Here is a 144,179-nt window from a genome sequence, read left to right as displayed (position 1 = left end):
TCCAGGATTGCACAGACAACAGCAGCGCTGACAAACCTGAAGCCCATCTGGAACGACAAGAACATCGCAATCAGTTCAAAGGTCAGACTGATGCACTCACTGGTGATCTCCATATTTCTCTACACCTACGAATCATGGATAATAACAGCAAACTTAGAGAAAATGATACAGGCCACAGAGATGAGATGTATCCGAAAGATCCTCGGCGTCACATACAAAGACCATGTCACCAATGAAGAAATACGACAAAGGATCAGACAAGCCATTTGGTTTCACGAAGACATCCTGATCACAGTGAGAAAAAAACGTAAACTGCAGTGGTATGGGCATGTCTCACGATCATCAGGACTTGCCAAGACAATCCTGCAAGGCACTGTACAAGGAAGAAGAAAGAGAGGCAGGAAAAGAAAGAGGTGGGAAGATAACATTCGAGAGTGGACTGGCCTGATATTGAGCGACTCACTGAGAAAGACAGAAAATCGAGAGGAATGGAGGAAGCTGGTTGTTCGGTCTTGTACGGTGCATCAACGGTCTACCAAACTACGGGGCTGATGATGCTGATAACTAGATACAATATTTATATTATTAGGTATTGATATCGATGAAAGAAATTGAAAAAAATCAATGAAGTCAAACAGAACTGAACTTAATTCATAAAATCAATTCAAGTCCAGTAAACAATATTATATTACAATAACATGCAATAGAATAAAAATACGTTAAAACTAACAGACAAACAATTATTTTAAATATACATATTATCTATATTTCTGCGAGTCTATGCTCTTATAAGAATTAACAGAAAAGAGTGAAAAGCAACAAGCTTTGCAAAATTCAACAAATAATTGTTTTCTTTTGAAGACAGTGTGTGTGTGTGTGTGTGTGTGTGTGTGTGTGTGTGTGTGATTTGGATTTTTAACGTAGCTTTAACAATTTTTCAGTCATATCGCTACGATGTCTGCAGTGTGACAGTTTATAGTGATGTCTAGCACTGGGGCATCATGCCGCAGTCACATTATACTGACACCAGCCGACCAGTCCTAAAACTAACCTCTTAATGCTGAGCGTCAAGCGAGGTAGCTGTTAGTAACATTTTTGTGAGTCTTTGGTATGACTCGGCCATGGATCGAACCCACGACCTCCCACATCCGAGGCAGACACTCTGACCACTAGGCCACCGGAGCGGTGCCCAGAAGACAGAGTGAAAATGTAAAAGAATTACAAACACAAATCATAATAGTTATAGTTCTGAATAAACTTTTGATCACAATAATACATTCCAAAAATTAAATCCTAATTTGAAATTTCACTGTAGATTTAAGTCGTCGTTACCAAGAATGATATCAGAGCCCTCTTCTATTTCAAGACAGTATTTGATTTGAAATTATTCAAATTGGAAAGACTAATTTGAATAATTTCAAATCAAATACTGTACATGACAATGATAACTTGATTCTGGTGAGATCGTAAAGAACGAATAACAGACTTTCAGAAAAAAATATCAGTTTATATGACAAACTAAGATACAAACAAAACCCCTGATGAGGATCAAAAGTTCATTATTCTAAAAAGAATAGAAAATTTGTTACCATAAATTACGTAACTGAAATCATGACGTAGAGTATAACTATATAAAAAATTGCAATGTCCTTGGCTCAGCTAAAGACAGTGACCCTCACTCTAAGAAAAAAAAGTTGTTTTCAAAATTGTCACTGATTTTGGACAAGATAAGCAACTAGATACAATTTTTCATTACCCACAACGCATAAATTAATATAAAAAAGACCTAATAAAAATGCAAATTAAGTATACATAACACTTTCCCTCATAATGAAAAAGAAAGATTTATGCAATAACGTTTTCTTTTATCCATAGGTTACGTGTACATGTGATAAAAACTCATATATGATGAAGCCTTATGAATAACACAACGTATACATAAAGCAATATAATATTACTATTCACGTGAAAGTTCATCTGCTATAAAATTGTCTTTTACCTTAAACTGCCTATTGTCTGTATTGTATTCCTGTAACATCAATCTGCACAACCCCAACATCACTGCATCAATAGACAGTTTAAATGATTGACTGAAATTGGAGCTGAAAGAACTGGTGCACTCTTAAGTATGGCCTTTAACTTATCAAAAGCCTTCTGACATTTTTTCAGACCAATAAAACTTAATTTTCTTGCTCAACAAGTTTTAAAGGGTTTCAGCAATTATGGAGAAATTGGAATAAAGTTTCCGATTATATCCAGCCAAACCCAAAATCACATCAATTGCTTTTATCTGATAGACACAGGGAATTCACAGATATCCCTGACCTTAGTATATATAGGTTTAACATGTCCATATCCCACGATATGTCCTAGACATGTAATACGAGCACGGCAAAACTCACTTTTGGATAAACTGATTGTCAAATTTGCATCAGTGACTTTGTCAAAGAATTTCCGAAATGTCTCTTAGTGATTTTTCTCTGTTTCGTTGTTTATGATGACAATCGATTTAAGCATCACGATTATCTAGACCAGACGTAATCATGTTCATTAAACGTTGAAAAATACGTGCCGAACCATTCATCCCCAGCGACGTCAGAGGAATTTGCCTGAACCATCTCAAAAGGTCACATTTGGTGACACATTTTTCATTTCCAACTTTGTCAATGCAATCATCAATTTCTGGCGAGGGAAATGAATCTGTCCTGGTCACCTTGATCATCTTTCTAGTCAGTGCATATGCGGAAAGTATAAAATGTTTTCGTTACAAGTATATATGGTGAACTCCATGCACTTTTACTCGGCTCTATAAAATCATTCTTCAGCAAATACTGAATTCATTTTTTCAAACATTCCTGTTTGAAAGGGTTCATTCTGTATGGATGTTGTTTCCCAGGTGTGGAATCTACAATTTGAACGTCCTGGTTAATTGTATTTGTTCTTGTAGGAGCATCTGGAAACAAATGTTCATATTTGAGTAACAGTTGTTTTAGTTCATTCTTTTCTTGTTGCTGCAGATGTGAATGTTCTTGTCCAGATTATTTGTAATTCATGAATTCCGAAGATTGGTTTTTCCAAGGTTACTACTGCATTCCATCTCTTAAATCTCGGTATGGGACAGGTACAATTAAATCAATTGCATCATCAGTCTGGCTATCTCTAAAATATTTACATCCCATGAGTACCAATATTCAATTTAACTCACTTGTTTTCTTCTTAACCTTGTACAAATAATAGTACCTAATCTAAGACAAATTTCGATCAAATGAACCAGAGCCCTATCACCAGACTAAAACAAAGTTCTTTCCTTTGGATTTTTGTTGTTCCTTAATATCACTTTAGACTTGAATTCTTGGATGCATAATTCATGCATAACTTGCTGAAAAATTCTAGGCATAAAAATTTACTCTTGATGAGATTAGACAGATTTAAGAAGGCCAACTTGAAGCAACAAAAACTTTGTCACAGCTTTAACTAGCGTTTTAGTTTTAATAGTCCTCAAAAGAATTGCCACATTATGGTCAACCCGTATTGGTTGTCTGACTTGGTCTTAGTAAGGGACCAACTTAGTCTACTATTATTCTGCTAAATCGCTCGTCTAATGCAGGAATAGGTTGCAGATGAGACTTAGGTATCGGTAGGAAGCTAAGAGCCTCAGAACCAACAATCCAAGACGATGAAAAAGTATTATTTCCGTTAAGTAAAAAGAGTGTCACACAACTGCTTTTCAATGTTCCACTTGTAACTATTCTGATACAATGTTAGGCTAGCGATAGAAGACACACTGTATGATACAGGTCATAGCTGGAGTCCCTATAACCGGGAGATGCAAATGACGGGGCATAAGCATGTTTTCTTTAGCTGGTAATAAGAATGTAATACATATATTTAAATTTATGCATCTTAAATTTCTTCCGATTGTACTTTCTTAGTTCTTTAAATTTGACCGACACATCCTGTTAAACCGGATACATACTGGAATTTCGAGTAGCCTTCATTTCCAGCTTAAATCCATTCACCTAACTGAACTGAATTGACCCAATAATCCAGTCCCTCATAATCAGAAAAGCAGAATTGTTGTTGGATCACCACAGAAACAAAATCCTTGTGCATTTATTCACAATATAACTCTAAATTCAATTTTAAGTAGACCAAATCGACACTTCTTTTTAAACTGATGTATTGCGCGCGACTAAGTTAAAAGGTCGCTGGGCGGAGCTATGTGCGCATGAATACTGATATTGTGTATTGACGAATCTACGGTTGCGAATTTATTTTGGAATAAAACATAAATTCAATCGTATTGTTTCTTGTAATATATTTTATTATTCAGCCTTAGGTAGTTAAACAAAATGAGCATATAATAAAATCGTTACTGTATATGAACTCTTTTTGTTTCTTCTGAAAAAATAGTTCTCACCGCAATGTCGTGCAGAATTGTTTCGAAAAACTCGTTCGTATTTCCCATTAAAAAAGCAGTAGCCTATAAATACTGAAGGCACGATTGCATTATCATACTTGTTACGCACATACTCAGATGTTCTGACAATAGAGCTATTAACAGATCTGTTACATATAGACTCGACCATTCTAACAATAGGATTAATAGCAGATGTTTGTTATGCACAGAGTGTGCAATTCTGAAAATAGGATTGTTGTCGCTGGAGTAGCCGTGTTTAACACAACCTTTTCACTCTTCGTGTTGGTCCACGGCAATTTATTGCTGCACGGTTACATATTGCTTATCAGCATTTGCAATACTGTCTGTTTTAATGGTTGGGTTATTTAAAGTTACGAGTGTGTGAATTTCTGTAAATGTTGTTGTTTATGCATATTTTCAACCATGTCATTCGATAATAGAAATAAAATTTCAAAACGAACATGACGACCTAGTAATTAATTCTCATAAATTAATTCTGCCTACTATTATCAAGCATTCTTCTACAGAATCCAGGGATAGCCCTTTCCGTTCTGTCTGGTGTACATGTATAATTCTCTGTAATTATTTCTATATACCTTGATTTCTTTCATATGAATCCGGAATGACTGTATAGATACATGATAATTAACCATTAGGCCGTCATGCGCGTGTCTGCTAAACACGAATGCATATAACACCGATTGGTTAACATCATTTTTGGTGATGTGTGCTTAGTCGTGAGGGAATGTGAGAACATGAGTGCAGCCAAGGCGATGGGTGTTGTTTACCCGCGGACCTGGGTTCGAACCTCCGTAGTGTACAAATTAAAAATTCTCTAACCTTTATGATAGTAGTATTTGTATTAAAATATTAATTCTGCCTACTATTATTAAGCATTCTTCTATAGAATCCAGGGACAGCACTTTCCGTTCTGTCTGGTGTATATTTATAACTCTCTCTCTCTCTCTCTCTCTCTCTCTCTATATATATATATATATATATATATATATATATATATATATATATATATATATATATATATATATATATATATATATATATATATATATTGAAAATAAATGTCAATTTGATAAGTGGTCTTCGTCACTTCGCTGACTTCTAACCAATCGTCATATCATTGTGATGATATCAACAATTATCAACACGTAATGGTATCTCATAAGATAATGATAAGCAGTTAAAATGATAATCTGAGTAGTTGACCCACGATTTCTTTGAATCTAAATTAACCCTACATCACCATGTTGTAACATGGTATACAGATGGCATCGATTCTTAACTCATTTACAACATCACAGGCACATTTCATTTAGGTCTGTCCAAAGAGTTGAATATAAGGCCTTATCGTCTGGGACACCCAACCGCCTATCCTTGTTTCAATTTTGCTTCCAAACCCTTGGTCACTGACATACACATGTCCTCGGTTTATTTGTAAAAACCAATCCTAGATCTCCACCCTCTATCTTTTCTAATTTTTCCAAACATCAATATTCTACGCACCAGACGATTCAAATAATTTCCTTTTATATTAACACTACACCACCATCTTCCTATCGGTCACATTTTTTTGTCTTCACAAAACACTAGGGTAACCAATAATAAAATATTATCATTACATTTATCTGAAAATTCCTTGGCCTCTACCACTAATAGTTTGCAGCACGCACAAAAAACTAAAACTTTATTTAAATAAATAAATAAATAAATAAATAATGAGATTAGGTGAATGTTATATTTAGAATTAATTAATATAAAGTTACTATTAATCAGCTACATACAGTATTTATATATCGGTATGTTTTAAACCCAGCTATAGTATGACTGATAAGTAAGTACACCAATGCTATAAATGAGGACGTTACACCAGTCAAATAATTCAGGATCACTGAACAGGTTCAGCAGTTGAATATTTCTCAGTGGAGATAGTCATTATGTACATTTCTGATAAATAATAAATTGACTTCAGTAGATATATATTTAGAACTATTCTATACGGAGTTACTATATATTAGGACGTCAGAACGGCATGATCTACAATCAGGACTCTTAAAAGGTAGATAACTCATCTGTAGTATGACCTTGCCACAAATCAACATATGACATCATGTAAAGTACGAGATAAAGTCAGAACGTTAGTACAAACCAGGAAGGCATGATGTTTGGATTCTTAAATAGGATCATTCATCAAGAACCTTAAACGGGCTTGGATGACAGGTTGATTCGCTTGATGGTTTAAAAGTAGATGCAAATGGCGATTCTATGACAGATTTTTTTCTGGCTATTCTACATTGTTTGTCATTTATAGAGGCTATAAAATTTTATTTTTGACTTTGTATGGTCTCTGAAACACTATGAATGTCATTTCAAAGAAGGTAGTTCTAGCACAGAGTTTTGGGCTATTTCTTGGTAATTATCATTTACAGAGGCTATAAAACGATCTTTTTGACGTTTCACTGTCTTTAAAACATTCATAATTTAAGAGCCTCTGGCTTTAGAATGTTTTTAGGACATGCTAATGATGGTATTAGTGTGTTTTAGAGCATAATGGAATAAGCTTTTATGATGTACATTTGATGATGCTTTAGCGTTTCAGAGGCTCGAATTGAAACTACTTTTCAAATGTGCGCTTCATTGTATTTTTGTGTTCAAGAATATGCTTTCAGGACTTACTCTTGTTGGTATGTATGCGTGGATGATATAAGTTTTTTGGATGTACGCTTTATGGCTATTTCGCATTTTTGTCACTCGCGGTGAATTTGCTTTACCATAAATGTTTTATCAGAAAGTAGCAATGGTTAGCATCGTATTTTTCAATGTCCGTAGGTATAAATACTGTATCCATTCTCCTTGATTTATTTTTGTGCCCAGCTGCGAGATGCCTGTTTTGGTTATATGGTGCGATCCCATGCGGCTGTTGTGACCTTCATGTTTCATCTCAGCTTCTTTAAACGATTACTCTTTTATACAAGCGAGGTTTAATTTTTTTTACCAATTGGACTTAATATTCATTTAGCCTTATGAATTTGTTTTTGTGATTAAGAATGAGAGAATACATTTTTGGTACAAGCCCAGAAGTCCATTTGAATTTCCCAATTACTTTTTGTTTGTATTACTGAAACGTTGATGGTCATCAGGCTACTGGCTTGTTTCGTAATACGAGCTAATCATTTTCATGTCATCGAAATGTTTCTTTGTTTCAAATTCCATCTGCATGTTATCTGTATCTCTGCATAACAAACAAGTAGTAATATGAGCGAAATGGGGGCAGATACGCCTCTTGGGGGCAATACGAGAAATCCTATGTTTAATTACGCCTTAGGACAGCATGCGGGGGGGGGGGGGTGGCTCTAAGACCTCAAAATGGCTAACAGTGTTACAAGTGGTCGACCTCAGTTGGGGCATCTTCGCAAGCCAAGGTTCTGATGTCATGATCCTTTCTACACCTTGTCGATTCGAGCAGATATTTATGTGCTTCGGGTCTGTGAATTTCATTGGATGCGGCGGCTAGCAGCAGCATCCAATCGAAATTTAGTTCTTTGAAATTTGAACACTGTTCCTACATGATCGAGACAAGGGGAGCACACTATTTGAATGGACTGATAAATAAACAATTTTCCACTGCCGGTACGTGATAGTACAAGTAACTTTCACTCACACTTATAATGGCTCAATGCCTCTTGTATGTAATGATACTTTCGATGTTAAACTTACAACGTATCCTTTTTAAGTCAATTTCCTCCACTATTTCCGGCTGATGTACAATGAACCGCTGTTGCACTCTTTTTGGTTACTTGGCATTACATACTAAGGGAGGCAATTCATGAAATCTAATAGATGTCGCTCGAACAAAGCACAGAAATATCTGCTTGATACCCCAAGGTGTATATATGGTTATTACATTGTAAACTTGGTTAGCGAAGATGAATTGGGTGGGTGGGTGGGTGGGTGGGTGGGGGGCTTAGTAACAGTGTTGCAGTATACTTCACTGTCACTTGAGGGACAATGGAAGATCCTATGTTAAATGTCTCCACAGGGTTAACTTGCGGGGAGCACCATTGCTTCAAATATGTTACCTGGGCCTCATAAAGGTTTATAGGGACAGAAGAGTTTATGCGTTCATGGTAAAGGGTTTTAAGTTTGAGTTAAAAACATAAACTCATACAAACAAACACAGACAAACAACACATATTAAACATACACACGCGCATTTTGGCAATAGTGAAATAGTATCCTTCCAAGGCATGTGATTGGTCCTGAAAGGGGTTTATTAACCAAATTCAGTTAACACATGTCGTATCTCGCTGATCTCACTCTCTTCCTCAAACTTCGTCTCCCAGCCGAGCCGTACAGCAGGCTCTTCGTACAGCCTTGCCTCTTCACATAAATCCTTCTCTTCCAAATTGCAGTGTCCGTCGTCCTGGTGACAACCCATAATGATTTCATATACACTAGATAGTACGGGATGAACAGCATCCCCGATATGAGTGTTGATTTTCCACAATTGCTAACATGGTAGATACTTTGGACTCTCAAATGGCGAACATTCTCTGCATACTGCTCGTGGTTGAGAACGGGTGATACTATGAAAACGAGTCCCTGGTATTTACAGCCTAAGGTAGGATCGAAACGGATTGAAATATTTCGTCTCCGCAAGAATGTTTCCTGCACCAGTACCTTCAAGGCTTTCTCTATTGTCACCATGGGTCAAGAATTTTAGACAAAGAGAAAAGGAAGAGTTTTAAAAATAATTACAACAGCAGAAAGAAGCAAAAAGTATTTGTGTTTCAACAAAAGCAAGAAGAGGAAAGAAGAAAATGAGAAGAGGAAGATAAGAGAAAGTGTGAGGAGCATGATGGAAGAATGGCGATGAAAACCAAAACGTTATGTGTGTTATAAGACATTTTGAGAGAGTTATGGTATTTAGACAGATGTATTGAACTTGTTTAACTCGACCCAAAGAAAGAAATCTTCACGTTCAAAGCATTCCAACCCAGCCATCACTACATCTACCTTCACTGCTGCCGAGATGCCATCAGCAGTGACCACTACCAAAGCGTTCACAGTATCAGGTGTCACGTCGCCACTCGTGAACGGGCGACGGATTCAGTAAGGGTCCGTTTTGTCATCAGCTTTTGGTTCACATGAGGATATACTATCGTATTCTAAGGGAAGATCTTATTCTAAGGGTGCAATTAATGAACAGAGGGTCAAATAAAGGTAACAGTATTGAATGACAGAAAAGATGAACCAAAGAAATCAAGTGACTTACATGAAATGTTTGTGAAATGGTAGCGTGACTAATGTTAGATAACATTATGATATGATAGCGTGACTAATATATAGATAACATTATGAAACGATAGCAAGACTAATGTATAGATAACATTATGCAATGCAATACATTACGACCCAAAGCGTTGTTAGCGTTAAGTTGAATCAGTTAGTAGAAAAACAAGTTTGTTTATAAAGCTCGTTAACTAAAGGTATAACTAACAGCAGACAGCAAGGAATTACATATGCGTTTTTTAACTGAAAGAACTTTTAAATATAGATGTACAGAACTGAAGCATGTTAGTGAATGAGAATACAGTGTGTCAAGCAACTAATTAGCAATAAAGACTAGAATACTCATGTGTATCTTGTTATTTCTTATTAGCAGGGTTAACATGGTTAGTATTGAGTCATGCAAGCTATTGGTGTTCAATATGTTTTCCTTTATTCTGTATTCATTCAATAAAAGCAGGGCTAAAGAAAATAAAAGAACCAAGTCTGGGTTCAAAGTTTAGTATTGCTGGTGCACCATAGTCTTTGGTGCTCAATATTCTTATGGTTTGGGTGCAGGTTGGGTGCAAATACACCACATCCTGTGGTTCTGGCTCACAGCTTCAGGCATGGGTGCAAGAGTGCACCAAACATGTCTGGTGCCTTGCTTCTACGATTTACCTATCTTGGTGAAAGAGTTTGCCCACAAATAAAAAGTGTAAATTCTATAAAAGGAATAAAGTATCAATATAATTTGGATGAATGCTGAATAATAAATTACAGTAGCACTGAATATTAATAGAGTTGCTAGATGTAGATATAGGTTATTCACCTTCCATTTAAATTACAAAAGAAATAAGTCCAAAACACGTACGTTTATAAAAGTCACAAAATAACACTCTGCTAGTGTTATTTTGTATAATGTAATTAGTGATACAACTTTAGCATTTTTACCATAGCCACGTCTGATTTTAAGTTTGGTTGAGCTATAGCGTATCGAGACAGTAGTACAAGATTTCGGACTTTGCTCCTTTGACAAAGACTGGAGAGTAACAAAGGTCGTGAACGCTGACCTCATTTTGTTTTATTATTATTGACCAATCCGAATTTAGCACTTGCGATCATCGTTCAAGAAAGAGTTACTGATCAATCAAAAATCAAGCATTAAACATTATATGCTGAGAGTGACGGAATCGTATAAACATGAAGACACTAGAACACGAAACACGCTAAAGAATGAATTTGCAGATTTAGAGGTAGAAGGTTTCATCACCGATTTGTGAATTCCTTTTTAGAGACACTGAAACGAGAATGTCAGGCCAGAGAGAACAGTCATTTGAGACTTTCCATTCATCACGACAGTTTGAAATCGTTCGTCAGGATCTAGTTTAGCACCGCTGGCAGAATTGACATCTTCCAAAGTCATCGACAAAAATCAACACTTCCACAATCCAACGACGAGTTTCAAATCACCGTTGGAAAAGCCACATTTTACATGACCCACGTTTCCCTTCGAAAGATAGAGGACCACACAATGTTTTATTGGTGGACTAACTTCGTGGCACCAAACGCAACATCGTCCAAATTAACAACTTCCAATACAACATGTGTTTAGCCCTTGTCATCGTCGTGGTTAAAAGTATACTGATAACAACGAGACCACGGAATGGAAATAGCTTGGGGACCATTCGACAATCAGACACAACCAAACAACGAAAAGAAGCAAAACTTCTGTTACAGCAGGCTGACAAATGGGGGAAAAAAACAGTGTGGGGCATTCCTAAAATGAACGAACTTCAAGACGTCTTGGCTCCAAGCTACACGTTAAAAGTATATCCTCAAGTGGTTCGTGGATCACTGTTGTTTCGATGATCCGATTTCCCAGACGGTAAATACGTTCAACTTTATCACCATGAAGAATATTTCGATCTCATTACGAGTGTCATCGGATTACTAGGTTATAATTATTATTGTGAGAAATGTGGCCAATCCTGTTGACGTCAAGAGCAACACATTCATTGCAGAGAGAGATGCCAGATTAATTGGCGTCTAACCTTGCATTTCTGACGGAAAAGGACGAATTCATTGGTATTCTTGCACGCAAACCTTTGTCAATCCTACGTGTTACGAACCACATCGCACGACACAAGGTCAACAAATAAAATGGTAAACTTAGACGTCATGAAAGAAGATCTGCAGTCTAGAGAGGATGAATCCTATCTCGTGACCACCTTAGAGACGCACAATATTGTAAGGTTACAAAGCCATTAAATCGTCAGTCGCCCTTTTGCAAAGACATTATGGCCGATGCACCCTTAAATGTGCACGAGAGAGTTCAAAGCGTTGCGCTTTGAGATCGATACTTCTCTACCTCTGAGTGAAGACACTTTATAGACTTTTCATGCTAATGAAGAATTGTGTGTAGCTTGTTTGTTACACGAACACTGGAAAGATTACGTGACTGTAGAGGTCTTTGCTTCGATGCTTGAAAGCAAGAAGTGGCTGAATATGCCAAAGATTTCTGCTAATGATTCGAGAAAGAAAGTGGACTTAAAACCTTAAGTGTGTTAGAAACAGTAGCAGAAGAATCCCACACAGAAAGAAACCGAGTTCAGGACAGTTCCGTCGTTCACATCAACGCTAATTAAAGACCTTTCTGAAAGGTGTAGAGACTGAAAAACATTTGAAAGTTACTTAGAAATCCTGGGACACATTTTGATCGACAATGTACATTGACTTGTTGTTTTGACTTTGGTGAATTTTATTTGCATCTTACCAATGCATTTAGCCATTTGGTTCGTAGGTGTTTTTGTTTTTAATGTAAAGTTTTGACTTTCAACACCCAATAAACGTGTATCAAAAGTATAAAATCTATTGTTTTACCAATGTTATTCTCAGAATTCTGAACACCTTAGCTATGGCTACTTCTTCCTCTTATATATGCTCTACCTCTGCTTCAAAGCCATTGACGTCAAATATGGGACGCAGTGTATATTTGCCATCCCTTTTAACATTTTAATTTTTAGACTGAGTGATTTAAGCGAACGCGAATTTGTCAAACGTGTGCTCGACCACAAAACAAATTTAATGGCTCGTCCACCCCAACAAATCGTGTGGTGTTACCAAGAGTGGCAAACAGCTTAAACCTACTTCAAGAAAGCCAAGGAGATTCAATTGTCTTTGTCAAAGACATTCCTCGCGAAGACGACGCGATCATATATGAGACGATTCACATTCGATGATGTTACGAGTAGACGAACAAGAAATTAAACTTTGGTTTACACGCAAAAAACATCATTGTAATGCCAGTACCATCTACATTTCAACGATGTAAAGCTCATTATACCATCTACCTCAGTGCCACTTACCTTTTCTTGTTTCAAAGTTCCAAAGATAAATCTCAGGTAAAAGTATTAGCCAAACAGTTCTAACTCTTTATATGAATGATGCGCACGACGATGCCACTAAAACATTTCATTTCCTATTTACTTGCCGATTTAAAACCCACCACACACAATAATTTGAGATTTCGAACCTATCTGTTTCAGGACTGGTGTCAAGACGGAGGACCTGTCATTTAGAAGATATCATCGGCGTGAAAAGAAAAGCCATTAAAAAAGCATCCGATACTTCTCTTTTGTTTCACAGTCGTCGATATGACTTCCTTTCAGTCTCATCTTCTAGCGCCCTGTGTGGCATCATTCGCAAAAAATAAAAATAAACACAAGTGCGTGCCCAATTGTTACAAGTAAGTCTCGATGAAGTCTTACGATGGTTTAATCTCACAGCACGTCCTTACTTCAAAGCATCATCCACGTCCCTCATCAAACCAAACCAAAAAATAATAAAATATGTACCAAATCTTTGTGGTCTATTGTGTCATCGTTGCCACCATCGAACCGGCATAGAGGGTCATAAAAAAGACTACTGCTTTATCTGATGATATGGCTGACCTTTGCATATAGCTAAATCCCCCTGAGATGTGCATATAGCTAAATCCCCCTGAGATGTGCATATAGCTAAATTCCTCAGAGATTTGCATATAGCTAAATCCCCCTGAAATTTGCATATAGCTAAATCCCTTGGCGATTTGTATATAGCTAAATCCCCCTGAGACATGCATATAGCTAAATCTTCCTGAGATGTACATCTAGCTAAATCACCCTGAGATGTGCATATAGCTAAATTACCCTGAGATTTGCAATTAGCTAAATCCCTCGGAGTTGTGTATATAGCTAAATCCCCCTGAGACGTGCATATAGCTAAATCCCTCGGAGAAGTCCATATAGCTAAATCTTCCTGAGATGTACATCTAGCTAAATCACCCTGAGATGTGCATATAGCTAAATTACCCTGAGATTTGCAATTAGCTAAATCCCTCGGAGTTGTGTATATAGCTAAATCCCCCTGAGACGTGCATATAGCTAAATTCCCATGAGACGTGCATATAGCTAAATCCCTCGGAGATGTCCATATAGCTAAATCTTCCTGCGATGTACATCTAGCTAAATCACCCTGAGATGTGCATATAGCTAAATTACCCTGAGATTTGCAATTAGCTAAATCCCTCGGAGATGTGCATATAGTTAAATCCCCCTGAGATGTGCATATTGCTAAATCCCTCAGAGATGTGCATATAGCTAAATCCCTCAGAGATGTGCATATAACTAAATTCCTCAGAGATGTGCATATAGCTAAATCCCTCAGAGATGTGCATATAGATAAATACCCCTGAGATGTGCGTATAGCTAAATCAATTGATGTGCATATAGCTAAATCCCTCGGTGATGTGCATATAGCTAAATCCCTGAGATGTTCATATAGTTTAATATCCAAACTGTAATTAAAAGCAACACCAAAACCTTAATTTGTTTTGTTTAATATCCAAACTGCAATTAAGAGCATCAGCACACTAAGTTGTCCTATTTAATATCCAAATTGTAATTAAGACCAAAACCAGAGCTATAATTTGTCCAGTTTAATATCCTTACTGTAATCGCATGTCCTAAGGGCGTATTCGCCACGAACCTCTGTAACACGAAAATACCATCAAGAACGCATAAAAACATGCTCATACATGAACCTCTAAAACGCATAATTGTCCTCAAGCGCACATTCAAACGCATATTCACCACAAGCCTCTAAAATACAAAATACCCTGATGTGCACATAAAAAAACACATTATTGAACCAAGCTGTAAAACGCAGAACTACCGCCAAGAACATGTTCTAAAACACGTCCCCCAACCATATTCATTTCAGAGACTGAAAGTATTAGGAATGTTAAGTTTTAAAAACAATACAACATGTATAAAATAGTATTATAATTGTATATCTTCTAAAAACGACAAGCACCGTTAAATAGTCCACAAGCACAAAAAATATGTTTTAAAGCACCCTTTTGTGACATCGATTTCGTAGTGTTTCAGAGGCAGTAAAATGTCACAAGACATACATGTATAGCCTCTAAAAACGACAAACACTGGGAAATACCCCCAAAAATGTAAAACACCGTCTCAGAACCACTACTTCTGGTGTAAATTTTTAAGGAAAACTTTTAAACAGGCATCGACGCCAGATATATTGGCCTAGTGGCTTATGTTATATGTTTTATGGGAGACATTCAAGTCTTACCGTTGGTGTAAAGGTAACACTGGCGGTTTATGTGGCGTAAAAAGCCGATACCGGTGTGTCTGAAAAATCGTCATTGGGATTTTTGTCTACTAATGGACCGCAGCTACTTACTCTAGTTGGTCAGTTGCACCGTAATACCATATTAGTACAAAGAATTTGAGGTGAAACTCATTCAAATTTAAATCGATGCGAACTTCTGATGACCAAAATATATCTGAGGGGACAATTCGCACTCAATCACTATAGCGTGGCTAACTTCTCGTGATTATAGTTTTTTACCCTAAGATCTCCAACGGAGACTGTAGTCGACGGGAAATCGATCCAATCGTTGCGATCTCTCAGCCAATTTCTTGCAAGAAAGCAAAACGAACCCTGTTCCCGATGACGGTCAGGCAAAACATAATCATCAGTGTTAATTATTCAGGTCATGTAAAGGTCAGGTTGCAAATTTCAAAATAAGAATATAATTAATCGTAAATACACGTTGTTTGTTTTCGTCCTTCAAGTTCAAATTCATAGACACAAAAAAAGGAAAATATGCCCTCACACTAACTACACATGTCACATACCAAATAATAACCCACAGAGATAATAGTACTAACCTAAACTAAATTTTACCAACCAACAAATGACATTATTCTTCCCAACCAACACATAGTAAAGAAGGAAAGCTTTTCTTCAACACAAAAAAATACACCATCACCTACAATCACACCAGGCAAAGTTAGTTATGGTTACACTACTCCACTTTCACACAAAACAAACACTCATTAGTGTAGGGACATGGGTTTATTGTTAAGGGAAAGACAAATACACACATAGACACATACTGCCAACAAACACTAATATTATTGGCGACTTGATCAATCTCTCTTTTCTAGAGATCTGGTTAGCCCTGAGAAGGGGTATTTTTTAAAAATTTTTTTATAAATCCAAATGCACCTGGTTAATGCTTGTACCTTCCAGACCGGGCACCACACGCCGACTCCAATCCTGCTCCCAATGGACTGCTGTTGATGGGAGCGCCGTTGGTTGATAAGTGGCCTCATCATCCCAATTCTCACTTTGATGGATAGTGAAGGCTTCCCTCCTTCTTCTTGTCCACACATGTGGCCTCTTTACCTAATGTGGACGCTGAGGCTCCCACTCTTGACTCTCCAGTTCTTCGACCCAGTTCTCTATCTAAGGTACCACGGGGTCTCCGTGCTGGTAGTGGCTGTGGTGATTGGCGCTTTGGAGGTGTCCTCACCATTGGCTTCGCTTCACAGCTCTGCCTTAGCATTAGGTGAGGTAGGATCATTTCTTTCTTCTCCTCTTCTTTCTTCTTTTTTTCCTCCTCTTCAATCTTTGCTTCGTTCTTGGTTGCTTCCATGGCCAGCTCATCCAGCAGGCGCTGACATTCTCCAGGTCCATCTGGAGCTCAGTCAATTTGGCTATTCTGCTCACGTCAACGATGGGTAGCCAGACTGACAAACGCCCCGCTTTATATTCCTGAAGCACGGACGTGAAGGAAAGCACCCCCTCACACAAATAGCTAGCAATACTCACACAATAACCAAAAACATGCACCGCGCGGACCTAAAATAAACACTCACATTCACTTTTATACCGACAAACACACTTTATTATCCCTCATACACACAACCTTAAAAAACACACACACACACGCCAGCGAATCAAAGTGTTTAGAGGCACACCTCTGTTGCAAAAATGTCTCCAATTCTTCTTTCTGTCTCGGTTTAAAATCCTCTAAGTACGGTGAGGAAGGAGAGGGCGGCGAAAATGCTAGCATCGGAACAAATTCTTGTGAAAAAGAAAATCCGCTAAATCCCACTTAAAATCGTTCTTTTCTGGAAGTAGGATTGTGGTTGTTTTAGTAGCCGCTGATATGCCATCACTCCTCGCCTGTACGGCCGGTGTGCCCCAATTCATTGTCTTCGTAGTCTCCGTCATGTTTTAACAATGTCACATCGCACAGACGCTAGAGCACCTATATAGGGAATGTGACGTCACAGGCAGCTCTCTTCAGACTGGAAGACAGACTCCGCGCTGTGATTGAATTTTGTAACGCTTATTGGGAAGAATCTATGTGGAGAGGCAAGGATGTATGAAGAGAGTCTTGATCTACGGTCCAGATGTCAGACGAAGTTTGAGGAAGAGAAGAAGACATGTGAGATGTTTCCTATATTAACTCAGTGGTATTAACACACAAAAAACCTAAAGGCCCTTTTCAGGGCCACTCATATGACTGGAAAAGATATCCACTCTCTCTTGCCTAATTTTTTTTTATTTTGGTTGTATAGTTGTTTGTTTGTTTGTATATGTCCGCACTGTGACTGATATTTTTAGTCGGTTGTATAGTTGTTTGTTTGATAGATTTATGTAGATAAATACATGTATATGTCTCCAACCCTATATCTTTGTATATGTCTTCTATATCTGTGTCTCTATTGTGTTTGTCCCTAGAGTAGCCGTATTCAGGTCAACCCAGTTGCAACTGTTTTGCCCGATTGAGGTCAGCCACTTGCAACGTTGTTGCCATTGTTTTCCCAGTATCTAGTACTGTGACGTCACCCCTCTCTAATTCACCTTGTCCCTGGACAGTCCGAATATATTGTTGCTATAGATTCCCAATGTTAAATTGCTTTTGTCCCTAGACTGTCCCACAATGATAAATTTCCGTTTGTCCCCGGGGCACAAACGCACTATTTTAACAGTAAGTCCCAATTGTCCCTTGGGTATCCCCATTCACTACTACTGTTCTTCTCCTCAGTCGATCCGTTGATGTACTGCCAATTCGTGTGCACACGTGGAGTGACCCTTGTCTTCTTTTGTGATTTTCTACCGCTGAGGTAGGAGCACCATCAGTCGCATTAAGCAGGCAATATTTTAGGATACCTTTGTTTAGCCCTTTCTAGTACTACTGAGGTGAGCAAAGCGATCGTAAAATGGGCTACCAGGGGCTGCCGAATTTCTGTTCAGTGACAGTCAGGAACTCTGTGCCATCACCTGCATGTGTGCAGGTCTTAAGCAAGAGATCCAGGTGTATTTATTTATACAGGTTGCTTTGCAACTCGCCCATCGCTTGAATGCGCGTGTGTGTTCGTGGCGGGTGGGTCGTGTGGAGATGATGTATGTATGTATGTATGTCTTTCTCTCTGTCTGTCTGTCTGTCTCTGTCTGTCTGTCTGTCTGTCTCTCTCTCTCTCTCTCTCTCTCTCTATATATATATATATATATATATATATATATATATATATATATATATATATATATATATAACTTAAAAATTGGTTGAAAAGACAGTCTACTTACACATTGCAGTAAATAGTATTAAAAAAAGATTTTCCTATCAATAGATTTATGTTAGTCATCTGATAATGATGCCTAGGCAGATATCATGATTTACAAGAATCTATAAAATGCAAAACTAGACATAGACACATTTGAAACCAATTTCAAAATTACGCCTGGGGAGCAACTTATGAGCAAAAAACATAGAATTTACAGTATGATGAAGGCAAAGATTGCACTGTACACCATATATATATCAACTGATTACTAGAGAAATTAGTTATTAGTATTAATAAAATGGAACATCCAAGCACACACTAGAAACGATGTAAAAGCTGTGTAAATATAATGAACTCTAACTGATATTAAAGTGGAGGAAATGATTCAATCAGAGAATGCAATCAACGGATAGTTTTTTTTTTGAATATTGATAAACTGTAAAGAGATGTTCAAACAGTAAAAGTAAAATTCACACTAATTATTTAACTGTCAAATAAAATTATACAAATGTAGAACATTTTACACTGACATTTCCTAACCTGAAAAGCTGAACAACAACATTTCTTGTCCTGATTCAGTTAAAAAATAACTAATTTATATGCATTATACTAATTGCAAATAAATATAAATATCTTGAGATAAAATGAAAATGAAAACAATGTCTTGGCTTGAAAGAAAGTCTTAGACAACCATCGACACCAACAACACCACTTACAAACATATCATCACAAAAAAAATATCGAAAATTCGGAGTAAATGAATGAATGTAAAGTAGTATGCACTGACTGACGAAAGAAAAGTCTTATTGTATAGAAATGTTAGGGAAAATGATTACAACAAAATTAATACAGTTTTAAAGTGGACTTTTCTCTTGCCTAAAGTTAACTATGTCCTGTTCTACATAGTCTGTTATATGTACTTCTGAAATCAAGTCATAGATAATATTGATCGGAATAAAAGTTGTTAGTACTAATATTGCTATCTTCCGTTTGTTTGTTTGGGGTTTATTTTGTTCCTCGACGAAGAAATATTTTGTTCCTCAGTAGTGTTAATTTATTTTGAAGTGTAAATACCGCAAAACATGGTCGGCAAAATACTCTTAAAATGGTTCTGTCCAACTAAACCAGTTACCGTGATGTGTTTCTGACCCATACGAATAACAAGAAAATGGTCAAAACACAATTTATCAATCAAGTTCATATTCCGTAGTTATTCTAACAAAAGACCCATTTCTAATAAACGGCAGTAGTGAATAGGGCCACCGTAGCGACAATGGGAATTAGCATTACAGACCCCCCTGGGCCACTCTAGCGACAATGGAAATTTAACATGGAGAAAAATCGTGGGCCACTCTAGCGACAAGGGGAATTTAACATGGAACTATAGTGTGGGTCTGTCTAGCGACAAGGGAAATTAACATGGGGAATAGAGTTTGGGCTTTTGGGATTTTTTTTAAAAAAATTTTTTTTAAAAAGGGGTAGGCAATTGAAAGGCTATCTCTTTTCGAGAAATATGGCTGGCCCTGAAAAGGGCCTTTGGGTTTATGTTAATATGCCCTTAACATAAAGGGCATCTGCAACATCTTCTTCTTCTTCTTAGGCTTCGTCGAATGGTAGGTCCATAAACTAAAACTCTTTTCAGGCATCCTTGCCTCTCCACGTAAATTCTACGTATCCATAGGCTCGTGTCGGTCCTGTTGACAACGGTCCACTTGGATCGGACATACATGAGCATGTCCGTCCTGAACATCATCGTTGACACAAGGGTTGAAGATTCAACGTCTGTCCACATGTTGAGGCTCTTAGAATAGGTGAATCAATGCAGTGAACGGCGCTTATTTATAGGGGCGGAAAGGATTGAAACGGATTGAGTTCATTTACCAATCCGAACACGCGTTACAGAATTCAGTCAGCTCGCATCCAATCCGAAGAGAGCAGTCTGTGACGTCACGTAGTCAATATAGATTCGCTAGCGCTTGTGTGCAGTCAATCTATGCGACAGTGATTCAACATGACGGAAACTCAGAAAACGATCCAGTGGGGTGCACCAGCAGGGGAGACTGCCCAAGGGAACCCGGACTTACTTTCAGAAGAGGTGAATTGGGATTTTGTGGATTTTCTCTCCTCGCAAGAATTTGTTCCGGAACCTTCGTTACTTTCTTCATTACCGCAAGTGGAGAATTTTAGACAGAGACAGAAAGAAGAATTGGAGAAATTTATACAACGACAAAAGGAAGCGGAACAGACTTTTCTCCTACAGCAACAGCAACAAGAAGAAGAGGTAAGAAAAAAACAACAGCAACAACAGCAAGAAGAAGTAGCAGCAAAGAAACAAGAGGGTGAAAATCAAACGGTCACGGTACTGTTGGACATTTTAGCGGAGTTAAGAAGTCTGAAACAAATGTATCAGACTTCTTTATCACGACCGAAGAGAATACGACCTTCCCGAGCCAAACATGTCAACCCTGTGACTAAGCCTACCGTACCACCCTTAGTGATTTCAACTCAATCATTATCATCATTACGCAGTCCAGAAGTAGGCCTTGGCCGTGGCAAAGGCTTAAGGCAGTTAAAATTGATTGCTTAAACTCACCCCTGCACCATAAAGAAAAAGGCCCTTTTCAGGGCCACCCACATTTCTCGAAAAGAAATACAATTTCAATTTGCCAATAACTCAAAAAAAGTACGTGTCTGTGTATGAGTGCGTGAGTGTAGCTTCTTATTTTAAAATCAAAACTCAAAGACTCTTACCTTATATCATTCATTTATTCTTTTCTCCATTTTTTACAATCCAATTCACAATTCACAACACAACACTTTAATAAAAAGTTCATTGATTTCTTCTTTTCTCCTTGTTTAGTCTCTCCGTTTTTTGAATTTCTTCACCGTCACACTCTTTTCCTCTTCTTCCTCCTCGCTTTCTTCCCTTCTTCTTTTTTTCTCCTGTTTCTTTTTCTTCACCTGTCTTCTTTCTTCCTCAGAAGAATCCCTCTCTTCCTCAGAAGAATCCCTCTCTTCCTCTGAAGAATCCCTCTCTTCTTCTGAAGAATTCCTTTTTTCTTCTGACTCCTCTTGTTTCTTTTTTGGGCAATCTGGAGACCAATGTCCTTTTTCTTGACAATGATAACAGGTATCTTGACTTTTGTCTCTTCTAACCCCTTTTTTTCTTTTTTGACGGTCTGGACACTCTGAAGACCAATGCCCTTTCTTCTGGCAGATATAGCAAGTATCTTGACTTTTATCTCTAAAGGAAGGAGAGTAGTCCGTAGGCTGGTCTGAAGAGAATTTTCTAATGACCCCTCGCAAAGCTCTGACGAAACGTTCCATCTGGTCAGTCTCTTCCATCGTTGTGCTCGGCTCGAGAGTGAAATGAATAGTGAAAGGACAAGACACACACCCTTTTATATACGCTGGTCTGCTATGACTATAAAGTAGTTTATGGTGTTTGAACTTGAGTCATTTGACTTTTTGCTTTCAAGATGAAACGATCCCATTCATTCGAGAAGAAAGAAGAAAGTAAGAGGCAGAAACGTGATCTATCGCCTCGTACCAGGGCTGAGATCTTGGCACAAATTCATGCCAGTGATTTTGAAGAGGACATGAGTGAACCAGAATCCGAACCCTCTAAACCAAGTTCACCACCCTTAGTCAACCCTGAAAAGTACTATTCCATTCGAGAGACGGAAAAGCGCTCCTCTAGAAAATTTAGAACCACGGCTTACAAATACACGGTGAAGTTTAAAGATTTCAAGGCTGAAGTGCCGTTAGAGAAAGCAGAAGTGTTCATCACCGAGGTGTGGGATTCTTTGCTTACTGCACTCAAGCGACAATGTCAACCCAAAGAAGACGATCGCTTGAGACTTTCCATACAACACGACGGTTTGAAATCCCCTGTTTGGATCGAGTTTAGCACCCCTGCAGAATTGACTGCTTCCAAAGTCATGGACAAGATTCAACACGTACAACAATCTAATGATCAGTTTGACATCACCGATGGTAAAGCCACACTGGACATGACCCACGTCTCTCCTCCTCAAGGGACAGGACGCAAAAAGATGTTATTGGTGGACGACCTTCGCAACACCAAAACGAGTCTCGTCCGAATTAACAACCCTCATGACCAGATGTGTTTAGCTCGTGCCATCGTGGTGGGACGAACCTATGCCAACAAGAACGACACGGTAGAATGGAAAAGAACCTGGAAAACTATTCAACGATCCGATCGAGCCAAACAACGAAATGAAGCAGAACTCCTGTTACAACAAGCCGGACTGTCCAAAGACACACCCTGTGGCATTCCTGAGATGCAAAAATTGCAAGATACCCTAGCTCCACGATACACCTTGAAAGTGCACCCTCAAGAAGTGCGCGGACCTCTGTTGTTTCGAGGCCAAGATTTTAAGGATGGAAAATACATTCACCTTTATCATCACGATGAACATTTCGATACCATTACCAGTATCACTGGATTCCTGAGATACAGATATTACTGTGAGAAATGTGACCATGGTTATAATAATCGAGAGCAACACAAGCATTGTGGATCGAAATGCTCAGGATGTTTGGCCTCTTCACCCTGTCTGAGCGAAGAACCAGTGCCTTGTTCAACTTGTCTGCGCACGTTTGTCAGCCCTACTTGTTACCAACAACATCTGAAAACGCAAGGTTCACAGAAGAAATGTGCTTGTCAACTCCTGAGATTGTGCCCTACGTGTGAACAAGTCATATGTACCAATGCTGCCAAGGCACACGTATGTCGAGGAAAGAAAAAATGTCACATTTGTCACCACATCGTGGACTTGGAACACCAATGTTACGTGCAAAAATACCAACCCCCACCAGAGAAAGAGGACGGTCACAAGAAGAAAGGCAATTTCATCTTTTTCGATTTCGAATGCATGCAAGAGACCGGCATTCACATTCCTAATTTCTGCGTGGCTCATCGAGCGTGCGAGAAGTGCATTCAAGAACCTATCTTCAGTCATTGCCCTCACTGCAGCAAGATTCCCGGAGGGCGTGAAAAAATCTTTCGGGGACCTAACACGTTAGCCGATTTTGCCCAATGGGTCTTAGACCCCGTCGACAAGACGTGGAGCCAAGAGGACATCGAACGTTACGGAGATTGTCATCGTCATGCCACGGTGATGGCTCACAATTTCTCCGGATACGATGGACAGTTTCTTCTCAGATACTATACGGAACAAGGCACCGAACGTCCTAAAGTCACTTTGAACGGAGCCAAAATCATTTTCATGCAAGTGGGACAAGTGCAGTTTAAAGATTCGATGAGTTACTTGGCCATGCCTTTGAGTCGAATGCCTAAAACGTTTGGAATGACAGAAATGGTTAAAGGGTACTTTCCACACTTTTTCAATACGGAAGCCAATCAACATGCCGTTCTACCCCATTTACCAGAGGTTCACTATTACGACCCCGACAACATGCGTACCGAACAACGAGAAGCTTTCTACGCTTGGTACCAGATTCACGCCTCGGACCCTTTCGACTTTCAGGAAGAAATGCTAAAGTATTGTCGTTCCGACGTGGACATTTTACGGCGTTGCTGTGGAAAATTTCGAGAACTGTTCATGGAACACGGAGGGGTCGATCCTTTGAAAGAAGCTTGCACCATTGCCAAAGCGTGTTCCTTAGTGTACCGCCAACGATTCATGCCTGAAAACACCGTGGCTGTCATCAGTCCTCAAACGACCCACTATGTCAAGCGTCAATACTCGGTCAAAGCCCTACGTTGGTTACATTACTTGTGCGACAAGGAAGACAAATGGATTCAGCATGCCCGCAACGGAGGAGGCGAAAAGACCATCGGAACGTATTCGGTCGATGGTTGGGACTTAGAAAACCCCAAGATCGTGTACGAGTTTAACGGTTGCTTATTTCACGGATGTCCCGTCTGTTACCCTGACCGTGGCACTAAAAATCAGTTTTTGCAACGAACCATGGAAGACTTGTACCAGGACACTTGTCAGCGACGTCTAAAGTTAGAACAGCAAGGATACCAAGTGGTGGAAATGTGGGAACACGAGTACGATCACCGTTTGAAAACCGATCCCGAGTTTAAACGCCTCGTGGAAAGTTACCAGTTCATGGACCCGCTGAACCCGAGGGATAGTTTGTACGGAGGAAGGACCAATGCCACCTGTTTGCTGTACCAAGCCGATGAAAAGAAAGGAGAAGAAATCAAATACTTGGACGTGTGTTCGCTGTATCCCTACGTGTGCAAATATTGTCGCTTTCCTGTAGGGCACCCACAATTGTTCACGGAACACATCGACCTGAAAAACATTCGACAATACGAAGGCTTGATCAAGTGCAAAGTTTTGCCTCCCACGAACCTATACCATCCCGTCTTACCTCACCATTGTCAAGGCAAATTGATGTTTCCCTTGTGCCGTACTTGTGCCGAAACGTGCAACCAGGACCAACCTTGTCAGCACAGCCAGGAAGAACGGGCCTTGACGGGAACCTGGGTCAGCGTAGAATTGTTCAAAGCTCTGGACATGGGATACCAACTGTTAGAAGTGTACGAAATTTGCCACTTTCCCAAGACACAACAGTACCACAAGGGTGACCCTACTCAGAAAGGCATTTTCGCTGACTACGTGGATGCCTTTTTGAAACTGAAGCAAGAAGCCAGCGGCTATCCTTCCTGGTGTCACACTCCCGAAGACCAAATACAATTCAAAGAGAAATACTACGAACAAGAAGGCATCACTTTAGACCACATCGAGAAAAACGAAGGCAGGCGATCGTTTGCCAAAGTGATGTTAAATTGCTTGTGGGGTAAAATGGCACAACGACCGTGTTTACCCAAGACGGAATATTTGACAGAACCTTCCCGCTACTTCCAGATGATTCACGACAAAACCAAATACATGAAACACGTGGACGTCGTTCGAGAGAATTTGATCTTGGTCAATTACGAAGAAGATCTGGACTTTGTACAAGACGACCCTTTTGGAAATGTCATCATTGCGGCTTACGTGACAGCTCATGCTCGCTTAAAATTGTACGAAGCTTTAGAACTGTTAGGGGAACGCGTCCTGTACTTTGACACGGACAGTTGCATTTACGTCCATCACCCTATTCAACATCACCCTAACATCGAAGGAGACCGTTTAGGAGCCTGGACAGACGAGCATCCCGACGACAAGATTCTAAGTTTCGTCAGTGGCGGTCCCAAAAATTACGGCTACGAATACCGGGACAAACAAGGAGAAGTGCACACGACGTGCAAAGTGAAAGGACTGACTCTGAATTATCGTACCAGTCGTGTGGTCAACTTTGGGGTATTGAAAGAAGCCTTGCAATCGGGAGAGGATGGAAACTTTAAAGTGACCACCTTTCAACCGAACAAGATTGTACGTTTACCCACTCACCACATCGTCAGTCGACCCTTGGAAAAAGTTTATCAAATCGTGTACCAGAAGCGAGTTCGACTTCCCAATCATTTCACCTTACCGTATGGACACGTTGGTATAAAACATTGGTTGTAAGATAGTTACCCACCAGAAAGATGACTTCGCCACAGCAAGAATCGAGTGAGAAACCCGATGAGAACTCCAAGTTCAAACCCTACCATTTTCCAGTCTTCTTACCTGACTATTGTGATTGTGCCCGTCGATTGGACACGTTTCAGAAATGGCCTACGGATAGGGAAGGATTACCTTCTTCGCATGTTTTAGCTAGAACAGGATTTGTCTACTTGGGACCTGAGTCAGGATTGGGATACGAGGTACAGTGTTTTGCTTGCGGACTGAAGTTACGAATGGATCTATGTATCTATAAAGATTCAGCTATTCTGGAACATACTCGATGGTCTCCGCACTGCCCTTACCTTTCTATGACCTTTCCACCCATCTCACTACGGTACAATGTTGACGGTACCTTAGAGACGGTACCTTCCGAAACGAGACATAAAAAACGTAAAAAAGGAAAGATGTACAAGCTGGAGACTGCATTGCGACTAGTATAAAAAGGGGGCTATGGTCAAGATCGATAGTTCATTGTGACTACCAAGACCGAGCGAACAAGATGAATACTTTGAAAAAGACATCGTTTCAGTTTGGGGATTGTAAAAAAGTTGTATCTTCCTCTAGTGTGACTAATATTGGATGGATAAGACCCAGGCATTGCGACGGAAAATGTCCGGAAGGAAACTGCGATTGTCCATGTGGTTACCATTGTAATTGCGTAACGGAGTTTGCAGACGAGTGCGATTGTGAGCCTTGCGATGGGACCGATGCTGTACCTTGTGACCTGAGCGATGCCGTAAAGCATCATGGGAACTTTAGTGCCCCTACCCCTGTCATGGAAAGTGATGCTGTGCGTGTCAAACCTGTGGGATGCGAAAGCGATGCTGCTCGTCCTCTTGGACATTTTACTGGGTTTCGTTTTAAAGGGGAATGTCCACCTTCACGTTTACCTCCCTACGGATGTCATCCAGCCCTGAGCAAACTCCTGCCCATGTCACTCAACCCTCATCGAAACGAACCTGTGAAAAACGAATATTCGTTTCCTGTGCGTTTGTCGGAATACTGCGACTTTGAAAATCGTCTTCAATCGTTCAAAGGAAAATGGCCAAAGTATCTGGGAGGACCGACCCCCGAAGAATTAGCCAGAGCCGGATTTTTCTACTTGGGCGAAGGAGATAAAGTCAAGTGCTTCAGTTGCGGTGTGTCACTTCACCACTGGGAACCGCAAGATTCGGCCTACGTAGAACATGCTCGATGGTCACCGAATTGTCATTACTTACCTTTAGTGGGACCGAGACATTGAAGTAACTTCTTACCATAATCATCTGTTCATGGATACTTTACAAGAGAACATTTGTGCTTTGCCTGTGGAGTTGAGAGAACGCATTTACCGAGAGCTGGTCAAAATACAAGTGAAACGTAAAGAACAATTGCATCCGTTACGTCACCGGTGTTTGAACCACTGGTACCTGAAGGCTATACAAGGATTGATTCAATTGAAAGTGTTCCATCGGACAGACATTGATGAACGATCCTCTAGTTTTAAAAAGGATTGGTTTGGTATGGACGATTGTAGTTACATCATTGTAAACGTACTGCATCGAATTCCAGAGGAAGAGTTAACGAATTACCAACATCTTGAACACAATGTCAACTTAGTGAAAGAGGAAACTTCTGAACGAATTGTAATGTGTAGATTAGTGACTCAACGATTTAAATTTGACACTGAAGTGAAACCATGTTTGTGCAAAGAGTACATTTCTTGTGTCAGACCAAAGAGGATTTAGTATGACCTATTCATGGATACTTTGCTAGAGAACATTCGTGCTTTGCCTGTGGAGTTGAGAGAACGCATTTACCGAGAACTGATCAAAATACAAGTGAAACGCAAACTCAAAGTGATTCGTCCGTTTTTAAATTATGCTATGTTCCAAAGTACAAGAAGACTGATTATGAGTGGATATTACATTAGACACAAAGTTAAACGAGGCTATTGGTCGCCACCCAACGATTCCAAAAACAGTGTATATAATTATGGATACTTTACAAGAGTACATTTTGGGCTTGCCTGAGGAGTTGAGAGAAAGGATTTACCGAGAGCTGGTGAAAATACAAGTGAAACGTAAAGAACAATTGCATCCGTTACGTCACCAGATCTTTAACCACTGGTACCTGAATGGTATAAGAGGACTGATTCGTCAGAAATTTTTTCACTGGTCAGACCTTGTTGAATACTTTCAGTATATGAATGATGATGGGCTAGACGTTCGTAATTTTGGTTACTTGGAGATTCACTTACTGCAACGTATTGAGGAAGACGAGTTAAAGGATTACCAACATTTGTTACATGGAATCTGCTTAGAAAAAGACGAAACATCTAGACAAACTCTGACGTTTCAGTTACAGTATGTAACATTTAAATTCCCTACTGGAGAACGAACGTGTTTGGTTAGAAATTACCTTTATTGCTTCCGAAACAAAGACACTATAAAATCAAGTTGCCATGCCACGGATTATGTCACATATCATTCAACAGATTCCGTGGAAGGAACTCAATGACCATATTCAAACCGTGGATCATTACCATCGATTATTACAAGAATTGTATCCGTTCAATTTGGGACGACAAGTGGTGTGTGTCTTAGTGACTTGTTTTCTGGGATTTCGTTTACCAGCCGATTCTTTGTGGACTCTTTACGATCAGTACTTACCACCTCCATGGCCTTAAATGGTCACGAAAAACTCCTTTTGCTCAAAGCCTTGCGGTTTCATCTGGATACTTCTCGACCTCAACAGGAAAAAAAGATTCGTCAACTTTTAGCTACCCAAGACGTGTATGACGATGTGTGTGTAGCTTGTGACTTACACCCTCATTGGACAGATGTCCGTGCCTGGAAAGAATGGGGTTTTGAGGCTTGGACCCAAGAAGTGGCCCAGTATGCACGAGAGTTGTTCAAGGAAAAAAGTTACTTTTCATCCCGTGTTAGTGACGGTGCCAGAAGAACCCGTCACCCAGGACAGGACTGTCGTGGACAGACCTGAAAGACCCTTTCGGGAGGACACTTGTGTGACCTTACCCCCTGTTGAACTGGTTAAAACATTACCCAAAACATGTGGTTGTTGTACAGACACTTGTGTTTATTCCACGTTTATAGTTATCATGTGCCTTTTATTCTTGTACTTAAGCCTTTGGCTTTTATGTATTTTTGTCTTTCGTGTTCATGTTTGAAAAAAAAAAACATTCAATAAACGTGTTCTGAAAAAGTATATAAACTCTTGTCTTGTTTGTTTTTTCGTGTCACAAGTGACATTTCTCGTACCATGGCTACCTCTGCTGTCTCTGCTCCCTCTTCCTCTACTGTCAAAGTCATCGACGAACACTTAGATCGTGCCAGTTGGGAGGCTTTGTATCTTCGCCATCCCTTTAACATGCTCATTGCTGGACCTAGCGGTTCAGGCAAAACCGAATTCGTCAAACGTTTGATCGAACATAAACATCATTTGATCGATCGGCCCCCTCAACGGATCGTGTGGTGTTACAAAGAGTGGCAATCGGCGTACAACCTCTTGCGAGAAAGTCAAGGCGATTCCATCGTGTTTGTGGAAGGCATTCCTAAAGAAGACGATGGCATCGTCTCTGACTCCCGTCTAACCCATTTGGTCATTTTCGACGACATGTTAGGAGAAGACGAAGAAGAAATTAAATTGTGGTTTACGCGCAAAGGGCATCACCGTAATGCCAGTGTCGTTTACATCACCCAAAATTTGTTTCAACAAAGTAAAGCCCATCGCACCATCAGTCTCAATGCGCATTACGTAGTCTTGTTTAAAAGCCCTCGAGATAAATCGCAAGTACAAGTCTTAGCCAAACAGTTAGGAACGCCTTGGCTGACTCAGGCGTACGACGATGCCACTCAAACGCCACACGCCTATTTACTCGTCGATTTGAAACCTACGACTCCCGAGGATTTGCGATTTCGTACCCACTTGTTTCACCACTGGTGCCAAGACGGAGGGCCTGTCCTGTACACGTCTCCGTCCTCGACTTCATTTCACTCCCCATGAAAAAAAATCTATAAAAACCTCAGACCCTTTTTCGTCTGTCTCACTCACAGTGTGAACATGACGTCCCTTCAGTCACATCTTCCCGTCAAATTGATTCGTGCCTTGTATGGCATCAGCCGAGAAAAAGATCCACAAACACGAGCCCGTGTCTTAGAAGCTAGTCTCAAAGAAGTCTTACGATGGTTCACGGTGACGGCACGTCAATTACTCCAAGGAATCATTCAGATTCCTCATCAAACCCAACGCTTTTTCGATCGAAACAAAGTCGCTTTGGTCCAACTGGCTGATCCCCGCATCGACACTCAAACCAAAAAACAAATCATTTTGAAACCTGGAGGGAGCGGTACTCTAGGAGGGGTCATCATTCGCTCACTCTTAAGATGGGATCCTAATGCCCCCAAAGTTATCCCCAAGACAAAAGTTCAACGAAGCCCCAAGAAGAAAAAGAAAAAGACCAAGTCCCCAAGAAGAATAACTTCTCCAGTGGCAGGACCCTCCTCTTACCAGACACCACCACCATCACCCCGGAAAAAGAAAAGAAGCCCCAAGAAAAAGAAACAGAGAAAAAGTCCTCAAAAAAAGAAAAGTCCACAGAAGAAAACTAGTCGCAAGAGAGGCACTTCAGCCAGGACGCAACCTTACACTCGCAAGCCACGACCTGCCACAACGTCTCCGGTAGCCTCACGTTTGTCCACTTCTCCGTTGATGTCACCAGGAACTGAAGAGTACTTGGAGACGTTGATTACACCAAGAACTTCTCCGTTGATGACCCCCAAAAGAACTTCCCCAGTGGCAGGACCTTCCAATTTAGCGGTAGTGGCTGCTGCTCACAAAGTACCTTCTCCCAAAATCAAAGTCCATGAAAGATCGGGCATGTTACAAAGTTTACTGGATTTGTCCAAGCAAGAACTGGCTCGATTTAGTCCGTTACGTACCCCTGCACGACGTGTCATGCCTGTCCTCAAACTGATAAAACGTAAAGACAATCAGTGGCGACGCGTTCCAGTATAAAAAAGGCCTGTGACCGAGTAGGGTATCAGTGTTTTTAGGTGCTCCTAAAGACTCAAAGATGTCACCCTCCAGAAAACCCCAAGGAAAGAAAAGGAAAGGACTGCCACCACGTTTAGCCAAACATGGGGACCTGTTATCTGTCCTGTCCAAAGCTTCTCCACCCCTACGAAAAAAACTCATTCAAACGGCCTCCAAAGAGGTCATCGATACCGTGTGCGAATGTTGTTTGAACGTTTTGAAAGGCACGATCCCTTTGTCCAAACACCAGAAACAATGCTTAGGCAAACATCGTCACGTTCTTCGGAAAATGGTTCAAAAGAAAATTCCCATTCGTCAAAAAAAGAAGATGTTGGTCCAACGTGGAGGCATTTTACCTCTCTTGTTAGGCCCCATACTGAAAGGAGTCTTGGGAACCATGTTGGGAGGACTGGTGGGAGCAAGATAAAAAGGCCTTCGGAAGTCCCAAGATCTCAGAATTCACCCCTGACAACCCCATGGAAGGACGAAAACTAGCTTTAGTGCCTTACAAACGATGGATGGAATACCATCGGTGGCAAGAACAACGCACCCCGTTTTTACCTCCCAATCCCAATTTGAGCGAGATGTCCCAGTTACAACACGAATTGCAATCCTTGCTGGATCGCCAAGATTTGTCCGAAACAGAAAAATCGCAAAAGTACGGTCAACTCTTACAAAGACTGCAACTCTTTCACCAGAAAGCTTTAGACGAAACAGCTCTACCCACTTTGAAAGATTTTAAGACCTTGATGAAAAGTCCAGCACCATCACCAGTACCAGTACCAGTACCAGTACCAGTGGTCAAGACAGAAAAAGGAAAAGAAGAAGAAGAAGAAGGATTTCAAACTCCACCCGAAAAAGTACGCAAGTTAACAACACCACCTACCTCCAGAATTGGATGGATTAAAAAGATGATGGCCACCCCTTCTTCCTCACAAGAGAAAAAGAAAGTGAAGACAGAAGTGAAGACAGAAGTGAAACAAGAACCGATATCCCCTGCTCAGACATCCTCCTCCTCTTCGACACCTATTGCTGGCCGCACACGCAAAGCCTTGCAATCCAAGAAAATACCCCAAGAGAAAAAGAGTAGCCTCTTCCAAGAGTGGGTGCCTTATTAAGACACCAATCCACACAAAAAATGGAAAAAGTCTTAGCTAGCATTTACTACGATCCCTCCCATCCTGCAGGTTACGCAGGAGTTCAAAAATTGTATCGTGCTGCCAAAACGCGACTGAAAAGTCTCCGTTTACCTCAAGTGCAACGATGGTTACAAGAACAAGCTACCTACACTTTACACAAACCCATTCGACGCAAGTTTGCCAGAAGTCGCACCCGAGTGGAAGGTATCGATCATCAATGGCAAGCCGATTTAGCCGATGTCTCTCATTTGGCCAGCTACAATCGTGGTTACAAATATTTGTTTTGTGTCATTGACGTCTTTTCCAAATTTGCCTGGGTCGTACCCTTGACTTCCAAATCCAGCAGCGAGTTAGTGCGAGCCCTGCAACGGGTGTTGAAACAAAGCGGTCGTCGCCCTCTTCGATGGCAAACGGACAAAGGCACCGAATTTCTGAATCAAGCTTTCCAAAAAGAATTAAAGAAACGTGACATTCATTTTTTTACCACCGAGAATCCCGAAACCAAAGCCAGCATCGTGGAACGTTTTCAACGCACTTTGAAAGAACGCATGTGGAAATATTTTACGCATCACCACACTCTGAAGTACATCGACATCTTACCGCACCTGGTGCAAGCGTACAACCAATCTTACCATCGAAGCATCGGACGTGCCCCGCAAGACGTGACTCCCGACAACGAAGTGCTGGTGTTTGAGCGCCTGTTTGGTACGTCCCCGACGAGGGCTGTCCCTAAGAAAAGTGGAGAGTTGGCCGTAGGAGATTGGGTGCGCATTGGCAAAACCAAACGCACTTTCGACAAAGGTTACTTACCTAACTGGACGACCGAATTGTTTCGCGTCACTGGACGAGTGCATGGCCGTCATCCTGCCGTCTATAAATTGGAAGACATGAACGGAGAAGTACTCAAAGGAACGTTTTATTTGCCCGAGTTACAACGTGTCACCAAAAAAGAAGACGACGTGTACGACATCGAAAGCATTCTCGAACGCAGAACCCGTAAAGTGGGCAAACGACGTGTCAAAGAAGTCAAAGTACGTTGGAAAGGATATCCACCCAGTTTCGATTCTTGGATCGACGCTTCGCAAGTCATCGACTATAAAAAGAAGAAGTGACCATCATGCCCTTTCACACATCAGACGCAGCTACGTCGACCAGTCCTTCTTCCCCTAGTTCTTCTGTGCAAGATTTACAAAAACAACCCTTGTGGGTGTGGTGTGGAGAACGTGTGCCTAAAACGCAAATCGTCTTTTTCTGCCAAATCTTCGTGGTGTATTGTGTCATCGGAGCAGCCATCGCCAATTTGAGTTTGCAACAAGGAGACAAACAATTGTGGACCATTTTATTGAGCAGTTGCATCGGTTACCTACTTCCCAATCCCTCCCTGAAATTCTCCTCGAACGGGAACGTTGTGTCCAGTGCCAGTGCCAGTCACCACTCCAACCACAATCAGAACCCCATTTTGGGCGGAGACACGCCTCTGACGTCCAGTAATATCCCCTCGGACAGCCACAGAACTCTGGAATTATGAGTCACCAAAACCAATTTTACTTAACCTTACCCAGTGACAGTTCCATGGAGGTGTTTCCCAACAACACGTTGTGCTGTTACACAGCCAAATTACCTCAAGCCATCCCCTTAGATCACGAAGCCCATTGGGAAGTGGCTTTAGTAGAAATGATTCACCCGACCCAAGTCCTCAATTTCATTGCCCAGCAAAATACTTTTACGGTGGAAGTTCATGACGAGCCATTGCAAGAGTACTTGGATAAGAATGTCAAATATGACAATAAAACCTATGATGAGAAACTTAAAACGTGGACCTACAACTTTGTGATTCCCCCAGGCTATTATTTCAGTGGTCATCATTTGGTCAGCGCCATAGCCTCCAAGTTTAATGGTGTGTTTGGGGAAGTTTTTAAGAAGGACAATTTCAGGAACAAAAGTGTCACCATGGAGTACCACAAAGTAGCTCGTCGCTTCTTGATGAAATTTGAGCGAAGTAAAATCGTGTCCATTATATTTTGTTCCGAATTGTATGACATGTTGGGCGGGGACACGGAGCTGAGGAAGAACTTAGAACGAAAAACATCACCCGAATTACCAGTCATTTTCGACAACGTGACTTTTGGCCAGTATTTTCGTACCCCGGTAGAACTGAACCAAGGACTGAATTTGATGTTCGTGTACTCCGATGTGGTGGAATACAACGTGGTGGGACACACCTCCGTACCGTTACTGCGTGTCATTCCTTTCAAAGTAGATTCTGCCACAAACGCTGACGAGGAAGGTGGAAACACTTATCACGTCCACCGCGAATTTGTCCATCCTCACTATTTACCGGTCACTAAGTCGTATTTGGACACGGTCAACATTACTATAAAAGGAGATTTGGGACAAAATATTCCATTCACTAACAAAGGAAAAGTCACGGTGAAACTCCATTTTCGAAAACGGTTCTCTCACGACTCGTAAGTAAGTCATGTATCCAGTGTACCAAGGGGTGGCTCGACAGCGAGGACACGGTTTAGGAGACATGTTAAAATCGGCCTTTCGTTCGGTGGCCCCAGTGTTGAAACCGATGGTGACACGAGGATTGCACGCCTTGAAAGATGCGGCACTGACACAAGGCAAAGAATTTCTCCAAAATGTCATCATCGACAAACAGAACCCTAAAGAAGCCTTCATGAGGGCAGGCAAAAATGTCTTGCTGCAAACGGGCAAAGACATTTTAGGCCGACGAGACACACCTATAAATGCCCTGCACGCTACCGAGTCAAGCATTCAGCAAGGACAAGGCAGAAAGAGACGAAGAAGAAGAAAACACCCTTTCACCAGACTTCAAGCGAGAAAGGCCAAGAAAAGAAGAACCGTTCGAGACTTAGACGTTTTCGATTATTGAAACACAGCAACAACAAAAAATGATGCACCGAGAGTCTTGCGCTTGTTCCAAGACGGAACTGGATCTGTTTGCCATGCCCCCCACCATGATGACCATGCAAGAATCCCAATGGGTGGAATTTCATCCCGTCTCCTCATTGACAGCCTCAGCTCCCATCGAGTTTGAAATCAAAGGACAGCCCGAAGATTACATCGATCTGAATAGCAGTTACTTGTACCTGAAAGTCCAAGTTCTAGATAAGGATGATGGTGCAGTAGAAGACACTGAGAATATAGCTCCCGTCAACAATTTCATGCATTCCTTGTTCAGCTCAGTGGACTTGTACTTGAATAACAAACTGGTTAGCAGCAGCATGGATACTTACCCTTACCGTGCCTACCTGGAAAATCTCTTGACGTACGGAATAGATGCCAAGGATACTCATCTCAATGCTTGTGTGCTGTGGGAACCTGACGAAGCGAACGAGTTTGACACATTAAAAAAAGACAATGACGGCTTTGTGGAAAGACAAAAGAAAATCCTAGGTGGAAAGAGTTTAGAACTGATGGATCGTTTGCATTTGGACATGTGGTTGCAAGAGAAATATTTGCTGAACGGGGTCAATATCCGCTTGAGACTGAATCGTAGCAGTGCCGCTTTCCATTTGTTGGCTGATACTGCTGCTGGCAATCCTAAAAGCACAATCCTACAAGCCAGACTCTACGTACGGCGCGTGGAAGTGTTACCCAAAGTGGCAAACGACATCAGTCAGACGTTGAGCAGAACGACCGCCAAGTATCCCATCCGACGCGTGGAAGTGAAAACGTTCACCATTTCTGCTGGACTGCAATCCATAACCGAAGATCATCTGTTCCAAGGACAGTTACCCAAACGTTTAATCCTTGGTATGGTCTCGAATTCAGCCTTCAACGGAGCCTTCAATCAAAATCCTTTCAACTTTCAACACTTCGACGTGAAGAAAATCGAAGTCAGTCGTGATGGCAAGACCTTGTGTACCCGACCTTTCGAACCTGACTTTGCCAAGAACAATTACTTGAGATCGTACTTGTCCCTGTACGAAGCCACCGGACAGTTAGGAACCAACACCACTCACGGCATTACGTACGACGATTATGACGGAGGCTATGCTTTGTGGGCTTTCGATTTCACTCCAGACCAAGGCAGCGACGAGGGACATTTCCACCCTATAAAATCTGGCCAGATTCGTGTGGAACTTCAGTTTGCAAAGCCACTGACACAGACAGTGAACGTCATCCTGTATGCAGAATTCGATAATACCATAGAAATCAACAGTTTGAGAGAAGTCATTCTAGATTATTAGAAAGCCATGGAAGACTGTTATCCCTCTTTACCTAGTGGAGAAACTTTGGAGATGGAATGTGAGGAGACCGTGGAAAAAAAAGAATCTCAAGACAAAGACGAAGAAGATATCATGATGAAGTCGAGATGGCCAGAACAAGAAGCCCATTTAGTCTCCTGTTTTGCCAAACACTTGGTCGACAAAATGACGGAATTGATCAAGAAAAATTGCTATGGATGTCAAAACGATCATCCCAGTCAAATTCAACACGATAAATGCCTGATGTTGAGTCAAGAAGAAAAATTGGACGAGTATCTGGACGATGCTTGGAGTCTCATCTCAAACAAAGACGTGTTGCACCAGTGGTATAAAGACTTGCGTGAACATTCTTGTCCACCATTAACCAGTCAAGAGATCCATCGTATCGAAGCTCTCCTAAATCAGAGTGAGCAAACAGAACGAATAACCGTTTATTCGTCAGACATTTTCAAGCAAAAAGTCAGGATCGAATTGACGACTTATTATTACCTGTGAAGAAGAAGAAAAAAACAACACAGAAAACAATGGATACCTGGGAACTTTATTACCTTTTGAACCACAGTTCGTATACGTCTTCTTGGAATCCTGTCGTCTGTGCTAAAGATGAACTCCCTCATCGCAAACCTAAAGACCATCAAGCTTACGTGATCAACACGGACGACAGTCATCTCCCAGGAACCCACTGGGTAGCCGTCTACTTTCCTCAAGAAGGATGTGTGGAATATTTCGATTCGTACGGATTGCCCCCTTTGGAAGACGATATCATTGACTTTATGAGAAGAAATGCTCAAACCACCCGATTCAATAATGTGAAATTACAAGGCACAGATTCCTTGGTGTGTGGACAGTACTGTGTGTATTTTCTGCATCATCGCAGCCTGGGCTATTCCTTAGAACATTTAGTGACTCATTTCGATCCTCGTTCTTCTGCTAGAAACGATGTGAAAGTAGATCGATGGTTTTGTGACCATTATGCTTATCTTTTGTCTCAAGCTAGGAAACGTAGTGTCCATCAATGGCCTAATGATTTCCAACAGTGGAAATCACAATTTCATTCACAACGTTGTCAGCCCTGTTCAAAGTAGAGTGTGAATTGAGAAAAAAATGTTTGTGATTTGAAAAAATGTTTGATGTTATAGTGTTATATTATTGTTAAAAATGTTAGAGTTGTTGTTTAGTGTTTTGAATAAAAAATGTTGTGTTTAGAAAAAAATGCCTTTGTCTTTTGTTTAGCTATAAGAATGTTGGATTGATGCTCTTTCATTTCTTACTATCCCTCTCATGAACGTTGCGGCTCGAAAACCGTGTGGGGGGGGGATGTTTTCCTTCACGTCCGCGCTTTCACTTTAAGAACCGGGTTGTTCCCAGTCTAGCCATCCATTGTCGACTCATCCTCCTAAGAAGATGTGCTCCAAACTAGCTAAGCTCAACGAAGCCTACGTGAATCTGCATAGGGTCAGACACAGTCTGATACCGAAACCAGAAGAAATAGAGAATGTGAGAATGTTAAAAATCACTGAAGACCTGATAGAAGAGCTCTTCAGAGAAGAAATGAACAGGGAGAAAGAAGAATGGACAGAGAAGTACAGACTTCAGAGACAACAGCAACAGCAGCAACAGCAGCAGCAACAACAGCAACAGCAGCAGCAGCAGCAGCAACCTGAAGCTGACAGAGGCTTTGTCGATTGTCGTATCGACACCAAAGAATTCTTCTTCTCTTTCCGAAGAAGCAGACCTATTGCCAGAAAGTCTATCCTCAGAGGACATCGCATTCTTAGAAACTAAAAGAATGCCATAGCAAAACAAAAAAACAGCCCTTTTCAGGGCTACCCAATACTCAAGAAAAGAAATAACGATCGATTTGCCAATGTGTGTAGGTAGAGTAGTGTGAATATAAACACTAACTCTTTATTAATAGTGGAAGTGTATGTGTTTGTGTTTATAAGTGATAAAGTAGGTTGGTGTGGATAGTAGATTAAAATGATGTTAGTTTTTTTTGGGCTGTTTGAGGTGTATATTTGGGGTTAGATTGGATTGCTTTGCGTATGTGGATAGTCTATTGAAGTGATGGGTAGCATAAAAAAGTGAGTGAGTGTTTCTTTTAGGTCCGTGCGTTGTTGTTTTTTGGTCATGATCTAGGTAAGATGAATTTTATGTTATTAGGGGGATGTTTTCCTTCACGTACGCGCTTTCAGTATAAATTGAAACTCGTTCGGCAGTCCAGCTACCCTTGTTGATTGATCAACACAGCCAGAAGAATGAACACGAGACTTGAGAAACTGTTGGAGCTTCATGTGCATCTGGAATATGCCAGGCGCATATTAAATGAACTGGCCGCGGAAGCCATTGTAGAGGAGGGAAGGGTAAGAGAGGAGGAAAGAAGAAAGAAAGAAGAGGAGGAGAGAAGATATAAAGAAGAAGAAGAAAGAAGATATAAAGAGGAAAGAAGAAACAAAGAAGAGGAGGAAAAGGAGAGAAGAAATTTCAAAATCCCAGAGAGCGAAAATTGGGATTCTGAAGCGACATATCCTGCCTCTGCTCTCTGCCCCCAAAAGGTAAAAAGTAACTGGGGGATAAGATGTGTATGTGGCGCCAGGCCTGGAAGGTGCCACCATTAACCAGGTGTCCATGAAGTTCCAAACAAAAACAGCCCTTTTCAGGGCTACCCAATACTCTAGAAAAGAAATAACTATTAATTTGCCAATGTGTGTAGGTAGAGTAGTGTGTATATAAACACTAACTCTTATTTCAGATAGTGTGAGGGTATGAGTTTGTGTGTTTGTGTGTTTGTGTTTGTAAGAGCTCAGGTATGTTATTGTGAATAGTAGATTATGGGTTTCTTAGCGTATGTGAAGAGTATAGTTAGGGTTTTATTATATGAAATGAGAAAGTAGGGGATGTTTTCCTTCACGTACGCGCGATGTTGGGTCATCATCTAGGTAAGATCCATTTTATGTTTTAGGGGGATGTTTTCCTTCACGTTCGCGCTTTTCGTATAAGAACCCACAGTGCTCGTTGTTCAAACCATTCTGCAAAGAATACAAAGAAGATGGCTTCTAACCAAATGGACAAAATGGAAAAATTGCAAAACGTTCTCGACAATTTAGGAATGATAGAGCAAATGTTGGTTAACCTAAACGAGGATCACTATTCATATAGTCCCCATCGAGTGAAGATGGAGATAAACAATTTACGAAAAATGAAGGTAATCATCAGTGATCTGTTGAAAGAAATAAAGGAGGAAAAGGAGGATGAAGAGGAAATGATAAGGATGAGAGAATGGAATGAAAAAATTGAAAAAGAAGAAGAAAATGAAAAGAGGAAGAAAGAAGAGGAGGAAGAGAAGAAAGAAGAGGAGAAGAAAAAAAAGAAAGAGAAGAAGAGTGTAGGAGATAAAATAAGAACTTGGTGGAGGAAAAGAAGAAATTAGAAGCAGAAGAAAACCCAAAGGCCCTTTTCAGGGCCAGCCATATTTCTCGAAAAGAGATAGCCTTTCAATTGCCTACCCCTTTTTAAAAAAATTTTTTTAAAAAAAATCCCAAAAGCCCAAACTCTATTCCCCATGTTAATTTCCCTTGTCGCTAGACAGACCCACACTATAGTTCCATGTTAAATTCCCCTTGTCGCTAGAGTGGCCCACGATTTTTCTCCATGTTAAATTTCCATTGTCGCTAGAGTGGCCCAGGGGGGTCTGTAATGCTAATTCCCATTGTCGCTACGGTGGCCCTATTCACTACTAACGGCCGCCTCCCTTTCCACAAAAAAGAAATTCTTACCTTATCGAGGCTTATGGATCCGTATATATCCATTATTGCATGTCTAAATAATTAAAACAGTGCATGAGTAATCCAACAACCGTTAGAAAAATCAAACCAACTTAATTTACGAACACTTTCAGTCAAACAATTATGTACGGTATCCAATGCACCCCCACCCCCCGCACCACCCCATATAAATATATTAGAATTACTAAAGTATAATACTAGAATTAATCCTGTTTGATAGATAGTAGTGAGTCCAGACCAATATAATCTGCCTTCCAGTAATAATTTTCATTTTTAATAGCCGTACTTATATTTCATCTTCGCCTCATATTATAATTTATGTTGATGTGCATATTAAGTTCTTCCATTCAGCTTTATCTCATCACTGATTTCCTTATACACTGACAAGGTAACGTAAACAATAGTTACCTCTCTCTTTTGTGATTACATCTCCCTTTTACTTCTGCTTCTGTCATATTCCTTTCTATGTGATTATAAAACTTTCGCGTATATGGTATCAAATGTAAGACTTCTCAGTCCTAATCAAAAGGCGCCATCACTTTATATACAAAATAATACGTCAAAAATACCGCTCCAAACAAACCAAGTAACAGAAGAAAAAAATAGTTCCTTCCTTTCCAAACATCGGATGCATATTAAATTTAGTTACAACTTTGTTACATGCTATTAAACTTGCGTCCTCTCTTGGTGCTTTTCCAAAGTACAATTCTTCTCTACAAGACGACCCTTGTTATGGCAAGGGAAACAACTTTTTAAAAAAATGCAGGGGAGGTAAATCCATGTATTACGACCAGGTGCTCTCCTAGCCTGTCAACAATATTGATTTTTGTTCTGTTGCTGAGGCTTCCTTTCATGATGTCCTACGATTAAACGAGACACAACGAATTTCAGAATGGCTTAGAACAGATGAGTCTTCAAGGTTAAATCCAGACATATTTATTTCAGATTAAATCCTAGTTAGATTATCATTTAAATTTATGCATATTTATGTGAAGACTTTGGAATCCTCAGGGGCAGTATTGTTGTTTAGAATTTACATATCAATAATACACGTACTTAAAACAAATTGCAGTGTGACATATACATCTATGTGTAAGTGACACACCCCTTATTATATTATATTGTCAGTGGTTGGGTTCATATTGATAATTAAAATCATTGTGACTTTAGTCATTATAATTTACTGTGTAGAAAACATCAAATGTATATGTAAATTCTAAGTAACGATAATAGCTTTGTTTAAATGGACGCAGACCAGCACTTCGTTCATATTAGGGCAGTCAACGCGGGATTGGCAGTCGGACAACGAGGGATTGGTAGTGATAGTTGTTTAACTGCCCCTCCCCCCTCTCGCTCTCTCTCTCTCATGGCCAATAATATCAGTTTGTTTACATTTACTGGCATATTACTGACTCATGGCCAATAATGTCAGATTGTAAAGCACAAAAAACAAGAGAAGAAAAATTTATTAATCCAAATGAAGATCCAGATAATTCCAGTTAGCATGGCACTATCCCAGTTCCACCAAAATTGGGGGTGGTGGCGGGGGGGGGGGGGGGGCACAGAATTTGAGGGAGACTAACAAATATACCAGGTAGTACTTAATGCACTAGTGGTAAAATAGAAATAAAAAAAGAAGTTAATCTTACTTGCTGTCTGCACTGACTGTTATCTTTACCATGGACATTGGCATTATTGTAATAAATGTATTATCAAGTAGTCAAGCAATCCCCAAAAAGTGAATGCCTAGTTCACTTAAAGATGTACAATACAGAATTTTCCATTCTGGAACTTGCTCTCATTTAACTTTTGTTATTCCCACATTATCTACCGGTGTTTATAATTCCCACATTATCTACCGGTGTTTATAATTCCCACATTATCTACCAGTGTTTATAATCCCCACATTACCTACCAGTGTTTATACTTCCCACATTATCTACCGGTGTTTATAATTCCCACATTATCTATCAGTGTTTTTATTCCCACATTATCTACCAGTGTTTATAATTCCCACATTATCTACCGGTGTTTATAATTCCCACATTATCTACCAGTGTTTATAATCCCCACATTACCTACCAGTGTTTATATTTCCCACATTATCTACTAGTGTTTATAATTCCCACATTATCTATCAGTGTTTTTATTCCCACATTATCTATCAGTGTTTATAATTCCCACATTATCTACCAGTGTTTATAATTGCCACATTATCTATCAGTGTTTTTATTCCCACATTACCTACCAGTGTTTATAATTCCCACATTATCTACCAGTGTTTATAATTCCCACATTATCTACCAGTGTTTATAATTCAAATTTTTCTGAAACCTTTTTGTTTTTAAATTAATAATGCATTGATTAAATGCTAGACTATGTCTGAAAGTTTATCAACCCAGAAATATTGTCTTGTGCATCATTAATTCAGGCTTGAAAATATGTTACCAGTCTTCATTGACTTTGCACTACATCAGAGCAGAATTTAAGAAGCCTCATATTCTTCAGTTGCCATACAAGTTGTTTTCAGATGGAAATTATTTGGAATCTGAATGTCTCTATTTTCTTTCATAATTTTAGCCACTGCTATTACCAACAAAGATGTGGACAGAAAAATAGTATGCATATGTTTTCATTTTTCCCTGAGGTAAAGATGCACCCAGTGTGTTGTAACAGGAGTAAGGATTAGGAGGACATGGGAGACCCATGATTTACTTAAGGTGCAACACTGAAGCAGTGTTTTTGAAAAACCCTTGTATGCTCCATCGTTGCATCTATACCAAGGAATACATTCTGAACTTTTTTTGTCCAGCTTTTCAGGTTAGGAAATGTCAGTGTAAAATGTTCTACATTTATATAGCTCTATTTTACAGTTAAATAATTAGTGCGAATTTCTAATTGGCAAACACTGATTGTTTTGTTTTTTTAATTTCAGGTCAGAGATATATAGCATGTGTTGTATACCATGGTTGTTAGTCATTCACTGTTTCTTGTTGTGGTGTCCCTCCTGAGAACTCTTGGTAAACTGCCAGGAGAAGAAGTCTATGACATGGGGACACTGGAGGGGGATGTACAGAACTGGGCTGTTTTGATACAAAACTATATTCTACAGGTGAATGACTTGCTAACACCCCCCCACACACACACACACACACTTAAACACACACACAAAGTTAGTTTCATTCAAGGATTGTTACAGAGAGGGAAAAAAAGGTGTTTGGGGGATGGTTCAGAATGCACTTAGTTTTATTTTATATCACTGGTGGTGTGTAGTCCAGACTAAACTAAATGCTTTATGTTTGGAGTCTTTAAAAAATGTGCTACTTAACCACCCCCACCTCCAAACATCCATACACCTATATTTCTGGAGCAGCATTGAGTGCAGTTTTTTCAGTATTTGCAATATCATTTGCAAAAACATTTTTTGCAGTTTTCATTAGTACATCTACATGGAATGGGGAAAATTTGAATATTAGCTACCAGTGCAAATTTTGTATGGTCAGCTATGGAAATATTTTATATATCTGATAGCACACATCTGCTAACTATACCAATACCCCCCCCCCATATCCCCCCAGCAAGAATTCTTTATCCTGTTTAACCTAAATAATGGCAAATTATATAACTGCACCAAATCTTTTGATCCATGTAAATTTTATTCATTTTATAGAATTTGTAATGAAGATCCAGGCGTTTGTACATTTAGAATACTTTTAAGAGAAATTTTCTATACGTGCACATGTGCTTCTTTTAATTTCATCTTGAACTCAGATTAGTACTTTTTTAAGTACCAGACATTGTTGAATAAATGTTTGTTATAACTGCATGCTTGTCACTTATATGGTAAGTGTTTTCCTTATTTATTTTTCTGATATGTCTCTTAAAATTGTAGACTTGTGATGAAAACACTAGTAAGAAACAAAACACTGTACCATGCAAGTGTTACAAAGTTACTTAGTAGTTAGGTGGTGGTTTGATTGTTTTTATAGCATTTACAACATATCACTTGCAATATTATGCCAAGGAATGGAAGCTAAATATATTTCCCAAGGCTAAACAGAGACACCCAGATAAATCTGGCCTGACTGAGTTTTGAACCTGCATCCCTTGGAATACAAGTTCAGCACTCTACCAACTGCTACAATTGCTCTCATTGAGTAACCCAAGAGATGTATGTAATATAGAGTAATTTCCATAATTCTTGTTTATATATTCTGTAACTTTTTCTCATTTGATAAAAGTGAATTTAAACCCAAACGACAGTTTATTTGCTTTTCAAATTTATTTACATGGAGGAACTCCTTAAACTACAATTTACTAAAATCATAAAGAATATATTGTCAGCTGTCACAGTAGGACAATGTGAAAATGTCACACATCTGTAATTTGCTCAGTTTATGTTCTAATTGATGACGCAAACTTAATAGAGATGCATTAAGACATGTGATAGAATGTGATACAGTAAGGCATGAGCTGCATTTTGACTTAGCACTGCTTTCCATTCTTTTTGGTCCATCTAGTTGGCAAGTGATGGCATAAATCAACACTACTCCCAGAGCTACCTGGACCAGGCCACCTATACTTATGAACAGAAAGATGGAGAGGAAATCATTCAACAGGTTAAAGAGGACTTGGCTGTTTACTTCTCACAGAAGAAACGAGCTGCACAGGTAAAAGGGTATCAAGGGAAGGGATAAAATGTAAACCCTGACACCGTCAAGAATTGAACTCCAGTTACTTGTTTCACAGTAAGGCACATACCCCACTAGACTAAAAGATCAGGACAAGCCTGACTGGTTAGTAAGTGACCTCATAGACTAAAAGATCAGGACAAGCCAGACTGGTTAGTAAGTGACCTCGTAGACTAAAAGATCAGGACAAGCCAGACTGGAATGAAAATTATGCCAATATTACAGCAAATAGCATCACCATGGCAGCAATCCTGAACACTGGTATCACTACTTCTCCAGAATTGATGGTCATATGGAAATTTGGTTTTCACCAAAAGACTTTTTATCATAACTAGTTGGCCATAAATGCCAATGTTGCCAGTCAGATATGATTTATGACTGTCACAACAACCATCTTGATAATCTCGTTACTGTTACTCCTTCTGAATAGATGGTCATATTGGTATTTTTTGTTTCTGTTAGTGATGTCTTGTTTTGCTATATGATATTGGTGACAATCATAAATCCAGTATGGCTGCTGCAGTGTCTAATTCAAAAACATTATTGCTGAAGAATGTCACAGATGGTTTCAACACTCAGCAATTAAAATGAAGAAATGGTCTTATCTTGAAACTGTAGAGTGTCAGTCTGTTTGAGGGACTCTTGTTCTATATGTAGGAGTGATTTTAAATGAACCCAGTTTGGCTCTGTGTACAATACAAAGAGGAAAAGATATACTTATTCTCAGAATAACTACATTTCTCCATCATTTTTCATTACAAACAATTTATAAATAGCATGCACTTGGGCTGAATAAAAGCCTATTGATTTTGGGGTGAAAGGTTCAAAGACCAAGTTCACTGATTGAAGAAAGAAATATTATTTTTGCTGATAATGTTAGTTCTACATCACAGACCTGGGCCAGACTTTTTGGATGACTTGCAATTAGCGTACTATGGATCAAAGTTTGTAGATGGCTTGCATATGGGGTAAATGTGTGTGTGTGTGTAGTTTGGATTTTTAACATAGCTTTAACAATTTTTCAGTCATATTGCTATGATTTCTGCAGTGTGACAGTTTATAGTGATGTATAGCACTGGGGCATCATGCCACAGACATGTAACATGATGTCCCACCCAGTCACATTATCCTGACACCAAGCCAACCAGTCCTAACACTAACCTCTTAATAATGAGCGCCAAGCGAGGCAGCTGTTAGTACCATTTTTGTAAGTCTTTGGGGTAAGACTCGGCCATTGATCGAACCCATGACCTCCAGCATCCAAGGCACATGCTCTAACTACTAGGCCACCGGAGTGGTCATGTGGGATAAGGAAGAAGCAAATCAATTTTGGGGTCAAAATGTCATAGAGCAAGGTCACTGTGACTGAAAGAAATAAAATGTTTTTACTGAATAAAGTTAGTTCTACATTACAGACCTTCAGCCAATGTGGGTATGTGAGAAAGCTTGCCAGTAGCTTCTCGTGGGTCGGTGGTTCTTTCCTGGGTTTTCCCAGGTTCTTCCTCCACCATTAATACTGGCCGCCATGTATAGCTAATCAAGTGCTGAAAAATGGCGTTAAACCCCACAACAACAACAACAACATTACAGACCTGGATCTGACTTTGTGGATGGATTGCACTTAGGGTAAAAAGAAGCCTGTTCATTTTGGAATCAAAATATCAAAGGTCAAAGCTGCAAAGACTGGAGGAAAAAATGGATTGCACTTATGGTAAAAAAGAAGCCTGTTCATTTTGGAATCAAAAGATCAAAGGTCAAAGCTGCAAAGACTGGAGGAAAAAATGGTTTCTGTACAACAACTTCACTTCTAAATCACAGATGGATTAAGCTTTATGGATGGTTGCACTTTGAATGAGGTAGAAGCCCACTGATTTTGGGATTAAACTGCCCAAGATCAGTGTCACTGGCTGCTAAAATGAAAAATGGTTTTACAGAATTTTAATTCTTGACCATGTACCTTCACTGAAGTGTATGGATGACTTCCACTTTGGGTAAGAAAGACATGATTTTATGATAGAAAGATCAAAGGATAGGGTCATAGTGAGTCTAATTAGAAGATAATTTAGTCTGCACAAAAATTTTAGTTCAAGACTGTAATGTAATAGTCAGGGTCTTTTTGTTTTTATCAGAGATTAGCAGAGAAGGTGAAAGAATTGCATGACAGCTTCTACAGCCAGACCAATCATACACTTGCCAAAAAACTGTCAGATCTGCCACGTGAAATCTACATGGATTCAGACATTCCAGAAATGCTACCACCTGATTTGAAGTTTAATCCGTAAGTGTATTAATATATGTACAATTTCATAATATCGGTGTCTTCAGTGCAGCTTGATATCCTATAATTTTTTAATGTTACATCATTGATAAGATATCAAGGGCTAATGCAGTGTTTCAATGTATATTTGATTTATATTGTGTGCTTAATTTTTGTCAGTTATTGAGGGTTTTGTATAGAATGTTTGCATACCTGACTTTTGTCACAGTTGTAAGTAGTAAACAAGATGTTTAGTCAAATTTGAGTTCAAGGCCTAACCTTACTTATGAGTCATGAATTTTTGTTTAGTTTGCTTGAAAGCACTATGGCATCATAGGTCAAGTGAAATCTGATAAATAGAGGTGTGGCAAACAAATTATTTTTATATCTTCAGATCAGTCCTTATTATCCATTTGCTGTCAACGCTACCAGTTACGTTTACATATAATTTGAGAGGAATTGTTTATTGACATCATTCATTGGAATTACTCAGGCACATTATGATTTGGACCAATGTAATAATTTGGTATTATTGAGAACTCATTTAGAGACATTCTGGATTGCATCATTTTGGTATATCAGGACATTGTTGGAATTCATTCAGAACATTCTGTATTTTTGGACTTGTAATTGGGCATACAGGATTATTTGTGATTTAATTCACAATACTGTAAGTGTCTCTTAAATGTTTACTTTGTAAGAAATAAACTGTTGTTGATTTTACTACTCTTGGTTTTGTTTCTTTCTGTTGCATAGTTTAAGACCATACAGTCATAACAAGTGTTATAGAACTACAAACTCTGTAAGAAAATGAACAAAAGATGATATGGTTGTGATGTCTTAAAATAAATTACAGTATGGCTTATGTCATCTTCTGTTAAATCTAACTCATTATGATATTTGCATTTAAGAAATGACAAAAAATTATTAATACTGTTTTCACAAAATGACATCCAAAAAATTAAAAGATGCAGTCTCTTCAAAAAGTACATAATGGTGATTAAAACATTTTCATTTTAATCAATCTACAATTAGTATAGAGAATTCTGTGGAGAACTTTGTATTATAAACTCTGATGTCCTGTATACTTAGGAGTACAGAAGTAAAGAAAGAATGTTGATACTGAATCATTGTGTGAATAATTCTAATTTAAAGTAGAGTTCCGTTTAGATTAGATAAAATTTGTTTACAGTCGGCATGATTAAAATAGCAGTACATGAGCTTTAATGAGCTTTCCACCAACATTACATAAAACATTTAAGAAACACAATATAAAAAAATTCACATTAGCAAAATACATAGTTACAATAAGAGATAATGCACATAGAACAGAACTTAAAAGTGTAAGCAATGAAAGCATTTTAAAAGAGATGGTATTTAAATATGAATGTCTAGTGTTATGTCTATTTAATTTGTTTTGTGTGCTTGACTTTTGTCCATGATTGAGGATAGAGTTTTTGTGTGTCCCTGCTTTTTGTCAAGTTTGTAAGTTATAAATAGGTTATTTACTGATATTTGGGTTCAAGGTCTAGATTTTTTAGAAACATAAAATGTTCTGGAAGTGAACATTGGACCCCCATCCTGTTTTTTTTTGTTTTTATATAAGGTTGTTATCAACAAAATTATTCATTCCCATTTTAAATTCAGTATGTGGAATCATCTACTGTTGTGTTCTTATATAAATTTAGATGAATCGTTTATTTAAAGATTAATCATTGGAATTTTCAAGTGCTTATTGATATTTTGGACAAAATCAATATTTGGGGATTATTGTGAAATCATTCAAAGACATTCTAGATTATATCATTGTGATTCATCAAGACTGTTGGTACCTCAACCTATTCAAGACTATTGGTACATCTGCACATTAATTATTGGAATTCATTTGGAGCACTCTATATATGTTGGTCTTGTGGTAGAACTTTTGTAATTATTTGGGATTAATTTCACAATACTGAAAGTTCTTACATTTTTACTTTGTAACATACAAAAAATAAATTTATTTCCTGATTTTAATATACTTATTTGTTTTACTTCTTTCTGTTACTTAAGACCATGGAGCAGTAATGTTAGGTATCTAAAAACAAATCATATACTAGCATGCTAAGATGCAACGTAGAATTAAAATTAAAATGTCTTGATATCTTTAAACGAAGCATGAGTCAGAACTAGTAACATGATGAGATGTCAATTAGGTCATAAAAAAACAGAAATGGAGTTATAGCAAGGGAATTTCTGATACGTCTGATGAATCAGCAGGACAGAAAAAGAGACAGATATCAGTTAGAATTACCATTCCAGGATAAAGTTAAGGATCTAAATGAACCAAAATGTGATTTTGTTCCAAATTTAATTTGGTGCCTCATTATACAGAATGGCAGCTGCATACCTCAAATTGTTTTCCTCCATATGTTGAAGTTCAAGTTATGGACAGATTGTGAGCTGTGAGGGCATGACTTCTAAGTTTTACTGATTAGTTATGGACAGATTGTTCTGCTATTTATGGTAGCTGTTGTGTCTAAAGTTTTATCATCTTGTTTTAGTTCATGCTTAATTTCCTATTAAATCTGACAAATGGGTGGATATCTTATTAGGTATTTCAAGCAGCCGGTGAGCTGGAACTACTCAACAATAAAGATCCCTGATGATGTCCCTCGTGGTGACCCCAGTACCATAGAAACAGTGTATTTCACAGCAGGACTAAATGAACTGTTCAGACAGAACCAAAAAGAAGATCCCTTGCTAAGGTATACATAATAATTACATGATATGATGATTACACTAATATATTATTATCAGTTCACACCACTAATGGTTTAAATCAATCAAAAGGCAGTATATCTTTCATGAAGCAGTGATATAGTCTCCATAGGAGTTCTGATATTAATAACACATATACTGATTTGTCCGTATAAAGACTGACTTCTCTCCTGGAGGACTTGCAGTACAGTGCTGCCAGAAAAGTCTTTTTCTAAAGACACATTGCTCTTAATTTGAAATGTTTCATTTTAGATTATTTTTAACTTCAGCAAGGTATTGTCAGGGATACAACTTGTTTTTATTATTGTATTGCAATTTATATCAAGTGGAATGTATAAATGAAGTTACCTTCATTTAATACTGTAATAAAGGAAGATTGCAGGTAAGTATCTGATAGAATTTTATGTATGGTCAAAAATGCAAATTGGAAAACTTACACAGAACAAAACAAAACCAGACAGAAAACAAATATAGGAATAATATACACTCAGATTGTCATCTTCATCTTTGAACAGAGTAAATAAAATAAAGTTAAAATTAAAATTGATAATAATATAAAATAAAATAAAAAGAAGACAAAATATAAAATGCTGTAATAGTTTGTAATGACTTGTAACTATGTATTTGTCACCAAATTTTTTATTTCACTTAAAAACAAATTCCCATTTACATGTATATACTTTTTAATGTAAAATCCTTGCACAATAAGCAGTGTGTGTGTGTGTGTGTGTGTGTGTGTGTGTGAGACATTAAAAACTGTATAAGTGATATGTTAACTCCTGACTCATTTTGACAGGTGAGCTATTTGCATCATATACAGGTAAATTAAATGTCAACATTCCAATGGGAAAAATAATTCTCCCAGTCTGTCCTCCTGTTAGTATTTGAAAACTCCCCTTTTGCATAAAACAAATCATAATACAAAGTTTCTTGTCTGACAGCATACGTTACACATGTCTTACTGATAATTCAAATCACTATGCTGTTTGGTTATCAGGGCAATGTTATAAACCTTAATGCTTGCATGTTGCATATATAAACAAGAAAAATGAATTACTTCTTTCAGTTACTACTGTTTCATCTAGGGATCTAAACTTTAGTAACAAGATAAGGTAAAACCCAACAAGCATTCAATTTTCTAAAATATAAGTTAATTTAAATAAAATATAAAATCAAACAAAGTGAAAGAGTTACAGTATCAATACCTAGAATATCATAAATTGTACTATCATTTTCACACTGATCCTGAAATTGTCCAAAGGTATTCCAAATGAAGGTTCAAATGTGCTAACACTCTAGCACCACACAGTGTAAACTCATAATCTTTGCTTAAGTTGCCTTCATGTTAAGAGAGGTTCATTTTTTCAGTAGAGCAATTATCATGCTCATACATGAGGTAGAGGTTGGATACTTGTGCATTTCATCCTCCTCTTGCCTATTCTCCTGATGTTAGTGGGATTTGGTAACATATTTTGCTGAGAAATGACATTTTTTTTAAAGTAAATAATATTTCTCAGAAAATACATACCCAATGCATCACACACTTCCCAGCAAATGTGAGCAGCCTGTTATTGATTGGCTCAGGCTTAAACCAGTGAGCATCTGGGATATAGGCCAGCTTGTGGGAACAAAGGGGGTTTAATCTGTTAATTTCCTTCTTCTGTGAGATATATAGATGGAGAGATTTGTTTTCATCTTTCTTGGAGGGCTAGATTTGGAAGCAGTAGAGAACTTCCATAATACAGATGTGATTAGATAATTTATTTTTGGAGAAAAGTAATTTACTAATCAAATTCCATGTATTATTTCTGTATTTCTCCTTTTTCTTATAAATATGATTTGACAGAAATTCTCCTGATTTACAGTGCCATTTCTTTGTAAATTTTATTAATCTCCAGATTTGGCTTTTTAATGCTATCACATGCATGGTTTATAAGTTATTAATCTCCTGCTTTGACTTTTTGGTGCTATCACATGCATGGGTTATAGGTTATCAATCTCTTTGTTTTACTTTTTGGTGCTATCACATGCATGGGTCGTAGGTTATAAATCTCCTGATTTGACTTTTCAGTGCTATCACATGCATAGGTTATAGGTTATAAATCTCCTGATTTGACTTTTTGGTGCTATCACATACATATGTTATAGGTTGTAAATCTCATGATTAGACTTTTTGGTGCTATCACATGCATGGTTTAGAGGTTATTAATCTCCTGATTTGACCTTTTGGTGCTATCACATGCATGGGTTAGAGGTTAATAATCTTCTGATTTGACTTTCTGGTGCTATCACATGCATGGGTTGTAGGTTATAAATCTCCTGATTTGACTTTTCAGTGCTATCACATGCATGGGTTATAGGTTGTAAATCTCCTGATTTGACTTTTTGGTGCTATCAGATGCATAGGTTATAGGTTATTAATTTCATGTTTGGACTTTTTGGTTCTATCACATGCATGGGTTATAGGTTATCAATCTCGTTGTTTGACTTTTTGGTCCTTTCACATGCATGGGTTATAGGTTATAAATCTCATGATTTTACTTTTCAATGCTGTCTCATGTGTGGGTTATAGGTTATAAATTTCCAGATTTGACTATTCAGTGCTATTACATGCATGGGTTATAGGTTATCAGTCTTATTGTTTGACTTTTTGGTGCTGTCACATGCATATGTTATAGGTTATAAATCTCCTGGTTTGACTGTTTAGTGCTATCACATGCATGGATTATAGATTGTAAATCTCATGATTTGACATTTTGGTGCTATCACATGCATGGTTTGTAGGTTATAAATATCTGGTTTGAAGAGCTTCTCATTTCATTAAATATATTGGGCTTTAGCAATTGAACTCCATCATGTCCTATTTTATGATTCCTTACAATATGACATGCACACACAAATAGTCACATCAGACTTGTATATGTTTTCTCTTTGTTAACAATTCTGGTTGAAAAAATACAGATTTTGTGTAATTGTGCAGATGGCAGTACTTTGGCTCGGTAACAGGTATTGCCAGAACTTATCCAGGACGAGAATGGTCGACTAATTTTGCTGGTTTCTACAATGACTATGACCCACGTGTCAGGCCTTGGTATATTGCTGCTACAAGTGGACCCAAGGATGTGATTATCATACTGGATTGCAGGTAATTTTGTGTCTTTGTTATCCATGCAAATTGTGTGACTTACAATATCATAATTCAGATGTTATGGTAAAAGCCTAATTTTTGTATTCAACATTGAGAGATGTGAGTCATGTAGAAATCGCCTAATTACCTATCGTGTCCTTCCATTAGTCAATCTGTTCAAACTTCTTGTAACATCAGTTACATATACATTAACACTTTTGAAAGGTTTCATCTTCTTAGATCCCATTTTGACATAGCTAGTGCCCTTTTCCATCAATTTTAAATCTCCACCATAGCATATCCTTGTGACCAACATAGCCCAGGTACCATTCAACATCTTTTAATGCAATATGGTGCATAAATTGTCTCAAAGCTCAAAATGCACCATTTATAGACTTAGTCTTGTCAGTCCCATTTTGGATAGAATTAGGTGGACGCTGTAGCCACTAGGCCACAGGAGAAGTCGCATCATATCATGAAAAATAGCTTGAAGTTTGTGTATGTCAATAAATTTTGCTGCAAATAAATTCACATGTAATCAGTGTAAATAAAATATTTTAGTTTTATTTTGGGATTTTCATATAATGCATACTGACCATCAAAGTGGATGGAGCTAGTGTCGTGGTATAATTTTTAACTAATTGTGTTCAAATTCACTAAGTTGTATCCCTCTTTTTACTAATTGTGAGTCCGGAGGGTTGGCAGCCCTGATGGCTCAAGAACCAATTAAGATATTTTATTTTCAGTTTGCTATGAACATGGATTTAGTATTGTTGCATTTAGTTTTTTCACATAATTGTAAACCTTGTCTTCACACAAAAACTTGGAAGGTCACTTGCAATCTACAACTCTGGAACCATTCTGTTGGAACTGGTATGAGCATGGTCTTTTAAACCTTGATGTGCCTCCTTTGGGATGGCCTATTATCTCTAAATTAGCACTTCTAAACTACTTGAAGGATTGCCATGATACATTCATCTCAAGGTATAGTTTGTCATAAAGGAAAATAGTAATGATTGAAATTTTATCACCGCTCCTCTCCTTGTGAATTGACACTAAAAATCTTCTTATGATTAGTTGACCCTATACGAAAATGGTTTCAATATGGCTGCCACAATGAATCTATTGAAAATCTTGTCACTAATTCTCCATTATGTCAGCATGGGTGTTTTCAATAAATGATGCCAATTTTGTCCTAAATGAAAATTGTGCTTATTGTTTATCCAGTATAGCAGCCGCTGTGCCTAATTTAAAAATATTGTCACTCAAGAATGTCAGAGATGATATCAACAGGCTGGACAAATTTCTTATGTGTGTTGTGGTAGCCCACAATAAATTTGGGGTAGCTCACATATTTTAATGAATGAATATTTCCATTTAAAAGATGTAGATGGAAAAAATTGTAAGTGGTAAAAGTTTCAGAAAAATAAATTGACAAACACTACAGGTACATAAAATGGTTTATGTAATTATGTTTCCTTAAATTAAAAAAAAAAAGACATTTATATTTCAAATATATGTAGTTTAAATTTGACAAACAATCAAGTTTTTCTCCTGTGACTTCAAGAAAGTAATGTGCTTGAAACATGAGAAATCCATTTTTAGTGTTTGCGGACAAAATAAAAGAAATAAACAGGGTAGCTTAAATTATAATCAAATGAAAATGTTATGCCTGGATAGAAAGGTCTAAGCAGGTCTTTATATGACAGTGCTGCGAGGCAGTTTATACTTATTGCTTTACTCTAGTATTTGGCCATCCCCTGGCAGTTTGTACCCTATCATATGTGATGGGTAGTCCCACGGGCTTCTGCACCTTGCAACAAAAGATCATTGTGACGTTACATTATACATTTTACTGTCTTATGTTAAGTTTTTTTATTTACCTCATGAGCAAATTAGTGTTTTATTTATTGTATAATACTGTTATTCATGGAATTATTATGAGCAAATTGGTATTTTATCTAATGTAAAATACAAATTGGTGTTTTATCTAAATGTATACTACTGTTATTCCTGGAATCATCATAAGCAGATTGGTGTTTTATTACTGTATATTACTGCATTATATATGAAATAATTGCAATCAAATTGGTGTTTTATCTAATGTATAATACAAATTGGTGTTTTACCTAATGTATGACACTTATTCCTGGAATCATCATAAGCAAATTGGTGTTTTATTTTCTGTGTATTACTGCATTATGCAAGCAGATCAGTGTTTTATTTACTGTATAATACTGTATTATATATGGAATCATTGTAAGCAGATTGGTGTTTTATTTACTGTATAATACTGTATTATACACAGAATCATTGTAAGAAAATTGGTGTTTATTTACTGTGTATCACTGCATTATATATGGAATCATTGCAAGCAAATTGGTGTTTTGTTTACTGTATAATGCTGTATTATGAATGGAATCATTGTAAGCAAATTGGTGTTTTATTTACTGTATAATACTGTATTATACACAGAATCATTGTAAGAAAATCATTGTTTATTTACTGTTTATTATTCTTTACTGCATTATATAAGGAATCATTGCAAGCAAATTGGTGTTTTCTCTAATGTATAATACAAATTAGTGTTTTACCTAATGTATGACACTGTTATTCCTGGAATCATCATAAGCAAATTGGTGTTTTATTTACTGTATCATACTATATTATACATGGAATCATTGTATGAAAATTGGTGTTTATTTACTGTATAATACTGTATTATACATGGAATCATTGTATGAAAATTGGTGTTTATTTACTGTATAATACTGCATTATATATGGAATCATTGTTGTAAGGAAATTGGTGTTTATTTACTGTATAATACTGTATTATACATGGAATCATTGTTGTAAGGAAATTGGTGTTTCATTTACTGTATAATACTGTATTATACATGGAATCATTGTATGAAAATTGGTGTTTATTTACTGTATAATACTGCATTATATATGGAATCATTGTTGTAAGGAAATTGGTGTTTTATTTACTGTATAATACTGTATTATACATGGAATCATTATTGTAAGGAGATTTGTGTTTCATTTACTGTATAATACTGTATTATACATGGAATCATTATTGTAAGCAGTGTGATGATTTTTACTCTTTGTGCTTTAATCATTAACTTGAATTATTTCATAAACCTTTTAGCACTTTGCCCATACCAAAAAAGATCACTGTCACCTATATTTCTTAAAGGTCAAGATTTTGTATTTAGCTCAGGTGTACAGAAGTCTTTGGCATGCTGTGTACATACTTTGCTATATAGAACCATGAAACTTGGAGATGCAACACCCTTATTTCAGTATTAGGTCATTATGGCCCATATTTTATGCTCCACTGACTTGGTTACAATAGTATATGATGTTCATTTTTAATGCACTACACATACCAGAATCATGAAGTTGATGTGGCTGTTTATCTACCACACCTTGTACTTACCAGAATCATGAAGGTGGTGAGGCTATTATCTACCACACCTTATACATACCAGAATCATGAAGTTAATGAGGCTATTTATCTAACACACATTGTACATACCAGAATCATGAAGGTGATGAGGATATTTATCTACCACACCTTGTACATACCAGAATCTTGAGGTTGATGAGGCTATTTATCTACCACACATTGTACATACCAGAATCATGAAGTTAATGAGGCTATTTATCTAACCCACATTGTACATACCAGAATCATGAAGGTGATGAGGCTATTTATCTACCACACCTTGTACATACCAGAATCATGAAGGTGATGAGGCTATTTATCTACCACACCTTGTACATACCAGAATCATGAGGTTGATGAGGCTATTCATCTACCACACCTTGTACATACCAGAATCATGAGGTTGATGAGGCTATTTATCTACCACACCTTGTACATACCAGAATCATGAGGTTGATGAGGCTATTTATCTACCACACCTTGTACATTAAAAGAGGCTCATTGTGACCAATATTTACTGTCTTTGGTTCAGTTTTTGCATTTATCTCATTGCCACGTGAGGTTTTGGCATACTTTATGTATATTAACCAATCTAGAATCATGAAACTTGGCAAGTGGATTTATGTAGACAAGTTCTGCATCCCAAAATAAGCCTCTGTGACATACATTTCATGCTTTAGTGACTTTATAAAAATTTTGTGTTTAAAGTTCATTTATTGGGTGCTTTATTTGTTACCAAAATGGCTGAATGCATCTCTATTACTGCTATACCTTTAAAACCAACAAGGGTCACTGTGACTTGCATTTGGTGCTTTACTAATATGTGTTGAGTATTTATGTTTATGGTTACAGTGATTCATCTGTGCTAGACCTGTGTATATCCTGTCTACTCAGAAGGCCATGTCTGGCCAGTGCAGTTGGAAGCAGGAATAAGTATGTTTATCCAGTGGTAGACTTCCCACATTATATGTATGGCTATACATTGTACATTTTATATGTTGCTCCCACAACAGGTTAACTGTGTATTGTACTTGTGAATGAGTATAGGAATTAAATTATTGGACTACATGCAGCATGAGTTTCATGTAAGGCCTGATATGTAGTGGTTAATCAAGATAATTATTGATGCATAAAATATGTTTCTAGTCTAAACTATGTCAAAATCTGAACTCCAGTCACCATGAAGGCTGTCACTCCAAGGTTTCTCAAAGCCTTTGACTTTCACCAGTAAAATCTGGCTTCATGGGGTAATGCTAGCTTATGAAGCAGATTTTTAGAACAATGATTTATAATTTTTTTTTACAAAAAACAATCTTTTTTTGTTTTTTTTATCAATTCATGACAGTACCTCTTCTTTCAAATGATAGAAAGGAAAAAGAATTGAATGCTTGTTGTTGTTGTTGTGGGGTTTAACACCATATTTCAGCACACGATAGGCTATACATGGCGGCTAGTATTAATGGTGGAGGAAGAACCCGGGAAAATCCCGGAAAGAACCACCAACCCACGAGAAGCTACTGGCAAGCTTTCTCACATACCCACATTGGCTTAATCCGAGACTTGAACCAGCGCAGACAGAAGTGAGATGGCAGTGATCCGTAATGGAGAGCACTTTAGACCACTCAGCCACTCAGGGCCCCAATTGAATGCTTGTCTTTTATGCCTGGTCACAATAGGTAGGATTGTGGGGGTGTGGTTGATCGTATAGGTGGTTCCATGTGATGTCAACAAAATAGTGGCTGTATAGTGCCAGTTAAGAGATCAAATTTTAAAAATTAAATGATTACAATTTCTTATGTTAAGATGAAAGATTGCAAAAAAGTCTTTAGTTAGAAAATGTTTACAATGGCTGTCAGAAATTTTGTTACATTCAGGTTGCCAATGTGGGTATGTGAGAAAGCTTGCCAGTAGCTTCTCGTGGGTTGGTGGTTCTTCTCGGGGTTTTCCGGGTTCTTCCTCCACCATTAATACTGGCCGCCATGCATAGCCTATCGTGTGCTGAAAAATGGCGTTAAACCCCACAACAGCAACAACAACAGCAGGTTATCACCTTCATAGTTGCATTACACTTGAACAAGAGGAGCTCCCCACTGTGTCTGTTTAATAACTCCCTATTGTGTCTGTTTCATAACTCCCTATTGTGTCTGTTTAATAAGACAACTTACATGGAACAGTTTTTCATCAAGCAGCATAAGTACACAACATTTTTAAAGTAGCAGCTTCCAATCATTTTTGGGGGTCTATAGGTCTGAAGTCACAATCGGTCATTTGTAATATTTTTGATGAACATAAAAACACACACACTGATGTACAATCGAGGGTCAAACTTACAAACTTCAGGGTGACATGAGTTCAGATTTTGACATAGTTTAGGGAAAGCGGTATAAAATCATTACCAGACAAGTTTAGTGAGGTAAAATTATATTCATTTTATATCTGTAATAGCCACAGTTAGTCAGGAGGCTTAGCTAACATTCTGATAGCCATTTTTTTATTTGATTTGACTTCATTGATGATCAGATTGTAGCTTGATTGATGATCAGATTGTGGCTTCATTGATGATCAGATTGTGACTCCATTGATGATCAGATTGTGACATCATTGATGATCAGATTGTAGCTTCATTGATGATCAGAATGTGATTCCTTTGATGATCAGATTGTGACTTCATTGATGATCAGATTGTGATCCATTGATCATTAGATTGTGACTCCATTGATGATCAGATGTGACTTCATTGGTGATTAAATTGTGGCTTCATTGATGATCTGAATGTGACCTCATTGATGATCAGATTGTGACTCCATTGATGATCAGATTGTGACTTCATTGATGATCATATTGTGGCTTCATTGATGATCAGATTGTGACGCCATAGATGATCAGATTGTGACTTCATTGATGATTAGATTGTGGCTTCATTGATGATCAGATTGTGATTCCATTGGTGATCAGATTGTGACCTCATTGATGATCAGATTGTGGCTTCATTGATGATCAGATTGTAGCTTCATTGATGATCAAAATGTGACTCCATTGATGATCAGATTGTGACTCCATTGATGATCAGATTGTGACTTCATTGATGATCAGATTGTAGCTTCATTGATGATCAGATTGCAGCTTCATTGATGATCAGAATGTGACTCCATTGATGATCAGATTGTGACTTCATTGATGATCAGATTGTGGCTTCATTGATGATCAAAATGTGACTCCATTGATGATCAGATTGTGACTCCATTGCTGATCAGATGTGACTTCATTGATGATCAGATTGTGGCTTCATTGATGATCAGACTGTGACTTAATTGATGATCAGATTGTGACTCCATTGATGATCAGATTGTGACTTCATTGATGATCAGATTGTAGCTTCATTGATGATCAGATTGCAGCTTCATTGATGATCAGAATGTGACTCCATTGATAATCAGATTGTGACTTCATTGATGATCAGATTGTGATCCATTGATGATCAGATGTGACTTCATTGATGATCATATTGTGGCTTCATTGATGATCTGAATGTGACTCTATTGATGATCAGATTGTGACTCCATTGATGATCAGATGTGACTTCATTGATGATCAGATTGTAGCTTCATTGATGATCAGATTGTAGCTTCATCGATGATCAGAATGTGACTTCATTGATGATCAGATTGTGGCTTCATTGATGACCAGATTGTGACTCCATAGATGATAACTTCATAGACGATCAGATTGTGACTTCATTGATGATCAGATTGTGGCTTCATTGATGATCAGATTGTGACTCCATTGATGATCAGATTGTGACTTCATTGATGATCAGATTGTGGCTTCAATGATGATCAGATTGTAGCTTCATCGATGATCAGAATGTGACTTCATTGATGATCAGATTGTGGCTTCATTGATGACCAGATTGTGACTCCATAGATGATCAGATTGTGACTTTATTGATGATCAGATTGTGGCTTCATTGATGATCAGATTGTGACTTCATTGATGATCAGATTGTGGCTTCATTGATGATCAGATTGTAGCTTCATTGATGATCAGATTGTGACTTCATTGATGATCAGATTGTGATCATAGCTTGTACAGTTATAGCCCTTGAACAACATACAGTAGGCATTAGTTTGTGAACACTAGCATTCTCAGTTTTTATGATTTACTTATAAAATTCTTCCTAACAGGGTCCCAGATGATTTCATTTATGACCATATTTTATAGTTATGACACTTGACTTACTTACATCCCAATATTTTTAACACTCTAGTTTTTACCTCTATTGTTTGATTTAATTCAGATTTCAACAAGACCAGCTCATGTTATGACTTGCTGTCCATCATACACAACGTCAGTCTGTCATCAGTATATTAATACAACTTTGTTATCACAACTCTTTCTTTTGTTATCACGACTCTTTCTAAATTTCTTGAAGGATTGTCATGAAACTTTACACTGATTCATCCCAAGCTCTAATTGATCTTAAATGAAAATGATACTACGTGTACTTTGATATCCATAATGACAACCATGGCAGCCATCTTAAAAATACTTTAGTCATTACTTCTCATGAATGGATAGTTATATTGACACGGGGTATTTACTCGGAGAATTTTTCTGATGTCTTGTTGGTCCTGAATGAAAGTGGTGTGAATCAGACATTAAATATGGGCAGTTAATGGCATGTTTGAAACTCTCATTGCAATTCTTTCCTAATGGATGATTGTATTGATATGAACTTTCATGCACAGACTTATTATGATGTCCAGTTGGTCCTAAATGAATATGTTGCCAAGTTGACTTCAATGTTGAAAATCATGTTTTCAATTTTCCTTCTCAACTGATGGCCATAATGACTTTGAGTTTTCTTTAATACTTCTTATGATGCCTAGTTGGCCCAATATAAAACTATTGCCAATCATACATCCAGTATCAAATTAAAATTCCTGTTATCACTACTTTTAAATGGATGGTCTCAGTGACATTGGGTTTCACTAAAAGACTTCTTATGAAGTCAAGTTGAATCTAAGTAAAAATGGCAGCCATTTTGAGAATATTTATTGTTACTCCTGAATGCATAATCATATACTGGCATAAGGTTTTCACTAAGAAACTTCTTATCATGTTCAAGAAAATGGACATTCAGCAAGAGTCTGTTGGTTCTAAATAAGAATGGTGCCTCTAATTTCATGCTTGTGTTGCATGTTCCTTAAAATGTCAAAACCAATTTCATGGCCACTGTGGCCATCTTGAAAATCTTATTATTACTACTTCTTTTTAACTGATAGTTGTAGTGACATGGGGTTTCCACTAAAAACTTCATATGATACATAGTTGGTATTAAATCAAAATGGTATGAATGGTGGCATAGATATGGGGTTTCCTTGAAACATATCTTGCACTGTTTCATTGGTTTTGAATGGAGGTGATACAATTCTAACCACCAACATATCTTCAAAACCAGATCTAATTGACCTTGAGGTCAAGTCAGAGGTTATTGCCTGCATTCTTGTTTCTCAGTGAATTTATGGAACACAGTGGATTGCACAAATACAGTTGTATTTAGTTGCAGTCCAATGAACAAGTTGATAGTCTCTACTCTGAATCAAATTTTAGGTCAAAGGTCATGATGCAGGTATTTAGTTCTAGTCTGTAGGCATGATAAAGCAAATAAGTATGAATGGATTATTAACAAATAAGTACTAATGGATTGTTAACAAATAAGTGTAAATGGATTATTAACAAATAAGTATGAATGGATTATTAACAAAAATAAGTACGAATGGATTATTAATAAATAAGTACAAATGGATTATTAACAAATAAGTATGAATGGATTATTAACAAATAAGTACGAATGAATTATTGACATTATGGATATGTCTGATGAATGCCTTATATTACATAAAATAAACATGCGAGAAACTGGATTTCAATTCTTAACTACGGACATTTAGAAATAATTTTGGGCTTTGTGGCATGAAAGTTAGTGAAGAATGCCCAATAATTACATTTGTGGCTTTCAGAAGATTTACTTATTTGCATCTCAGCTGGTAATTGATCTTTGATACTTCTGCATCTTGCTAGGGGGTTTTCTTCTCAAACCGATATCTCAGTAATTTATAAACACATTTTCTTTACATTTTAGTCAGTCTATGAGAGGAGAAAAGTTTGAGATTGCTAAAGGGGTAGCAAAAACTGTGATACACACTCTTACCAAGCAGGATTATGTCAATGTCATCTGTGCTAGGGCCAGCCACTGGGATGAGGTGGGCAAGTGAGTATCTTTTTCATAACCAAAACGTCAGTGTCATCTGTGCTAGGGCCAGCCACTGGGACGAGGTGGGCAAGTGAGTATCTTTTTCACAACCAAAACAACAATGTCATCTGTGCTAGGGCAGCCACTGGGACGAGGTGGGCAAATGAGTATCTTTTTCATAACCAAAACGTCAATGTCATCTGTGCTAGGGCCAGCCACTGGGACGAGGTGGGCAAGTGAGTATCTTTTTCACAACCAAAACAACAATGTCATCTGTGCTAGGGCAGCCACTGGGACAAGGTGGGCAAGTGAGTATCTTTTTCATAACCAAAACGTCAATGTCATCTGTGCTAGGGCCAGCCACTGGGACAAGGTGGGCAAGTGAGTATCTTCTTCACAACCAAAACAACAATGTCATCTGTGCTAGGGCCAGCCACTGGAACAAGGTGGGCAAGTGAGTATCTTTTTCACAACCAAAACATCAATGTCATCTGTGCTAGGGCCAGCAACTGGGACGAGGTGGGCAAGTGAGTATCTTTTTCACAACCAAAACCAATACATATAGAGAAGAAGTGCTAAATTGATGTACACACCAATTCATATGGTGGAGACACGCTGAATTGAAGTAAACACCAATACATATGAGGGAAACATGCTAAGCTGAAGTGCACACACCTGAATGAGGAATTCAAGTTGCAAACAAAATAAATACATATGGGGGAAAACCTGATAAATTGTAGTACATACCAGCATATATGGGGGAAACATGCTAAATTGAAGTACATACCATTTGACTTTTGTTTTTCCATGTCTTTGTCACAGGCATGTTTCTGTTTTGGGCAATGACCTTCTGTTTATGATATTTTTTTTAGCAGTAGAAGATATAATGAATAATGATACAGCTTTTTCAGGTTGAATTATGGTTGTAAATGATACAACTTTTCCTGGTTAAGGATACAGGGATCTCCCCACAGAATTTTTATAGCTTCAGGGCATGTGCACAGTTACAGCATTAGCCTTATATGCACATTATGATCATAAAAGGGAAGAAAAAAAATGAAAGTACATTTGCATGGTATTCTTTATTTTCATAATTTAGATTTTATTTTGTTGCCAGAGTTCATTAGTCTTTCAATTTAAATAAAAGATAGTTTTCTTTAATACCTTTTTCTCAGTATCTTTACTGTGACATTAATTTCAAAGGCTTTAAATGAAAGTCTCAGTGAAATATGATCACAATCAAAACTTTAAATTAAAAAAAATTACTAAACTGACTTTTGCAGAGAAATTACTGTGCCGAGTGTAGCAGGGATATGAAGATTCAAAATCAATATTGGCTAATAATTTAGTGTCCACCTTGGATACTACTATTTCCAATTAAAATAGGGTGAGGTTGGAGAAGAGAGCAGAAAGTTTGCAATGGCCATGCTGAAAATGGTCACTTTTGTCTTCTGATTATGCATAATCCAATATGAGATGTTTAAAATAATGATTAAATACTATTAACACTTTATAATAATATATAGACTTTATAATAATATGTGAACTTCATAATAATAATAAAATTTTATAATAATATTAATACTTTCTATTAATATTTAAACTTTTCTTACTTTGCTTCACCACATTTGTATTGTAGAAAATACAACAGCAATCTCAAAAATAGGTTGCAGTTTAAAATCAGCAACAGTTTCCAGAGCTGAAATCATTTTTATATGTTTATAGGATGGAATATTAAATAAAATGATATATTTTATTGTTTGATTTGCATACATCCATTGAATCACAATTCTAGTCTGACTGGACTACACAATTGGAATTTTTCTCGCATTTTATTTTCAAAGATCATATTTAAATACTGTGTTAATTCCATCGATAGCAATTTAATGCCTAGCATCCACGTCAAGCCAGGTACAACAGATAATGGTTAAGCAAGTGGGTAATTATGCCAGATTGTCTCAATTGCATATCCAACAAGAAACAAGAAAAAGGGTTGTTGGAATGATAAGACTTGGAATTAAGTGATAGAATGATTATTTAACAGAATCAGTTTTATAGAATAGTGGGAAACAAAGTGAATCAATGCTAGTACAGTGGCTGTCAGTGGAATCACAAGTATTGCAGGCTGAAATGATAGTGTATCACAATACTATCACTAAATGGCCATGTGGAGTGTATCACAATAGTATCACTAAATGGCCATGTTGAGTGTATCACAATAGTATCACTAAATGGCCATGAGGAGTGTATCACAATAGTATCACTAAATGGCCATGAGGAGTGTATCACAATAGTATCACTAAATGGCCATGAGGAGTGTATCACAATAGTATCACTAAATGGCCATGAGGAGTGTATCACAATAGTATCACTAAATGGCCATGAGGAGTGTATCACAATAGTATCACTAAATGGCCATGTGGAGTGTATCACAATAGTATCACTAAATGGCCATGTGGAGTGTATCACAATAGTATCACTAAATGGCCATGAGGTGTGTATCACAATAGTATCACTAAATGGCCATGAGGAGTGTATCACAATAGTATCACTAAATGGCAATGAGGAGTGTATCACAATAGTATCACTAAATGGCCATGTGGAGTGTATCACAATAGTATCACTAAATGGCCATGTTGAGTGTATCATAATAGTATCACTAAATGGCCATGAGGAAAACACTTACATCATAAATGATACAACATTTCCAGTTATCTTGTGGGAAAAAAATATATAATACAGGGAAGAAATCAGATAACTAATTCTTTTGTTGATAGTAAATGTTTTTCAATGCATTCTATGTTGGAATCAAAAGTTACATAAAGCTTGCGAAAAGTAATATCATGACTGATTACTGTCTCTGTTCTTCTTTCAGATGGCATTCTTTCGTGACAGAGGCTTTGAGTTGTGTGAAGGAGAAGATGGTGCCAGCCACTGTCGCACATCGTAAAGACCTGATTGAGAAGATTGAGAAACTGAAACCAGGGGGCACTAGTGAGCTGGAGTAAGTACACCTCTTCCATCTAAACACAGTTTGATACAGTGCCTAGCAGTCATAAGATTGAGATACTCAAACCAGGGGGCACTAGTGAGCTGGAGTAAGTACACCTCTTCCATCTAAACACAGTTTGATACAGTGCCCAGCAGTCATAAGATTGAGATTCTCAAACCAGGGGGCACTAGTGAGCTGGAGTAAGTACACCTCAACCATCTACACACAGTTTGATACCATGCTCTATTTTCACAATATTAAGGCTTAAGACAGGGGGCACAGGTGAGCTGGAGTATTATGTATATTTAACATGAATTGTGTGATTGACCTTTGTCCAGAATTGAGGGTAGGAGTTTGGGCCTATCTGACTGATGTTTTGGGTTTTTTTTGTAAACAACTTATTACATATCTAATTTTTGTCTGCAATTGTTGATTATATATTAAGATTATTATGATTTGTAGGTAAACATGTTTTCTTGGATTTGAGTTCAGGATATTTGTTTTCCCATTGATAATTCCTGGTCTACTTCATGCTCGCAATGTTCTTGGCTAAAGTTTTAGTAATAGACCTATTCTTATTTACAACTTAGAATGTTCTGGAAATTAACCCTCAACCATCACTCAGGTCATCATATTGCATCCTAGGTTTTTATATAGGGTAGAAGTAAACTGAAATTTTTTATTCCTACTTTAATATCTGACTAGTGGGATCAGTCTTTCAGTTGTGTTCAGTTTTAATTCGAGAGTATTTATTTATTTATTTAAATTATTAATTGGAATTACAAAGTGTTCATTGACTTTAGGACTAAATAACTATGTTGGAATTATAAATAAATTGATTTAGTGTTTTTTTATATCATTGATAGCTCAAGGTTGTTAGCACATCAACATTATTCCAGGCTATTGGTACATCAACACTTTCAAGATCAGAAATCATTCTGAACATCACTGGAAGAATTCATTTGGAATACTCCATACTTTTTGACTTGTGATAAAAAATTTAGAACTATTTGGGATTTAATTCAAAATAATCTGAGTGCTTTTAAAATTTTCATTTTGTATTTTGGGGAAATAAATTTATTGTTTTGATTTTTTTAAAACTTGTTGGTTTTGTTTTTCCTTTCTTTTTGTTACTTTGTTTAAGACCATGGGGTAAGCACACCCCTTCCATGTACACACATTACAATACCATGCCCTGTAGTCTCAAGACTAAGAAACTCAAGAAATCAGGGCAATCTCTTACATTTGACTTCAGTATTTCAATTGAAGACATTATAAAGGCTGCTTTTAGCTGGCATGCGAAGTCCACCTTCTTGAGTTTTTATCTACAAGATTTAGGCTTGAAGAGAAACTCTTTAAATCTGATAGGTCCACTGTCAGTCACACAGACTACCAGACCCATTTGACATCAGCAGAATCACACAGACACTACTCGACCCAGTTGACATCAGCAAAGCCTTAGAACAGACCCCCTCAGTTGTATTCATTGGATTCACCCAGAAATTCCTCCCAGATGTAAACCGTGTCTCCATCGGTTACGTTGCACTAAAGGAGCTTATCATTCATTTGGGGAATCAAGCATTCTTCCTACAATGGATATCTGATATAGGTTGGATACTAAACATTCCCTCCTCCTATTATTATCCTAATGTTAATGTGATCCGAGAACATATTTGATGGAGAAAACACCTTTTTCAGGTAAATTTTTTGTTTCTCTGAATATACTTACCCAATTACATTACTTTCTTGAAATGATAGAAATTTTAATGTAGAATGTATCCAGATTGCTGTTTTGTAATATTTTAGTCTTGCTTTTGCAAACAAACAATTTTATATTAGCAGCAGATGCATTTCTCTAATATGGTGTTAAAATAGTCAAAATGAGGGTGAATTTAGCTGCATTTCCCCAATATGCTGTTAAAATAGTCAAAATGAGGGTGAATTTAGCTGTTTGAAAAAGTGACAAAGTGTTGTTTATGAATGAATACTTTTTTTAGCCTGTTTTTAATCTTTTCTTGTCCATCATCCATTAGCAGAAGTTTTATTGTCGCTTCTTCGCTCAAAACACTTGGAGGATTGCTATAAAACTATACACACACATTCATCTTTTTGGTCCTAAATAACACTAGTACCTTTCAGACATCCACTATAGCCACCCGGGCAGCTATCTCAAAATTTTGTTATGGCATCTTTTTCTGACTAGAAGGTCAAATTGACTTGGGTTTCTCACCAGAAGACTTCTTATGTTCTCATTTTTCTCCTAAACGAAAATGGCGCTGTAAGGAAATCCAGTATCACCACCACAGTGGCCATCTTGAAAATCTTGTTATGGTTTCTTCTGAATGAATGGTCAAATCATCATGGGTTTTCACTAATAAACCACAAATCGATTTTGGGATTATTTTTTTAAAATTAACCTACGGGGAAAAATGTGCTAGGGTTGGCAGCAAAAAACAAAGTATGCTCGGTCTAACAAAAACACAATTTTTTTTGCCTCAGACAATGAGGATGCAGATGAATTCTTGAACTTTGTAACAGGTCATATTAAGTAGTGATATATAGTGGATACCGTAAATTTTTAAAAAATGTGAACTTAACTTCAGGTTCATACACATTTAGTACAAATTTGCCTTTGGTCTTGTACCTTAGTAACTGATCATTAGGATCGATGGGTACCTGGGTAACTGATCATTAGCACTGATGGGTACCTGGGTAACTGATCATTAGCATCGATGGGTACCTGGGTAACTGATTATTAGCATCGATGGGTAACTGATCATTAGGATCAATGGGTACCTGGGTAACTGATCATTAGCATCGATGGGTACCTGGGCAACTGATCATTAGGATTGATGGGTACCTGAGTAACTGATCATTAGGATCGATGGGTACCTGGGTAACTGATCATTAGCATCGATGGGTCCCTGAGTAACTGATCATTAGGATCGATGGGTACCTGGGTAACTGATCATTAGCATCGATGGGTACCTGGGTAACTGATCATTAGGATTAATGGGTACCTGGTAGAAGTTTTCTGAAATTCTGACTGCTCTATTCAGTAAAAACATGGTCCATAGAAAGACTGTAAAATGCAGAAAAATGCAGGAAAATGCAAAAAACCACAAAAAATAAATAGTCATTTTCTATGCATGACTATTAATACCAGAATTCAGTTCTATTCTATATGAACTGTAACTGATAATCACTGCCTGGTTGATCAATGCTGCTGGAAAACACTTTAAAAAATCTTACAAACATTCATCATACATGCATGTTTTTGTAAACATTTATTGTTTCTGTTATCAAAAGTTTTTAACCATTATTATAAAATTTGCAAATCTCTCTCTCTCTCTCTCCAGCATCTATTCATAACAAGTGAAACTCATTATATGATTCATATGTAGCTATTTATTTCTATTTGATATTTTAAGAAAGAAAACATTAGAAATAGATGTTTAGATGAAAGAACTATTATATCAATAAAATATTAATATAAGGAAGAAGCTTTATCAGTAACTGGTGTTCCAAAATATTACCAGTCTGACATTTAGTTTTTCTTTTGTCTTGTGTTGCTTATCGTAGATTACCTGAAGGAAATGAAAATTTACCAGAAAATATAGTTTGTTTTTAGAAATTGCATTTGATGAAATTGTTTAGTTTTACACAATCTTCATTTTGTTTTTGATGCCACTAGAATAGGAAAACCAAGTTACTCTTTTCCTGTATGAATTGAGTATAATACCTATGAACCTCAACAAGCTGATTGTTTCTAGTTGTGGATCTATGGGTACAAACACTGTTTTCTGCTGCACAAATCTTCTCCTACAAAACAGTCCATTTTTTTTAACAAAATTACTGAAAGCATGCCAGTGTTGCATTTCAGATATGTAAGTTTTTGGGGGTGGTAGCGCTGGCATGATCCCATATTCCAGTCATCACCAAATGTACTGCTTCTGTTTTGTGAGTGTTTGTTGATAATGTTTGTATTATTGTATTAGAAATTCTCTTTCTGGTATCATAACACGTTGTTGATACCATTCTCTTTTTTTAACACTATAGTAACAAAAATATCAGCATCCATAACACCATTTTCTTACTTACCATACAAAGTCTTAACAAAGTCTTATCAAGATTAAATGACTGTTTCTGTACACAATGTAAACAAGAATGATTCTATACACCATCTACACATGAATGATTCTATACACCATCTACACAAAAATGATTCTGTACACCATCTACACATGAATGATTCTGTACACCATTTACACATGAATGAGTCTGTACACCATCTACACATGAATGAATATGTACACCATCTACACAAGAATGATTCTGTACACCATCTACACATGAATGATTCTGTACACCATCTACACGAGAATGATTCTGTACACAATCTACACAAGAATGATTCTATACACCATCTGCACATGAATGATTCTATACACCATCTACACAAGAATGATTCTGTACAACATCTGCACAAGACTGAATCTGTACACCATCTACACAAGAATGATTCTGTACACAATCTACACAAGAATGATTCTATACACCATCTACACAAGAATGATTCTGTACACCATCTACACAAGAATGATTCTATACACCATCTACACATGAATGATTCTGTACACCATCTACACATGAATGATTCTGTACACCATCTACACATGAATGATTCTGTACACCATCTACACAAGAATGATTCTGTACACCATCTACACAAGAATGATTCTGTACACCATCTACACATGAATGATTATGTACACCATCTACACATGAATGATTCTGTACACCATCTACACATGAATGATTCTGTACACCATCTACACATGAATGATTCTGTACATCATCTACACAAGAATGATTCTATACACCATCTACACATGAATGATTCTGTACACCATCTACACATGAATGATTCTGTACACCATCTACACATGAATGATTCTGTACACCATCTACACATGAATGATTCTGTACACCATCTGCACAAGGATCTTTTTTGTGCTTCTTAACCTCGTGTTCATCCAAACAAGAAACTAAAAAATATTCTCTGACACACCACAGTTAAGACTGTTTTTGGTGGCATCAAACATACTTTGTGTTTTACTATAAATTTGTTTATCATTATTGGGCACATTTATTATCATCTGCATGTGAAATAATGAAGTATAGGTCAGAAAAACTTGCATCTATTGATTTATTGCGAGCTGCAATACTGTCATCCATTGTTATTTCTGTGAACGTGGAGCCCATCTCAGAAGGACTACAATCTCAACTGGCATTGTAGCTATTGATCAACCCAGAGTTAGCAGGTGTCGCAAGTTATTAGATACATTACATTTGAACTTGAACTATCAGTATTATAATGCATTTTAAATGTAAGTTCAACTGTTTGTAAAATAATTACCTTCTATTATATGAGAACAGTGTGAACATCTTCGTCGATTACATTTTCAGTAGATTTATGTTCATATGGCATATTGGACAATTTTCCATTTGCCTGGTGCATGAGATTCAATGTTATATAATTAATTTACAATTCATGTAATTTATTATATTTTATGTCATTGCAATTATCAACATACCATTAATATAATTCTTATAGATAGATTTTTGGGCATTTTCCAGCACATTTTTTGGTGTTTTTTGGTCTTTCTACAGACCACTAAAAACACTATGAAATTTTGTTAGTCCTAAATGAAAATGGTGCCAATCTTATGTCCAGCATGGCAGCCATCTAAAAAGTCTTGTTACTACTCAAACTCCTTCTGAACAGAAAGTTGTATTGCCATGAGGTTTTCACAGAATGATTTCTTACGTTTAGCTGGTTCTTAATAAAAATGGTGCCACCAAAGTGACCATCTTGAAAATCTTGTTATCACTACTTCACCTGCATAGATGGTTGTATCAGCATGGAGTTTTCATTATCATTATGATTTTTAGTTGGCCCTAAATGAAAATGGTACAAATTTGGCATCCAATATGGCCTTCCACATTCAACCATCTTGAAACTTAGGCTAGTGCTATTCCTTCTGACTGGAAAGTCATATTAGAATGGACTTGTCACATGAAGACTTTTTATCGTGTTTAGCTGCTTTAAAAAAAATTGTGGCTATCAGATATCCAATATGTCTGCCACAGCAGCTGTCTTTAAAATCTTGTTACTCCTCCTTCAAAATGAATGGTCTTTCAACATTGGGTTTTCACCAGAACACATCTTATTATGTGTAGTTGGTACTAAATGAAAGTGGTGCTGATATGATGTACATTACAGCTGCTATGGCAACCATGTTGAAAATCTTGACATTACTACTCCTAAATGGAAAATCATATCAAAATGCAGTTTTAATCAGAAAACTAATTAGGATATCTAGTTGATTCTAAATAAAAATGGTGCCTATCTTACCTTAAATGTGGCTGTCACAAAGAACATATTGATGACCTTGTCACTAATTCTTCTGAATGGAGGGGCCTTGGGGGGCCAAGTGGTCTTGGGTGCTCATCTTCTGAATGGAGGGGCCTTGGGCGGCCAAGTGGTCAAAGGTGCTCATCTTCTGAATGGAGGGGCCTTGGGCGGCCAAGTGGTCAAAGGTGCTCATCTTCTGAATGGAGGGGCCTTGGGCAGCCAAGTGGTCTAAGGTGCTCATCTTCTGAATGGAGGGTCCTTGGGTGCCCAAGTGGTCTAAGGTGCTCATCTTCTGAATGGAGGGTCCTTGGGGGGTCAAGTGGTCTAAGGTGCTCATCTTTACATATCACTCACACTTCTTACCTCTGTCCTTGTGAGTTTGAGTCTCAGCTCAGTAGCTTTCTGTGGGTTGGTGGTTCTTCCAGGGGCCTTCCTTGGTTCTTAGTCCACCAAATATACAGGCTGCTATGTATAGTCTATCATGTGATGAAAAATGGGATTCAACCCCACAAAACCAAACCATCCTGAATGGATGGCCATTATTCATCAAACTTATCTAATGGCATCCACTTTGTCCTAATTGAACATCTTACATCCAATACAGTTTCCACAGTAGCCGATTTGAAAATCATATCACACAAAAATATCAGAGATGATTTCAACACTTGGCTTTTAAAAAGAAGAAATGGTTTTATCTTTAATTCCTGGACATTAATTTTGGCATGTAGTGTGTCAGTCCCATTGAGAGACTTCCTAATAGCCAAAGATAGGAATTTGCTTTCTTTGTAACAAAGTTCATATGATCAAACTAAAGTAAATTATTGTTAGCAAGAATACCAAGAATTTTGCCCTTTGAAACCACATTCACATTTTTATTATTTTATAAAAGGCTCAAGTTATTTGTCTATAATTTTGCTTGTTTTTACTGTGCAATTTTTAATGAAACTTTTGTTTTATCTGCATAACAAGCATGTTTTTTTCCTTACACCACATTTGAAGCCATTTAAAGATTATTTCCTTGTACATATTTGCAACTGTGTTCATCAGAGAAATTATCATTAGCACATTTGAAGCCATTTAAAGATTATTTCCTTGTACATATTTGCAACTGTGTTCATCAGAGAAATTATCATTAGCATATAGATTTGTTGATGATTAATTTTTAAAGAGGGAGTGGGATGGAAGTTGGCTGAAGATAATTAAAGTTATCTGTTGCCTTGTGAAGTGGAATTCCCTTGCAGTTTTCCATAAATGGGGAAATTTACTGGCTTTCATACTGTATTTCTATACCAATGTAGTTGTCTTAGTGGCTGCTTTAAAAGCCTTATTCCTTTTGATGTGGTAATGTCATTGTTGTGCAATGCAGCTATCTTGGTAGTCGCTTTTAAAAGCCTTAGGCCCTGGTCCTTTTGATTTAGTAATTTCAGTGTTTTGCAAGTATTTGAGTTTTTAAACAGTTTTTTATTTCTGGAATTTCAAACCTATCATCTGGTAATAACCTTTCAGTACAAAATCCCCAAGGTTGCAAGTGATCTGATACAGTTTTAGTTTCTTTAAGCTTTGAGGCCACATTCACAAAAAAGTCATTAAAAACATTTCCCATTCATAATGGGTCATCTGTGCATATAACATTAATGTACAGAGATGGAATACCATTCTTCTTTTAATTCTTTGAATAGTCTCTAGAAAGTTTTAAAGCTGTTCTTATTTTTTTAATATCTTGGTCTTTCTAGTCATTTTTTACCTGATTTCTCAAAATTTCATAAATTTCACTACCTGAAGCTATCAAGTATGTTCTTGTTTATTTTGCTGTTTTCTTGTATCAGCAAAGTGGTGAAAAGGTCAGAATGACATATGTCATTGTACACAGTCTCACTCAGAATGACATGTCATTGTACACAGTCTCACTCAGAATGACATGCCATTGTACACAGTCTCACTCAGAATGTTATATGCCATTGTACAGTCTCATTCAGAATGACATGTCATTGTACACAGTCTCACTCAGAATGACATGCCATTGTACACAGTCTCACTCAGAATGACATGTCATTGTACACAGTCTCACTCAGAGTGTCATATGCCATTGTACAGTCTCACTCAGAAAGACATGTCATTGTACACAGTCTCACTCAGAATGACATGTCATTGTACACAGACTCACTCAGAATGTCATATGCCATTGTACAGTCTCACTCAGAAAGACATATGTCATTGTACACAGTCTCACTCAGAATGACATGCCATTGTACACAGTCTCACTCAGAATGACATGTCATTATATACAGTCTCAGAATGACATGTCATTGTACAGTCTCACACAGAATGACATATTGTATACAGTCTCACTCAGAATCGCATCATTGTACACAGTCTCACTCAGAATCACATGTCATTGTACAGTCTCACTCAAAATGACACATTGTATACAGTCTCACTCAGAATCACATATGTCATTGTACACAGTCTCACTCAGAATGACATGTCATTATACACAGTCTCACTCAGAATGACATATGTCATTGTACACAGTTGCACTCAGAATGACATATGTCATTGTACACAGTCATGCTCAGAATGACATATGTCATTGTACACAGTCTCACTCAGAATGACATGTCATTGTACACAGACATGCTGAGAATGACATATGTCGTTGTACACAGTCTCACTCAGAATGACATATGTCATTGTACAGTCTGTCATATGTCATTGTACAATTCTCACAATAATTACCTTGACAAGTGTAAAGCATGTGTTCTCACTGTCCCAGTGTGACTACCAGATAATCGGTGCCCCCAACATAAAATGTGTCCCAAGTCAAAAACTGTGATTGCTATATTCAAACAACAAAAACAATTATCTGAATTGATGTAGCATTTTTTGTGTCTAATTTTTCAGGAGGGGATTTGAGATTGCCATGGATTTGCTGAAAAGCATCCCTCACACTGGATGCCAGTCCTTCATTGTCTTTGCTACAGATGGACAGGATACAGATGGGGAGAATATCCGCTGTGGCCCAGGTACACTTACCTCCATTTCTGAAAAAATTAGAATGACTTCAGATTTATTTATTGTGTTTTATTACATTTTGATTTCAGTAGTCTGCTGTTTCTGTGACAAAAAAAGAATATTGATAGAAGAGTTTAAAAATTACTGCAGTTTGCTTAAACATTTTCATTTATGTTGTATGTTAACATCAGGTTATGTATTGTAAATATCTGACTAATTTATGTAGATAGTTAAGCCTGTCAATAGCAGCCACCCATGGGAAAAGCTGATACTGACCTTTGTACACAGGTGACCTCACTACACAGTTTCATCTTCAAAAACAATATTTGGATTAGCCAGTTGCCCAACTTACCAAGATCAAAAGAGATGTCTATGGTGGCGCTATACAGTTTCGCATTTTGCATAGGGTTAGGATTTTAAAGAAAAAGAATGTCCCCAGCTTTCCTCACTGGTTATACTGGCTGTTTAAAAAAGACCTTGTATATCTTAGGTATAATGCAAAGAACCTTTAATTCCCTTTATTTTGGTGTATGATTGATGGGTGTACTATGGGTTATAGAGTATACAGCTTGCCCTTACTTCAAATGTGCACCTTTCAAAAAAGTGCTAGCTCTACTTGGTCATTTTCACTTCCTGAACTTCAGAGGTAAATTGTATTAAAAAGAGCCGATAACTTTTTTTACATTTTATATATTTGGTAATTCATTCATTGCACTTTCAGAAGCTGATATTGTCTAGTCTGGCAAAATTCATTTTCCCTATTTTAATAGCTGCTATGTATAGTGTACTTTAGACTAATTCAGACTGACTTTTTAACACAAGGGAGCAGTCATTTTAGTTAGCAGTGTGCTTAAATCATGTAAAATTTCCAAAAGTACAATATCCAAAAGAAATATCATCCACATTACATTAATGTAGCATAGAGGTATGCAAACATTCTTTCCACTGTGCAGGTTTTAAATGCGAACTACTTCACCTTACATACGTCACTCTCTCAAAAGTACATATTATCTGGTGAGCGCCACCTATGATAAGCAGGGAATCAGAAGAAGCCATATATAGTTGTTCTTTATGACTCATGAACTTTTCCTGTCTGTAAAAACAGGTTTTAAGTAATGAATGCCCCCTGAACCTAATAGAAAAAGAGGTAGCTAACATTGCATCTCAAAGATTACCTATTTTAATCCAGTATACCTTTAATTCACAGGCAGATAAATGAAGATATTGAACTAAACCTGTCAGACTGCCAAATAATGTGACTTACATTTCCGCTTTGATAACACAACTACTTTACCCACCATCCAGCAAACAAATTACCTTCACCCATAACTCTAATGATATAAACTGCCTCATTTTGAATATTACATACTGAAACCTTTGAAATATATTGACAGTGTGACCAGAGTACAGTGAGCACAAGTGAGAAAAATGTTTGCACATAATATTTCTTTATCTAAACAATGCCTTCCTCCTGAAGCGTAAGTTTAGTTTGCATAGACTGACTGTTCACTGTAGTTATGCTTCAGTGACTGCTTAAGAAGGGAGAAACCATTTGATTTGTTTAGGAAACACCTGGGGCTGACCACAGAAAGCAGGTGACCATTACACAAATGACATTTATATAGAAAATTGGCCTGGGAGGAAATGAGAATGGCAGTTGTTACCAGGTGACTGCTATGTAAAGGTGACCATTAGGACAGGTTTTGCTGCATATAGTTAATTTTCATAAAATAGAATGTAGAAGACTTAATTGTTATTTTTTTAATGTTTTATGTTTAGAAAATGCTTAATACATTAGCTTCTGTAAGTTATCTCAGGATCAAAGTATTTATTCCATTTTTTTGTGTATGTTAGTATTCCTTGCCTGGCGATACCTTGTTTGACCAACTGATGTTACCTTTCCATGCCCTTTTAATGTGCCCCCATTTTTCTATCTCCTTTTGGTCTAATCTGGAAGAAAAAGTACTGGATATATTCACTTATAGATAAAGTCAAAGTAAAAACTACACAAACCGAGTTCTGCCATCACATAATGCACCATCAGATTTTGGACTATAGAGTTTGTTAGGAGTAATCAGTAGAACAAACACCATAGACCTTGAGCAGCTGGCACATTATGTAATGGCAGATCAGTGTCTATGTTGTTTGTGGTTGAACTTGACTTGTAAGTAAGTATATATAGTATAACATTTGCTGTCCATGATTAAGTATTATTGATTTCACTTGTTTAGTAAAAATAACTTATTTTGGCCACATTGGTCAGAATGGACATTCCAAACAAGGAATATGATGAAATATCCTCCAGAACAAGCATGTATTATATTGTAAATTACATGTACAAGTAAAATGACCTTTAATGAGAGAACAGAATTTGTAACATTGTCCATGAATTCATTTAAACTTCCATTTGATACTTTTTAAATCAGTAGCTTTTGAGACTCGTATTCTTATTTCCCTTGGTTGTATTCTTATTTCCCTTGGTTGCATCAGTACATAAGTTTCCTTGACCCTCCTGTCATTTAAATCTCATTTGGTCGCATTTTCTGATCTTTATTCACAAGCTAGAAAAATGGTTTAACAGGTGGCATGGACACGTGACCAAAAGGGTGCAGGTTTAAATGCTACCATTGGACAAGCCTGGGTCAGCCACCATGGTGTGTCCTCAGGCAAGACACTTTACACCAATTGCCTGGGCACTAAATAACCTACTTGTGTTGCTGTAGCATAAAGCACCAAGCCAAAACCTGGTGCCAATCAGCAAAACTTTGTCTTTGATAAAATCAAATGCAGCCGTAAACATTTTCTTCTGTCTTCCAGACATTGCACTATGAGCTTAAAATCAAGACTTGATGTAGCCAATCATTATCCACGTTAAAACTTGTATATCAGCATATACTGCCAAAAAGCCGTATAATAAACATTCCCTTTTCATGAAATTTTATTTTGCAGCCGACACATTTTCTTTTAAATAATTCTCTTAATTTGCTTAATAGCCTATAATTACTTACTGTAACAATGAAATATCTGGGATATAATTTGTGCTTACATAAATTTACATAAAACGACAGATGTTGTTATGGCTTATCGATTTCTAGGTCAATAAAAATATTTGCCATCATCAGCAACAAGCTGAAATAAACTAGTTGAAACATAATACATTTAAAGGTTTAATTCCTGTAGAAACAGCTGTGTAAAGTTTTGCAAACACAACAGTTGTTGTGTTTTATTTGTTTGTCTTGTTTATGTTTTGTATTTGCCTTTGAAAAAGACTCATTGAGAGTCGAAAGCACTTAGGCTAGTTAGATACTAATTTTGCATGGTTCATTGTCATTTTATTGCATATATCTTAATCAATCCCTGACATGCGTGATCCCTTGCTGGATCCAGTGCACTTGAAAGGACTGTTTTTTGCCATATTATTTGTATTCTTATATATATATATATATATATATATATATATATATATATATATATATATATATATATATTACATGCCAACCATTACACTTTTGGCGTAATCTTTACGCTTTTTTTCACAAAATTATGCCTTATGCGTAACTGTATTCGGATTACATGTTTTTGGTATATCCCCCTCCAAAAAAATTAATAATTTGTTTTCTCATTTTTATTAACATGTCATTAATCCCACAGACTGTTTTCTGGAAAAGACGGCTTCTATGTAACTATGACATAAAAGTACACTTGTCCATAGACTTGCATGCACTTTCCTAACAGTATTATGTTCTATTTATTGCAGTTGCCCCTATTTCCAAGAAACATGCCGGTTTCTACTTTGGACCTTGGTTTCTATTTATAGCAGCTGTATGGCTTAGTTAGAAGAGAACAGACTGGTTTTCTAACTTTTAATCTTTGCTCGCAGATTCTTTGTTCTAATTCATATCTGGTACAGAACCAGTCTGTAGGTATTTGGCGCTAAAAGTCAAGCCAGATTTATTCTAGTCGATGCATTTGTAAGAACAAAAATGTTTTTCAAATAATTTCACAGATGGATTAGGAAAAGACGAAAAACCAATTCAGAGATGAATACATGAATTACACAACCATTCCATTCTAGGGCAGCTTCACACCCCTTGCAGGCTATGTGGAAAGGATTTTAATATTGGTCATGGTGGTAAAACAAAGAAACCTTGAATTAGCTCGTTTTACTAACTCCAATACTAAGGTAACTTCTTTTTTACAGCAGAACTTAATTGTGGACATGAATTTTAAAAAATGCAGAGGTGTTATCTACCGAGTTCTTAATAAAACACAGACTACCCCAAGCAGTAGAAGACTATATTGGTTCTTTGTTCAAACAGATGTTTCCCGATTCCAAAATTGCAGAAATTATGCATGTGCAAGAACAAAACCATCAAATATTGTTAGGTGCTTAGCAGAAGATACTTCACTTAAAATTGCAGAAGCCATGAAAATTGGGCCGTTTAGTATTGCAACAGACAGGAGTCATGATTATGACAAAAAGGTGTACCCAATCAGTGTAAGAGACTTTGACAATGAAAAAGGCATAGTCAGAGTACTCATCTTTCATTACCAGAATTAATGGTAGATTCCGCTGGAGAAAACATATTTTTTTGTGCTTGATAATGCTTTGAATAAACATAAGTTGGCAGAACTGTATTGGGTTTTCAGCTGATATTGCATCAGTGATGACTGGAATTCATAAAGAAGTTTCAATCTATATTTTGAAAAATGTCTCCTTCATTGTACATATCAGGTTGTCTCTGTCGTATGATGCACCATGCTGCAGGAAAGGCTGCTGATAAATTTGGAGAACTCTTGAAGTATCAAGTTGGCACTCTACCTGACAATGTACTTCATGCAGACAGAGTTTATTTTTTACATCTTATTTCCCACCTTGAAGACCCAATAACTGTAAGATATAAATTTCCTCTTCTTTGTCAGGTTATGAAAGGAATATTGGTTCTTTACCATTCTAATGCTGACTGTGAGAGATTGTTCAGTATTGTTAGCAAAAATAAAACTGAATTCAGATCCAAGCTCTGTAACCCATCACTTGGTGCTCTACAGATGTGCAAAACATTCATAGTCTCAGCTGGTACAAAGTTTTCTGAAATGCAGTATGAGAGTCTGTTGCTTTTTAAAGCTCAAAGCATTATATACGAAAACTTGAAGCAGCAATTGATGTTAAAAGTCCAGAGGGATAAATAAATCATTTTGTACATATGATCGTTGAATTTTTATAATGTTATATGTGGATTACTCTTTTTGTCCATTTGGATTACACTTTTTCCTCGCCAGGGGTTGGCATGTATGTGTGTATATATATATATATATATATATATATATATATATATATATGATTGGAGTTATAATTTTACTTTTTTGTAGCTGCCACACATGAACAATTTTACTTTTTTGTAGCTGCCACACATGAACGCTTGCTGTTGATATCATTTACTATTAGGTATTTTTTCAGTTATGTGAGTTTTGTGTTCTGTTATATTCTTCTTATTATGTATTTAGGTCTTTAATATATATATATATATATATATATATATATATATATATATATATATGCAGTAGATCTGTCTTCAAATCATTGTTTTTATTTGTGTATTTGACTAAATAACCTGGTAATTTTAAACCAACATTATATATTGCCCATAATTTCTTTTAGCTATACCTGTCCTTATGTCTGTATGTCCTTAGTCTCTTGTCTTGAATGCATTTTAGCCCAATAGTTATAAATGATAACATTCCTAATACTACTGCTACATCTGTACCAACTGTAATCAACCAGTAATAAAACAATATTAAAAATAATGATAATTTATCTCAATTAGTATGAAAGTTTCTACTATATTCAACAGGATTTTGAACTCAGTATTTAAACACAATGTACACACAGTCAGAAAATTATCACATATTCTGTCAGTTGAATGGATATGATCAGAGAGTACCACATTACAGTACCAGTATTTTGGAAGGAACATTTAAACTGTTGGGACTTTGGCTTGTGTAAATTTAGATTGTAATGATGGACTGAGCTGTTTCACTGAAAAAGTTAAGACAACTGTGGAGGAAGATGGCCATGAAGAATACAGTTGTACACCATTATTTAGTACTTTCTGAAGCTTCATTAACTATCATTTTCTTTCATTTTTTTAATTTATCAGTAATTGCCAGATCAGTGTTTAATTTTTATTCCACTGCATGTTTGTTTCTATCAGATATTGACAGTGTTACATCATCTGCAAACATATCTGTGTTTGAGTGTTGTGTAACAACAGCAAGGTCAGATTAAAGAAAGATGTAAGACATACCCATGAGGAATACGGTGCTTTAAATGCTCTACATTTGATTTACTGTCTTTACTCAGGTTACTACACTAGAAGCGGTTATGTGCCAGGTCCAGTCTGTAGGTACAATTGGACCAAGGTTTGGCAAATGGTGGAGGAGAAAAATGGACTCCTGGCCCCAAAGGTAAATCTCTTGCAATACCTGCATCATTGTAGGATGATCTTTTTTCTTGCATATTTAAATGCTGATATTGAGATGATTTATTGAGGGAAAAAAGGTTTTTAGATACAGCCAAGACAATCTTCATTCACATATATGGTGTTTTGTTGCACCTGCAAAGATGAAGCTAGATGTAGGTTCCTATTTTATATGGTATAGGAAACATTCCTTTTATTTGTTTCATTGAGATTTATTCTGAAGATATTGTCATAATTCACAGTCAGGAAACTTGATATGTGCAGTCATCTTGGGAGGTACTTCTAAGTGCTAGAAAAAATAGATCACAGTGATCTACATTTCACTTCAGTGCTGATGTGAAGTTGGTGCATTCGTTTTCATTTCTCTGACACTGTTACATGTACAGTCATGACACTTGATGGATTCATTTATACTTGGAATATTTCTTACTGCCAGTCAACCATATTAGGTCACATTAACCTAGTATTCTTTCTCTAGTCACTATATTAGGTTGTTATACCATGCAGTGGCAGAAAAAGTGAGATAAAGCATTCAGTGAGATTTTTTTAGCTCTACTGAGGACCAGAGTGTTGTTCATCTTCTGTCTATTGTCGTCTATATGATAACACAAGGTTTTATTGCTACTAATCCTAAACTACATGGACGAGTGCATTGAAACTTTCACATATTCATCCTTAAGACTAGTTGCTCCTAAATGAAAATGGTGTCATTTGATGGCTGTCATGTGACCATGTTTAAACTTATTGCTTTTCTTCCTAACTGGATGGTCAGATCAACATGGGATTTTTAAAAGAATCTGTATGATGTATGGTTGAATATATGAATAAAAATGGTGCCAATATGAGACCTGTAATCATGAGAATCTTGTTATTGATATGGGGTTATGAACTGAAGTCATAACAGCATCAAGTTTTCATTCCAAGGCTTCTTTTGATGTCTAGTTAGTCCTAAATGTAAAAGATGATGATCTGACCTCCAATATGGCCATCATGGTGCCCATCTTGAAAATCATTTGATCACTACTCCTGAATGGATGGCTATATCATCATAGGGTTTTCACTAACAGACTTGTGATGTCTAATTGGTTCTAACTCCAGAATTGTTGCCAATCTTACAACCAATATGGCTGCAATAAAAGTCATGATAAAAATTTGCTGTAAATACTCTTCCAGAATGGATGGTCATATTGAAATAGATTTTTTTTTCCAGAAAGCTCCTAATGATACCTGGTTGATCTTAAATAAATATGGTACCAATCTTACACCTAGTATGGCCATCAAAGTGGACAGTCTGAAAATCTATTTAGCACTCAAGAAAGTTATAGCTGTCAAAAAGTAGTAATCATTTGATCTTGGAATCTTGGAAATTCCTTGTGTTCAGTAGAGTGTCAGTCCCTATGAAGGACTTTTGTTTTAATTTTCTTCTTCAGATATGTCACCCATTCATGATACATTTAGGGTACATCCACTACTTTACATGTCCAACACACAATCCTCCAGCCTAAAAACAATGTCTGTAATGTCATGTTTTGGCAATGCTATAACAGTCATCTGCTTGTCAAATGAAACAAGAGTGGTCTTTCCATGATACAGGGACTGGCACCAGATACTGTAAATATGGCAGTTACTTCTTCAGCTTATTCTGTGAAGCACAGCCCTTCCATAGGCCTCACAAATTCTGAATTCACATGTGTCTTTTCTTCAGTTGCATATGCCTTGAACAATTCTTCTGAGATTTTGTCACATTAAAAATGTATACTCCAGTTATTCTATTTTTTGCCCTATTTTCACGATAGACACATAAGTATATGTCACTTCATTTGTTCAACTTATCATACAATAAGCATGTCAGTACCTGTTTATTTGTCTGCTATTCACCAAAATGCTCTTAGTATTTAACAGTGTTTCATGAATTCTGTCAAGTACACATTGGGTAGGATTAAGTGATCATTCTGTCTCACTGTGTGAATTGTATGAGGTACTATTTTGAACATACATGTCATTTGCATTTATACTTGTGTGGTGATGTATAGGTAACTGTCTCAATCAAAGAACTAACTTGGATAAATGGGAGAGCTAAGAAATGAACATTCAGGTATGTGGACGCTGTAAGTATTGCCACCACTGCCGCCTGAGTCAGCAAGTTTCTCTTAGCAGTATCCCCAAAGGTTCAGATGAGGAATTGGCAGTCCAGGCCATCGCGAGCGTCTCACACAGCACCAACTTTGCCATCACCCTCATCACCACATACAGATTAGATCTCCATTACTTCACTTTTGAAGCCAGTGGATCATTGGTGAATACACAAGTAATGCATGCCTACCCTGGTACAGTCTAATAGTGATCTTTTTCCCTGGATAGACATTACTGGATTTTGGCACCAGATGCCAAGTAGCAATGGATCACACAAGCTCTGACAGTTTTAACTTACACCTTTGATTTATTGGACTGGATACAACGATATATTTTCTTAGTATACCCATTCCTAATTCAGAGACGTAGATTGTGGCCAGCCCTGGCTTTGACTTAGATTCCTTGTTTACATGGTGAGGAATTGGTGAACCATCTCACGCAACCCAGTACCAGACTCCTGAAAGTATCTTGGAGATCCACCACTGGTTCTTTCTTTGTCAAGACTCAGAATTATCTACAGCAACACTCCTTTCATCAATGCTAAATACCAGTCCTAGAATGTTGATGATGTATGTACTGAACACCTAGAGTTAACCATGTCACAACATGGCCAGACCCCAAACTTGTTCATTGCCCCAATCAACCTGTTTTGCTAATTCATTTGTCACATATATCACAGTGTATGTCACCACATTTGTCCATGTTTGAGGTTTACACTTGGAGGTCCTTTCTTATCTGACATTGCCCAGAGAAGTCCTTGCCTTCTGTTCACTCTTTAAAGGGACTTCCTGGTCTTTGCTGCCAGTATTTCAGCCACCTCTACCTGCTCCATAATTATCCACTTCTAAAGTTTTCACTCTGTTTGGTCTGTTGGCCAACAGAGTCCAGCCATTGTTCAAACAAGTACCCCATTCTGGCCAAGACACTGTTAATAACCTTTATTTTTACTTCAACAGCTCGTATTACATTTAAACCTGGTTTTCCATGCTCAAGCCAGTTTTTCACAGTGATATCCCAGCAGTCAACAGTTTTTCACAGTGATATCCCAACAGTCAACAGTTTTTCACAGTAATATCCCAGCAGTCAACAGTTTTTCACAGTGATATCCCAGCAGTCAACAGTTTTTCACAGTGATATCCCAGCAGTCAACAGTTTTTCACAGCGATATCCCAGCAGCCAACAGAGAAATTGTGAGCTTTGGTACATATGGTCTGGAAGCCCATCCTCAACATCCCAAGACAGGTCTGGAATGTTGTATCAATATGATCCATGCTTGACATCATTTTGTTGACTATCTTTCAGCAGTCTAAACAAAGCCTAAACTCTTCCATATTTTGGGTGTTGGTCTCTTGTGCGGGGCATCTGCTCAACACACACATGCTTGATATTGCAGTTTTTATATTTGCTCCATGGGCTTGTCAAGAAGATGTTAGCTCCCATCAGCATTAAGGACTATTAATCCAAAACTTTTGCCACATTTCACTATCATGGAAGGTATCATTGAAGCCAGAATAAGAACTTCTCAAACCTTCTTGCAAACTTTGATTTTTCTCAACCAGGCTTACAGCCATTGTCCAGAATGGAATCTTCCATGCATTATGATGTGGTTGAATAAGGCATCGTTTGAACCACTGCCTTCTTGACACACCTATCATACAAAGCCACTGCCTTTATGACAGTCCTATCATACAGAACCACTGTTTGCATGACACACCTATCATACAAAACCACTGTCTTCTTGACACACCTATCATACAAAACCATTGTCTTGTTGACACACCTATCATACAAAACCACTGACTTCTTGACACACCTATCATACAAAACCATTGTCTTGTTGACACACCTATCATACAAAACCACTGCCTTCTTGACACACCTATCATACAAAACCACTGTCTTCTTGACACACCTATCATACAAAACCACTGCCTTTATGACAATCCTATCATACAAAACCACTGTTTGCATGACACACCTATCATACACAACCACTGTCTTCTTGACACACCTTTCATACAAAACCACTGTCTTCTTGAAATACCTATCATACAAAACCACTGCCTTTATGACAGTCCTATCATACAAAACCACAGTTTGCATGACACACCTGTCATACAAAACCACTGTCTTCTTGACAACACCTTTCATACAAAACCATTGTCTTCTTGACACACCTATCATACAAAACCACCGTCTTCTTGACACACCTATTATACAAAACCACTGTCTTCTTGACACACCTTTCATACAAAACCACTGTCTTCTTGACACACCTATCATACAAAACCACTGTCATCTTGACACACCTATCATACAAAACCACTGTCTTCTTGACACACCTTTCATACAAAACCACTGTCTTTATGACAATCCTATCATACAAAACCACTGTTTGCATGACACACCTATCATACAAAACCACTGTCTTCTTGACACACCTATCATACAAAACCACTGTCTTTGTGACACACCTATCATACAAAACCACTGTCTTCTTGACACACCTATCATACAAAACCACTGTCTTCGTGACACACCTATCATACAAAACCACCATCTTCTTGACACACCTATCATACAAAACCACTGTCTTCTTGACGCACCTATCATTAAAAACCTGCTTTCTAGTCATTCTAGCTACAGCAGGTAGGAGTCGTGAGATTCATCATGCCTTGTCAGATGTCCAGTACCATCATGTTGTTTAAGTGCCACTCATGATGGTCTTCACTCTTCTAATTGTCAAGAACAGGTTCCCAATGAGGGAAATCAGTTCTTTGTCTTGAAACTCATGTCTTCCTTGGAGCCTTTACCCAAATGGTTTCTAAAGGATCCCTGTAAGGGCTCTTAAGTCATGCTGAAAATGAACTTAGTCATTCAGAAGAATGAATCTGACATGTTCTTACAACTCAGTGAAGGAAGGAATGACATTTCAGCAAAGGCTCTTTCGTCCTGATACAGTAAGCTCTCAGCTCAGACCAGATGAAATTGTTGCAGATACCATGCACCTTTGTTGCTGTAACAAGCCAAAAGATGTGGCACATGTCTCCTTTAGCTTGGAAGGGGTGCTGTTGCAAGGTTGATGATGTACTCATCATGATGTATTATTTATTATTGTGTAAGTATTATCAAAATAAAATATTTCACCACCATTTCTTTAAATGTACATTTAAATTTGAATACATGTAATAAGGTTATGATATTTGTACAAGCCAGGCAGATTGTAACATGTAATGTAGTTATAACTTGTACAAGCAAGGCAGAATGTGTAACATGTAATGTAGTTATAATTTGTACAAGCCAGGCAGAATGTAGCTTGAAATGTAGTTATAACTTGTACAAGCCAGGCAGATTGTAACATAAAATGCAATTATAACTTGTACAAGACCACCAGATTGTAATATAAACTATAGTTATTACTTGTACAAGCCAGGCAGATTGTAACATATAATGTAGTTATAATTTGTACAAGCCAGGAAGAATGTAACATGAAATGTAGTTATAACTTGTACAAGACAGCCAGATTGTAACAAGAAATATAGTTGTAACTTGTACAAGCCGTCCAGATTGTAATTTGAAATGTAGTTATAACTTTTCAGAAAAGGTCAGTGTAAGAGTTGTATTTCCTCCCAGTCTTGAATTCTCTGAAGATGAGTAGCCCATCAAATTTGTATCCTCCAAAGTTTGGGGAAACAAAGTTACTTGTGATCATGCTCAACATAAAAACTAGTCACTAAGATTCCACCCACCATCTTCAGATTTACAAAGGTCATTTGTATTTTTTGTACTTGTGCCATAGATTGTAGAGTAGTCATGTAAGGTTGTGTTTGTCAATGCACCATACAGTCCTGCATGTCAGAAATGTCATTTCTGCTGAATTACTTTTTAAGGACTGTATGGCTTGAAAATTTGAAGGACTGTACAGGTTGAAAATTACTTCTGAAGGACTGTAAGGGTTGAAAATTACTTTTGATGGACTGTATGGGTTGAAAATTACCTTGGAAGGGCTGTATGGTTTGAAGCTAATTTTGGTTTGAGACTTAAGATTAAAAAGATACACCCATTAAGTCAGATTTGATTTTCACCAAATTTTTTTCTGCACTTTAACTGAACTATAGACAGTGTTTGACTCAGAACTTTGCTTTGGTATATTATGAAATTTATGGGTTTAAATTTTAATTTGATATCAGATTCAGTGTCAAGAAGACTTAGTTCAGAGCTTTTGTTTCATGTTTTTCTGTCATAATTTGAGTGAGATATGGTCTCCATTTTATTTGTCTTCCCTAGAATCACAGATTTAATTTTTGCTTGATAATATTTGAAAGATATTCATGGAATTGAAGTTAATTTGTATTGTCACCTTTTTGTGTCCAAATTTGTGTAAATTATGGCACTTATTTCAGTTTGAAATTTGCCCAAGCATATTGAATTTCATTTCAGACTGATAAATATGAAGTTTGCCTGAGTATATTAAATTTCATTTGTGATTGTTAACTTTGATGTTTGCCAGTAGGATATTGAATTTCATTTTTGGTTTATAACTTTGAAAGACTTGATAAATTGAAACAAAATTTGGTGTATGTATATCATTAACAAGACTTGAGGCATATTTGAAATCGCATGTACCCCTTAAAATTGACAACTTTATGACTCAAGTTTGGTTTAGAAATTGACTTCTTTATGTCAGGCAAATGGTTCTGTTATACTTTATTGTTGTAATGCTAGAATTTGGTACAGATAGCCATCTCATCTAAATACATGTCTTGTGTTTTGTTGGTTTAATTGTTTTGGAATCTAAGCTTCGTCTTCTAGTCAGTTATTAAATTACATCCCTTATGAGTTGTAGATTAAGATATGAAAATATGCTTCCAAGTTTTGTTTACATGCTTTGATTTTTTTTCGTAAAGGCCAGAATATTCAGCTACCTGATTCAAGATGATGCAGAACTTTTCCCAGGGAAGTTGGCATGTGACCATGCAGGCAGCATCAAGAAGTTGCATGATGGGGAGAACCTGATTTCACAGATGAGCAATTACTTTGACTTCCTGTCAACAAATGCAAAGACGAGCATAGCTATGTGGACCTCACCATATCTTGATTCATGGGGCCTTGGCATAATGGTCACACACACAATACCTGTCACCAGTGATGTTACTGAGAAGTGAGTCAGCTCTGCCACCTTGTTTTCTGTCTATACCCTTTCAGGTTGAGTCTTAATTATAGAAGAAACTGTAAACTATATATATATATTAACCCCACCCCCCATCTTTAGATTATTCTTCATACAGCATAATTTAGGTACAAAGTAGAGCTGGTTATTCCCTGCAATCTTGCATCATATTACATGCCAGCCATCTCACACCATAATATATGCCAGCCATCTCACATCATATTACATGCCAGCCATCTCGCATCATATTACATTCCAGCCATCTCACATCACATTACATGCCAGCCATCTTGCATCATGTACTGACTGTTTGTATTAGTACAAACAATGTCATTTATTGCCGTATGCTGACTGTCAGTATTAGTACAAAAAATATCATTCTTTGACATGTACTGACTATTTGTATTAGTACAAACAATACCATTCACTGCCATGTGCTGACTGTCTGTATTAGTACAAACAATATCATTCATTGCCATGTGCTGACTATTAGTACAAACAATATCATTCATTGCCATGTGCTGACTGTCTGTATTAGTACAAACAATATCATTCATAACCACGTGCTGACTGTCAGTATTAGTACAAAAAATATCATTCATTGCCATGTGCTGACTTTATTAGTATAGACAATATCATTCATTGCCATGTGCTGACTGTTTGTATTAGTACAAACAATACCATTCATTGCCATGTGCTGACTGTATTAGTACCAACAATATCATTCATTGCCATGTGCTGACTGTTTGTATGAGTACAAACAATACCATTCACTGCCATGTGTTGACTGTATTAGTACAGACAATATCATTCATTGCCATGTGCTGACTGTATTAGTACCAACAATATCATTCATTGCCATGTGCTGACTGTTTGTACTAGTACAAATAATACCACTCATTGCCATGTGTTGACTTTATTAGTACAGACAATATCATTCATTGCCATGTGCTGACTGTATTAGTGCTAACAATATCATTCATTGCCATGTGCTGACTGTTTGTATTAGTACAAACAATACCATTCATTGCCATCTGCTGACAAAATATTTGTGTGCAACAAAAACGATCACTGAAATTCAAAGGCTCCACAATATTTAGATGTTTACTTTCTTTCATTTTTTAATGTCTGTGTCTTTCATTGGGCTTCAGGACAATTGGAGTTGTGGGAATTGATGCAACTCTGGATGAAATCGAGAACTTCCTGACAAAGCACCAATGGCCAGGGAATGTCTATTCATTCCTCATCAACAATCAGGGGGAGACAATTTTCCATCCCAAACTCAAACCCAGCACCAATGTGAGTATACTTGGGCAAGAATTTGTATACTGTCTTTAATATTATATCAGTCAGAGTTAATAGAGATGCAAACCTGTTATGATATCTTATGCAAGAAGGTAAAAATCAGATTTGCAGAAAATGAAGAATACTATATTATTTATTTCCAAGTGTATGATTAATTTTAGTATGAATCATTTTTGACTGATATTTGGTAGGAAAAGTTGTTGACAGGACATTTCTTTTGGATTGAACAGGAAAAGAATTTCCACCTATTTTATGCCATTTTGTTATCAAAATCTTATAATTTTGGTGGGCCTTGTATAAAACTTTGGACTCTAGGTCATCAATATTTCAGGAAATAAAGACATTTGCTATGTTTAGCAGGATATAATCTTCTAATGAATATATGGCAAATTACTTAGGTGTTGAACCAGTGCTAAGCTAAGCCCCCTTTAGGTATGAATATATGGTAAATTACTTAGGTGTTGAACCAGTGCTAAGCTAAGCCCCCTTTAGGTATGAATATATGGTAAATTACTTCGGTGCCGGACCAATGCTAAGCTAAGCCCCCTGTAGGTATGACTATATGGTAAATTACTTAGGTGTTGAACCAGTGCTAAGCTAAGCCCCCTTTAGGTATGAATATATGGTAAATTACTTAGGTGTTGAACCAGTGCTAAGCAAAGCCCCCTTTAGGTATGAATGTATGGTAAATTACTTAGGTGTTGGACCAGTGCTAAGCTAAGCCCCCTTTAGGTATGAATATATGGTAAATTACTTAGCTGTCCGACCAATGCTAAGCTAAGCCCCCTTTAGGTATGAATATATGGTAAATTACTTAGGTGTCGGACCAATGCTAAGCTAAGCCCCTTTTAGGTATGAATATATGGTGAATTACTTAGGTGTCAGACCAATGCTAAGCTAAGCCCCCATTAGGTATGATTATATGGTGAATTACTTTGGTGTCAGACCAATGCTAAGCTAAGCCCCCTGTAGGTATGAATATACATTATGTTTAATTCCATACTTTACACCATTCAATACATACATCAACTTTAATTCCATACTTTACACCATTCAGTACATAAAATTATTTTTAATTCCATACTTTACAAAATTCAATACATACATTATGTTTAATTCCATACTTTTTACCATTCAATACATAAAATTATTTTTAATTCCATACTTTACACAATGCAATACATACATTATGTTTAATTCCATACTTTATACCATTCAATACATAAAATTGTTTTTAATTCCATACTTTACACAATTCAATATATACATTATGTTTAATTCCATACTTTATACCATTCAATACATAAAATTATTTTTGATTCCACTTTACACAATTCAATACATACATTATGTTTAATTCCATAATTTATACCATTCAATACATAAAATTATTTTTAATTTCATAATTTATGCCATTCAATACAGACATTATGTTTAATTACATACTTTACACCATTCAGTACATACATTATGTTTAATTCCATACTTTACACAATTCAATACATTATGTTTAATTCCATACTTTACACCATTCAATACATACATTATGTTTAATTCCATAATTTATACCATTTAATACATAAAATTATTTTTAATTTCATAATTTACACCATTCAATACAGACATTATGTTTAATTACATACTTTACACCATTCAGTACATACATTATGTTTAATTCCATACTTTACACCATTCAGTACATACATTATGTTTAATTCCATACTTTACACAATTCAATAAATACATTATGTTTAATTCCACTTTACACAATTCAATACATTATGTTTAATTCCATACTTTACACCATTCAATAAATACATTATGTTTAATTCCATACTTTACACAATTCAATAAATACATTATGTTTAATTCCATACTTTACACTATTCAGTACATACATTATGTTTAATTCCATACTATACACCATTCAATACATACATTATGTTTAATTCCATACCATTCATTACATACATTATGTTTAATTCCATACTTTACACCATTCAATACATACATTATGTATAATTCCATACTTTACACCATTCAATAAATACATTATGTTTAATTCCACTTTACACAATTCAATACATTATGTTTAATTCCATACTTTACACCATTCAATACATACATTATGTTTAATTCCATACTTTACACCATTCAATAAATACATTATGTTTAATTCCACTTTACACAATTCAATACATTATGTTTAATTCCATACTTTACACCATTCAATACATACATTATGTTTAATTCCATACTTTACACAATTCAATACATACATTATGTTTAATTCCATACTTTACACTATTCAATACATACATTATGTTTAATTCCATACCATTCATTACATACATTATGTTTAATTCCATACTTTACACCATTCAATACATACAATTCAAGATGATTTTTGGTGTTTATCTTTCTGGATGACTTGAACATTAAACACATCTGCAGGCTGATTTCATCATGTGAAATAAGAATCTGAACTAGGAATGAACCCAAAATAGAAATGAATCTGATTGCACAGTTATATCCTTTTTTACACCTTCTAGAGTCTGATATGACTGTATGTCACAATGTCCTCATGTGTCAGATCTTACTACTCAGTCTAATATTTCAAAATACATATTCATGTGACCTAACCCATCCAATCGAAAATAACCCCGAACTAGCATACAGGTAATATTTTTAATATTATTATTAATGGTCATAGACATGTACTTTTGAAACTATTTATAGATACTACTTCATCTATGCTTTTAATATCTTAAAATAGAATTTTATTCCCATGTACAAAATCTAGCTTTCCAATCTCTTGACTATAGATGATCATAACAGTTTACAGTTATGAACAAAACCTACACATAATGTAGACATAATCATGTATCAAGAGTTACAAAATTATAGATATACATAACACAACTACGTGATGTTTATACAATGCAATATCATCAGACTTGATGTTGATCTTGGTAAGATGATTGGACTGCTCATTCCTTTCCTGCTTTTCTCCATGGCACAACTTTTTGATTATCCCCAATCATGAACATAAATTCATCACCTGTATTTCTGCAGTAATCTAGTGAATATTATTTTTTTTTACATTTGATTGCTTAGTAAAGTTTTAACAAAAATCAGTATATTTTGAAGATTTGTTGGCTGGCTGTCCTTGTTTCTCATCCAGTGATAAACAAGGTTTTCTGCCCAGAGTTTAGATTTAATTTTTACATAGGTTTCAAAGGAAAAGATTTCGTGACACAAATGATTTATATTTGATGATCTGCTTTAGAATCTTGGATCCAAATTTTTGTTTCCTTGTTAAATGCATCAATGCTTATACTAAAAGTCAGAATTGATCAGGTGAGCAGTATTGGTCCCACTTCAACCTCATGTTTAATTATCTGACTTTTTCAGCTTCTAGAAGATCCGATCTTTATCCCAATACACCAGTTAGAGCAAGACAAAGAAGGAAATCCCCAAGAATTCTCCACCATCGAGCAAAACATGCGAGCTGGCAAAATGGGGAAACTCAGGATTGCCAAGGCCAGGGATAGGATACCACGAGTAAGAGGGAGGTTGGGGGGGGGAGGTATTTTTTGGCTGTAGGTTGGGATTTACTTTACAGTTTTATATGGATGTACAATTTTCACATGGTTATATACTATATTGTATGGCAGTATAAAAGAAAATTAACTGAAAGCAAAGTACATGAATCAGTCAGTATGTAACAGTTGGTAGCAATCAGCCATTAATGATAAATCCCTTAAAACATTCAAAATCACATAAAACATATGACATGTGCATCCTTCTGGTTTAAGTTTGTACATAATTTTAAATTTGCATTCTTTTATAATTGCATTCAGTTACTGAAGGACATTTACTCATGACATTAAATTGGTGAGCATTTCAGATGTCAGGAATAAAGTGTAAAGTTCATGAAATCAGTACAACAAAGTATGAGAAAGTATGGAAATTAAATATGCTGGAAACGATTTATTGTTTAAAATGGGAGATTTCTAGTTGTTTGTATGTTAAAAAATCATTAATTTAAATGTATTATGGTAATTCATCAGCATGATATCCCTGTATTTGACAGACATGAAATCCAGTTGATCAGTAGTTTTGACTAGTACAGACCCTGAATGACCATCCATCAGTCATAGAAACTCTAAATAAATTTCATTAACATGTCTGTGAGTCATTTATCCATTAAGCTTTCAAATAAGCACATTAACAAAATCAGAGTTAAAGTTTACACATTGTTTTATTGTTGGACAATCAATAGAAATGTTGCCAACAGAGCTTAATTTAGAGATGACTAGGTCTAATTGCATGGTATTTCTTTGTCAGACAGTCAATAGAAACATTGCCAACAGAGCTTAATTTAGAGATGTCTAGGTCTAATTGCATGGTATTTCTTTGTCAGACAGTCATAGAAATATTGCCAACAGAGCTTAATTTAGGGGTGACTAGGTCTAATTGCACTTCATTTTTTTTCATAGTCAAAATAAATGTTTACTAACAGAGCTTAATTTAGAGGTGACTAGGTCTAATTGCACATTATTTCTTTGTTAGACAATCAGTATAAATGTTTACTAACGGAACTTAATTTAGGGGTGACTAGATCTAATTGCACATTATTTCTTTGTCATATAATCAGAATAAATGTTTACTAACAGAACTTAATTTAGAGGTGACTAGATTGAGTTTGCACATTATTTCTTTGTTAGACAATCAGTATAAATGTTTATCAAAAGAGCTTAATTTAGAGGTGACTATGTCTAGTTTGCACATTGTTTCTTTGTCATACAGTCAGTATGAATGTTTACCAACAGAGCTTAATTTAGAGGTGACTAGGTTTAATTGCACTTTATTTCTTTGTTATGCAATCAATATAAATGTTTATCAAAAGAGCTTAATTTAGAGGTGACTAGGTCCAGTTTGTGCATTATTTCTTTGTCAGACAATCAGTAGAGGTGTTGATGACTAAGCTTGTTTAGTCACAAATGCTAATTTTCTCCCGGACTATAAAGTACAAGACAAAGAGGTGTGAAAGTGCATCTCATGGACTTGTTCAAACACAAGTATTGAATGTTTGCCCCAGGTTCTGTACTATACACATTACATCTGTCCCTCACACCACATGGTTATTGTTGCAGTATGTCAGCACATCATCCCTTTAGAACTAAATATGTGAAATTTTGGCCCAAATGAACAAGCAAATATACTAGCAACAAAAACTAACTATCATCCTCCAAGAGTTATTTTGGGACTTGATCAGATTAAATTTCACCATTTAATTTTACCAACACTGCCTATTAATTAGGTGCTGCCTACTTTTAAGGTAGTAAATCATCTTGTTGTCAGTGAATAATTAAATTTAAAAACAATAGAGTGGAATTAAATAGTTTTGTTGGGTGAAATTATGTTGTAAAGGTTCTGAACGAAAAATGATTTTTTGAGAAAAATAAATAATTAGTTTGAGAAGAAACCAGTTAATCATGGAAAGATAATACTAACACTAAAGCAGAAGCAAATTTGAAACCAAAAACAACATATTTTCTGGTACATTTAATTTTTTAGTTATATCAATGTTTTCTTTTTTATCAGAACTTGCTATATCCCCTTTGAATGATTTTATATTAAGTGTCACAAATATATGGCCACCATGTTCTTTTTCAGGAAATATGTCCATCAAGAGACATTAGAATTTCACATTTTTGGGGAGATGGACAAGTGTTACCCATGTTCGTCTGTGTTGCATGTCCAAAATCTATTCCATCCAATAAGTCACATATTCTGTTTTTGTTAAGTAACATATCAAGATTTCATGAATGAAAACAAAATTGCTATGAGGCTTTTTATGCAGAAAAGCTACATAAAGTTGGACTTTCATTTTTTCTTATCAAAATTTTACTGATTCATGGCCACTTTGATTAGAGCTTTGCCCCTGAATATTGAATTAAGGTGTCTTCAGTTTGCACCTGAATGTTGAATTAATGTTTCTTTAGTTGTGTAATATTGGAAAAGGCATCTGCTGGGCGGTGGGGAGGGGTCTAAAAAATTTGTATATAATTTGTACAATGATCCACATTGTCAGTGATATTGATACTTTGGTATTTCAGACATACTACTATGCTGGCCTTAATGAATCCGAATATTCATTTGCCTACAGCCTCGCAGACACAGATGTGGTATGTATTTCATTACAAGTCCATTACTAGGGGAAATGTGCCACCTTCCCATACATTTACCTAGAGAACTGAATTCCCCCAAGCCACTAGGTAAAGTTTACCTGGCTGGCTAATTGTAACTAAAAATAGGCATACTTTTGCAGTCAGTACCCCAACTTAATCGAGTACACAATGGGAAATTAGAATTCTGTGACATTGTAGAAACTCTTCCCAGCCACAGTGATCTAGTGTTAAGCAGTAATGTCATTTTGCTCAGACACCCAGCAGAGGGATTTGTCTTATATATAGAGGATATCTACATTTTTGGGGTAGATGCAAGGAAATATTTAATTCATGATGTGGGAACATTGTATTTTCATGAGTGGTGAAGCCATGAGTGACAATAGAAAATGTTTCTATTTCACAAATGAAATATTTCCTTATATCTGCTTTAAAAAAATAGATATCCACTATATATTTTCTTTATATTATATATTTTTTCAGGCACAAACAATCAGTTTGCATGGATTTGTTTCTCCATTATGTGCAGTTAATGGCAGTATTAATACATCAGTTAATGGTTATGAAATTTAACAGTAAATTAAGACAAATTTAGATTTTGCCTATAATGATATACATTGTGTTTTTTGTCATTGTATATTTTGTCAAATTAATGTCTGTTTTCTTACAAAAATGAAGAGATTTTTATTTTTAAAAACATTTCTTGCATGAAATGATACAGTGAAAATTGCTTTGGTAGGGTTACTCTAGAAACAAAACAACATCATTTTAATGATTGCGCTTTAGTTTTAAGGATTGTGACTTTAGGTTTAAGGATTGTGACTTTAGTTTTAATGATTGTGACTTTAGTTTTACAGATTGCGACTTCAGTTTTAAGGATTGTGACTTTAATTTTAAGGATTGTGGCTTTAGTTTTATTGAATGTGACTTTAATTTTACGGATTGTCACTTTAGTTTTAAGGATTGTGACTTTAAAGTTATGGATTGTGACTTTAGTTTTATTGATTGTGACTTTAGTTTTAAGAATTTTGACTTTAGTTTTAAGGATTGTGACTTTAGTTTTATTGATTGTGACTTTAATTTTATGGATTGTCACTTTAGTTTTAAGAATTGTGACTTTAGTTTTAAGGATTGTGACTTTAATTTTAAGGATTGTGACTTTAAAGTTACGGATTGTGACTTTAGTTTTAAGGATTGTGACTTTAGTTTTAAGGATTGTGACTTTAATTTTACGGATTGTGACTTTAGTTTTAATGATTGTACTTTAGTTTTAAGGATTGTGACTTTAATTTTAAGGATTTAAATCTCTATTTTTTGTATATTTCTGCATTCAGACATGAATGTTTGTGTATTGGCAAGCTGAGAGTCAATTTTAGTAAAAGACACGGTTACTTAATTTTGATTTATATCTACTTTCATCAATGCCTGATTTCTTAATCATGTTCAGACATGATTATGATTGTTATGACTACTTAAACAATTTTATTTTTTTTCTGGATCAGCGTTCAAAATCTGCTTTTAAATTTAATCTCCCAGATAGTTTCCTTGCTTCCTGGTATACTCACAGGAAGTCAATTTAGCAGCAGTAATGGTGCATTTTGCTGGATAAAGTGTGCAATAGAACATATTAATTACTGGTTTATTCCTTATCGAAGGCATTAATAAGCTTTAAAAACATTCCCCAAGCAGGATATTCCATCAAATGAGACAACTGTATAACTTTTCATAAACATGTCCCTCCCTTATTTGTTATTATTGCATCTTGATGAATTCATGTTTTTTCTAACACACCCATTTAAAGGGTTATTAGTTAAAAAAATCATGCTTTTATGTGACACACAGTGAGTTGTCAGGAATGCTAAACTCAGTGGTCATATGTAGGCCTAGGGTTTGTGTACATTTTTTACTCAAAGTAGAATGTATTAGACTCAGAGAAAAATGTCAAATTATGAAAGAATACCTGATAGTGTACTTTACAGCTTGCTATGAAATGTTAAATTATATAATTTTAAATTTATCTATCTCCTTGTTTCAAAATGTACACATTGGTTTTTCATCCTTGACCACTCATGTTGTCAAGATTTCCTCTTTTATCTGAAACACTAATTTGGATTTGTCAGAATCTCAAGATTTCTTTCAAGGCATTAATTAGAGAGTATTTAAGGTTTAAGATTAGAACTACATGTTATAAATAGTGCTTTGTAAAGAACTGGTATTGAGAACAGCTAAAATGTACTAATGGAAAAGTAATTTCAAGGGACATAGTCAATGACTGGCACCAAGATTATTAAGAATTCTCTCCTCTTGACTCAGACTCAAGGTTCTGGGCTTTGACTGGCTCACTTAAAATCACCAATCAGCCAAATATATATTGAAGTTGTTTGAATAACTTGAAATCACAAGCTGATTAGATATTGATATTTGACCAACTAAATTAAAATCATCACCTAATCAATATTCAAATTTTAAGTTGAATTTAATAGTGCTAGAATTCATGATAATCTTGGGGCATGATTTTCACTGTTTTTGACCTTTAGACAGGACTTTAGTTTTAATCACTTATGGAGAGGAGGGAATGAAAGGCATTTTTAGTGATGGCAGCAGTTTTTTAAGCAAGGAGCACTTATTATGGATAGAGGAAGTATTTTTTAAATGAAATGTTAAGTTATATAATTTAAATTTATCTACTTGTTTCGAAATGTACACATTGGTTTTTCACCCTTGACCACTCATTTTGTCAAGATTTGAAAACTTGATATCAATTATGAAATTTTGAATTTCATCTATTTGGATGTAGGAATTGTTTTTTTCATTTATTCGGATGTAGGAATGGATTTTGTTTTAAAACACACTTACACAGTTAATAAAAGTGGAATCAAGAGCAAAAGTATAAATGGGAGAGGCATTGGAGATGGATTTTAAAATGCAATATGGAGGGGCTAGGGTCGAGGCATAGGGATCTTAAAATGCAGTATGGAGGGGCCTGAGTGCCATTGGGGATGGATCTTAAAATGCAGTATGGAAAAGCTAGAGAGGCATTGGGGATGGATCTTAAAATGCAGTATGGAGGGGCTGGAGAGACATTGAGGATGGATCTTAAAATGCATTATGGAGGGGCCAGAGAGGCATTGTGGATGGATCTTAAAATGCATTATGGAGGGGCCAGAGAGGCATTGGGGATTGATCTTAAAATGCAGTATGGAGGGGCTAGAGAGGCATTGGGGATTGGTCTTAAAATGCAGTATGGAGGGGCCAGAGAGACATTGTGGATGGATCTTAAAATGCATTATGGAGGGGCCAGAGAGGCATTGGGGATTGGTCTTAAAATGCAGTATGGAGGGGCCAGAGAGACATTGTGGATGGATCTTAAAATGCAGTATGGAGGGGCTAGAGAGACATTGGGGATGGATCTTAAAATGCAGTATGGAGGGGCCAGAGAGGCATTGTGGATGGATCTTAAAATGCAGTATGGAGGGGCCAGAGAGGCATTGTGGATGGATCTTAAAATGCATTATGGAGGGGCCAGAGAGGCATTGTGGATTGATCTTAAAATGCATTATGGAGGGGCTAGAGAGGCATTGGGGATGGATCTTAAAATGTGTTATGGAGGGGCTAGAGAGGCATTGTGGATGGATCTTAAAATGCATTATGGAGGGGCCAGAGAGGCATTGTGGATGGATCTTAAAATGCATTATGGAGGGACTAAAGAGGCATTGGGGATGAATCTTAAAATGCATTATGGAGGGGCTAGAGAGGCATTGGGGATGGATCTTAAAATGCATTATGGAGGGGCTAGAGAGACATTGGGGATGGATCTTAAAATGCAGTATGGAGGGGATAGAGAGACATTGGGGATGGATCTTAAAATGCAGTATGGAGGAGCTTGAGAGGCAATTAGAGCACAAGTGAGGCATCCCTATCCCTCTATTTCTATCTAGCTGTGGTACTGTTTTAAAGTACTCCAGTAATCACAAATGCTGAATGTTTTATGCCATCTTTTTTCAAACAGGGGTTCCGGCGGTCACAAGAGCCTTGGAATAGATCAAATTACACTATGAGCTATTACAACCTGCTCAAGGAGTACAAGAGTTCTGATGTCTTGGAGAAATTTCCTCATGCTTTTGAAGAGCTGGAGGTACTGGAAAATGAGACCAAGTACCCAGGATTAAGAATAAGCTACAAGTATTCAACGATTTTCCTAGCTCCTATGTCACACTGTGATCCCATATCCTACCTGTATGATGATAACCTAGCACGGAAGACAGTTGATGCCCATGAGTGGATTAATTCTGATGTTCCAGACCATGGATGTGATCTTTCAGACCAAAAGTTTGTTAAGGGGGTCAGGTACTTTCACCCATCAACATAAATTTTTAAACTATGCTATATTATGTACAATACAGTGTGCATTGTTTTAAAAAAGTTGTTTTGACAAATTTTCTTCTACAGTTAGAAATATCTTGATGGTGAGAAAAACATTAATTTAATTTAATATTGTACAATACAGTGTCTGGAAACACTAAATATTTCCCTGTGAAATACATGACCTGATCACATTAGCATTAGGAAATTACTCTGTGCTAGCTCTAAATCCAGTCCTCTCTGAAAGATAAAAAATGTGTATATATATATATATATATATATATATATATATATATATATATATATATATATATATATATATATATATATATATATCTCATGTAGATCAAGGGAAGTAACTCTTGCCAGTTAATTCATAATGCTGGATTTGGCAGGGAAACGTTCCAATGTAAAGCAATAGCCAGATGCAGGATTCCACTCACATGTGTATAAATGCATAGTCATTGGTTGTGTGAACTTCACAACAGGAGAAGTTTGTCCTTTCAGTAAAGCAGTCATTCTGTAGGGTGACATAGATAGAGGTTGAATGCTCAAGCATTTCCTTCTTGTACCTATTTCTTAATGTTATGTGATTGGGCAATGTATTTTAATGGAGAAAGAAAATCATTTAGGTGACGCTCTAAAGTTTTGTATTTAGCATAGGGTTAGGATTTTAAAGAAAATCTATATTTGGTAATTCATTCATTGCCCTTTCAGAGGCTGGTATTGTCTAGTCTGACAAAATTCATTTTCCCTATTTTAATAGCTGCTATGGATAGTGTACTTTAGACAAATTCAGGCTGATTTTTTAGCACAAGGGAGCATTCATTTTAGTTAGCAGTGTGTTTAAATCATGTACAATTTCCAAAAGTACAATATCCAAAGAAATATCATCCACATTACATTAATGTAGCATAGAGGTATGCCACCATTCTCTCCATTGTGCATGTTTTAAACGCAAACAGCTTCACCTTACATACGTCACTCTCTCAAAAATACATAATAACTGGTGCATGATTTAAACACACTGCTAACTAAAATGAATGCTCCCTTGTGCTAAAAAATCAGCCTGAATTTGTCTAAAGTACACTATCCATAGCAGCTATTAAAATATAGAAAATGTAAGAAATGTTATCGGCTCTTTTTGATACAATTTACCTCTGAAGTTCAGGAAGTGAAAATGACCAAGTGGAGCTAGCACTTTTTTGAAAGGTGCACATCTGGAGTAAGGCCAAGCTGTATACTCTATAACCCATATTACATCCATCAATCATATACCAAAATAAAGGGAATTAAAGGTTCTTTGAATTATACCTAAGATATACAAGGTCTTTTTTAAATAGCCAGTATAACCAATGAGGAAAGCTGGGGAAATTCTTTTTCTTTAAAATCCTAATGCAAAATACGAAACTGTAGAGTGCCACCATTATCTTTCTTTCAGATTACTTACCTAATCATGTTGCTGTCAATCCCTCCCACCCTAACCCACTATGTCACTATGTGAGCATCCTATTATAAGTTTCATTCAAGCTTAAACTGGTAACATCTGAGCTAGCAGGAACAAGGGAGTTAATTGGTAAGAGTTACTTCCCTTGTGTCAGTATGATTTTCAAGTGGAAGACATTTGTAAGTCTTTGAGGAAGGACTCAATTTAGAGGTAGGTAGAGAGTAATCTTCTAATGTTAATGTGATATAGTAAGTATTTTAGGAGAAACATAATATACTAAAAACTACTTTACTGGCTTTAGAAGTTTCTGTTCTCTCTGAATAGGAACTTAGGCATGTAGGAAGTAGGGAAAAGAGTTTAAATATTCTTGAAATAACTGTATTCACCCATATAAAATGCACACCCAACTGAGAACATTATAGACTGGGACCTACTTTCACATAATGTGCCAGCAGATCAAGGTCTGTGACTTTATGTCACATAATGTGGTGGCAGATGAAGGCCTTTTGCTTCAAAACATAATTAGACTGACCATTGTAGACCAATACCTACTTTCACATAATGTGTTGGCAGATGAAGGTCTGCACCTTTTACTTAAAAACACATCCATATTCTGGCCTTTAGTCTTCAAAAGTATTTATCAAACACACTTACTATTTATCTGAGGATTATTTAGTTCCTTTAAACAATACAAATTTAAAACCAAACCGTCTTCTGTCAATGCAAACGTTTTAATTTTGGAAAAAATAAGGTGATAAATGGCAAAAGACCAATGTTGACAGAGCAGCATAATATACATTGTAAGGTGCAGCATCATGTGATGTTAATGCTTGTACAGGTAAAAATAAAATTCTTTAAATTTATACTGTATACAGCATGCAAGAAACCAGATCAAGGTCTGTGCTGTTTATTTAAAAACACAGCTAGACTGTACACTGTGGAACCTCATTTGCTGGAAATTTGGTGACATCAGGAATTGGTCAGTGTTATTTTTAGCTGGGTCAATCTTATTAACAAGTAAATAGGGAGTATTTTATTTTGTAGTTGCTCTGGCATGACAAAGAATAACTCGATATTGCTTTGCACCTTCATCAGCTCTTATTTCTACCATTAAAAGACCACAGAATGTTGTCATCTGGTCCTGGTAGTTATACATTATTATGTCAGATGTTGCAGATTTTATTAAAATTACAGGATTGTACTCCTTTCTGAAAAAATAGATGTTTGCTACTGTAAATTCCTGCTGTCTTTCTTTTTTCAGAGCTGATGTTCTCATAACTCAGCCCATTGAGGAAATTTGGAAGGCTCGAAATTTTGAGTCCCTCAGTCAAATCAAGTGGACTAACATTGGGTTACGAAGTGGTGTATTCCGCACATATCCAGGTCATCGATCACGGAGAGGTTATGACCCTACCAAGTGAGTGATTTTGTTCTGATGAAAATACACATTAGATAATCATTGTTTTAAGTTATTTTACGTCATTAAAACATGTGTAGCATTAGTTGACATCAGTAAAACATGATTAGCATAAGCTGGCCTCAGTAAAACATGATTAGCATTATTTGGCATCATTAAAACATGATTAACATTAGTTGGCATCATTAAAAAAATTATTAGCATAAGTTGGCCTCAATGAAACATGATTAGCATTTGTTGGCCCCAGTAAAACATGTTTAGAATGAGTTGGCATCATTAAAACATGAATAACATTAGTTGGCCTCAGTAAAACATGATTAACATTAGTTGGCATCATTAAAACATGATTAGCATTAGTTGGCCCAAGTAAAAAATGATTAACATTAGTTGGCCTCAGTAAAACATGATTAACATTAGTTGGCCTTAGTAAAACATGATTAACATTAGTTGGCCTCAGTAAAACTTGATTAACAGTAGTTGGCCTCAGTAAAACATGATTAGCATTAGTTGGCCTAAGTGAAACATGATTATTGTTAGTTGGCCTCAGTAAAACATGATTAGCATTAGTTGGCCTCAGTAAGACATGAATAAAATTAGTTGGCCTCAGTAAAACATGATTAATGTTAGTTGGCCTCAGCAGTAAAACATGATTAACATTAGTTGACAACAGTAAGTGAGAGAATATAACATGTTTATATAAATAATGTTCTGTCTGAACCTGGAACAATTAGATATGGAGTACCGCAAGGCTCAATTCTAGGTCCACTACTATTCATTTTATTTATTAATGACCTACCACTTTTACTACGGGACTCAGTATCATCTACAGATTGTTATGCACATGACACAACATTGTCAGACATCCAAAACACAAAGCATGAACTTGAACTTTTTTTACAGAATGCCGTAAACAAACTGGACAACTGGTGCACATGCAGTGGCAAGGTGGTAAATACTGGTATAACTAAAATATTATTTATCTCAACACGGCAAAAAAGGACAAATTTTGATAGTGATGAACTATGTCTGACATGGAAGTATACAAATTTGCAAATGGTCTGTCATGATAGACTTCTTGGTGTTTTGGTAGATAATAACCTATCATGGACTGAACCATCAAACATATCAGTAAAAAAGTCAATTCAACTTCCAAGTTAACATTTCTGCCCAAGAATATTACTTAAGAGCACTTTTTATTTCCAGTGAAAAATAAATTGAATAAATAATTTCACCAAAATAAAATGCTGAACTCAACACTCAAACTGATTTCTGCCTCTGATGTCATTACAGGAATGATTTTCTCGGGTAAACAAGATTATAAAACCATCTATTAGGTCAACTATTATTTTCAAGAAATACCGTGACTTAATAGAAGTTTCCATTCTAGAACATTCCAAGTTATTTACAAGATAAAATCTGTTATTAAAATTATAATAAGGATGTGGTAAACATCTGGTAGGCTGGGTATTTTTATGTGGAATACCAATGTCCTAGACCTAGACCCAAATAAATATGTGTACATTCCATTTTGATGATGGTCAGTATGATTTGCTGTGTACATTCCTTCTTGATGATGGTCAGTATGATTTGCTGTGTACATTCCTTCTTGATGATGGTCAGTATGATTTGCTGTGTACATTCCTTCTTGATGATGGTCAGTATGATTGGCTGTGTACATTCCATTTTGATGATGGTCACTATGATTGGCTGTGTACATTAATTCCTGATGATGGTCACTATGATTGGCTGTGTACATTCCATTTTGATGATGGTCACTATGATTGGCTGTGTACATTCCTTCTTTGATGACGGTCACCATGATTGGCTGTGTATAATCCTTCCTGATGATGGTCACTATGATTGGCTGTGTACATTCCATTTTGATGATGGTCACTATGATTGACTGTGTACATTCCTTCCTGATGATGGTCATATAATTGGCTGTGTACATTCCATTTTGATGATGGTCACTATGATTGGCTGTGTACATTCCTTCTTGATGATGGTCACTATGATTGGCTGTGTACATTCCTTTTTGATGATGGTCACTATGATTGGTTGTGTACATTCCTTCCTGATGATGGTCACTATGATTGGCTGTGTACATTCCTTTTTGATGATGGTCACTATGATTGGCTGTGTACATTCCTTCCTGATGATGGTCACTATGATTGGCTGTGTACATTCCATTTTGATGATGGTCACTATGATTGGCTGTGTACATTCCTTCTTGATGATGGTCACTATGATTGGCTGTGTACATTTCTTCCTGGTGATGGTCACTATGATTGGCTGTGTACATTCCATTTTGATGATGGTCACTATGATTGGCTGTGTACATTCCTTCCTGATGATGGTCATATAATTGGCTGTGTACATTCCATTTTGATGATGGTCACTATGATTGGCTGTGTACATTCCATTTTGATGATGGTCACTATGATTGGCTGTGTACATTACTTTTTGATGATGGTCACTATGATTGGCTGTGTACATTCCTTCTTGATGACAGTCACTATGATTGGCTGTATACATTCCATTTTGATGATGGTCACTATGGTTGTGTACGTTCTATCGTGATGATGGTCACTATCATTGGCGGTGTACATTCCATATTGATGATGGTCACTATGATTGGCGGTGTACATTCCTTCTTGATGATGGTCACTAAGATTGGTTGTATACATTCCTTCCTGATGATGGTCACTATGATTGGCTGTGTACATTCCGTTTTGATGATGGTCACTATGATTGGCTGTGTACATTCCTTCTTGATGATGGTCACTATGATTGGCTGTGTACATTCCATTTTGATGATGGTCACTATGATTGGTTTGTGTACATTCCATTTTGATGATGGTCACTATGATTGGCTGTGTACATTCCATTTTGATGATGGTCACTATGATTGGCTGTGTACATTAATTCCTGATGATGGTCACTATGATTGGTTGTGTACATTCCATTTTGATGATGGTCATATAATTGGCTGTGTACATTCCATTTTGATGATGGTCACTATGATTGGCTGTGTACATTCCTTCTTGATGATGGTCACTATGATTGGCTGTGTACATTCCTTTTTGCTGATGGTCACTATGATTGGCTGTGTACATTCCATTTTGATGATGGTTACTATGATTGGCTTTGTACATTTGATGATGGTCACTATGATTGGCTGTGTACATTCCTTTTTGATGATGGTCACTATGATTGGCTGTGTACATTCCTTCTTGATGATGGTCACTAAGATTGGCTGTGTACATTCCTTTTTGCTGATGGTCACTATGATTGGCTGTGTACATTCCATTTTGATGATGGTCACTATGATTGGCTGTGAACATTCCATTTTGATGATGGTCACTATGATTGGCTGTGTACATTCCATTTTGATGATGGTCACTATGATTGGCTGTGTACATTCCTTCTTGATGATGGTCACTATGATTGGCTGTGTACATTCCTTCTTGATGATGGTCACTATGATTGGTTGTGTACATTCCTCTTTGATGATGGTCACTATGATTGGCTGTATACATTCCTTCCTGATGATGGTCACTATGATTGGCTGTGTATATTCCTACTTGATGATGGTCACTGTGATTGGCTGTGTACATTCCTTCCTGATGATGGTCACTATGATTGGCTGTGTACATTCCTTTTTGATGATGGTCACTATGATTGCTGTGTACATTCCTTCCTGATGATGGTCACTATGATTGGCTGTGTACATTCCTTTTTGATGATGGTCACTATGATTGGCTGTGTACATTCCTTCCTGATGATGGTCACTATGATTGGCTGTGTACATTCCTTCTTGATGATGGTCACTCTGATGGCAATATTTATTAATAATAGCTGATTAAATACTGTGAATGACTTTAATTTTGCTTTTATCAAATTTTGAGGTTTGGGTAGAAAATACATATTTATTTGTTACTTAATTTCATTGGTTTGTCTCATTTGAGAAAGAAATAGACAAAATATTGAGGAACTTCTGTAAAAGATGACATTCACTTTTATGCATTTTTCAGCCGTCGGTCCTAATGCATCCTGCAGTAATTAGGTTAATTATTGAAGTTAGTCATGCTAATACTTAGCATAAATGTGGTAATTTAGTCATGCTAATACTTAGCATAAATGTGGTAATTTAGTCATGCTAATACTTAGCATAAATATGGTAATTTAGTCATGCTAATACTTAGCATAAATGTGGTAATTTAGTCATGCTAATACTTAGCATAAATGTGGTAATTTAGTCATGCTAATACTTAGCATAAATGTGGTAATTTAGTCATGCTAATACTTAGCATAAATGTGGTAATTTAGTCATGCTAATACTTAGCATAAATATGGTAATTTAGTCATGCTAATACTTAACATAAATGTGGTAATTTAGTCATGCTAATACTTAGCATAAATGTGGTAATTTAGTCATGCTAATACTTAGCATAAATGTGGTAATTTAGTCATGCTAATACTTAGCATAAATATGGTAATCTAAGTCAAACAAGCTGGTAACAATCTTTTGTATGTGTACTAGGTGAATTCCACTACTTTTGTCATGACTTCATTTTTCAATGTTTTTTTAAGTACAGTTATCAAAGGAGATGTTGACAGTTAAGGATTAGGCACAAAAAATACATTGACGAAAATAAACAAAGCCTATTTGTTTTAATATATAAACAGTTATATTGAAATTGAGTTTCACATTTTCAGCTCTCACAATGCTATAGAGACAATGATAAACTTTAAACTCTTACAATGCCTAAGAGATAATGGTAAACTTTCAGCTCTCACAATGCAATGAAGACAATGATAAACTTTAAGTTCTCACAATTCCATGGAGACAATGGTAAACTTTAAGCTCTTACAATGTCATAGAGACAGTGGTAAACTTTAAGCTATCACATTGCCTAAGAGACAATGGTAAACTTTAAGCTGTCACAATACCACAGAGACACTGCTAATATTTCAGCTCTCACAATGCCACAGAGACAGTGGTAAACTTTAAGCTCTCACAGTGTCATAGAGACAGTGGTAAACTTTAAGCTCTCACAGTGTCATAGAGACAGTGGTAAACTTTAAGCTCTCACAATGCCACAGAGACAGTGGTAAACTTTAAGCTATCACAATGCCATAGAGACAATAGTAAACTTTAAGCTCTCACAATGCCATAGAGACAGTGCTAATCTTTCAGCTCTCACAATGTCAGAGACAGTGGTAAACTTTAAGCTCTCACAGTGCCTAAGAGACAATGGTAAACTTTAAGCTCTCACAATGCCACAGAGACAGTAGTAAACTTTAAGCTCTCACAATGCCACAAAGACAGTGGTAATCTTTAAGCTCTCACAGTGTCATAGAGACAGTGGTAAACTTTAAGCTATCACAGTGCCTAAGAGACATTGGTAAACTTTAAGCTATCACAATACCATAGAGACAGTAGTAAACTTTAAGCTCTCACAATGCCACAGAGACAGTGCTAATCTTTCAGCTCTCACAATGTCAGAGACAATGGTAAACTTTAAGCTATCACAGTGCCTAAGAGACAATGGTAAACTTTAAGCTCTTACAATGCCACAGAGACAGTAGTAAACTTTAAGCTCTCACAATGCCACAGAGACAGTGCTAATCGTTCAGCTTTCACAATGTCTTAGAGACAGTGGTAAACTTTCAGCTATCATGATACCATTGAGACAATGGTAAAAAATCAGGAAACTTGAAAAGTGTTACCACTTTTTGATGTTTTTCAAAATGCATCACAGGGATAAACTACTCTGATTGTACAGCATCATACCACTGGTTGTGCCAGATGCATGCAGTCCTTTGACAGTTTTGAATTAAACTGGGCTTTGAGAAAGTCAGACTGAATTGCTGATTGTTTATTCAGCAATTAGTTATATGTATGAAATGTGTCAAATACTTAAAATGTGCTCTTGAGTTCCATTTGCTTAGTGGAATAATGAATAGTACCTTGTGATTAGCAAAATTAACAATGCCATGAAAACATTTTAGTTTTTTTATGAAATGACTAATATTTGAATCAGACACAGTAATTGCTTGGATTGCTTGAGAGCTGTTATGTTGTAAATGATTTTGCTTATCCAGTTTCCTCCAATTCTTTTGTCACAGGCGACCCTGGTATAGGCGCACAAGTGCAGCCCCTCACAGGACATCTATCTCAACACCCTACATGGATGCAGCAGGTGTGGGGAAAATCAACACCATATCACAGGCAGTCTTTGAGGGTATGACACCAAGGACAGATGAAGAGTGTTTAAATATTTCAAAAAGTGGACCCTGGCCTGGGGGCTGCCGATGCAATAGTGATGATGACTGTATTATAAGTAAGCATTTCTCTTCGACATAATTTTAGTTCTGTAAATTACAACGATATGGTCAAGCTATTTGCCAGATTACCAACGAACATTTCTGTCTACCATTGATCGTGGTCATGCACTAACTGTAATTCCTTTTGTCAGATCACAGCCTCATATAAGTTATTGCCTGACATTTCTTGATTTAACATAATTTTAATTATTTTACTGTACATATTTTTCAGTCTGATTTAGTTAAATATAGATAAATTTATGATAATTAAATTGTCAGTGTTTGCACTATAACTCTATAGGGTCCATCAGTTTAGTATTGAATTTAATAGTCTCTCTCTCCAGCTCCCTATGATCTTAATTTAGCAGTCATTTTAGGATGTTTGGATATCTTTTTTGTAAACCGATAACCAAAACAAGATGTGCCTTCTAATTTATTTTTTAACTTTGCACATTTTTTGGCATGATTTCAATTCTTTATGTTGACATATGCTTGTAAACAGCCTTGCTCAGCAGATCTGTTATTGTTTTTTTACTTGTATATAATGCATGCATTTACACAACTCCCTTAATAACTTGAGCCTTGATAACTCCTGAACCTGCTTTTATTGTGGTGTCCAGTGTGGGTCCCATTCTTTTTAAGGAAAGTATAACAAATTGGCCTATCGAGTTGCATGCAAGGAAAATTGTGATCAGAATTGGTAAATGAAGCCGTGATAAATTGCTCATTTTATCGTCATTAATAGTACTTAATGCCCAAAAGTTAGAATTAACAATGTAAAAAAAGAACTCGCAAATTTTGTTAGATTTTATTGGAAACATATTTTCTCAGTGCACTGATTATGATAATACATGTTCAGTTGGTGATCAATGAAAAATTCTGGCAAATGCTAACAGGTGGCAACATTGAAAGAAATAAACACCAATTAAATATGTCAAGTGAAATTCATGTTTTAATGTTTTACTTCTGTTTAGATGTAAATTGTATAAGCATGGCATGTTCTTTTCTATTTAAAACATGAAAAGAGTAAATTTACATTAACATCGATACCCACAAACACCTTTGTGAGAGCCTAAGTAAGTGCCAGCACTGTTTTTATCTGCACTATGAGGAGCTATGTTTTGATCTACAAAAATGGGAGCTGTTTTAATCTACAACTTGAGGAAATGTTTGTGACATTGTTAAAATTGATTAAAAGATACCTGCATTGTTTTTTATGGTAAGTATATATTTTGTATCAGATCAAGTAAGGACAGTACAATAAAATAGTTCAGTAGTTTTATGATGTAAATACACCACTCCCTCGATAACTCGCGCACATCGGGGTCCAGAAACATCGACCACACTATAAGCGAGGGGCGAGTTATCGAGGGACCTATACAATAAGCCCAAAACCAATAAAGTGATTGACATAACGGAAAAATAAGGGGGGGGGTAGGCAGATTATACTGTTGAATACTCACTTTATAATCGTTCTGAGATTAACTGTTAATAAATATCTCTTCATAACGGTGTACTTTATTATTTTCTCATAGGACAACATTAAAAATTTCAGGATAAATTACAGTATATTGAGGTGATCATCGAAAACATTATTCCACGTGGTTTCCGTTCGCTGAACATGTGTACCACTTCACACATTGTGTACTACGTCACTAAGTTTTATGTTGAATTGTATACATTCTAGTTTTATTCTTTGAGCCAAATTAGAAGTTTTTATACACAAAAGATCGACTCTTTTCGAGAAACAGTGTCGATCGAACGATAGATAGATAGATTTGAATGCGATAGAAGTAAAATGGAAAAAAAAAAAACAAGAGTTAATCAGTACTGTCATATTTAATTGGTCTACAAATTTAAAACAACGTAAATTAGAACAAGTTAATACTTGACGTTTGTGCCACGCTTGACAAATATCAATTCACTTTTTGAAAAAATCAGTTAATTTTTTTTGTGTGTGTTACTCCTTGGTTTCTCTGCCGCCAAGTAAAATCCCTCAGATTTCTCAACTGCATGAGCTTTACGTAGTCAACATTTTGGGTCTCCAGCCACCTTATGGCAATAGCAAAATATTTGCTTCCTGTGCAGAGGGGTGGGGGTGCAACATCTGTGTCTGCATCACTTTCAACACTTGTGTTACTCCAGTTAGAATCGTCTTCTGCTGCAAATTTGTTCGCTATAGAAATAATTATAGTTTCATCTGACATGTATTCGGCTGTAGGGCAATCATTGTCAGCACAAATCCACTCCTCCATCAAGAGAAACGCCCATCTTAGGACCATGAGTCTGTACTAATTTCTCCCAAACAGCCTCGGCATTAATGACATCAGTTTCACTGAAACATTCGAAGTCACTATCGTCGTCGTTGTCTCTGTTACTGTTTTGCTTTACGTCAAAGGCAACTCCAAGACCCTTAATCCAGCACCCGAGGTCTCTTGTAATCGATTTTGTTTTTAATGCAACAAACACTTCCCCAAGTTGTTGATCAAAACAAAGCCGGCATGTACATGTAATTAGGTTCTCACAGAAGTACTCACGGGTTTCAATGTGACGGTCGATTGACTCTTTTCATGTTTTCAATGAACAGACTATGTTGTGATTATAATGTTTACACTGAAACGGAATTAAAGGATTAGAACGTGACTTTCACACAGGAAGTCGTTTAATTGGTGTTTATTTCATTCTCTGTTGCCACCTGTTAACATTTACCAGAAGTTTTCATTGATCGCTATTTCACCAGACTGTTTATTTACAGTATAATGACAACTATTTATCCTAAAAACTTACATAATATATGATATCTTTAAACAGAGGTCTCACTAGAATTTTAAAACTGGGTCTTTCTGCCTCTGAATTCAATCACTAAATATCAGTATATTTTCTCACTCGGCCGCCAAGTCAAAGCCTTTGAACTAGCCGCCTAGCTGTTGCATCATGTTCTTTTTTTTTAATGTACTCTTTATGAAATAGCAACAGTACATCAAAGAGTCTTTCAGTCACTGAATTCTGTCATTGTAAATATCAGCACAGTAAACTGATCAACACATTTTCCCACAAAGCAGGTGGCTGAAACAGGACCGGCAAATCTTTGAATTTTCCCGCGCACCTATTACATGCGTACGGAGGACTCCCGCCTCGGTGATTTTCTGCGTCCCAGATCAAAACTTGGCGTCCAAATACGCGTAATTAAGCGTTTTCGAGATCTCTGAAATTAATTCTTCTCTAGAACTTGCAAATTGCAAAATATGGATTATATTTTTACGGGCATTAATCACCATTTTCGATGATAAAACGAGCAATGTATCAAGGTTTAATTTATCAATTCTTATCGTAATTTTTTTCATGTTCAGCATATTTTAAAGATATTTTAAATACATTTTGTCTGGAAAAAATCGGGAGCCAAGACGGACACCGCGTTATAAGCGGGATTGCGAGTTATCCGGGCGCGAGTTATCGAGGGAGCGGTGTATGTCTCTTGTATGAGATCAAATAAGGGCAGTACAATAAAATAATTCAATAGTTTTATCATGTTAAGTATGTCTCTTGTATGAGATCAAGTAAGGGCAGTACAATAAAATAGTTCAATAGTTTTATCATGTTAAGTATGTCTCTTGTATGAGATCAAGTAAGGGCAGTACAATAAAATAGTTCAACAGTTTTATCATGTTAAGTATGTCTCTTGTATGAGATCAAGTAAGGGCATTACAATAAAATAGTTCAAATTCATGCAAGTCATACCTGATTAAGCTGTTACGGTCACTATTGTGTCTCAAAATCACTCCATTTTAATTGACTAGTTGAACATGGTTTCAAATATTATGTACTAAACATCATTAAGGTATATATGATAATCATTCATGTATTCTAATCATTTGTAAATGTGATCATAGAAAGTAAAGAAATCAAGCAAAAGGCATACTCAGTGAGTGAAAAGCTTTTGTACCATGGGTTCATAATGGCAAAGTGAGATTGAAAGTTTGTAGCAAACTCAAAAATTGCTGAATTGACACTCCAATATGTATGTAAAGAAACCATAAACATTCATACTGGTCCTCCACTATTTTTGTATCAAAAAAATAAGCAAGATATATTTGTGAATGACATAGAAAAGAATACTTATTTGACAATTGTTCTGGTACTAATTAACCGTTCAGCATGAGAAATTAGTATGTATTCTTTATATTGTTTTCTGTGATCAGCCTTCTGATATGCCATGCCTTTAATTCCATCAGAAACCATAAACATTTCAAGTATTAAAACACCTGTATGCAGGTCTATTTCACTATAGACAGGTACATATAAAAAATAACTGCATATGACCTTCACTAATTTAAAAAGTAAGCTTATAGTCTATTATCAAGATATGACAGTATTTAATGTTATACAGCTGTTGATTTAGTGCAGTTTCACGTTATCACACCTGTCAGTCCATTAAATACCTACATCATTACAGAGGTGTGTTACCTGAGTAGTGCTCCTGGCCCAAATGCTGATCACCATCGGTGTGCTACAGAGCGTGTTGAGGGTGTGACAGGACTTGACATTTTGTATGATGACTTCCAGAACAAAACAATGGAGAGCATGCAAGCCAGTGATTTCCGCAAATCCTGTGGTCAAAAGTACACCTGCCCTGATGGTGAACCTGATTGCCAGACAAGGTTGTAAATATACATGATTGCAGTTTTTTTTCACCACTTCACTGACATTTATATAACAATATATGGATCTTAAAAGTGCATAATTGGGACTTTTGTTCAAATGAAAGATAATAAATGTTGATGAAGAATATTTATAAATGATGTCATTAACATTGTCTCATTTTATAAGTCCATCTCATTGGTCACATGAGATGATGTGATCTCATTTTATAAGTCCATCTCATTGGTCACATGAGATGGTGTGATCTCATTTTATAAGTCCATCTCATTGGTCACATGAGATGGTGTGATCTCATTTTATAAGAGCATCTCAATTATATCAGATGATGTCACCAGTGTGATCGCATTTTATAAGCCCATCTCATATGTCATATCAGATGATGTGAGGAATAAGCCCATCTCAGTTGTCATATCAGATGATGTGAATAATAAGCCCATCTCAGTTGTCATATCAGATGATGTCATCAGTGTGATCTCATTTTATAAGCCCATCTCAGTTGTCATATCAGATGATGTGAATAATAAGCCCATCTCAGTTGTCATATCAGATGACGTCATCAGTGTGATCTCATTTTATAAGCCCATCTCAGTTGTCAGATGATGTGAATAATAAGCCTATCTCAGTTGTCATATCAGATGATGTGAGGAATAAGCCCATCTCAGTTGTCATATCAGACGATGTCATCAGTGTGATCTCATTTTATAAGCCCATCTCAGTTGTCAGATGATGTGAATAATAAGCCTATCTCAGTTGTCATATCAGATGATGTCATCAGTGTGATCTCATTTTATAAGCCCATCTCAATTGTCAGATGATGTGAATAATAAGCCTATCTCAGTTTTCATATCATATTATATGATTAATGTTATCTCATGTTATAATCCCATCTCAGTTGTCAGTAATGCATGTGTGTAATAATGAGTTATAACATCTTATAGTTGAAGTGTCTAGTTAGGAATCAAATTATGCTGCTGGACACTTTGATGCTCAGACCTCTTGCACCAAAAGGATTTTGATTTTGTCCTGTCTGTTCTCTTATGATGCTTCTTGTTAGCATGATTATGCAAAACCACATGAAACAAATTAAATTTGGAATATTTTGGAACTTTTTTGGGACTGTAAATGACCTGATTAGATTTCAAATCATTTTTTATGAATTTAGGAGTTTTCATAAGTTGTCTTGACTCTTGAATGACATTTTCCAAATGAAACCTTTATTTAAACAGTATTTATTCAAGAGGGTATCTTCATGTATGATTTTTAACAATACATTATATGGCATGTTGGTAGAAAGCCGAAAGCTTGTTGAAAACTGTCTCCCCAATTACAGAGTAATTTTAAGATTTAATAACTGTCTGCTGACTTAAAGTATATATACAACAATAAATATAGACATGATCAATTACAAATATAAATATAGGCAATATAAATATAGACATGATCAATAAATATAGACATGATCAATTACAAACATAAATATAGACATAATCAATTGCAAATATAAATAGAGACAATATAAATATAGACATGACCAATTACAAATATAAATATAGACATAATCAATTACAAATATAAATATAGACATGATCAATTACAAATATAAATATGGACATGATCAATTACAAATATAAATATAGACATGATCAATTACAAATATAAATATAGGCATGATCAATTACAAATATAAATATAGACATGATCATTTACAAATATAAATATAGACAATATAAATATAGACATGATCTATTACAAATATAAATATAGACATGATCAATTACAAATATAAATATAGACATGATCAATTACAAATATAAATATAGACATGATCTGTTACAAATATAAATATGGACATGATCAATTACAAATATAAATATAGACATGATCAATTACAAATATAAATATAGACATGATCAGTTACAAATATAAATATAGACATGATCAATTACAAATATAAATATAGACATGATCAATTACAAATATAAATATAGACATGATCAATTACAAATATAAATATAGACATGATCTGTTACAAATATAAATATGGACATGATCAATTACAAATATAAATATAGACATGATCAATTACAAATATAAATATAGACATGATCAATTACAAATATAAATATAGACAATATAAATATAGACATGATCAATTACAAATATAAATGTAGATAGTATAAATATAGACATGATCAATTACAAATATAAATATAGACATGATCAATTACAAATATAAATATAGACATGATCAATTCTACTAAATGTAATTATTTTTGAGATCATTTAATAGTAAGAAAGATGCAACACATATGTATGGTTGTGATCTGTGGGGTTTTTTAATAAATAATTTATAATTTTATGAAGGTTTACGCTGCCATAAATATTTGAATATTAATTTCACCAGAGTAGATAGGATTGCTGAATAACAATAATGTCATAATTTGATATGGTAATGTGAGGAGAAAACAATGTATTAGAGTTTTATTTATTTTTACATTTTAACAGAGAGTGTTCAGCAGTTTCTACTCATCCACATGTGCAGTACCAATGATTGAAACACAATTTAGGAATAAATCATTATTGATGCTGCCGCATTTGCTTCTCAGTCGTGTATACTAAATGTGATCCACCTAATCACCAACATAATAATGTGACAGGAATTTTATGTTTATCGGATTCAAGTAAAATTTAAGATTTTTAATGAATACTTATTATTTCAATTGCTAACATGTTCCACAGTTGTGGAAATTGTAAATTATTTTTGATATAATTTATAGCAATTATAGTGTAGTATCATCAGTAAATAGTCCAAGCAGTTTATAATATCATTTTGGTATATTAAAAATAATGGTTCAAAGATGAATCCTTGGTTGAATCCTGCATTTAGTAGTTTTAAAATCCAAGAATCTGGAATTTAGGACAACTCTTAATGATAAATAATGTTCTAACCACAACAGCAAACTACTGTGAATGCCAATCTTTCTAAGTTTGCATAAGTAATCTGGAATGCTAACACAATCTAAAGTTTTACTTATATCAAAGAAACAGTTCTACCTTCCTTTCTATGTTCTAGAGCTAAGCAAATCATCTAATAAATACCAAGTAATAACTGATTTGTTGTAGAGTCACCAGGCGTAAATTGTGATTGAGCAGGTGCACACTGATTATGTTGAACAATATTATTATACAAATATTAAATGGCACACATTTCAAACATCTTGCACAAAATACAAGGGAGTAATAGATGATTTATATACTGAGATCACATTTGCTAATTTCCAAGAATATGGAAATCTTAAGATTTAAAGAGAAATGTTGAGATTTGCAAACTGGATACTTGATTGAACTTGCAATTGATTTAACTACTTTGGGATGCAGTAAATATGGACCACATGCATTGGATTGATTTAAACTGATAATAATATTGTGTATGTCATTGTCACTGATGTTTAATGCACGTCTAGTTCAGCAAGCTGAGGTTGTGTGATGTTGATGTGGGGTATGGCAATTAATGTTTGTCTACTTCAGCAGGATGTGGTTGTGTTATATTATCAATATGTATTTTAAAATGTTTGCAGAAGAAATCATTATGTATATTAGCTTTCTTTCCATCACCTGTCAACATAGTCCTGTTTGTGATTATTTCTTCTTAGACTTTACCTGGATGTCTTTAACATGTTTCTTTCATTCCTTAGACTTTACCTGGATGTCTTTAACATGTTTCTTTCATTCCTTAGACTTTACCTGGATGCCTTTAACATGTTTCTTTCATTCCTTAGACTTTACCTGGATGTCTTTAACATGTTTCTTTCATTCCTTAGACTTTACCTGGATGTCTTTAACATGTTTCTTTCATTCCTTAGACTTTACCTGGATGCCTTTTACATGTTTCTTTCATTCCTTAGAATTACCTGAACAATTTTTAAGTTTATCTGTCAGCTGCTGATTGTGGAGATATTTAGATTCACATATTTCACTAATACAAAATTGTTAATATTTCTTTTGTTGCAAAAACAAACAGTGTTATAGGTTATGTGCATTTCACTCAGTGATAAAGGGTTTTTCTTTGTTAAATGAATTTTCTAATTTTATTGTGCATCAGGGTTGGATCTTTAGCACAAATAGTAACTCTTTTTTTTTTTTTGCAGTTTTACTTACTGCATCCCAGATTAGACTTGTAAATTATCAACACTATCATTACGATCATATTTTTCATTTCATCTCATATAAAAGACTGTAGAACTGAATTTAAGAAAGTGTAGTCTTGTTTACTATATAACTATATCACCCTTATAGCACTTGAATCTGGGGAACATAAATTTTAAAGTAGCATATACTGGACAATGATATCTGACTCCACTAGAGTGAAATGGATCAAGGACCAGCACTTGATAAAAATTCGGGGTGGGACACCATTGTTACATCTATCATAGTCTCAGAATACTCTGTAAAATGTGTTGTTTATTTTATAATTTGATGTAGGTTACAAGAGTGGCATAGTAGAAGTACTAATATTTGGAACAACAAATTCTTTATTAAAATCTCTCATGAGAACAAGGTAGTCTGGTTTAGAGATCTGGGCTCTCTCAGTACTTAGTTTAATATGGTTCCATACAAGTGATTCATTGTTTGGTGGTCCATATAACCCTCCAATCAGTATTTTTCTGTTTAAATTTATTTCTATGCAAATGAATTCTAGTCCAGCAAGTCAAGATCAGATCGTAGAATTACAGGAAGGCAAGTTTGGACATATATAGCTACCTCATCTTCAAGGGTTTTCCTATGACTTATGGAATGGTTCAGAATAATTTAATATGGTGATTTCGTTGTTCAAAGTGAATTTCCTAAGCCAAGTTTCGGTACACCACAGTATATCAAACTAGAATCAAGTCTCTTTTAGATTTCAGTAAAACAAAGTATATCAAACTGCAAAGTTTTGCATGAATCAATTCACTTTTAGGTTTCAGTAAAACACAGTATATCAAACTGTAAAGTATTTGCATGAATCAGTTCACTTTTAGGTTTCAGTAAAACACAGTATATCAAACTGCAAAGCATTTGCATGAATCAGTTCAATTTAAGGTTTCAGTAAAACACAGTATGTCAAATTGCAAAGTATTTGCATGAATCGCTTCACTTTTAGGTTTCAGTAAAACACAGTATATCAAATTGCAAAGTATTTGCATGAATCAGTTGACTTTTAGATTTTTAAGTCTCAAAATTAAGATGCAGTACACTGAACTTGTTGATTTGATACATGTGTCTGGCCTATGGTTTGGTTTTATGCTTTCCATCAGTAGAAGGAAACATAACCAGTTCATAAGAATGGCATAAGATACAGTTGTTGCTAAAAGCAATTAATAGACCACTGGGCGATGAAAGAAACAATTTAACTTGTGTAACTGAATTAGGTGGGTGTGATTATATATGTTTAGAGAACAGTAAGTGGTGATTTCCCTGTAGATTAACTAAATTAAAAGCGTCAGTCCAAGACATTGATATGTTTCGATGTACAAATACATGAGCAATGCTATTACTACATCAGAACAGAACTGTATACAAAACCTTGTTAGCATGGGGGTTTTTTTTCCCCACAAAGCCTGTGCAAATATGGCTTGGAATACTTGTTTATTTGCATGGGAAAATGATCTGATTATGACATTCAGATAAGATTTAGGAACATTAGCAGATTTTAATTTTTTTTTGCAGTTGGGCTTTTTTGTCTGCTCTGGGGGCATGCATGTGTACAAGACTGATTAACAGTGACAGTTTGCCAGAAAGAAAGAAATAAAGAATTATTTTATTGAATTGTTAAAGTTTTTTTTGTGTGTTGTTTTTAACCCTTTTTAAACCATTTGTTGTTTAAATTTATTTTGGTACTGTCAGTAACCTCATTAACATTGCCAATGTACTAGAAACTCCAGACATTGAAAACAGAGATCAGTGGGTTTGTTTCTTTTGCTCCTGGTAGCTTCCATATATACAAGTTAATCAGTCAGTTAAGTATTCATTCTTAAAAGCATGAGTAATGAGTGAAGGTAAGATCATTATTGAACTATAAAGTCTGTCATTAATATCACTTGAGAGTTTTACTCAATTTATACAAAAATCTTCAATTGTAAGCACATTAATTTTGTGGGATTTTCTTCTGGTCAGGGTAAATAATCATTAAGACTAACAGATCTAAAATAGATTATATTATTCAGTACTTAAAATAAAACATGTCAGCATTAATATCTCAACACTAGGTTAAAACCTAATTAAATAAATAGGGAATTATCATCTATTTCACATTTGTAAATTAAGGGAATCATTATTATTCTCAGTGAACTGGTCTTTTTAGTCTACTTTTGTAGGATCCACAATAAAGATTAGAACACAATACAGGGGCTTAAAAACTGAACTGGTTTTTCTTTCAGATTGAATGTTTATCAAATGTTGATGATAAAATATATTTAGTATAAGTGATTTAGTTGAAAAATAAATATCCTTCTGTTGTATCAGTGACGTCAAAATATGGCACTGTAGAATGTGTGAAACTCTCTATTCTCATTGGCTTAATTTTTTCCCAGCATTGACTAGCAACAGTTGATAAATGAAAATGGTGCTGATCTACCTGCAGAATGGCTACCACTGTGGCCATCTGGAAATTTGTTATTGCTATTTATTAAGGATGGCTCGTCATGCTGACGTGTGGTTTTCACCAATCAACTTTTATAATGTCTCCCTGTACCTAAATGAAAAAAGTGCCAGTGTGATATCCAGTATGTCATTTTTGGCAGCCATCTTGAAACTCCTTTTATTGCTACTCGTTTTAGTTGGAAATTCATACTGACATGTGGTTTATGTCAGAAGTCTTCTTATGATGTCTAGTTGGTCCTAAATGAATATGATGCAGTACTGACATCCAGTAAGGCCACCATGGTATTTTAAAAGAAGAAATGGTCTATTCTGGATTTAATTCACTTTTGGGCCTGTAGAATGTCATTCCCATCAAGGGATTCGTGACATACAATGCCTTCAAACTTGAGCCTCTACTAGCACAATACCAGAACTATTCAACGTGTGACTTTTTTGCCAGTGTCATAATTTATTTCTTTTTGTCCATGGACAGGTGTTACCTTTTTGACTCCCAGGCATTCCTGGTGATGGACCCAGACTTCATTACAGCCAGTAACCTGGATGAGAGGCAGTATGAGAGTGTCCAGCTTGGCAAAAAGGAGGGAGAGGTTATGAACGCTCTCATCTACAAGCATGGTTTCTTCAAGAGAACTGAGATTGTAGATTTCCAGGGATCCTGTCGGATAACTCCGGAGAAGCCAAAGGCAAGTTCAGGGTACATAAAGTATTTGCCAGAAGATTATGCAATGATACATCTTAGTTTGTGCCATACACAGCTGGATGTTTGATATACTGGGTAATTACATAAAAGATCTTCTCTTTTAGTAATGGACTGTGCCATGTACAGTTGGATGTATCTTATATTGGGTAATTACATAGAAGATATTATCTTTTAGTAATGGACTGTGCCATACACAGTTGGGTGTCTGTTATATTGGGTAATTATGTATAAGATATTTTCTGTTAATAATGGATTGTGCCATTTACAGTTGGATGTCTGTTATATTGGGTAATTACATAGAAGATATTCTCTTTTAGTAATGAACTGTGCCATTCACGGTTGGATGTATGTTATATTGGGTAATTACATAGAAGATATTCTCTTTTAGTAATGAACTGTGCCATACACAGTTAGATGTCTGTTCTATTGTGTAATTACATAGAAGATATTCTCTTTTAATAATGGACTGTGCCATACACAGTTGGATGTATGTTATATTGGGTAATTACTTAGAAGATATTCTCTTTTAGTAATGAACTCTGCCATTCACAGTTAGATGTCTGTTCTATTGTGTAATTACATAGAAGATATTCTCTTTTAATAATGGACTGTGCCATACACAGTTGGGTGTCTGTTATTTTGGGTAATTATGTATAAGATATTTTCTGTTAATAATGGATTGTGCCATTTACAGTTAGATGTCTGTTATATTGGGTAATTACATAGAAGATATTCTCTTTTAGTAATGAACTGTGCCATTCACAGTTGGATGTATGTTATATTGGGTAATTACATAGAAGATATTCTCTTTTAGTAATGAACTGTGCCATACACAGTTAGATGTCTGTTCTATTGTGTAATTACATAGAAGATATTCTCTTTTAATAATGGACTGTGCCATACACAGTTGGATGTATGTTATATTGGGTAATTACATAGAAGATATTCTCTTTTAGTAATGAACTGTGCCATTCACAGTTAGATGTCTGTTCTATTGTGTAATTACATAGAAGATATTCTCTTTTAATAATGGACTGTGCCATACACAGTTAGATGTCTGTTCTATTGTGTAATTACATAGAAGATATTCTCTTTTAATAATGGACTGTGCCATACACAGTTGGATGTATGTTATATTGGGTAATTACTTAGAAGATATTCTCTTTTAGTAATGAACTCTGCCATTCACAGTTAGATGTCTGTTCTATTGTGTAATTACATAGAAGATATTCTCTTTTAATAATGGACTGTGCCATACACAGTTGGATGTCTGTTATGTTGTGTAATTACATAGAAGATATTCTCTTTTAGTAATGGACTGTGCCATTCACAGTTGGATATATGTTATATTGTGTAATTACATAGAAGATATTCTCTTTTAATAATGGACTGTGCCATACACAGTTGGATGTATGTTATTTAGGGTAATTACATAGAAGATAATCTTTCTTAGTAATGCACTGTGCCGTACAGTTAGATGTCTGTTATATTGTGTAATTACATAGAAGATATTCTTTTTTAACAATGGACTGTGCCATACACAGTTGGATGTCTGTTATATTGGGTAATTAGATAGAAGAGATTCTCTTTTAGTAATGGACTGTGCCATACACAGTTGGATGTCTGTTATTTTGTGTAATTACATAGAAGGTATTCTCTCTTAATAATGGACTGTGCCACATACAGATGGATGTATGTTATATTTAGTAATTACATAGAGGATATTCACTTTTAGTAATGGAATGGATGGATGGATGGATAGATAATGACAGAACCAATGTAAAATGCAGTATTTTATTGATTGGGCAATTGTTTTATTGAGTGGAACATCTCACAAATAAATTGACAACTTACTTTTTGTCTTAACTAAATCAATTAAAATCCATAATGCTTGACATTTTAAATCCATATACGAGAAATCCAAGAGTTTAATTATAGATAACACACTGGTATAGAAATAGTTAAGAATAATCGAATTCACAATATCCCATAATATGTTAATTCCACATGTCTTACAAATAAACAATGGATGTTAAGTTCATGTTTTATTTTTATTCACAGTATCTTATAAACGTCACTATCAAATGCCATCTGGTACAATGTCCAAGAATTTATCCTCATTGTCAGATAAAGTTCTGAAATCCTCGATTGTTATCTAGTCATTGTAAATCGTTGTGATCTAGTCATGGTATGTGGAGACTGAGCTTGGGTTCTGTAACTAACATTTTGAACATACGGTATGTGAAATATATTAAAGGCTGCAACTTAGCATGTGTCAATTTTATGGCAAGATCACAGAAGCTCAAATAATATAACCATCCTCTAATACTTGACACAGAGCAAGTATCAAACTCAAGGCTTGATCAAAGTGTTGTCACATGGGAAAACAAAGATGATACTGCCTTTACAAGCTGAAAGGGATTAAGATGAACCATTCCTTGGAATATGTAGGATATCTGATTAGTTTGGCTTATGAATGATATAGTCCATATTTCTGATCTGATTTGATTTTGATTAAATTCAATATGTAAGATTATCAAGACAAGTTAAGTTATGAACAAGATTAATGTATATTAATTAGGATCCAGGTTGATCAAGTGGTGGGAATCAAACCTCAGCTACCACAGCTCCTTTGGGTGGGGATTTCAATTTTTTCTTTGTTATGACTGAAAGGATAGTGGTGGGGGGGGGTTAAAGGACAGGTCAGGAATCCATGCTGACTACACAGATTAATACTCTTTCTAATGTGAAATAAGTGTATATACTTTAATGGTGAGGCATTGAACAGTTTCTAAGTTATGAATCAGGTTCCTGTCAGCAGGGGCAGATATACATTCTTGGGAGATAATGCTGGTTGTATAAATGAATTGTCCAATTCAATGCAAAGAAAGTCATCTGATATAATATAATACTCAGGAAATGTGATAGTCTTTGTTGTCTCTCATAGGGGTCACATACCTTTGTTGTCTTTTATAGGGGTCACATACCTTTGTTGTCTCTCATAGGGGTTACATACCTTTGTTGTCTCTCATAGGGGTCACATACCTTTGTTTCTCACACAGGGGTCACATACCTTTGTTGTCTCACACAGGGGTCACATACCTTTAGTTCTTGTGCGACACATGGGATTGTGTACATTTTCTGCTATCAGATCCTTAGATACTTGCAGTAGTTAAAGTTCTGAAGTGCAGCTCCCTAACCAGTTTCAATCTCAGAATTAATGTCCCTTTTGGAACTCCATAGTTAGTTGCACTTTGATTGGTATATGCAGCTCCATAGATAGTTGCACAGGTGCATCTCCTTAGCCAGTTGCACCCTAATATACTGTATTTTTTCCTTAGTCTGTGTATCTTGTATTTTTGTTGTATGATTATAAGTAATTCAGATGCTTCTAACTTGCTGATTGTGTGCCACAGAGTTGTTCCCAATATATGCCAAACTTGTAAATAAGATGGATATATCATTTATTTAATTGAAGCATACATATTTTAGCTACCATTTCTTTTTGTTTTGTAAATGTCAACTTAAGATTTTATATTTAGGCATTTTTTTAAATAACTGTTGTCATATACACCTTTGGATCAGTAGATTTCTCTATTGTTGTCATACGCTGTAGATTTGTATTGGCAAATTTTCTATATTTTTTAAATGATTATATTATTACAACAAAACAGTTAAAGGAGGTTTTGCTACATTTCACTAAAACTCCAGTAAAAAACATAATAATTAGAAGTTAACTTTTTACCTAACCTATCTAATAGAATTGACTATTTCTGTTGAATTATTCTGCTATTTGTTAACCAGTGTGAAATATCTTTATAAAAGTTAAAACTGACTTTTTAATAGTAGCAAATGTTTAATGTTTATTTTATTCTATATCTCAGATAATGACACCCCGATATAGTTACAAATGTTTAGTACTTAAATGCTACATATCAACAATTACTGTTACCGTATACACTCACTTATAAGTCAGATCCAACTGCAAACAATATAGACACCACTCTGTTGTCACATAATGGGCCAGAAGGTCAGTGTCTGTGTTGTTTGTTCTACGGATTCCTCATGATAAACTGCATTGACTTAGATGTTTGATTATGCTATGGCAGATCTGGGTCTGTGCAGTTTACAGTTGGACTTGACTTAAAAGCAAGCACATATGGGAATTGATTTATTTTTATTGTTACCAATTCTCATTGTTTTGCAAAAAATCACATTTTTATCAATGCTTACATTTGTAAACTGACCAATAAGTCCAATGGTTTCCATAATAATATTGTTCATTTGGTCTTTAAATTCATAGTAACCATGAATCCATGAAAACATTTACACCATGAAAATTAGTGAATTCAGTGCTTAAAACATGCATTTTTCCCATTAAAATATGCTTACCAGAAATACTTAAGAATCAAACTTATCATTAAACCTTCACAACTCTCAAATCTCTCTTCATGAAAAGATTTTTTTTGAATCAACTTTTTCTGCCTGCTTACCATATGATTAGTATTTATAGTACTGGAGTGTAAATGTAATTGAATATTGTATTCATCACAAAAAAATTTGATACTATTGATTATTATTATTATTAGTATTATTAGTATTATTATTATTATAAAGATGACCCTTGAAGGAATCCCCCAGAATCCAGAGGAGTTGGATGATTACTATAAAAACAAGGGACCTATTCCTAAGTTCAACAGCGAGTATGGGTGCATACAAGATGTAGTTGGATATGTGGTGGCAGATGCTGCTTTGGGTAAGTTTATGATGAGTAAGAAAGGCCACTTGGGATTCTTGTACACATTTCATATTCTTGCCATTTTGTAGAAATGTTTACTATATGCTTTCAACTGACTTCTAGTCATTTTGCATTATTTCAACCCTTCAGTTGTTCCTGCATTTGTCAGACAGTTGTAATTATGTCACTAATACAACCATGTGTTGGAGGACTTCTGTTTGCAGCAAAATTTATCATCAAAAGAATTTGAAGGCAGGTAAAATATGTACATTTATAATTTCTGTCTAATTCAGTCCTTGTTTATACAACAGTATATAATTTTGAAGGTCTTTTGTCAAAATTTAAATCAACCATTTTGAAAATGATTTTTAAATGACGGATTTTTAACCAGATCATCGTAAGGATATTATGTTGTTTGAAAAATCTTGTTTGCGATTTTTTTGGCACAGATAAATTCATGGTTAAACTCTTTTGATTATATATATATATATATATATTTCTGTAGAATTCTTTAGAATTAAAGGTTTGAAAGGAAACAAAACATAATTTATGTTCATTATGTTGTTCCCTCTTAGCAACATAATGCAGCAAAATAAAGTTAGAATTTCTGTTATGTACATTGAAATGACTTTACATGCCAATTTATAGGAATATAATCAAACTTTTTTTTCGTGTGCTACATTTTTTGGTTTTGTACATGATCATCTTTTCTGACTTAGATTTTTTTGGAGAGTCTTGAAAAAGAAACATCTTTAGATTTAGAAAATGCATGTTTTGTAATCTAAAATGTTCTTTAATTCCATTCAATAATGGTCATATGTGAACCTTGAAAAAAGTAATTTCATCCTGGAAATGACCTGGAAATTTATCTTTAGAAAAGCGTGGGAACCATGCATGAAGCATTATTGTATTAAGAGCTTTCACATTTTTTTGCAAATGATGTTGTTTAACCGTCAAATACATTTATACAAAAAATATGTTTGTAAGACTTAAAAAGATCATTAAACACCCTTCACTAAGTAAAAGAATATAAAACATTTTTGACATTAATGCACATAACATTTACATCAGAGTGTTTATTTATTAAAAAAATACTTTAAAAGTATAATGTGTCTACCTAAAGAGCATAAATGATAATGCAAAAGTACTTGAAGAAATAAAGGATGAGTATATCTGATCTTCTGTTGAATTTACGTGTGTGTGTGTGTGTGTGTGTGTGTGTGTGTGTGTGTGTGTGTGGATCAAAATACTAAAACCATTGTGCACATTTACAGAGCCACCCTATCCACTCCAGTCATAACCCTAGCTTTGAAGTCTCTGTCATATATGGTTCAGTCCAGTCATAAGCCTAACTTTGAAGTCTCTGTCATATATGGTTTAGTCCAGTTGTAACCCATGCTTTGAAGTCTCTGTCATATATGGTTTAGTTCAGTCATAACCCTAGCTTTGAAGTCTCTGTCATATATGGTTTAGTCCAGTTGTAACCCATGCTTTGAAGTCTCTGTCATATATGGTTTAGTTCAGTCATAACCCTAGCTTTGAAGTCTCTGTCATATATGGTTTAGTTCAGTCATAAGCCTAACTTTGAAGTCTCTGTCATTTGCAGTTTAGTCCAGTAGTAACCCTAGCTTTGAAGTCTCTGTCATTTATGGTTTAGTCCAGTTATAAGCCAAACTTTGAAGTCTCTGTCATTTATGGTTTAGTCCAGTCATAACCCTAGCTTTGAAGTCTCTTTCATATATGGTTTAGTCCAGTCATAAGCCTAACTTTGAAGTCTCTGTCATATATGGTTTAGTCCAGTTGTAACCCATGCTTTGAAGTCTGTCATATATGGTTTAGTCCAGTCATAAGCCTAACTTTGAAATCTCTGTCATACATGGTTTAGTCCAGTTGTAACCCATGCTTTGAAGTCTCTGTCATATATGGTTTAGTCCAGTCATAACCCTAACTTTGAAGTCTCTGTCATATATGGTTTAGTCCAGTCATAAGCCTAACTTTGAAGTCTCTGTCATGGTGGATCATGAAATCCTTTTGAAGAAACTGAAAATCTACCAGTGTGATGAAAGAACAATTAGATGGTTTACTTCGTACTTAAATGAGAGAACACAACATGTTTACATAAATAATGTTCTGTCTGAACCTGAAACAATTAGATATGGAGTACCACAAGGCTCAATTCTAGGTCCACTACTATTCATTTTATTTATTAATGACCTACTACTTTTACTAAGAGACTCAATAACATCTACAGATCTCTATGCAGATGACACAACATTGTCAGACATCCAAAACACAAAGCATGAGCTCGAAATTTCTTTACAGAATGCACTAAACAAACTGGAAAACTGGTGCACATGTAATGGCATGGTGGTAAATACTGGTAAAACTAAAATATTACTTATCTCAACACGGCAAAGAAGGACAAATCTTGATAGTGATGAACTATGTCTGACATGGAAGGATACAAATCTGCAAATAGTCTGTCATGATAGGCTACTTGGTGTTCTGGTAGATAATAACCTATCATGGACTGAACGTATCAAACATACCAGTAAAAAAGTCAATTCAAGTTTATGGCTTCTCAGTAGGATAAGACATTTTCTCCCTGAAAGGCACAGGAAACTATTTTATAACAGTTACATACAACCCTATTTAGACTACTGTAACACAGTATGGGGTAATTCAAATGATAATAACATAGCAACGCTGGCACATCTTCAAAAAAGAGCATTTTGGACTAATATCAATCCAGAAAGAAAGCAAGGAAAGTTTAGCTGGTAGGTTAAAAATATTACCTATTAAAGACCGAATCTGTTTGAGAAAAGCCAAATTAATGTACAGGATATTTCAGAATAGTGCTCCTGAATATTTACAATCACTATTCCAGTATAGGCTACCTGGTAATACTCCCCACCTGCGATCCATGTCAACCAAACAGTATAAAATTCCCAAACCAAATAAGGAGTTATTTAAAAAAAGTTTCCAATACTCTGGAACTCTGCTCTGGAATAGTATTCCAGCTGAGATTAGAAATGCCCACACTATTTCCTTCTTCCAAACCCAATATATCCAGTGGCTTCAGAGATGCAGCTTAAATAAATGAATTCCTTTGTATGAGGGCCTCAAGGTAGATTAGTTTTTAGCTAATTGTGTTACCCTCTTTAAATAAGGTCATTATTATTATTATTATTATTATTATATGGTTTAGTCCAGTCATAACCCAAGCTTTGAAGTCTCTGTCATATATGGTTTAGTCCAGTCATAAGCCTAACTTTGAAGTCTCTGTCATTTATGGTTTAGTCCAGTCATAAGCCTAATTTTGAAGTCTCTGTCATATATGGTTTAGTCCAGTGGTAACCCATGCTTTGAAGTCTCTGTTATATATGGTTTAGTCCAGTCATAAGCCTAACTTTGAAGTCTCTGTCATATATGGTTTAGTCCAGTAGCAACCCTAGCTTTAAAGTATATTTCATATATGGCTTAGTCCAGTCATAAGCCTAACTTTGAAGTCTCTGTCATATATGGTTTAGTCCAGTCATAAGCCTAACTTTGAAGTCTCTGTCATGTAAGAGTTTAACGTTTTTTCTGAGTTTATCGTGGTATAAACTGTCAGTTGCCGATTCACACAGCAAATAATGCCCAAAGGGCGTTATGTCAGCTGTGTAAGTCGGCAACTGACAGTTTATACCACGATAAACTCAGAAAAAAACAATGTTAAACTCTTATAATTGAAATTTCAATTATTCGTTATGTTATTTTGTTTGCATCATTAAAAATAGAAATCTTAATTGAGCGTTGTAATACATGTTTGTTTTTTTTCTGTTACGTAACTATATATAGCACTTGGGATTGTCCTGCTTGATCATAATAAATAAAGTCATCATAATACAAGTCCTTCAATCAATGGAAGCCAAATTTATTCAATTTTTTTTTTTTTAAATGTAAGAATGTTGTTTTCCTCTAATGCTTACTTTGTGTCTGCCTTCACTGGCAGTGTTTATCTTATGCTGTACACGTGACTCTATTTATAGAAATGGGTTTTCTTAGAAAAGTAGTTCTCCTTACAGTTCATACGGAAATGAACACAATTCACTTTGATCACATGGTAACATTCTGACCAATGGAAATGTTACTTTCCTGTACCAGTTACTGCCATTGCAATTATATATGGTTTAGTTCAGTCATAACCCTAGCTTTGAAGTCTCTGTCATATATGGTTTAGTCCAGTCATAACCCAAGTTTTGAAGTCTCCGTCATTTATGGTTTAGTTCAGTCATAACCCTAGCTTTGAAGTCTCTGTCATATATGGTTTAGTCCATTAGTAACCCTAGCTTTGAAGTCTCTTTCATATATGGTTTAGTCCAGTCATAACCCTAGCTTTGAAGTCTCTGTCATATATGGTTTAGTTCAGTCATAACCCTAGCTTTGAAGTCTCTGTCATATATGGTTTAGTCCATTAGTAACCCTAGCTTTGAAGTCTCTTTCATATATGGTTTAGTCCAGTCATAACCCTAGCTTCGAAGTCTCTGTCATATATGGTTTAGTCCAGTCATAACCCAAGCTTTGAAGTCTCTGTCATTTATGGTTTAGTCCAATCATAACCCTAGCTTTGAAGTCTCTGACATATATGGTTTAGTCCAGTCGTAACCCATCCTCTGAAGTCTCAGTCGTATATGGTTTAGTCCAGTCATAAGCCTAACTTTGAAGTCTCTATCATATATGGTTTAGGAGGTGTTGCACAAATTGCTCATGTACATATGTCCCAACAAACATCCTCACAAAATTATTCATGTATGCCTGTCCCAACATCTCTCAAAAATTACTCACATATGCATGTCCCAATATACATCCTCACAAAAATTACTCATGTATGCATGTCCCAACATACATCAAACACAAATTACTCATGTATGCATGTCCCAACATACATCCTCACAAATTTACTCATGAATGAATGTCCCAATATACATCCTCACAAAATTACTTATGTATGCATGTCCCAATATACATCCTCACAAAATTGCTCATTTATGCATGTCCCAACATACATCAACACAAAATTACTCATGAATGAATGTCCCTATGAACATCCTCAAAAAATTACTTGTGTATTCTTGTCCCATCAAGAATTATTATCTTTTCTTCAGTTAGTATGGGGCTAGGAATTGCTTTGGCATCTTTAACTGTTCCAGTAAATGGCATACTATAGTCTGACTCTACATCCCCGTTTGTACCCACCTACCGATTTAAAAAATGAGAACGTTTAATGTGATAAAAAGTGCACAGAACTATCGGTAAGTCAACTGAATCATTGATTTATAATTTCTAACATGACTGTGACCAGGATGGCACTAATGCTGGCATGCCCTGCACCATTTCATGCTTAATGGACTTTCCATACTAACACGGCACCATACTGTGTACACTATTGGCTGGTTTATTTCCCTCAGACAACATAATGACTTAGTTCATCCTGTTCGGCAAATGCTGAATAATTGCGCAAATTACATAACGTTGAGTGTTTGGAATTATATCCCTCTGCATACATGAACATAGAAATTAAACCGCTTGTTAAATCCACACGAAAAGCGTAGTTGTCATTTTCCTTTGCTTGATTCGACATTGTAAATATTGGAAGCAGACGACTTATGTGTGTACATCTGTAGTCGTGATACACCCCTTTGCTAAAAATGGACTTGTCCAGAAACTGGAAATGGATCCGAGCATGTCCGTCTATTGCACTGAAAACTTCCGTTATGCATGAAACGCGCGTAAGATGACGGTGTTAGGGCCACTCTACTCAGAGTCAGGTTAGAAACTATAAATCAATGAATGAATTGACTAAGTTCCTTGCACTTTTTATCACATTAAAGGTTTCCGTTATTTAAATCGGTAGGGGGGTACAAACAAACGGGTTTGTATTATCAGACTATAGTATAGATACTCCAACCTAAAGTTTGATTATCTTGAACAAAGCATGTGCCCAGTAAGTGTTGACATGATCTCATTCATACTTATAATAGAGGACTAAAAGTGCTTGCTATCCATTACCTAACTTTTATTATGTTATGGTATTTAGACTAAAATAAACATATATTTTATAAACACATAATTTACATTAGTGTAGCTTATAAATGGTTGATCTCTGTTTCCAATAGATCAATAAATTGTAAAGTGCAGGTGATGGTAATGTGTGTTTATATGTCAGTTATTATCTAGTAGCCTCAGATTTTTTTTCTTACAGGTTCTAGTGGCATGATAACCGGTAATGTATCAGGGCCATGCATGTCGGGGTTCTACTATGTTACTGCCCTCCCCAAAACAAACTTGTATCTGCTGGTGATAGAGAACTGGAAGCCATACAGAGAGACCTTGTTCTACAACTTCAACTGCAGGATCACACGCAGGTCAGCTTTAGCTATCCCATGGAACATTTAAGGATGTTCACTGTTGTAATATCAACCATCATTTGAAATGATGTTTTCATTGCATTATGATGTCATCACTATCACATCATTTGGTCTGAAGTATTGTTGTCCTATAAACTCTCAGAATAATTGAACATAAAATGACATGGTTGTGACTTGTGTCTCTTACAAAATAATGAAATAGATAAATGCTTATACGTTTTTAATGCTCTCAGTATAACAGTCCATGGAAAGAATTAATAATGTCTGTTTAATGTGTATGAGATATTTGGAAATGATTAGCAGTTTTTGACTGGCTGTAATTTCAGAATAGATTTATCACAGAAAACCAATCTAAATAATCATATTGTAATGATAAAAATTAATTCCCCAACATACACTTAGATTTGTATAATGGATGATATGAATACGTGGGCACCCCAGGTGGCCAAGTGGTCTAAAGCACTCGCCTTTAGAGATCATTTACACACCTCACTTCTTTCCACGTGCAAGTCTCAGTTCAACCAAAGTGGGTTTATGAGAAAGCTTACCAGTAGCTTCACATCAGTTGGTAATTCTTTCCAGGTTTTTCCTTCACCAAATATACTGGCAGCTTTATATAGTCTGTCATGTGCTGAAAATGGCATCAAACCCAACAGACCCAGAATACACATTCTTCCGACTGTGCAAATTAGATGAATTTGATGGACTGTTATTTACAGCTACTTTCTTCCATACTTTTCAGTGTAATGGCCATTATTAAATATTCAGCTAAGCAATTGTTTAAGTGATTTTGGATTGCTTGGGCAAAGTTTGCACCTAGAGCATGGGATTGTGGGAAATTTTTGTCCCACAAATCTTGATCATGTGCATGCTTTTTCATCAAGAAAGAAAACAGAAAAAGTAACCACCAGCATTTGTTTAATGAATGTCTGTGTTGGCACTAGCAATGGCCAAAGTCACTAAGGTGATAAAAACTGTAAGATGACAATGAAAAAATTTAAAGTTTGTGTTAGTCGGCTTACTTGCAATGTAAAGTCCTTGATGCCTCGTAATGTAATATGTTTTTCAAGTTAAAGTCACACCTTTTGCATGGACGCTTTTATTTATTTTGAGGTTGAATTAGTGACTAAAGAGATTACATTTGTGCTAATACTCAGTTGGTCATGTAATTAATTATTTTTTAATTTGAAATGAAAAGTAATTAAAAAAATCATGGGTATTTATTTTAAGAAGTTCAAGTAGTAATGAGCGAATATGAAAGTTAATTGAGAGAATGATCCAGAATGGAAAATTCCAGGTTAAGCAGATATTCCCACAAGTTCATGCTTATTTCAGTTACTTGAGTTACTTGGGCATATGACAAAACATTTATTGCGGTAATGTAAGGAAAGTATGACCACACAATTAAAGTGGGAAAATTACAGAAGCAAATAAGATTATCTCATTTTTAAGTGCTACTAGTACAGTATGTACGACAGTTTTTCTTTGTCCCTTGAAAATGTTGGGTTTCCCTCAAATATTTGGAGGGTGAGAGACAGTGTCCCCTACCCTTAGGATCCTAAGTGCAGTACTGCTGAGACCATTGACTACATAAATTTTTTTAGAATGACAGATTCTCCAACATTTAACAAGCAATCATGCTTAAGCTAATCCAGATGTGCAGCCGGCATGTTGATAATTTTTTTTGACATGTTGTATGTACTCACTTATAAGTTTGATCCAAAAGTAAAATTCATTAACCCAGATCTGCTATCATATAATGCATTAGCAGATCTGAGTTTGTACAGTTTGTTTGGAGTAATCAGTAAAACAAACAACATAGACCCCAATTTGCCAGCAGTTTATGAAAGTATATCATGGCCTATCGTGTTTGCAGTTGGAACCAACTTATTAGGCAAGCAACAAATAAATATTGTCCCATTTCTTCAATCAATATAGAGTTTAAGCTTCAAGATCTTTTCATGCAGTCAGATATTATTTGAGGCATCTGATGAGCCAGACCAGGGTTTTTCTCAAGTACTAGCCACTTGATTAAAGGGAGTTATAAAATCTGCATGCTCTGATCTCTCCCAGGAACGCTTTCACCTCATGAAAATATCAGCTTGTGAAATACATGCAGTATCCGTGATCCTGCCCTTCAAACTTACTTTCTCAATTGAGACATAGTGGAATCAGTTGGATGGCATGCCCAGAACACTTTCTCAAGCTTCTGTCTGGGGAACATAGTCTCACAGAGGAGACAACTAAACAATAATGGGCCAGCGGTAGTTGCACAGACAGTAACCACTCCCTATTTATGACAGCATAGCATCAGAACAAGATGGTATTTGCCACGTCTGCTGGATTCTCCTGGAAAAACTTTAGTGTGTGATCATAATAAAGTGCAGAATCTCCCAGATATCTCATTTCATGTATATAAACTGTTGTGCTTAACTAACATTTGGAGAATTTCATCCAACAGTACAACAATCATGTTCCAACAGGATGACAGCATTCACACCTCCTCTTGCCTATTCTCCCAATGTAATGTGACCAGGTAATCTATTTGATGGAAAAAAGCAGTCTTGTAGTAAATTATGTTTATCAAATAATACTTACTTGATTACATTACAAATAATTCAACCCACCCTTCCATGCAATTCAAGTATTCAAAGGTTTCACTCAAGTAAAAACTGGATAAAAATGGGTATAACAGTAGTCACCAAGCAGGTAAAAGGGGGAGTTAATCTAAAAGAGTTGATTCCCCTTGTCTGCATAATATATAGCTAGAGGTTGTTGTAGGGTTTAACGCCATTTTTCAGCATAAAATTGGCTATACGTGACGCCAGTATAAATGGTGGAGGAAGTATCTGGGAAGAACCACCAACCCTTGAGAAGCTACTAGCAAGCTTTCTCATGTACCTGCGTTGGCTGAGCCTGAGACTCAAACCCACGCAGACAGGTGAGATGGCAGTGAGTGCTTTAGACCACTTGGCCACTTGGGAACCCCTTCTGGGAAGTAGAAAGTTATCCTAATGTAATGAGATCAGATAAGTATTATCAGAGAAACATACTTTTAAAAAGAATTGCTTTATAGAAATGGATATTAATGCAAATTATTGAAGTCCAGTTTTATGATTTATTTTCACTTTAGAAATGGACTAGATTCAGTATGTTCTCTAAACTGGTCACACAATTGGTCATAACAATTTACCAGACAGAATTCGCACCCAATATGTTTTATGGTAATAATGGCCTAGATGAACCATCTCAAAGGGCAAAATTACCTCCTTCATTTAAACAGACTGCTAGCTGAACTGCAGTTATCTAGATATGGGACTTTTTCATTGGCAGGTGATAAATACAATGCAGCCTGTCTTACCCAGTCAGTCATATGATAAATCAATTTGTAAGGGAGATAACTAATAAGGAGTAATAAAATATAAATATTTAAAAAAAAAGAGAGATTGATGATTGGATATGACAAGTATTTTTTCTTTCTTAAGCAGGGTGATTTATATTGGAGGTTGGACAGTAATTGATAAAAACAAAGTCAGGGTCAGCATGTAATAGAGAACATGTTCAAGGATAAATTATTCCCAACAAATATTTTCTAAAGAAGATGAACCATTCAACCAGGAAGATCAGAGACAGTTAACTATGGTACTTTAGAGATAGTGACAGACCATCAAAGTTTTTTAAAATAAATGTTTTGTTTTTGTATGTACCAAGCATAGTATTCTTCATAACTTGCATCCATATGATTTTTTAAAAGAAAGTCATGTGTATTTATTCTGGAGTGTTCTGTTTTCAGTATTGTGAACTCGGGGGCATTTAGGATCATCAACGGTACCTGTGATCATGAGGATACATCCACAAGCAGCTTGGCAGACCAGAACAAGTGCCCTGTGCTTAGAAATTTGGAAATACCTTGTACTTACAACTGTAGTTTCATACATCAAGATTCTCTCCTAGCAATTCTGATTTTATGTTTGGCTTTTGGTACTTTCATAAGAGGACATGGATTTTGATGATGATGAAAGTGAGTCAAAATCAGTATTCTTTTATATTTCTTATATACATTTATTTGTATAGTAATAACTTTTTAACTCTACTGTCCTAAATCATCAGAACTTATGTGATGGCCATCCTTTGTCCATCTGTAGTGTGTCTTAGCACAAGTTTGTTATTGATACTCCTAAACTATTGAGAGAATTGCCATGAACTTTCCAAATGCATTCATCCAGAGGTCCAGTTGGTCCTTAATAAAAATGGTGCCTCTTGGACATGCAGTATGGCCAACTTTAAAATCATATTGCATGTCCTCTGGAATGGATATTCAATTTGTCACGCTTGCACTAAAAGACTTCTTATGGTCTTTCATTGATCTTAATTGAAAATGGCACCAATCTGTCATCTGGTATAACTGCCATGGCATCCATCTTGAAAATCTTATTATTGCTTATTCTCCTGAGATGATGGTTGTGTCGGCTTGGCTTTTTTCACTAAAAGTTGTGTGATGTCCTGTAGGTCTTAGGAAAATTGTACTATATTATACCTTCAGTATCATGGCTTGAAAATCTTATCACCACCTCTGAATAAAAAATAATTGTGAGTTTTTACTAAAAGACTTACTGATATCTGTAGTTGGTCCCAAATGAAAATGGTGCTGATCAGACCTCCAGTATAGCCACCCTGGTAATATCTTGAAAATTGTGTTTGAGCTACTTCTTCTAAACAGATGGTCATATAGACACGTGGTTTTCACTAAGAAACTTTTTATGACATCTTGTTGGTCCTTAGTGACAATTGTGACCATCCTTGGCCACCACTGCAAACATCTTATCACTATTCCTCATAGTGACATGGGGTTTCTACTGAACACTTTCACTATATTTAGTTGATCCTAAATGAAAATGCAGCCAGTGTGACCTCTCAAAATTTGAAACTTTCTACAGCATGGTAGTTATTTGTATGTTAAAATGATGCTGATCTAACCTCCAAAATGCCTTGACAGCCATGTTGAAATTCTTTATATGGCTAAATCTTCCAAATGGAGCATCATATCACTATGGTATTTAAAATTTAAAAAAAAACACTACAGGTTCCACTTCACTGTTTGTAATTTACTGCTATTATATCTTATGAACATGTTAACTTAAACATGTAAGAAAATATTGTTTTTACTAAATTTGGGTGTCTCAGAGGTTCTCAAGAATATCAGAGATGGTTTCAATACTCTGCAGTTACATGGGCATTAAAGGACAGAAGGTACAGATTTTTTTTTTTTTTATTCTTGGCAATTCTTTCTGTGAAGGAAGGTGTCAGCTACTTTTTTTTAAAATCTTGTTAGTTATCATTAACCTCTTATCTACATAGAAGGAAATGCTCAAAATAATGAATAGATAACAAAAAGAGAAATTTATAGATTTGAGGGTTTGCAGTGTTATCTTTATTTCATAGCGCACCATGCATTTTTATAGAACGTTAGAATCAGTTTTTGAGTGTTGTAGTTATATTTTTGTACATTATTTATTTATTTTTGTAGATTTTAATTTTTGCAAGTCAGTAATGTTGGTCTCTTCATATATATCAGTTAAGACATCCCAATTCAAACTGCAGGTTGTTATTACCAGTTTGTTCAGCAAAGCAGTATATTGACTCAAAATACAGTTTGTTTTCTGCAATAATGTCCTCATGTAATAATGTTCAGAAAAATATGTTGCAAACAAGCACATTACATTATACAGAGAGTATATCACAATATTACAAATATTATGTGAGTACATAAGACTACATTTGCATCATTGTTGGATTATCAGTGTGGCTGTATATATTAATCAATATTCGATTTTATGTAGCATTAATGTGATGGTGTGTTATTGTACTTATAATTTTCTTAGCCCACAATCAAAACAAAAGACTGCATTCCACATCATGTTTGTATTGAACTAAAAGCATACTGTCATGTTTGTATTGACTAAAAGCATACTGTCATGTCTGTATTGACTAAAAGCATACTGTCATGTTTGTATTGACTAAAAGCATACTGTCATGTCTGTATTGACTAAAAGCATACTGTCATGTTTGTATTGACTAAAAGTATACTGTCATGTTTTTATTGACTAAAAGCATACTGTCATGTCTGTATTGACTAAAAGCATACTGTCACGTTTGTATTGACTAAAAGCATACTGTCATGTCTGTATTGACTAAAACATACTGTCATGTCTGTATTGACTAAAAGCATACTGTCATGTCTGTATTGACTAAAAGCATACTGTCATAATTGTATTGACTAAAAGCATATTCTCATGTCTTTATTGACTAAAAGCATACTGTCATGTCTGTATTGACTAAAAGCATACTGTCATGTTTTTATTGACTAAAAGCATACTGTCATGTCTGTATTGACTGAAAGCATACTGTCATGTCTGTATTGACTAAAAGCATACTGTCATGTTTTTATTGACTAAAAGCATACTGTCATGTCTTTATTGACTAAAAGCATACTGTCATGTTTGTATTGACTAAAAGTATACTGTCATGTTTTTATTGACTAAAAGCATACTGTCATGTCTGTATTGACTAAAAGCATACTGTCACGTTTGTATTGACTAAAAGCATACTGTCATGTCTGTATTGACTAAAACATACTGTCATGTCTGTATTGACTAAAAGCATACTGTCATGTCTGTATTGACTAAAAGCATACTGTCATAATTGTATTGACTAAAAGCATACTGTCATGTCTGTATTGACTGAAAGCATACTGTCATGTCTTTATTGACTAAAAGCATAGTCTTGTTCTTCAATCACAGTGAAGAGAGAACATTTCAGAGTAGAAACAAGACATGATGTTTTTCCCTTATGCATGTTATTCCTGGGGAGTGATGAAGTAATAATATATGTGAAAAATATTTTTCATTTTGTCTGTTCAACAGTAACTGTTGAGTATTCTCATTTGTAAATAAATTGAAATACAGTTCCAAATTTGCAAAAAATCTGATAGTTATTATATTCCTCAGAAATAACATATTATACTGAACAGCTTGCTAAAGATGCTATTTCTCAACCAGTCTTAGAAGACACTCATCCATTTTACATAACTGATTGGAAGTATGTGCCTCCCCAGAAAAGAATTCTGTTGAGCCCATTTTACCAGATTGGCATCTTTACTATGGAAAACCTAAATTGCTTCTGAAAACTTCTGGTTTTTGTTGGGTTTTATGTAAGAACATCAGTCTGTTTGTTTCTGGTATCAATGTTAATTAATCCTCTTGTTGAAACACCATTTAATTAACTCCTAGGGTAGCTTGATACCATAAGAAAAGAAAACATGAAAGATCTCTATATTGTAAAACAATCATGCCTATAATGCTGCACATCATACCCCAATATAAGGTGATCCCACCTATAACGCTGCACATTATACCCCATTATAAGGTAATCCTACTTATAATGCTGCATACTTTTTTCTCTGCTGTACAGTGTTATAATGAGGGATTACAGCACTGAACAATTTACCCCAGTTTAAGGTGACTTTTTGTCATGATAAACTGGTTAGCACTTGGAAATTTGAATAAACATCATGAAATTCTTAACTTCTAATAAGAAGTGATATATTTTGTTAAATTTTCTTTCCAAACATCATTCTCAGTACATTGTAATAAACAATATTTGATGAAATTTTCATCAACAAAAATGTCACTGATGCCTATTGATGGCAACACTTTTATAAATAAATACCAATCAAATACATTTTGTGAAATTCATGGTTCAGTTCTATCTTCTAATTCATTTTCCTTGTAATCATCATATTATGCAATATGCCCTCTTGTATTCAAGCATGAAAAATAGCAATCTGTCATCACAGCTATGTCTGTGAGCATTTCTTTGAGAAACTAATTAAGGTGCTGACTGTTTTGATCACTGATTTGCAAAAGTATTTGTTATATTGTTACGCTTAGTTAAAAGCTTTTTATTTTCATATTAGTCACATCTTTTGTATAAAAAGGGGTAGAATATAAGAAAAGTTAAAAGTCATTCAAATCCTATATTATGTAAGAAGTAGTGGTCCGGACCAATAGTCAGGTCAGCTTATTTTAATTGATCAATCAAACACTTATAAATATCGTTATGTAACTAATATCATGAAACTTAAATTGGTCTACTCATTCGCAATTGTCATCAAAGATATCAAGACAACTAAGTAAAATGAGGATTTGGTAAATAAAAAGCTTTGTTTCACAGATATGGTTCATTATGGAAAACTGAGTTTTTGAGTTTGTAATGAACTTAAAATTCCTGAATTGACACTCATAGATTTCATAAATGATGAGAAGTTTCATTATTTCTTGCGGTGAAATCACAGCATCAACATTTTACTAACGGAACAGTTAAAACAATAAAGTTATGATGTTTACTGTTGTTTTACAAAATAAATGTCCCTTGGTTTTGAAAAAAGATATCTTGCTTTGTTGTGAATTAATAACAACAAAAAGTAGTGATCTACACCATTTTTTGTATGAACACTTGATGGTTGTTGTTGAAACCTCTTAGGAAATGTAATGTTAATGACCTTTCAGAGGTTGGGTATAATGAAAATAAAAGTAAAGTGAACAGCTTCATTAGAATAAGCTCTTTATTGGCAAAACCCAAAACCGATTATAAATCAAATATTTAGTCATTAAATGGCACTGTTACAGCCCTCTCCCCCTCACATTTTTTTTTCTATGTCCAGCAAGGATGGCATCCCATTAATGACTTGTAAGTCCCTCAGTAACTGGTGCCCTCACTTATAGTGCAGTTTATGCTTTTGGACCCCACTGTGTAGGAGTTATCAAGGTATAGGTGTATACATTTTATGCCATCCCCACACAGTGTTATAGATGGTGGCAGTTATACTATGATATAACCCAGTAATTGGAGGGGATGATTTAAACGGATCTACACTATACTCCTGGCTTACAAGGACTCCCTGAGGAACCAACTCATGTATAAGTTATTCACAATCTTATGTTTATATGTTATTCGTAATCTTATGTTTATATGTTATTTGTAATCTTATGCTTATATGTTATTTGTTATTATGTTATTCGTAATCTTATGTTCATATGTTATTCGTAATCTTATGTTTATATGTTATTCACAATCTTATGTTTATATGTTATTCACAATCTTATGTTTATATGTTATTTGTTATTATGTTATTCGTAATCTTATGTTCATATGTTATTTGTAATCTTATGTTTATATGTTATTTGTAATCTTATGTTTATATGTTATTCGTAATCTTATGTTCATATGTTATTCGTAATCTTATGTTTATATGTTATTCATAATCTTATGTTTATATGTTATTCGTAATCTTATGTTTATATGTTATTTGTAATCTTATGTTTATATGTTATTTGTAATCTTATGTTTATATGTTATTTGTTATTATGTTATTCATAATCTTATGTTCATATGTTATTCGTAATCTTATGTTTATATGTTATTTGTAATCTTATGTTTATATGTTATTCACAATCTTATGTTTATGTTATTTGTAATCTTATGTTTATATGTTATTTGTTATTATGTTATTCATTATCTTATGTTTATATGTTATTCGTGTGTGTGATTTGGATTTTTAACGTAGCTTTAACAATTTTTCAGTCATATTGCTACGATGTCTGCAGTGTGGCTGTTTATAGTGATGTCTAGCATTGGGGCATCATGCCGCAGACATGTAGCATGATGTCCCACCCAGCCACATTATCCTGACACCAGGCCAACCAGTCCTAACACTAACCTCTTAATGCTGAGCGCCAGGCGAGGTAGCTGTTAGTACCATTTTTATAAGTCTTTGGTATGACTCGGCCGGGGATCAAATCCACGACCTCCCAAATCCGAGGCGGACACTCTAACCACTAGTCCATTGGAACGGTACTTTGTTATTTGAATAAATCTTATGTTCATATGTTATTTATAATCTTATGTTTATATGTTATTCGTAATCTTACGTTTATATGTTATTCGTAATCTTATGTTTATATGTTATTCATAATCTTATGTTTATATGTTATTCATCTGCAGTATGTTTGGTACTATTACTGATTTTCTTACCTTTATTTTTATTAAAGCACTTATGTGCAGGATATTTAATAACTTGTTCAGTTTCAGTTTGCATGTTCAGGTGAACTATGTTAAGAGGGAAAAGCCCTTTGGAGATCTATGTATAGTCATATCACCCAACAAGATTCATATTTGCTGACCACTATTTGGTATTTTTCAGTATTCATATACACATTAGTTTTATTATTGATCTGGTCACTTCGTGTCAACAATTCTGTGTGGATGCACATCTGTAAACTTTGCATGGTTTTTCAGGCATTACCTGGAGAGTAATTATAATTTTAAATTGTTATAAACTATATGTTCTGTGTTCATAGTTCAGGGGTGATGTACAGCCCTATTTATAAATATACCTTTTACAGTTTTATTTTTCTTACAATTTATTAAACTTTGCAATTTTGGCATTTTTGCAATATTAAACATTAATTGCAGTTCATTGATCTAGTGTTTTTACATTATCTGTTATATCTTGTTCACTTTAAATAAATATTTGAATCAGTCTAGAATATACCTGTTTGTTGTTACCGTAATATATTATACCACTTGTCTCTTGCAAAGATTTTAATTTATTTTTGTTTTTTTAATAAAAATGAATAAATGAATGGGTTCTTTGAGCTCTACTGATCATAGATCAGACTATGGTAAATTTTTCTCCAGCATCTATCTGTCAATTAGCACAAATTTGTTATCTCTACTCCTCTTGAACTGCTTGGAGGATTGCCATGAAACTTTACACACACATTC

General features: G+C 35.9%; 1 protein-coding gene and 1 long non-coding RNA gene across 2 annotated transcripts; both read left to right on the top strand.

The window, feature by feature from the left end:
- Window positions 1–6,929: 6,929 nt before the first annotated feature.
- LOC149806604 (uncharacterized) lies at window positions 6,930–13,568 on the top strand. The gene is made up of 2 exons (XR_016424731.1): window positions 6,930–7,119; window positions 13,252–13,568. It is a non-coding gene; the product is annotated as an uncharacterized LOC149806604 (long non-coding RNA).
- Window positions 13,569–41,162: 27,594 nt separating this feature from the next.
- LOC149806603 (voltage-dependent calcium channel subunit alpha-2/delta-3-like) lies at window positions 41,163–143,941 on the top strand. Its single transcript, XM_089955436.1, has 22 exons — window positions 41,163–41,298; window positions 43,315–43,491; window positions 44,900–45,049; window positions 47,200–47,348; window positions 49,922–50,074; window positions 53,068–53,232; window positions 62,816–62,944; window positions 65,802–65,930; window positions 75,238–75,359; window positions 81,710–81,813; window positions 88,868–89,121; window positions 90,282–90,429; window positions 93,850–93,999; window positions 96,561–96,629; window positions 100,639–100,976; window positions 103,700–103,855; window positions 109,988–110,202; window positions 114,639–114,843; window positions 121,959–122,169; window positions 126,804–126,942; window positions 133,169–133,331; window positions 137,128–143,941. The coding sequence occupies exons 2-22, from the start codon at window positions 43,345–43,347 to the stop codon at window positions 137,342–137,344; spliced, it is 3,513 nt and encodes a 1,170-aa protein (XP_089811562.1). The 5' UTR covers window positions 41,163–41,298; window positions 43,315–43,344; the 3' UTR covers window positions 137,345–143,941.
- Window positions 143,942–144,179: the final 238 nt, after the last annotated feature.

Source organism: Sinohyriopsis cumingii, chromosome 1, assembly GCF_028554795.1.
Source record: "Sinohyriopsis cumingii isolate HCF-2022 chromosome 1, ASM2855479v2, whole genome shotgun sequence".
Classification (NCBI taxonomy): domain Eukaryota; kingdom Metazoa; phylum Mollusca; class Bivalvia; order Unionida; family Unionidae; genus Sinohyriopsis; species Sinohyriopsis cumingii.
Note: the sequence above shows the minus strand (reverse complement) of the source record. Positions and strands in the feature narration are given on the sequence as shown.

Excerpts from the sequence above, each read along its gene's own strand:
- LOC149806603 (XM_089955436.1), top strand. The coding sequence starts at position 43,345 with ATGGTTGTTAGTCATTCACTGTTTCTTGTTGTGGTGTCCCTCCTGAGA. Across the intron at positions 65,931-75,237 it reads GGGGGCACTAGTGAGCTGGA|GAGGGGATTTGAGATTGCCA; the intron begins GTAAGTACACCT and ends CTAATTTTTCAG. Across the intron at positions 103,856-109,987 it reads AGAGGTTATGACCCTACCAA|GCGACCCTGGTATAGGCGCA; the intron begins GTGAGTGATTTT and ends CTTTTGTCACAG.